General features: G+C 55.7%; 4 protein-coding genes and 1 pseudogene across 59 annotated transcripts; 2 read left to right on the top strand and 3 right to left on the bottom strand.

Moving 5' to 3' along the window:
* Nucleotides 1–35,975: 35,975 nt before the first annotated feature.
* On the top strand, nt 35,976–54,842 carry ONECUT3 (one cut homeobox 3). Its single transcript, XM_021085517.2, has 2 exons — nt 35,976–37,181; nt 54,452–54,842. The coding sequence occupies exons 1-2, from the start codon at nt 35,996–35,998 to the stop codon at nt 54,742–54,744; spliced, it is 1,479 nt and encodes a 492-aa protein (XP_020941176.1). The 5' UTR covers nt 35,976–35,995; the 3' UTR covers nt 54,745–54,842.
* A 5,075-nt stretch (nt 54,843–59,917) lies between these two features.
* Nucleotides 59,918–83,556, bottom strand: ATP8B3 (ATPase phospholipid transporting 8B3). 50 transcript variants are annotated; one of them, XR_014836643.1, is made up of 28 exons: nt 83,340–83,556; nt 82,015–82,073; nt 81,179–81,307; nt 80,788–80,901; nt 79,700–79,798; nt 79,306–79,367; nt 78,764–78,836; nt 78,574–78,644; nt 78,085–78,167; nt 75,626–75,784; nt 74,877–74,965; nt 72,819–73,009; nt 72,495–72,703; nt 71,496–71,524; nt 71,254–71,410; nt 70,690–70,878; nt 70,500–70,612; nt 68,726–68,890; nt 68,509–68,620; nt 67,299–67,374; nt 66,958–67,078; nt 66,302–66,677; nt 65,957–66,180; nt 63,126–63,209; nt 62,759–62,949; nt 62,450–62,588; nt 62,046–62,173; nt 59,918–60,912 (listed from the first exon to the last, which is right to left on the bottom strand). XR_014836643.1 is itself a non-coding variant. In XM_021084217.2 (28 exons), the coding sequence occupies exons 4-28, from the start codon at nt 80,824–80,826 to the stop codon at nt 60,031–60,033; spliced, it is 4,110 nt and encodes a 1,369-aa protein (XP_020939876.2). In that variant the 5' UTR covers nt 80,827–80,901; nt 81,179–81,307; nt 82,015–82,073; nt 83,340–83,556; the 3' UTR covers nt 59,918–60,030. The 50 variants fall into 50 exon arrangements, 46 of the variants coding, with proteins under 46 accessions (XP_020939876.2, XP_084866402.1, XP_084866399.1 ...); XR_014836641.1 differs by having other exon boundaries at nt 81,179–81,270; XR_014836644.1 differs by having other exon boundaries at nt 83,456–83,556.
* Nucleotides 83,557–87,443: 3,887 nt separating this feature from the next.
* REXO1 (RNA exonuclease 1 homolog) lies at nt 87,444–111,579 on the bottom strand. Of its 6 annotated transcripts, XM_085013422.1 has the most exons (18): nt 111,287–111,424; nt 109,808–109,862; nt 109,089–109,258; nt 95,851–97,589; nt 94,878–94,982; nt 93,523–93,721; nt 92,202–92,365; nt 91,769–91,900; nt 91,560–91,683; nt 90,833–90,946; nt 90,590–90,727; nt 90,371–90,484; nt 89,782–89,855; nt 89,440–89,550; nt 89,011–89,126; nt 88,768–88,906; nt 88,484–88,604; nt 87,444–88,408 (listed from the first exon to the last, which is right to left on the bottom strand). In XM_085013422.1, exons 3-18 carry the CDS (start codon nt 109,162–109,164, stop codon nt 88,320–88,322), a joined length of 3,555 nt encoding a protein of 1,184 aa, XP_084869548.1. In that variant the 5' UTR covers nt 109,165–109,258; nt 109,808–109,862; nt 111,287–111,424; the 3' UTR covers nt 87,444–88,319. The 6 variants fall into 6 exon arrangements, 4 of the variants coding, with proteins under 4 accessions (XP_084869548.1, XP_084869549.1, XP_084869550.1 ...); XM_085013423.1 differs by lacking the exons at nt 109,808–109,862; nt 111,287–111,424 and adding an exon at nt 111,548–111,579 and having other exon boundaries at nt 109,089–109,304; XM_085013424.1 differs by lacking the exon at nt 109,089–109,258 and having other exon boundaries at nt 111,287–111,570.
* Nucleotides 103,323–104,261, top strand: LOC102158101 (phosphatidylinositol 3,4,5-trisphosphate 3-phosphatase and dual-specificity protein phosphatase PTEN pseudogene; annotated as a pseudogene).
* Nucleotides 111,580–114,991: 3,412 nt separating the features above from the next.
* Nucleotides 114,992–125,617, bottom strand: KLF16 (KLF transcription factor 16). 2 transcript variants are annotated; one of them, XM_085008457.1, is made up of 2 exons: nt 124,637–124,958; nt 114,992–117,243 (listed from the first exon to the last, which is right to left on the bottom strand). In XM_085008457.1, the coding sequence occupies exons 1-2, from the start codon at nt 124,800–124,802 to the stop codon at nt 116,942–116,944; spliced, it is 468 nt and encodes a 155-aa protein (XP_084864583.1). In that variant the 5' UTR covers nt 124,803–124,958; the 3' UTR covers nt 114,992–116,941.
* Between the last annotated feature and the right edge of the window lie 13,333 nt (nt 125,618–138,950).

Below are 138,950 nucleotides of genomic sequence, written 5' to 3'. Positions count from 1 at the left end.
GAGCCGTGTCATAACCATCCTTTGGGCCCTCTGCTGGAATAGTAGAATCAAGTCTTGAATAATGCCTTTTTAATTATATCCTCTAGTATTATAGACGTAGGACAGTACTGTATCATACCTCTGTGAATATAAAATATCTTGTACCTGCTTTATGATATGTAGTCGTGACTGTGCTTTATCAGAGCTGTTTTTAATGATGTTATTCTAGAATGTTTTCTTTCCAGATGATGACTGAGAAGCTAATAAAAAAAATGGTGCCAGGTACCACGACAGTAACAAAATTTTGTCGTTTTCTAGGGTTTTGTTTTTTACCTTTTTTTTTTTTAAATGGAGTGTGCTAGTTGTCTCTATAATTTTGTTCAGATGACTGCAGAACCTGGAAAAGCTGTTGCTCCTATTGATGCATAACATACTGCTATTGGTCTTTTTATATATATAAATAAATAAATATATATATATATATAAAGAAAAGATTCATGCACCCTATGTTCATTGCAGCACTATTCACAATAGCCAAGACATGGTAAGAACTTAAACGTTCATGGTCAGAGGAAAGGATAAAGAAGATGTGGTACGTGTGTAAGGAACCCGAGTAGTATCCGTGGAGACGCAGGTTGGATCCCTGGCCTTGCTCAGTGGGTTAAGGACCCGGCATTGCCATCAGCTACGGTGTAGGTCGCAGACACGGCTCAATCCTGCGTTGCCGTGGCTGTGGCATAGGCCAGCAGCTGCAGCGCCAATTTGACCCTTAGCCTGGAAACTTCCATATACCGAGGGTGTGGCCCTAAAAAGACAAAAAGTAATTAATTAATATAATTAAATATGGTACAAATGAACTTATTTACAAAACAGAAATAGTCGCACAGACTTTAAAAAAAATCTTATGGTTACCAACGGGGAGATGTGGGGGAGAGGGATAAATTAGGAGTTTGCGATTAACATATACACACTCATATATAAAACAGATAACCAATTAAACTTTAATAAAAAATTTTAAAAAATAGATAACCAACGAGGATCTACGCTATAGCACAGGGAACTCTACTCAATATTCTGTAATCCCTTACTGAGGAAAGAATCTGAAAAAACACAGATATATTTATAACCAAATCACTTTGCTGTGCACCTGAAACTAAGACCGTAAATCAACTCTACTCCAATATACAATAAAAATTAAATTATAAATAAGTAAATAAATAAAGAAGAACTGTATATTTGATCTTCACCCCTGTTGCTGGCCCAGAGCTCTTAAAATGTTGGAATTTCCTATGTGATAAGAGAGATAAAGAGGTCTTTCTTATTTACAATAAGCCCCCTTCAACCACACCTGAGTTTACATTAATGAGGCAGCTTTTGGACTGCCCCAAAGCACCTGGGGCAGGTAGCCAGGGAACCAGCCAAGGGATCAAGGGATGAGAACTTTCGGCTCCCACCCCCGTATTTCTAGGGCTGGGGAAGAGCTGGAGATTGAGTTCACCATCCAACAGCCAATGATTTAATCCATCATGTCTATGGAGCAAGGAACCCTCTGAAAAAAACCAAAAGGACAGGGTTCCAACAGCTTCTGGGCTGTTGGACAGGTGGAGATGCTGAAGGGTGGTGCCCAGTGGGGGCGCAGAAGCCCCGAGCCCTTCCCCATACCTTGCCTCCTGCATCCCTTCCATCTCATTGTTCCTGAGTCGCATTCATCTTTTTAAAAAAATTGAAGTAAGGTTGATATATGTTCATTTCTGCTGCACAGCAAAGTGATTCAGTTATATGCTTACATATATCCAGACAAAACTCTTAATTCAAAAAGATACATGAGGAGTTCCCGTCGTGGCGCAGTGGTTAACGAATCCGACTAGGAACCATGAGGTTGCGGGTTCGGTCCCTGCCCCTTGCTCAGTGGGTTAACGATCCGGCGTTGCCGTGAGCTGTGGTGTAGGTTGCAGACGCGGCTCGGATGCCGCGTTGCTGTGGCTCTGGCGTAGGCCGGTGGCTACAGCTTCGATTCAGCCCCTAGCCTGGGAACCTCCATATGCCGCGGGAGCGGCCCAAGAAATAGCAACAACAACAACAACAAAAAGACAAAAAAAAAAAAAAAAAAAAAAAACAAAAACAAAAAGATACATGAACTCCAGTGTTCATTGCAGCACTATTTATAACAGCCAAGATATGGAACCACTTAAATGCCCGTTGACAGAGGAATGGATAAAGAAGATGTGGTACATATCCATACCCACAATGGAATACTATTTACCCATAAAAAAGAATAAAATAAGGCCATTTGCAGCAACATGGATGCTGAGTGAAGCACGTTGTAGCCTTTTATAATAAACAGACAATCTAGTAGGCAAACCAGTTTCCCAAGTTCTGTGAGCCGCTTTAGCAAATTAATAGAACCTGAGGGGGGCAGTCCTGGGACTCTCTGATTTATAGCACTGTTGACAACCTAGCTTTTTGCTGAGTGTCTGAAGTGGGTGTCAGTCTTGTAGGACTGAGCCGGGTGGAGGGTGTCAGAACTGAGCTACAGTTCAGATACTCTGCTGGTGTCTCAGAGCTACTTGCTGTGGAAAAAAAAACTCCAAATATTCGGTTTTTGGTCTTTTTAGGGCATACAGAGGTTCCCAGGCTAGGGGTCGAATCAGAGCTGTAGCTGCTGGACTATGCCACAGCCACAGCAACATGAGATCCTGACTGCATCTGTGACCTACACCACAGCTCACGGCAACGCCAGATCCTTAACCCACTGAGCGAGGCCAGGGATGGAACCTGCATCCTCATGGATGCCAGACAGATTTCTTTCTGCTGAGCCATGAGGGGAATTCCAACACATTTGTTGATAAGAGGTGGACTAGCATGTGAGCAGGATAGTATACTGGTGTATAAAAGCTTTGAAACTAGACAGAGAGGGTGAGCGCACAGCAGTGTGAACATAGTGCCACCAAATTCCACCCTTGACAAAGGCTGACTCTGCTATGAATTTCACCTCGGTGTTTTTTTTGTTTTTTTTTAACAATACACGAAAAAAAATAAATAAAAGGTAAAGCCAGACGACTTCATAAGGAATTTCCTTCCCGGTTAAAGAAAGAAGTGAATTTGATTCCATGTAACTATCCCGAGGATGGGAAAATGAGAAACACCCAAAAACAAGGTAACTAGTGTCCCATGGGCCTCCACTTCATGTCCACAAGGACCCTCAGAATGTCATCTTATTTGGAAACAGGGTCTCAGCAGATGCAATTAGTTAAGATGAGGTTGTGCTGGAGGAGGATAGATTCCAAGTTCAATGCCTGGTGTCCCCATATGAAGTCAAAGGCAGAGGACACCAAAGACTGCCAGACCCACAGAAGCTGGGAGAAGGACCAAGAACCTATTCTCCCTTTGCAAACAGCCCTGCCTACTGACACCTTGACCTCGGACTTCTGGCCCCAGGACCGTAAGGGAATACCTCTCTGTTCTGTTAAGTTCAGTGGGTCAGTGGAACTTAGTTACAGTGGCCTCGGGGCATTAATATAGCCGCCCTCCATTATCTTATGATATGAGCAGACCCCAATATGCAACCCCCAAAAGACAGAATGAAAAAGCCATCTGCAGACCACCCCCACTCACTAAAGGCTGCCAAAGGATAAACTCTCCTCCAGGTGAATCTAGAAATATTGGAAGAAAAAAAAAACCCACCATCATCAATTAAGGCTGATTCCAGATGGCAGAAGTTAGTGTTATAAAATCTATTCAATTAAAAATAGACTTCACTGTCTGAAGAGACTGGAGGAGATGAACCAAGGGCTTGCCAGGAGATGCCACAAACATTTAATAGAGACTGTAGTTAAGGCAAGACTCTACCTTCAACGTGATGAAGAAATGGACGGGTCAGTAGGCATCGTTATAAACCACGTGAAATCTTCACAGACGTTGTGAAAAAAGAGGTTCCCATTAGCATCTTGTACAACAAGAAGAATTCACTTGAGCCTTGACCAGTGACAAGGTGTTCCTGTGGAAACAGGATGCTGGGGGTGAGGTTCATACTAAAGCCTGGAACTTGCACTAGGCAACCCCAAATCCTTGGAGCCTGCACATCAAGAGTGAGGGCTGAAGGGATGTTGAAGTCCTTCTCATGGGCTCAAGCCCCCTTCTCTTTTCCACGAAGGCTTCCAGGAAATCCCTATTAGGGAAGTTGGGATTTCTATCTCACCAGTATGGGTTGACCCCATATGGAAGCTCTAGCCAGCTCCATAAAGCAGGATAACAAATAGCCCAGGGTTAATCCTGGAAGGAGAGGTAACACTTGAGACAATCCCGACTGGGGCTATAAAATCAGTATAATTTGTCACAGCTGAAATAGGAAACAACTCACTCATTGCTATTTTCAGAGGGTGTTGTTTGGAGGAAACCCCAAGAGAGGTTATGAAGTGCCATCAAGGTGTTCAAGATGGCAGTTCCTGTTGTGGTGCAGTGGAAACAAATCTGACTAGTATCCACGAAGATGTGGTTCGATCCCTGGCATTGCTCGGTGGGACGGGGATCTGGCATTGCCGTGAGATGTGGGGTAGGTCGAAGATGTGGCTTGGATTCCACGTGGCTGTGGCTGTGGCACAGGCTGGCAGCTGCAGCTCTGATTCCACCCCTAGCCCGGGAACTTCCATAGGCTGCAGGTATGGCTCTAAAGAGAAAAAAAAAAAGTTGTTCAAGATGGTTACAACATAAGTATGCAAAACCCACAGTAGCTTTCCACAGACCAGCAATAACATGTGAAAACATAGATTAAGCAAAAAGAATCCATTCACAGTAGCAATGAGAACAAAAACTCAAAAGTCTTTTGGGGGGGGAAGAAACACGTGTAGGACTTTTAAAAAATACAAAGCTATTGAAGGACAACAATTAACATGGAATAAATGAAAAGATGTTCCAATTACTGAGTTGAAAAGACCCAGTAGCGTTAAAAATGTCAATTTCCTTCATATTCATCCATACAACTTTATTTCAATAGCGATCAAAATTCCAGATTTCTTTCCACAGGGTGAAGGAGAACTGAATAACATTATTCTCAAGTTCATGTGGCAGAATACACCTTTGGAAGTTGCTAGGATTTTAACAGCAGAGTAGTTGAGGGTGGGGAGAGGAGGGGTTTACTGGTTTTTGCAAGAAATTGAAATGCATTGTGAAATTACAATAACTCTAAAGTTACAGTATTGTTGGCTAACCAAACTAGCTTTGAGTACAATTGAGGTGACTTTCCATGTTCAGCGGAGGAGGCAGCTGTTGGTGCAGCTGTTACCGTTACAGATAGAATGACATGGGTTTTTGATTTCCCTCCTTACGCCAAGGATCTAAAATCTCTTGCAGGTGTCGAGGTCATTGTATGATGCTCATGGCAGCATTCTTTGACTTGTCTTTTAAGATTGGAAATAATCTTGGAGTTTCCATTGTGACTCAGTGGGTTAAGAACCCAACTAGTATCCATGAGGACGAGGATTCCATCCCTGGCCTCGCTCAGTGGGTTAAGGATCTGGCGTTGCCGTGAGCTGTGGTGTAGGTCACAGACGCAGCTTGGATCTGGCCATAGTTACCGTGACTGTGGCATAGGCTGGTAGTTACAGCTCTGATTTGACCCCTAGCCTGGGAACTTCCATATGCTGCAGGTACAGCCATAAAAAGAAAAAATAAATTAATTAATAAATAGGAAATAATCTCAATGTCTGCATCAGTCTGGCTCTGAATCCTACAAACCAGTCCTGCCCTGGTGGGAACTTTGCAGTGATGGAGGAGGGTTAATATCCTGCCCCTGGGCTCAACTCTGTGACTTGCTGTGGTCCAGGGGTCGGGAAGAGCTGAGACCCAAGCAGGGACCTGAAATCACCCTACTGATGTCTTCCCAGTGTTCTGATGCTTGAGTTACCCAAGGCTGCATAACCACTAACCCCCCACTTAGTTGCTTTACACAATACCCATTTATGATGTAATTTCTGTAGCTTAGAATTTGGGGCGCTTGGCAGAAAGTATACAGGGATCAATTGGGCTCTGTGAAAAGTAAAACACCAGAAGTAAAAGCAGAAAGCTGATGAGGAGCTCAGTGGGTTAGGGATCTGGTGTTGTCACTACAGCAGCTCAGGTCACTGCTGTGGCACAGGTTCAACTCCTGGCTCGGGAACTTCCACATGCCATGGGTGCAGATAAATAAAAGAAAAAAGAGTGTAGGAGTTCCTATCATGGCTCAGCAGAAAAAAATCTGACTAGTATCCATGAAGGTGCATGTTTGATCCCTGGCCTCGCTCTGTGGGTTAAGGATCCGGCATTGCCATGAGTTGTGGTGTAGGTCGCAGACAGAGCTAGGACCTCCATATGCCATAGGTGAGGCCCTAAAAAAAAAAAAAAAAAAAAAAAAAAAAAAGGAAGAAAAAAAAAAGAGTGCTCTAAATGTGATGTGGAATCCTGCACAGGATTCTGGAACAGAAAAAGGACATTACAAAAAACATGGCAAAAATCCAAATCAAGTCTATAAGATATAAATTAGCATTAATTTCTTGTGGTAACAAATCCACATGGGTGACAAGAGATTTCCATGAGAGTGGGGATAGGAGAGGCTTTGCCTTATCTTTGCAACTTTTCTGTATGTCTAAAATTATTCCATGGAGTTCCCGTCGTGGCATAGCGGAAACAATCCAACTGGGAACCAGGAAGTTGTGGGTTCAATCCCTGGCCTCTCACAGTGGGTTAAGGATCCAGCATTGCTATGGAGCTGTGGTGTAGGTCAAAGGCATGGCTCAGATCTGGCTGGTAGCAACAACTCCGATCCAACCCCTAGACTGGGAACCTCCATATGCCACGGGTTCAGCCCTAAAAAGACAAAAGCCAAAAAAAAAAAAAAAAAAAAAGATCCAAAATAGGAAAAAAAATTCAAGAGAAGAAAACTGCTGTATCAGTTCTAAGGAATTAAATTACCAATGGTTATACTTTCTCCATTCTTTTCCATATTGTCTAATTATTTCTGACCCTGGCAACATAATACTTTTATTTTATTTTATTTTCATTAGACTATAATTGATTTACAGTATTGTGTGAATTTCTGCTGTGCAGCACAGTAACCCAGTCATACCTATAAATACATTCTTTTTCTCATATTATCTTCCATCATAGTCTATCAACATATTCCTTTTTTAATCAGAATGAGCTGCTACTCTTTTAGCCCAGGTCACAGTCAATGTATGAACCATTTTTGTAACCTCCTTTAATATTCACGTACAATCATTTTACATGAATGTACATGTCTACATAGGAAAAATTGCAAAAGGGTTCTCTCTGAACTGGGGAGAGGGATATTTTGTGTTGATTATCCTCATTTCACTACAATTTTGCCACCACCGACATGCAGGGTTTGTGCACTAAAAATTAATAATGGAATTCATTTTTCTACCCATGAACTTTCCCCATGGCCTCCTGCAAATTTGCCCAATGACCTTTCCCAATACCCGCAATAATTGATCCTTAATCAAATATTCAAATGGGCGCTTCGAGGTGAGACACAATGATTCGGCAACTTTGATGATAAATAATATTTCTTTGCCTCCCTCCCCCACCCTGCCAGCTGCTATGTGCCTCCCTGGTCCCTCCCACTTTTGGAGCCTGATCCCAACATCTCTTCCCCCTACTCCCGCTCCTGCCCCACTGGAGTCTTGCAAATATCTTTTGGTTTTAAGAGTTCCCCTGGGAAGCCTTGTTCTAAATGAGGTGTAAAAATCTAAGCGGCACACACAAAAAAATAGCGAGAGGTTGGAATCAATAATCTCTTCACAGCTCCATCGATTAACAACCATATTCTTCATTTATTAATTATGAAGGGGGATTTCAGAGCCGCTGTCTCCTTCTTTTGCCGTAACATGGCGGTGGGGGGGGGGCATCCTGCTTCTAGCGGCTGTCTCCCCCTCCAATGCTGCCCTGACTTTGGGACCTGTGGTACCCTGGAACTGCATCCCCCACAGGCCTGGGAGAAGAGGATGGAGGCAGGCATCTGCCCCCACCTGCCGGTCCAGCTGGGAACAGAGAGCTTGGGAATCGGTCTTGTAGCAAATCATTCTATTTCTTGGTTTCTTGGCTTCTGGTTTCCCCTGTCTCCCCCATTAGAACACAAGCTCCAGGAGGGGCCTCACGTGCTTTTTCCCTGCTGTGTTTCAATAAAGATTTGCTGAGTGACAGTGCAGATGGAGACCAAAGAGAGAGAGCAGCCAGAGTGGGGGCAGTGAGTGTCAGTGTTACCTGGGCTGAACCTGGGTATTATATGAGGGCAAAATGTCCTCAGTCTGGGAACTCATGGGGCAAGAGCCAGGCCATACTCACCCTAATCCCCACAGGGCAGCATCAGGATGGCCCAGAAGAGACCATAGGAAATGCCTGTGGTGGACAAATGGATGGGTGAATTGATAAATAGATGGGTGGGTGGATGGGTAGAAGGATGGATAGGTGGGTGGAAGGGTGATTGAATCAGTGGATGGGTATGAGGGTGGTTGGATGGGTGGGTAAGTAGAAGGGTTGATGAATGAATGGGTGTGTCAGTGGATGGGAGGATAGATGGGTAGATGAATGTGTGTTTGGGTGCAAGTATATGGATGGGAGGAAAGATGAGTAGAAGGCTAAAATGATAGATGCATGGATGCTTGAATGGATAGATGAATAGGTAAGTGAGTGGGAAGGTAGGTGAATGGTTGGGTGGATGGATGGATAGATGGATGGATGGATGGCTAGCTGGCTGAGCAGACAAACAGATGAATGAATAAGTGTGTAATGTATGGGAGAATGGATAGACAAATGGGTGGATGGGTGGATGAATGGGTGGGTGAATGGATGGATGGGTAGACTCCATAGGTGAATCAATGGATGGATGGATGGATGGACGGATGGATGGACAGATGTGTCATTGGGTATACTGGTGAATGTATGGTTTGTTGACATATGGGTGGATGGATAAAAGGATAAATAAATGGATGCATGAATGGATGGATGAGTTGGTGAATGCATGAAAGATGGGTGAAAGTTTTGGTGAAGGGATGGATGGATAGGTGAGTGAGTGGATAGGTAGATGAGTGAATGGGGTGGAACGTGTGGTGGAACGGGCAAACAAATGGATGTATGGATGGATGGCTAGAAAGGTAGATAAATGGATGGATGAATGGGTAGGAGGATGGATGGGTGAATCAATGGATGTGTGGGTGGATGGATAGAAGGATGGAGGAGCCATTGCATGAATGGGTTTGCTGGTGAATGTATGGCTTGTTGACTGTCTGAGTGGATGGGTGGACAGATATTGGACGAGTGTCTTGGTGAAAAGACAGATGGGTGGGTTGTGTGAATCAATGGATAGGAGGATGGATGAATCTTGGATGGGCGTCTTGGTGAATGGGTGGATGAGCGGGCATAGAGGTGAATGAATAGAGGAGTTTAAGTGTGACTATTCTACCGTACTTCCTTTCCAAGTATTGACTGTACCTGTGCAGGTGCTGTGGGAGGAAACAGGAGTGACCAGTGGCGCTCTGCAGCTACCAGAGGTCGGAGGGAAGGGGAAGGCTTAGAGGACAGTGTCACAAGAAACAGAACCAGCCCAGGCCTGGGAGGGGAAGAATGGGACTCCAAGGCGAGGAGGGATTCTTGGAAAGGTAGGGACCCCCTGCTCTCTCCCAGCTGCCTTCCCTCCTGAGGGACCCCTTGCCCCCACCTTCCGCCCACCCCACCCCCTCGCACACTGCACCTTCCCCATCTTTTGCCCCGTCTGCGTCCCCCACCCCCAGTCCTCTGGGCGGATTGCAGCAGGAGAGGGGGTGGCCCCTGGCGGGGTGCTGAGGTGCAGAGTCGCGGAGCGGGAGCTGTCAGCGCCAGATCGCGAGGCGGGGGCACCTCCGCCCGGGGTCGATGGGAGTGGGGGCCCGGGCTGCGGTTTACACTGAATCCACGAAAATCACCGAAGCCTGAAAAGTGCTCAATATGCCATCGACCGCTCTCTGCTGATCAGCGCGGCCGCCGCAGCGGGCTGCGAACAGGGGCGGGGCGAACAGACCCGGCTCCCACCGCAGAGGCCCCGCCCCCCACCTCCCCAGGCTCCAGCCCCGTCCCCACCCGGGCCAGGGACAAGCGTCCCCCGGTGCGCGTGCGGACTCCAAAATCCTTCCCCCGGGGTTGTGGGTGACAGGGAATTAACACAGAAAACCTGGTTGCTCCACTGCCGGGCTGTGTGACTCGAGTGCGTTTCTAAGCTCTCTGGGCTTCAGTTGCCTTCTCCGTAAAATGGGTGCTGTGACATGTCCTCTGTGAGGAATGCCTGGCCTCCTTGCATCTGTGGGTTCTGCAGTTCATCCCATCTTTTTTTTTGGGGGGGGGGGTCTCTCCTTTCCTTCTCAGCTGGGGGAAAGGGTTTCAGCAGAGGGAAGAGGGTGTGCAAAGGTGTGGAGGCTTGACACCACGCAGGTCATCAGGGAGCTCCATGGAAAAGTAGCTGCCGACTATCTTGGAAAAGAGGGTGAGCGGGGAGGGGTGGGTCTGCTGTGCGGTATCTTTGGCTTTTAACCCCGGGGGCAAAGGGGAGCCTCTGGAGGATTTGGAGAGACAGGAGTAGATCAGCACCTTTCCCCCCAGAGCTGGCCTGGCCTCCTCAGACCCACCCCCTAGGCCCTTTGGTCATCACTTTCTGCCCTGACTCCACACTGGCTCCTCAGGGACCTTTCAGGTCCAACTCTGAACCGGTCCCACCCCTGCTCCAAGCCCTCCCCTGGGACTAGTCCTACTGCATGTCTAGTCACAGGCCAGCCAGCCTGCTGTGCTCTGTGTAGCGCTCTGGTTGGCTAGAGCAGTCTCAGCAGCTGTCCCTCAGTTCTCACCTCACTGGGACCTTGTCCTCCTGCCTGGAGTTCTGCCCCCACCCAGTGCACCTGCTAAACCCCTCCTCACCCTCCCAGCCTCTTCCCCAGTGTCTCCCAGGCTGTGTCCATTCTGTGCCCCCAGCCATGGTTGAGGGGGTTGCCAGGCCAGGGGGCCTTTGTAGCAGAGACTGGGGTGGGGGCTTTAGTAACACAAAGCCAGGATCTTCCTCCAACAGCCAGGGAAACTGAGGCCGACCAGAACCCAGTCCCCAACCCATCCCTAGCGGGACCCCACACTGACAGTTCCCAAGAAGGAGAGAATAAAAGGGGATAATGAACTGGTTTCCCTTCCCCCACTCCTTTCACTGGAACCCCCCTTTCTGGTCTCTTCTGTGAGTCCTCCCCTCCCCCACCCTGGAGACTCAGCCCCACTCCAGGACCCCCATCTGACCTTTGCAGGAACAGGGCCACCCTTTCCCCACCCCTGCGTCCTTCTCCCCAAAGGTCAGGGAGCTAATTTCATTCCTGTGTATCTCTCACACCTCGATGATTAATAATTGAAGAAAATGTATTTCTTCGGGGGCCCAGGATAAATCAGAAATAACTTCAGCATTCACGTGCTGCTGGCGGGTGGGGAAGGGAAGAGCCAGGAGAGGGGAGGTGGGCTTCGGAGAGTCTGGCCTTTGTGAGGCTACTGAAGAGTCATTTCAAAATCATCACCATAACAGCAACAGCAAGAATCATTCACTGAGGACTTGCTCTGCATGCAGAGGCACTGTGCTTTTGAAGTAAGTGAGCTTGCTGCCCCCATTTTAGAGATGAGGAAACTGAGGCCCAAATCAGGCATGGGAAGTGTCCTGCCCAAAGTCACAGAGCTGGGATTCAAACTCAGGTGGGTCCTGTCCAGAAAGTCTTCTGGCATCTTCCTTTCAGTTGGGATCTGGAAAGCACAGGCCCAGATGGGGTGGGATGGGGAATGCTTGACTCCCATATGGGGTCTGTTCACAGCCCCCAGGACTTGCCGTGTGGAAACTGACGCGGTCAAAAGTCACCGAGGTACTCCCATGTTCACAACAGCACTATTCACAGTAGCCTAAAGGTAGAAACATCCCGAGTGTCCATCAACTCATAATGGACAAGTAAAATGTGGTCCATCTATATGGTGGAATTATGTGCTATTCAGCCATGATAGGAATGACGCTCTGACACTCGCAACAACATGGATAAACCTTGAAAACACGGTGCTCAGTGGGAGAAGCCAGTCAGTCACCTAAAGACAAATACTGTTTGATTGCATTCCCAGGAGGTCCCTAGAGGAGTCAGATCCACAGAGACAGGAAGTAGATGGTGGGGCCAGGATCTGGGGGAGGAGATGGGGAGCCAGTGTTTCATGGGGCAGAGTTACAGTCTGGGGTGATGAGAAGGTTCGGGAAATGACGTGGGGATGGTTGCATAACAGTGTGAATGTACTTAATGACACTGAGCTGTGCACTTAAAATGGTGAAGATGATAAATTTTGTGTTATATATATTTTACCCCAATTTAAAGCTTTTCTTAAAAAAAGTGAAACACTGACATATTGCCGATGAACCTTGAAAACATGATGCTCAGACACAAAGGACCACGTAGTGTGTGATTCCATTGACATAGAATGCCCACACTCGGCAAATTCATGGAGACAGAACACAGGTTAGTGGTTGCCAGGGGCTGAAGGGCTGAAGGCAGGGAGGTTGGGTGGGTGACTGCTAATGGGGATGGGTTTTTTGTTTTTTGCTTTTTAGGGCTGCACCCACAGCATATAGAGGTTCCCAGGCTAGGGGTCGAATTGGAGCTGTAGCCACTGGCCTACGTCAGAGCCACAGCAATTCAGGATCCGAGCTGTGTCTGCAACCTACACCACAGCTCACGGCAACGCCGGATCCTTAACCCACTGAGCAAGGGCAGGGACCGAACCTGCAACCTCATGGTTCCTAGTCAGATTCATTTCTGCTGTGCCATGAGGGGAACTCCCGAATTGTATGTACACTTTAAGATGGTTAATTTTACATTATATGAATTTTACCTCAATTGAAATGAAAAATATATTGAGGGCAGCCCATCCCCATCCCCATCTCTGAGCGTTTGTCTGTGTTTTGGTGATACTGACTCCCCATGTGATGGGGCAATAAATTGTAAATGTTTTTTTAACCCAGTTTTAGACATTCAGGGCTGGGGGAACAGTCTTTATTATTCATGTGCTGATCCCCAGTTGATTTCAACCTGTTCCATTTACCATGTGCTATTTTGCCATTTGCCCAAACATCATGTGATCAGACTAGCCTTGCTGCCCAAGAGAGGGGGATTGATAAAGAGCAATGTCTTCTCCTCTGGTGGAATGCTGGGTGGATATTAAAGCAGATGGATGCAGTGGTTAACGAATCTGACTCAGAACCATGAGGTTGCGGCTTCGATCCCTGGCCTTGCTCAGCGGGTTAAGGATCTGGTGTTGCTGTGAACTGTGGTGTAGGTCGCAGATGTGGCTCAGATCTGCCATTGCTGTGGCTCTGGCATAGGCCGGCGGCTACAGCTCCGATTAGACCCCTAGCCTGGGAACCTCCATATGCCGTGGGTGCAGCCCTAAAAAGACAAAAAGACAAAAAAAATTAAAAAATAAAAAAAAGTTAAAAAAGCAGATGGAGGAGAAATTTTAATGACATGGAAAGATGCCCATGTGCTAAAGTGAGAGACACAGCCCATGACAGCCAGAGGTCACACCAGCCCATTTTGGTAAAGACCCAGGCCTCTGTCAGCATTCTCTTGGGGTCCTTGCCTGGAGCCAATTGAACAGAGCAATGTCCTGAGTCTCTGGAGAAGGACATGTTCATATCCCTGACTCTATGCCCACCTGTAGTGAATCAAATTGTGTCCCCCCAAGGTCATGTGGACTTATTTGGAAATACAATATTTGTACATGTAATTAGTTATGATGAGGTCATCCTGCATTAGGGTGACCCTTAAGTCCAATGACTGATGTCCTTATAAAAAGAAGAGAGACACACAGAGACAGAGAGAGAAGACGGCCAGGTGATAGCAGAGGCAGAGTCTGAGGTGACATGGCTACCACCATGCTAGAAGAGACAGTAAGAATACTACCTTAGAGCTTTAAGAGGGAGGGGGTCCTGTGACATCTCAATATCAGAAGGAGAAAAGGGCCTTGCTCTTTTTTTTTGAGGGCCACACTCATGGCATATGGAGGTTCCCAGGCTAGGGGTCTAATCAGAGCTGTAGCCGCCAGCCTACACCACAGCCACAGCTACGTCAGATCCAAGCCAAGTCTTTAACCTACACCACAACTCACGGCAACACCAGATCCTTAAGCCGCTGAGCGCAAGGCCAGGGATTGAACCCGCAACCTCATGGTTCCTAGTTGGATTTGTTTCCGTTGCCCCACGATGGGAACTCCAGAAGGGTCTTGCTCTTCACTGACATGCCTGCCTTGTTTTTCCTATTTAATCATCTGTAAAATGGGCATTTGAAGAACAAATGCCTTAGTACATGGAAAGTCCTTAGCATGACCCTAGCTCACTGTCAGTGCTCAATAAATAGTATGAAAAAGATAAGTCCGAAGCAGAGACAAGCAAGGAGGTGGCATGGAGACCACCCTAATTCTGTAACTGTTGCAGTCGCCCAGCTGGTGACTTCCTCTCTCTGGTCCTCGCCCTCCTCATGTGAGAACAAAACATAGCTGATGTCAGTGGAGAAACAAAGAGTTTTATGGACACCTCATTGAATCCTCAAAGCCCTACTGGGCAGGTAGGACTTTACCCCCACAGGACAAGTGGGAGCCCTGAGACTGTAGCCCACGTGCCCGAGGCCACTCAGCCTGTGCCTGGTAGGGACGCGATACTACCTCAGGGAATCTGGCCCCTACCTAAACCCCTGAGATGAGGCTGGGCATTAACTGGTCCCTTTGCTGGGATGTTGGAAGATTTTAAGTGAATGGTCCACCAAGCAGGAAGCGCTGGATGAATCTGAATTACGGCCGCCGCCGTTGTTGTTGTTAGTATTATTATTGAAGGGAGCAGAAGGGGAGGAGGTGGCGGATGGCGGGGCACCAGCCCCCCTTAAGCCCTTTTCCGAGCTTATTAAGCGCCTCGGGCCGCGGCGATCGATGGCCACTGGGCGCCGGCTGCAGCATCCCTCCCGGCAGCAGGCCGCGCATGCGCGCGGGTGCGGGATTGATCGGGGCCGCCTTGGATCCATAGAGCGCCGGCCCCGCCCCTCCTCCCCGGCTCGCGTTGCCCGGCAACCGCGGCTCAGCGCGCTCCCATTGGCCGGAGGCGCGCCGGACTCCCGGGCGGCGCGTGGTCAGTTGGTCAGCGCGGCCGCGGCGTGGCCGGGGGCCTGGCTCCGGGCGCGGGTCGATGCCGCCTCCCATCTGACCTTTCCTGGCGCGAGGCGGGGGCTATGGGCGGGAAGGGGACCTGGAGAGGATGGAGCGACCCGCCCGTCTTGGAAAAAAGTTTATTGACCCGAGTCTTATCTCGGGGACGCATGGCTTCCTGGGGTGGGGGCTAATGTATAGCCGGGGTGGGGGATGAAGAGGCTGCGAGGACTCCTCCCCAGCTCTCCCCTGGCCTCAGCATGCATGGGGCCACATCTGCGACCTCTACCTGGCCACCTCCCTTGGATAGCTGGCCCCATTCCTAGCTGGGAAAACCAAGACTTGGAAGAGTTCAGCGACTTGCCTGAGCCACAGGGATTTATAGGATGGAGGTGAGCCTGTTGCTCAGAAAGTGTGACTAGGAGCTTTGAATTCTCTCTGCCACACCAGGCTTACCACTAGACACCGCCCCCCTACCCCCGCAAAGGAGGCAGAAACATTTTCCCAGTTCTCCATGGGTCCTACACGCTCAGTGCCCGTCTAAGGAGGCACAATGATTTAAACTGTAATGTTGAAATTAACGGCTTGGGGATGCTGTGGGATCTTGGTGTTGAAAGGGCACCCCCCTTTCACAGAGGTCTGGGGAGAGAAGGCTCAAGACGAGAGACTTCAGAAGACACCGGTTGTTGTGAAAGGGGTGGGCGTGTGTGGTGCCCCAAACCTTCCAGTAAAAAAAAAAAAAAAAAAAAAAAAAAAAACCAAAGCGCCCAACAGTCAATTCGGTTTATTCAAATGAATAATTGGATAGTGTCAGAGAAAAGTTTATTGTAAATAAATAAGATGTTGTTTATGATAAAATGGTAGGGGTCCTCGTGTGGGGCAAAAAAGATTTCTTTGAGGGTAAAAAACAATAGTGAATTATTTGAAGCAAATGTGTGATTGTTAAAAAAATTAAATGTAATAGTTGTAATATGCATACTGTACTGTGCAGTCCCAAAAGATTTGTTTAAATGATCCCAGTAAATCTCCCTCCAGACACACACATCTAAAAATCAGTATGGTTTTACAGTGGAGGAAACTCTCAATTCAGCTCTATAATCACTTTACGGGGAAAAAAAGGGACAAAACTGTTGGCCACAGGCTCACCCACCTAAAATCAAATGCAGTCATTCTGCTCAGCCCTCCTCCCTAGCCTCTGTGCCACACACAGACACACTCTACAAGGCTGTCAGCCTCCCTGGGTTTTGCATTCATTTAATTTTATTTTTCGCATAATGCTGCACCCAGTTTCCTTCCTCAGCCTTTGCATTTCTAATTCTTAGCAGCTGAGGAAGGTTGCATTGAGCATTGACTGGTGGAGTATGTGGGGGTTATTTTTGAAAGCAGATGCTGGAATTCAATTTTTATTTTAACCTGGTTATTGAGTGGGGACAGGGAGGGAGGCAGAGATTGGCTAATTCATGTACACGATGAAAAAGCTGGATTTTATCAAAGGATGAGCTGTGTGGACAATGGCTGCTTGGGTTTATGAAATGTGAGTGGTTGAGCAGCAGCTCTGAAAAAGTGCTGTCTGTGTGAGTGAGTGTGGAAGTCCTCGTGCATTTGAGTATGTGAGTATAGAAATGAATATGCAGGCATGCGTCTGAGTGTGTGTTCATGCATGTGTGTATGTGTGTGAGTGGCTACGTGTACATGGGAACGAGTGTGAGTGTGTGCGCACCATGTGAGGCAGTGGGGAGAGGGAGTAGGCAGAGGCTGGTCTGTGCACGTGACTGTGTAATTCTTAGTGTGTGTGCATGGGTGTGCAAGGGTGTAAGTGGGTACAGGTGTGGTGTGAGTGCATGCATGCATGTATTTGTATGTGTGCACATGATCGTGTTGTGGTATGAGGGTGTGTGCAAGAGTGTGCATGAGTGTGTGGGAGAATTGTGTGTGTGAATGCATACCTGTGTACAAATGTGTGAGTGGCTGCAGTTGCATATGAGTATGTGTGCTTGCAATCAAGTGCCTTGTCTGTGCACACGCGTGAGCATGTGAGGTTGTGTAGCTGCACCCCCACCCCTCCTGCCTTCCTCACTCACCTAAGCTCAGCTCCCAACTTTCTGAGGCTGCTCCGTCCCTTCCTGGCCTCCCTGCCTTCTCTCCTGATTCTCCTGCTGCAGGGACCTGAGCGCATTCATTCCATAATTGCCAGCCTCCCTTGAGCACTACCTGAGGGCAGGGGCCTGAGTCTGCAACATGGCTTGGTTCTTGGTCCCCAGAGCCCAGGACAGGATGACTGGACAAGAGTAGGACAGTTGTAGGTGTGCCCCCTTCTATGGATGGGGAAAGTGAGGCCCAAACAACAGTCCCCCACTCCAGGATGTGCCTCCCACCCCATCTGAACACTGGCCCTGATGGGTGTCAGCTGTCCTAGAACACTGTCCCCATTGGATGTGGCCAGGCTCATGGATTTCCGAAGCCATCGCTCCAGCTGGCAGCTTTATTAACCCAATTCGACTGATGGAGTGATGGTCATGTTTGCTTATTGGCTACTTCTGCCCCCTCTAGGGATCTGGACCACACCTCCATCTCCATCAGCCCAGGAGGACAGGGGACACCAGGACCCCCTCAGAGGCCCATCACACTCACACAGTTACTCACAATTGTACACTTTTTGTGATTGGGTCAGTTTGAGAGGACCTTTCCAGAAGGTGATGTGCCAATATCTAACAAAAATTTAAAAGCCAAATTTAAAACTCGAGCTTGGCAAAGACGCAAGATTTTATCTGTCCCCTTCCCCTCTTGGCCCCAAACCCCTTAAAACCATGTCTAGCACACAGTGGAAACTCAACAAATGATAAGCAAATCCCCCTGACCTGTGTTTCTGCTGCTAGAAATGCATCCCACGGGGGCACACACAGTGTGGCAATATTTACACAAGAGCATGTTCCCAGGGGTGTTCATTGTTCCAGCAAAAATCTGGAAACAGCCTGAATAGCCCACAATAAGAGGCTGTTGAAATCAGTTACAGACCGCCCGCAGCTCCAAGCGCTATGCAGCTGTTCCAAAGGATGGTACCAGCCAGGAAGAGGCTGTGACTGTTCCTAAGACAGATTTGGAGAAGAGGCCAGCTGTCCCAAAGGAGTTAGCCACTTAAGTCCCCACAAAAACCTGCACAGAAGTGTTTATAGCCGCTTCACACCTAATTGCCCAAACCTGGAGGTAACTGAGATATTCTCCAGCAGGTAGACAGACTATCCAGACATTACTCAGCGCTAAGAAGTCCTCAAGTCATGGAAAGACACGGGGGAGTCTTTAATGCACAGAACTAAGGGGACGAAGCTAGTCTGAAAAGACTACACACTATGACCCAACACTAGGGCACTCTGGAAAGGCAGAACTCTGCACACAGCAAAAGGATTGGTGGTTCCAGGGGCTGGGAGGGTGTGGGGTATGGGTGAGAAGGGACGAATAGGTCAGCACAGAGGAATCATTTTAGGACAACAAAACAATTCTGTATGATGCTGCAATGGTGGGAATACAATATTATGCAATTAAAGCCCATAGAACTTACCACACAAAGAGTGAGCCTTGATGTAAGTACAGACCTTAATATGCCAAATCAAAGGACCTCATACTGAATGGTTTAAATGACAGGAATTTATTCCCCCTCAGCTCTGGAGGCCAGAAGTCCGAGGTCAGGGTATGAGTAAGGCTGGTTCCTTCTGAGGCTTGATGGAGAGAGGGGATTTGTTCCAGGCCACTCTCTAGCTTCTGGGGACCCCTGGCAATCTTGTTGTTCCTTGGCTTGTAGAAGCAACACTCCAATCTCAGCCTGCATCTTTATGTGTTTCTATGTCCAAATGTCCCCTTCTGATAAGGACACCAGTCGTACTGGATTACAACACACCCGAATGCCTGTCTTAACCTGATCATCTGCAAGGACTCTATTAGGACCAAATAAAGTCACCTTCACAGGTACTGGGAGTTAGAACTTCAGCATCCTTTGCAAGGGACTCAACCCAACCAAAAGCAATTACTCACAATCTACTAATGTTGATTCATTCATTGTAGCCAGCTCACCACACCAACGGTGACAATAAAGGAGGTTCTGGGCAGGGGTGTATATAGGAATTTCCTACACACGGCTTGTTTTTCCTGTGAATACAAAACTACTCCAAAGAGCAGAGTCTTTTACGAAAGAAAGAAAGAAAGAGAGGGAGGGAAGGAGGGAGGAAGGAAGGAAGGGAGAGAAAGAAAGAGAGGGAGAAAGAAAAGAGAGAGAAAGCTAGGTGCCAAACAGTCAGTAGAGATGCTCACATTTCAGTAAAGAAATGGGGGCATATCTGTGTACATGTGGAGACTCCCATTCGTATAAATACAAGGACACCTTGGAACAAGGGCTGCCATGCCCCTGGGATGGGGATGGGGCCCTGCCTGATCCAGCCCCTCATAAGCCCACCCTCCTCCTATCACTAAGTCTTTGCATATGCTGTTCCCCCCACCTGGAAAGCTGTCCCTACTTCACTTAATTAAGTCCTGTTCTGCCTATAGCTCTCAGGGCAATTCCTCTTCTCAGGGAGCCCCCAGGCCATCTGTCCTGCCCCAACTCCCCCTTTCAGCCCCCCACTTAGACTGGGTCATGCTTTAAGGTCTGCCACAGCCAGACTGAATTTCCCTGTCCCCCTGTGCCATGTCCAGTTCTGGCATACAGTAGGTGCAGTAAAGATCCTTTGAGCAAGTGTAAGATTAAAATAAATGGAGACTTGGAGTTCCCGACGTGGCGCAGCGGAAACAAATCTGACTAGGAACCATGAGACCGTGGGTTCAATCCCTGGCCTCGCTCAGTGGGTTAAGGATTGGGCATTGCCGTGAGCTGTGGTGTAGGTCGCAGACGTGGCTCGGCTCTGGTGTTGCTGTGGCTCTGGTGTAAGCCGGCAGCTGTAGCTCTGAATTAGACCCCTAACCTGGTAACCTCCATATGCCGTAGGTGTGGCCCTGAAAAGCAAAAATAAATAAATAAATAAATAAACAAACCAAAAAAAAAAAATAAATGGAGCCTATATAGCCTTCTGCAGCTAGAACTCAGCAAATGGGATCACTGCCTGAAGGGTTATTAGCAGCCATCTAGAGCCCCCACTCCACGAGCCCCCAAGCCTGGGGGGGGTGGACAGAGGCCCTTTAAGGGTCCATCGCCACCCAGCACCCACCCACCTGATGAGGCTCAAGCAGCCCATTAAGCGATTTTTTTCCTCCACTTACAGCTAGCAGCATCGACAGGGATACTCAATATCTGAGGGGCCTCTGGCCTTGGAAGAGAGATTGCAGCCGCCTCGATAAAATATTCCCTCTTGTCAGCGCCTCCCCCACCCCAATGAAGCTGCATGTCTGATCCCCTCCCCTAATGAGCTCTCTTCTCTCCCCTCCAGGCAGATGAGATGCTGCCCCCTCCCAGCCTTTCAAGCTCAGCTCAAGTGTTGGGGGTGATGGTGGAAAGAGAATTATTCCCACCTCCCATCTACCCAGGTGCTGGTGGGGTCACTTCCCCCAGGAAGTCCTCCCAGATCACTTGAACCCAGACTCTGGATTCCTGTAGCCCCACTGATCTCATGCTTTGGGAAGTGGGAGGCTAGGTGTACAGAGCAACCGAGACTTGAACTTGAGTGGGGTCACACAGAAGTGTCCAGATGCCACAGTTCTCAACTGTCCACTTGCTCAACAAAGAGGGAGGCAGAGCCGGGCTCTGGTACTCCCAGCCCCATGGGGCTGACATGGGGGGCTGTGCAAGAAGGGGTGGGGGCACAGGAGATACAGAGCAGGGAGGCACCAGGTAGGGTGCCGGGCAGGAAGGAGACCCATCAGGACACAACAGCAGCAAACTAGAGAGCAGACAACCAAATGTGACTGGATGGGGCTTGTCCAGCCAGCCTGGGGATGGGAGACATGGGGTCTGAATCCTGTGGCAGGGGAGGGAACTCAGAGCTCCAGGTTGGAGGAGAAGCCCCCTCCCCAGATGAAGACTTCTGGCCCTCACTTCAGCACCAAGAACAGCTCCCTGCTCCTCTCTGGATGGGAGGGGTCTTCATTCATCAGGGCACTCAGAATTCAGGGTCGCTGACAGATCCTCCTGGGACCTCTCTGGGCCTCAGTATCCCCAGCAAAATAAAGAAAGTGCCTTGCCCTCAGGGGGCATAGGGCATGGGGGGCAGCAGATGTCAACGCTGTTTGTAAACCACGAATTCCTTCCTGGGCACTGGCCACGACTTTTCTCACACAGGAAGGACCTGGTGGGGGTTGGTGGAATGAATGAGTAAATAAATGTGCCAAAATTTCAAACCTGGAGTTCCTGTTGTGGCTCAGCAGGTTAAGGACACGACTAGTATCCACGAGGATGTGGGTTCAATCCCTGGCCTTGCTCAGTGGGTTAAGGACCCAGCATTGCCACAAGCTAGGGCATAGGCTTCAGATGCAACTAGGATCTGGGATCTGGCATTGCTGTGGCTGTGAGCCAGCAGGTGCAGCTCCAATTTGACCCCTGGCCTGGGAACTTCCATACACCACAGGTGCGGACCTAAAGAAAAACAATAATAATAAAAAAAAATTCAAACCAGACCCAAACCCCTTGTGTGTAAGAAAGGGGAACTGAGACCTGAGACCTGAGGAGAGTATAGTTCTGCACTACCCCCCAGCCAGACTGCAGAACCTGCTCTCCAGGCCTAAGGGCTAATAGGTGGAGAGGAGGGGAGCACTGCTGCTCACAAAAATGAGCCTGACTCATTGTCCAAATACTGATCCCCCATGCTGGGTGACAACAGCTCTGGCCAAGCTCTCAGGAAGCTCCCAGGCTGGTGGGCAGAGAGGGGACATTGGATGGGCCAGAGGGAGAGCCCTAGGCCTTGGGAGTCCCTGGCGTGGGGTAAGGGTGCTGGAATTGAGGGGGCTGGAGAAGCGCAATGAGGGTTCTGTCTGGGAGGGGAGGGGCAGTTGTATAGAGGGAGAGGCATTGAGACTGGGCTGTGCAGGTAGAGTAGGAGTTTCCAAGGGTGAGCAGAGGGACTAGAATAAGTACAGGCCGGGAGGTAAGAGAACATGATCTATATGAGGAGAGTTGGGAGGAACTCAACTGGGGAGGACGCCCCCATCCAGAGTTGGGAGGAACTCAACTGGGGAGGACGCCCCCATCCAGAGGGGAGGATAGGGGTAGACTGGGGGACCAGAGTCGCAGCTGAAGGCCCACTGGGGGTTCAGCCAGGGTGAGGAGTAGGTGGGGGCTAGAGGGCCTGTTCAGAGGGACCCAGGCACCACGGGGGTGGGGAGACCAAAGCTTCACCTTCTCCCCACTAACCAGACATCAAACTCAGCCTCCTCCTCTTCCAGGTTATTAATTTTTCAGAGAAGAAAATGCTTTTTGTATTTTTTCCAGGCAAAATATTGATAATGGGCTTAATGTGCCTTTCCTGCTTTTGTGTGTTAAGAGGGCTTTTCCGTCCTGGTTGCTGCAGAGGCTGCATCCCACCGCTACACCTACACACAAACACACACACACACACACACACACACACACACACACACACACACCACTGCAGCCCCCCATCGGCTGCTGAGGCCTGGGTGTCTGCAGAGACGGCTGGGAGTGCGGCTGGCTGGCAGAGGGGCGGGGGAGTTTTGATCGTTGCCGGGCGGGTTGGCGCAGCCCCCTACCCGCCTTGAGCCCCCCACCTCCTCCTCCACAAAGCCAGACGCCCGCCCCACAGTGGGTCGATGCGCCCTGCCAGGGGAGCTGGTGTTTCCAGCGGCTCTAGGCTGACATACATCTCTGAATTGTTTGAAATTTGCCTGCCTTTCTCTCAAGAAGCAGGAAGGCAGGGAGGGCCATTCATTTGTCCTTCCACCCACCCACCTACCCATCCAGCCTCCCATCCACCCATCCACCTGTCCATTCACTCACTCAACTGTCACCCAGTTACTAGGCACCTACTAGTATGTGCCAGGCCAGTGCTAGAGTCACAGCAACCACCAGGTGGCCCCTGGGGCCCTGTCCTCCTGGAGTTCCTAATCTGGTGGGAGAGAAGGGTGCTAAGCCAAAAATAGCAGAAAAATATATCCCTACAAATTGTGACAAGACTGTAAAACAGGGAGGGGCTGGGAATTCAGGGCAGTGACACCAGCTGAGCCCTGAAGGGCCAGGCAGATGGCCTCTGGAAAGAGGGACGGTGAGGTGCTCAGACTTGTCTGGGGGGAGTGGTCTGCACAGGGCCCCAAGGCATCCAAATCTGCTCTGAGTGGTTCTCCACGGAAGGCTCAAGGATGCCAGCCAGCCAGGCCTCCCCAGGGCACTGATTCAGCAGGGCAGCCTCCCTGAGTGGCACCAGCAAAGCACCAATAACTTGGTGGGATGGAGCCAAGGGCTGAATCTCCAGGGATAGGCAAAGGAGGGTCCTGGGGCCAGACAACCTCAAGGACCCCCTTCCCTCTTTGTGCTTTGGGAGGGCTCACTTCAACCCCCAGGCCTCAGTTTTTCCATCTGGAAAATGAGTGTGGTTAGCAGCCCCATTTCCTACAGCCGGAGAAGGGACAAACCAAGGTGACCCAGATCCAGGGCTTAGTGCAGAGCCCGGCATACAGTAGGTGCTCAATAAATGTGAGGGCCAGTGATGATCACGTGCGTGCTTGATTAAGGAACAGGAACCCTTTGCCAAGCCAGAGGCAGATCAAAATGCAGAAAGCCAGAGCATGTCACCTCATGTATGAGTTAGCTATTGCTGTGTAACAAACCATCACAGATTGACCAGATTCAAGCAATACCCATTGATGGCCTGTTGGGTTCTACGTCAGGAGTCTGGGCAGGACTTAACTAGGCCCTCTGCTCAGGTCCCCCAGGCCACAGTCAAGGTGTCAGCCAGGCTGAGTTCCTTTCTAGAGTCCAAGTTCCTTTTCCAAGCTGACATGGTTGTTGGCAGAATTCAATCCTTATGGTTGTAGGACTGAGGTTTTTTTGGGTTTTTCTTCTGGCTTACAGTAATAAAGGTAGCAGCTGTTTCCCAACACATATTCCCCTCCAGGGACCCCTGACAACAAGGCAGCTCATTACTTTAAGGTCAGTAGGAGAATCTGTGTTGTCTTATATAACACAACATAGTCATGGGGGCACCTCCATCATGTTTGTCATATTCCACTGGTTATACATGAGCCACACCTAGGGGAAGGGATTATACAGGATATAACACCTGCAGGTAGAGATCCTGAGGCCATTAGAGTTCCACTGACCACATTCTGCTTGGGCACACACTCACATGCACATAGGCTCACGATCGTGCTTTGCAAAGGCCATGAAAGTGTGTGTGTGTCAATGGATATGTAATAGCAAGTGTTTCTCTTTTCACATTGCCTGCTGGGGAGCTCAGAGCCAATACTGTGACCTACCTCTGGCAAGGGTTTAGAACCACTTGCTGTGGGTTTTTGGACCAACTTCTCTTCTAGCTATAGCTTCTCTACACTTCATTTCTAATTTTTTTTCTCTGGCTGACTTGCCTCTCTGCCACCCTCTCCATCCCAACTTTCTGAACCTCAAAACAGATGACAAGGACAGCAGCTCCCATCTGCTCAGCATATGATCACTGTTCTAAGGGCTTTACATGGATTCCTTCATTTCATCTTTGCTAAAAGCCGTTCATGGGGATGAGGGAAATGTTCCACCTAAGAAGTGGAATAGGGAATCCGGATTAGAAGCTGGGCTCAACGCCACAGTTTGAGATCTTGGACTACAAGCATTCATCACATAAACTAAATGAAAACACATACAGAATTCTTTTTTTTTTTTTTTGTCTTTTTGTCTTTTTGTTGTTGTTGTTGTTGTTGCTATTTCTTGGGCCGCTCCCGCGGCGTATGGAGGTTCCCAGGCTAGGGGTCGAATCGGAGCTGTAGCCACCGGCCTACGCCAGAGCCACAGCAACACCAGATCCGAGCCGCGTCTGTGACCTACACCACAGCTCACGGCAATGCCGGATCGTTTAACCCACTGAGCAAGGGCAGGGACCGAACCCGCAACCTCATGGTTCCTAGTCAGATTCGTTAACCACTGCGCCACGATGGGAACTCCCACATACAGAATTCTCTAACATAAATCATACTATTGTTTTCTTAGGTCAGTCTCCCAAGGCAAAAGAAATAAAAGCAACAATAAACAAATGGGACCTAATCAAACTTACAAGTTTTTGCACCATGAAGGAAACAATAAACAAAACAAAAGACAACCTATGGAATGGGAGAAAATAGTTGCAAACAATGCAACTGACAAGAGCTTAATTTCCAAAATACACAAACAGCTTATGCAACTCAACGACAACAAAATAAACAATGCAATCAAAAAATGGGCAGAAGAACTAAATAGACATTTTTCCAAAGATGAACAGATGGTCAACAGGCACATGAGAAGATGCTCCTCATCACTAATTATTAGGGAAATGCAAATCAAAACTAAAATGAGGGAGTTCCCGTTGTGGTGCAGTGGTTAACGAATCCGACTAGGAACCATGAGGTTGCGGGTTCGATCCCTGCCCTTGCTCAGTGGGTTAAGGATCCGGTGTTGCCGTGAGCTGTGGTGTAGGTCACAGACGCGGCTCGGATCTGGTGTTGCTGTGGCTCTGGCGTAGGCCGGTGGCTATAGCTCCAATTAGACCCCTAGCCTGGGAACCTCCATATGCCACAGGAGTGGCCCTAAAAAAAGGAAAAAAGACAGCAACAACAAAAAAACTACAATGAGGTATCACCTCACTCTAGTCAGAATGGCCATCATTAAGAAGTCTACAAGGGAGATCCCATCATGGCTCAGTGGTTAACGAATCTGACTAGGAACCCTGAGGCTGCAGGTTCGATCCCTGGACTTGCTCAGTGGGTTAAGGACCTGGCATTGCTGTGAGCTGTGGTGTAGCCATAGATGCAGCTCAGATCCCAAATTGCTGTGACTGTGGTGTAGGCCAGCGGCTACAGCTCCAATTCCACCCCTAGCCTGGGAATCTCCATATGCCTTGGGTGTGGCCCTAAAAAGACAAAAAGATCCCCCCCCAAAAAAAGTCTACAAATAACAAATGCTGGTGAGGATGTAGAGAAAAGAGAAGGCTCCTACACATTTGATGGGAATATAACTTAGTGCAGCCACTATGGAGGTTCCTTAAAAAATTAAAAATAGAATTATCATATGATCCAGCAATCCCACTCCTGGGCATATATCCAAACAAAACTACAATTCAACAAAAAGATACATGCACCACTCTGTTCATTGCAGCACTATTTACAATAGTCAAGATATGGAAGCAACCTAAATGTCCATCGATGGAAGAATGGATAAAGTTGTGGTACATATATACAATGGAATATTACTCTGCCATAAAAATGAATGAAATAATGCCATTCAAGATTCTCATTCATAGCAGATTCGTTCATGAGAGCTGCAAACTCGATGTAATCCAGATGTTCATCCAACCCAAATCCCACATGATATCACTTATATGTGGAATCTAAAATACGGCACAAAAGAACTGCTATGAAACAGAAAGAGCCTCACGGACATAGAGAAAAGACTTATGGTTGCCAAGGGGAAGAGTAGTGGGAGAGGGAGGGATTGGGAATTGGGGATTAGCAGATGTGAACTAGTATGTACAGAACGGATAAACAACAAGGTCTTACTGAATAACACAGGGAACTATATTCAATATCCTGTGATTAAACCATACTGGAAAAGAATATTAGGAAGGAAGGAAGGAGGGAGGGAAAGAGGAAGAAAGAAAGGAAGAAAGAAAACACACAGACTGCTCTGCAAAGCAACCTCAGAAAGAGTCAAACCAACCAGCAGGAAGGTTGCACAACAGTCACCGCCTCCCCATTCTTAGAACCTGAACCCAGAGCTGGACAGCGGGGCTGCCTGGGCATAAATAATCTGTAAACACCCCTCCACCCACACATCAATCTCAGGCAGGTCGGAAAAAACAGTCGCTCACTGGAGTGAGCAGCCAGAAGTTCTCGGCCCCTCCAGCCACTGGACAAGGGCCTGGCCTCACGGCCCTCCCAGAGGCCTCCAAAGGGAAGCTGAGGGGCCTGGGCCAGGCAGGATGCTTGCTTGCACCACCTATTTAGCTGTTCGTGTGGGCTGCACAGGCCTTAGCCGCTCCTGCAGAGCCTTGAACAGAACTCCCAGCAGGTAACTGTCCCTACCACACACCCCTGGCCTGAGCAGGATGATGGGGACACCAGGGCATGTTGGCATCCAGCTCTCCTCGTTGGAAACAAGGGCCCAGCAGTTCACTTGCATCAATTCCCAACAATCCACCATGTTCCCCTTTTTACATGTGGGGAAACTGCAGCAGAACCCAGAGTCCACCAGCTGGGGCCCAGGTCTGTAACTGTCGAGGTAGCAGGGGCGCTGGGGCTTCGGTCTGCTCACCTGCAAAAGGAAAGTGACTGCCCACCCTGGCCTTCCCCACCACAGGGACTGGGGGTGGAAGGTGAGCTGAGACCCACACTCCAGTGATGCCTAAGGATGCTGAATGAAGGCCCCCCTGCCTGAGCCTGCCCCATCATTTTGCCCCATTGAGAGGAACTAGAAAAAATCCAGCCCTGGGGAAGGTCCAAGAAACAGAACTTCCGGGGCTTGGTGCACAGAAGTGGACTGGGGACTCTGGCACCAGCCCCTAAAACCAGGGCCTGGCACTGCCTCCTCCAGAACCTCCTGTGATGTGCGGCCAGAGTGGGAGTGGGGGCTGTAGGGGAAGAGCCCGCCCCTCGCCCTCCCCTCCTGCCACCCCCCAGTCTGGCTCCCCCAGGATCAATGCATGGATCAATGCCAAGCTCTGGCCTCTTGGACCTGCTGCAAACTCTCTCCAATCCCGCCACCAACAGGTTTTCTCTACCTCAGACACAGCTTGGTGACTGCAAGGGTCACAAGCAGTCCCTGAGCTTCTCCTGGGTGAGTCTGCACCGTGTGTGTTTTGTGCCCATTCTGCAGACGAGCAAGCTGAGGCTCTCACAGGGTCCATGATGTGGAACATGGTGGGGGCACTGGGGTTCACATCCAGAACTTCCCCTTGAGCTTGTGGGGCAAAGCCCATGGTACCAAGGGCCCCGAGCAATGAGGCATCCAGTTGGTGCCCCAGAGGGCAGGAGTGAGCCGCCCCAGGCCAGCGCCAGGCTCAGCCTCCTCACCTGGGAGATGGTCAGCCTCAGGAGCACTCAGCTGACTCCACACATGTCCACCTGCATCCTGCCCATCACTCTGCTTCTGGGACCTTCAGAGGGCATTTCCTGGGCAGCTGAGAGAGGCCTGCTCTGGGAGGGAGGAGCCTGGGTTCTGCCTCACCTGGAAAACAAGCGAGGGGTTGACCAAGTGACCCTGGCCCTCCCCAACCCCTCCGTCTCCTGCCGGTGCTGTGGCTGTGGGGAGCCCCCACCCCCAGGCCTTGCAGCCCATGGGGTACCCTCCTAATGGAGCCTGGCCCTTGTGTCTTGCTCCACTTGGGTCCTTGGCCTCCTCTGGTTGGAGAATGAGGAGGGATCTGGAGGGGGTCCTTCCCCAAATTCCCCAGGGAGATGCTGCCCAAGGGTGGGGGGGTGGGTGTCTAGTTGCTTAACCTCCTGCTGCACAGGGAGATCAATGATAATAGAAATGGTTGTGTTGTGGTGTGTGTGTGTGTGTGTGTGTGTTTTAAGGGAGGAGGAGGAGGCCGGTGTTTCCTACGCAGCCAAAGTCGGGGATTTATTACAGAGGCAATTACAGAGGGAGCCGGCTGGGACTGCTGGGGGCCAGGGTGCTTGTTAGGGAGGTGGGCTAACCAGCAGTTACAGCTGTTAGCGCCGGAGGGGAGGAGAGGGGAGGGAACCGCGGGGTGGAATAGAAGGAAGCGGGAAAGGCAGACGAGGCGGGGGAAGGGGGGGGAGAGGGGCATCAACCCCCCCCTTCCTTCCAGGCAGGAGAAGCTGACCTTCTCAGTCAGCCCCTTGGAGCGGGGCGGGGGGGGGGTGTCCTAAGCCAGGCCCTGGTCTTCCCCCCACCTCGGAGCTCCCAGAAGTCAATGTGGAAAGAATTTGGAGTGGGGACAGCAGCAGCCTTTTGCGGAGGAGCCAGCTGACCCTTCCTTTCCCAGGTCCCTTTAATGATTACCTGTCTGGGTGGGAGCCACCGGGGAGGATGCAGGAGCCCCTCCCAACTTTTGTCCCCAAGGCCTAGATGATGGCTCACCGGTTCCAGAATAAGGGACACGCTTCGAGTGCAGGCTGAGCGGTCACCCCCACAAAATGCCAGAGTCCATGGGGGTCCTAGGTTCCCTGGGATGGTCCAAAGGACTGGGTGGGAGGGGAGGACCCTGAGCAGGGTCCTTCTGTGCAGCTGGTCCCCCTGCCCCACGAACTCAGCCAGGACTTCATCACTGCTGCTGGAGGCCACTTCTACCACCAGCTGGACACACCAATGTGTCCACAACCCATGCAAACTGGGCTCACAGCTTGAGGCTCCCCAGTCCTGCAGGCCTCTGCTCACAGGTCTCGGGACTTCCCCGAGCCTGTTTCCTCATCTGAAAAATGGGGATAATTGTGTTTCTCCCTCATTGTCTCACCTCCCCAAATGCGCAGCAGGCAGAAGGAGTAGTGGGGGCAGGCGGGTAGAACCCAGTTCCGCTGGGCTCTTGACTCCCCCAGGGTTCAGGGACCCCCACCCCCACACCTGAGGAGGGAGGAAGGAGAAAACAGTTTCCTTCCCGCACACCGTGACTCACCTGCTGGGCTCAGGAACAAACAGCTCTCCCTCCCCTCCCCCACCCCCCAATCAACGCTGGGAGGGGGTGGGGTGGGAGGTGGGAGTGGGGTGGAGTCATTTAAATTATGATGCTCCTTCATTTGGACTGGTGATGGAGGGACTTGTTCTACAGGCCACTGGGACCCTCTCCTGCTGGCTTCCCAACCAGGGAGAGAAAGCCCAAGCCCTCTTAATCTGGCGTTCAAGGCCTGGCTTGACACTCACCCCCTCCCAACAGTTCCCAGCTTTATCTCACTGACTCATTTAACAAATATTTTCTTGATGAAGGCCTGTGAGGTGCCCGGGACCGAGTTAACACCAGCCTCCTGCCCCTGCTCCATCCTCTTGTGCCCCAGTTATAAGGGGTCTTTTCATCTCTTGATTCATCTATCTGACCTGAACTCCTGCACATCCTACAAAACCCAGCCTGGAGGAAATCTGATCTCAGGGGTATAAGTGCTTGTGTCATCTTTGTCTCTTCCTCCCCAAGCACAGGAGCTGCACAGGGAGGGCAGGGCTGCCCTGAGGGATTCGTTAAATCAAGAACGGCACAGCTCCCTTCTTCCATCCTGGACTTATAGATTCAACGCTTATAGATGCACCCGGCCCCATCTCTTCTTCTCAGGGTCCCTCAGAGAAGTCTCTGGGGTCCTCTCAGCCCCAGGGTGCAGGCAAAGGAGACAGACCTGGAAGGCAGCTAGGAATAGATGGGGGCTAGGCTTGGAGCTGAGGGGGGAACCCTCCTCAGCCTCCCCTCCCCCTTCCTGGCCTGGCGGAAAGGGCATGGGTGTGTTCAGATAAATTGCGCATTAATGGGGCGCCAGGCCAGGGCGCGGCTTCCCTGCCGGAAGCCGCTCAGGGTAACCCACTGGGGCCGGGCTGTCGGACCCTCCCCAGGTGGGAGGGGCGAAGTCCTCACTCGGGCTGGGACCTCCATCACGGCGTCTGGAAAGTGGGCGCTCTCCAAGGCTTGTCCTCCCCCAACCCTCGCCTCTGTTGTCTCATCCTGGGCTCCGGGGATCCAGGGCAGGACCCTCCCGGGTGTCGGATGTCGAAGCCGGTGTGCTTGGGCTCCTCGGGCTCCGCAAAGTCAGTACCGCCAACAGGCTGAGGTGGCTCCTGGAGGCACCTTGGGGACAGCCCCGCGGCAGCCTGGCCTGGATTCCCCAGACTGGGGCCTCCCCCCATCCCACCTCCCGCGCCCTGCACCACCTCTGTTCCAGGATACCTGGGCCGCCTTTCTGCAAGGAAGAAAGCGTTGTGGATTAAATATATATACATATATATTTACCTCTTTAATTGTCAAAGGAGCGTCCCTTCCAGGAAGGGCCAGAGGGTGCTCAGGTCCGGTCAGGGCCGGAGGGCTCGCTCAAATGTTGAGGCCAGAGGTTGGCCGCTGGGGTGGTTCCGCCCCTCCGGAGCGGGCGCAGGACGCGGGTTTCGTTGTGCCGGGGAAGTCCGCGGCCTGCGGCGCCAGGGCCGCGCAGTCATCGGAGTTGGGTAGTGGGGCTCCCGACCCAAACCTTCCACGTGGCCGCAGCCCGCGCCCTGCCAGGCCTGGCCGCGACTTTCCCGACTGAAAACTGCGAAACAGGCAGTGGGGAATTCCTCACTAAAACGGTCGTTGAGGAGTGGGCAGGTGTGATCTCCACTGAGCCCAGAGACCAAGGGTTCGGGCCTGAGGGGGACGTATTGGTGTCCCAGCCCCTTCTGGCTGCGTATCCAACTGGGCCTCTCCGTATTTACAGCGTTGGCGTCCGGAGGCTCCGGCCCCCAGCCCGGCTCCGGGATCTGCACCGGATCCCAGGTGCGCAGAGAGAGCGAAAGTAGGCGGAGGCGACGGAAGAAGAACGAGCAGACCTCGGGCGCCCTGGGATTCCCCAGGCCCTGCGGGTCAGTTTCCACAGCGCGGGCAGGCGGTGCGGGCTCAAGTTCCCCAATCCCGGAGTCCCCCGCACCAGCCCCGGCCTGACGGCGACCACCCACCCAGAATCGTAGTGGCAGGGGTGGAATTCTCTCCGCTACCAGTGCCTCGAACTCCCGGCCCGCAGAGGCCGAGCGGCTGGGGGAAAGGGGCGAGGACGCGCGGCCCCGGGGACCCCCGCCCCCGCCTGCCGCGGACTCCCAGCCCCAGCGCCCCCGCGCAAACAAGCGCGGTGTTTGCAGAGAGCGCGGCGGGCGGCGCGGCCCAGGAGCGATGAGGATTCGATGGAGCCGCATGCCGCGGCGGGGGTAACGGAGCCCGGGCGGGCGCGGGGATCGATCGGGCGCAGCTGTCGCCGACACGCCCGCGGGAGCATCCACCCCGCGGGCCAGCGCGACCGGGCGCCCGCGACCGCAGGCAGGCGGCTCGGAGGTTCTGCCCGCCAGCGGCGAAACCCTAACGTCTTGGCGCCCCAGGTTCGGTGCTGGGTTGTCCCTGGCACCCATCGTCCTAGAGTGGAACCTTCAGACACCGCGGGCACGACCGGCCTGGGACCCCTGCCAGGCCAGGAAAGTCTGGCATCCTACCCCCAGCCCCCAATCTAAGTAAAGTCCTCTGACCCCGCCCGAACGAAGGCACGGGAGTCAGCTTGGAGCACGCGAGCCCAATCAGGTGCGCTTGGCCAGGATTTGGGATGTCTGCTGGTTTGGGGGGATGTACCTGGAACTGACATGGATCTCGGACTTGGGCAGGACTGGAGGGGGACACGAATCGCCACTATTTATTAAAACCTCGCTCTAATAAAAAGGAGGGAAGCGCAGCGTCTGGTGACTTTCATTTCTTTTCCGTGGGGGACAGATCAAATCACAGAATCAGTTGGGACGCATGGAGGGGCCTAGGGGAGGCCCGGAAAGGGAAAACTTTGAGTATAACAGCCCCTCCCCATATTTTTAGCTGCGAGGGGCAGCCAGGACAAGCAACTTTTCCTGTCCTAGAAGAGGGGAGGTGGACGTAGTGACCCAAGCTGGAGCGAGCGTGGGGTGTCATGGCAGGGGCCCCCAGGGCCGGGGAGGAAGCCTGAGCCCCAGCCAATTCCCCCTGCCGCTTGCTGGACACTGCAAGACCCCGGGTTAGCACGACCTGAGACCGCCCTTCCCGGCTTCTCCCAGGCCCAGCAGTGCACAGAGAGGGTGGGCATTGACTGGGGCAGCCCAGCATGTATGGAGGCACCTCAAGGGGCACACTCCAGGGGCTAACTCCAATTGTCCTCGAGGGGATACAGAGGCCAGAGAACATCCTCAACTTGGCCCAGGTGCTGGCGGGGGTGAGGATGGGGGTCGCCCTGCCCCCATCCAGCCCGCCCTTCCCGGGCCCGCAATTTGCCTAATGACCCAAGATCGATCAGGGCTTGAGCCACTGGCCAGTCCGTGGCCAGTGCAATTCTATTTTACTAATTACTAAAAGGCTGCTGGTGGGGGAAGCTGGTTCTGGGGCTCCAGGGGGCTCCTTGCTCTCTGGATGTTGGCAAATTTTTGCTCCATCTCCCACATGGAGCATAGCCTCTTCGGGATCGGCATTCCTGTCCCTGGGGCCACCCTAAGAAGGGTAGGGGCTATGTGGCCAGGCAGCCCCTGCCCAGTGAGGTGCTTAGCGTGTCCTGAGGCAACAGAGGGGAGGGGCCCCTTCCTCTCAAAGCTGCGGTCTGCCTCTTTTCTTTCAAAATGGACGCTTTCTCCGTTAGAAAAACCACACACGCTTGTTATAAAAATGAAAATGATAATCAAGCTGGAGGAAATACGTAAAGACAGAGGTGAAAGGCTGCATGCAGATCCCACCCCACCCCCTCAAGGAAGCTTGGTGGACATTTGGGGGTACTTCCTTCCAACTTTGCCTTCCCGCCTAGGGAGACCTCCCAGCCCCCACCTGACCTGTGCTCCTGGGGCCTGGGATGCAATCATTTTATGAAGGCTGATTGATTTTTAGATCCCACGATTATTTTTAATTATCTGTGATTGTTGGAGAATGGGACGGGGCGGGCTGGAGACCCGCACAGCCAGAACCCCCTCCCAGACTTGGAATCTGCCTGGGGAGAGGGATATTCAGTTGTGCGGCCTGCCCCTTTCTGCCCCTTCTGTTTTCCTGCCTGGAAGATGGGTGTACTGATGTATAACCAGAAATTACAGATAAATCCTGAATTGAGAAGTCTATGGACCCAGACCTGGGGGCAGGGTGTGCACTTGGACAGAACATGAGAAAGGCCACCATCACTCTCTACCTCGGGTCTGAGGCAGATGCAGAATGACATGGCGATGCAACTGCCCCTTGGGGCTGTGTGAGAAGAGACTGTGTGCCTAGTAAACAGTAGGTAGCTACTAAACGCTGAGGTCTAAACCCAAGTCACTGAGAGGGGTCCCTTTTAGCCTTGGCCCACCCTCCAGGAAGTGGATCTGGATGGGGCTATTCTAGTCTGATCCCCCCATGCTGTGGGTTGAATCATCCAGGAGACAGCCCATCCCCCTCTCCTGCTTTCGGGTGGACACAGAGGTGCCTCGTACTCTCAGTGCAGCAGGCAGGATGGCACCCTCCTCCCCGGTGGCAAGGAAACAGACACTGAAAGGGCCCTGGCACCAGGGCCAAACCTAGTGCCAGTTCAGAGAAGCAAATCTCCAAGGTGCAGCCACCTTGAGTGTGTGTGTGGGGAAATCCCCTTGAAGGTGATGGGGGTGCTGCTCAATGGTTTGTGTGAGGGGGGAGCTCCTTGATCAGGCCCTCCCCTCTGTCGCCAGTTTAGAGCCCTGGTCGTCCCCATGGGGTGGGGGTGCCTGGGGGACCCCAGCGGTCACCCTCCTGGATAAGGGAAAATTACCCCCTGGGGCAGGTGTAATAGAGAATGAGTGGGGTTGATCTTGGAATCCTCCCCCCCTCACGCTCTGGCCTTCAGATGGGGGCACGCTTTGGGGGCTGACCTGGCCACTCTGGACTCCCCTTCCTGACCTGCATCTTACTCCACTAGAGGGGTCACCTGGGGGGGGTCTTCTGAGTGTGGGAGGCCCCCTCATTTATCCCAGGTGCCAAAGGGGCCTGGGCTTTACCTGTCTCTGTCTCTAGATGGTGAGGAAAAGGAGCGCCCTCGTTCTCCCCACTCAAAAGAGAAACCCTAGAGAGGGAGTGGGGGGAAGCAGGGAAGGTGCATCTTTGGCCTGTCTGAGCTGAAGGGCGCGAGGGGGTCTTTAAGAGTTGTCGGAGCTGCTCCCACGCTGGAGATGGAGGGAACTAGAAGGACCTGGAATTGGGAAGTGACTTTGGCACCCCTGAAGCCAGCTGATCCATTGTACAGCTGGGGAAACTAAGGCCCATGTGCCACCCAGGGGAGCAGATCCAGACACTTGGGGGACAGGCTGTGACCCAGCCTGAGGATCCTCCTCTCAGCACCATTCCTCGCACACAGGCCTTTGTGTGTGGGGGGGGGGGTGCTATGACTCCCCACCTGTGTTCCTATAGAAGGGGGTGAGCAGGCAGAGAGCCCACCTCCTGGCGGTCTGTGTGGAGGGAGCAAGTGGATCACAGTCCTCCACCCAGCCACACTCCTGCTCTCTCCCTAAAGATGGACTGACAGGTACCAGGCAGGAAAGTAACCTTCGACATCTTGGGGAAAGACAGCGTGAAGGTCCCCAGCCCCACCTCGGTGGAGTCTGTCCTCGACCCCCGCCCCTTGTCCTGGGGTACTACCGGTGCGGGGGGTGGGGAACACGGCCGTCGCAGAGGCAGGGGACCCCAGAAGCCCAGGTTCTGGCCCACTCCACCTGCCTGGCGCTCGAGGGGGCCGGGGCGGGCGGAGAGCGAGGCGGCAGGAGGCGGCGGCGAGGGGAGCCGGTGGGCGGGGGCGCTGACGTCAGACCCGGGCCCGGGCGCTGGCGGCCGCTCCCCCGCCACATCCTGGTGGCCGCGTTCGCAGCCGGGCCGGGCCGTGCGCTGCGCAGCCGGGCAGCCTCGCGCGCAGCCACCGGGGAGCGGGCGGGGGCCATGCGGCGGCCTTGAGCGCGCCAGGCAGGCGCCGAGGAGCGCGCGCGGCGGGCGGGCGGCCGAGCCGGCGAGTGGCCCGCGCGCGGCGGCCAAACATGGAGCTGAGCCTGGAGAGCCTGGGGGGCCTGCACGGCGTGGCCCACGCGCAGGCGGGCGAGCTGCTGAGCCCGAGCCACGCGCGCTCGGCAGCGGCGCAGCACCGCGGCCTGGTGGCGCCCGGGCGCCCCGGCCTCGTGGCCGGCATGGCGAGCCTGCTGGACGGCGGTAGCGGAGGCGGCGGGGGCGCTGGGGGCGCAGGCGGCTCGAGCGGCGCGGGTGGAGGTGCCGACTTCCGTGGGGAGCTGGCGGGTCCTCTGCACCCAGCCATGGGCATGGCCTGCGAGGCGCCGGGCCTGGGCAGCACCTACACGACGCTCACGCCCCTGCAGCACCTGCCCCCGCTCGCGGCCGTGGCTGACAAGTTCCACCAGCACGCGGCGGCCGCGGCAGTAGCCGGAGCGCACGGCGGCCACCCCCACGCGCACCCGCACCCTGCGGCCGCGCCGCCCCCGCCGCCCCCGCCGCAGCGCCTGGCGGCCAGCGTGAGCGGCAGCTTCACCCTTATGCGCGACGAGCGCGCGGCGCTCGCATCCGTGGGCCACCTCTACGGGCCCTACGGCAAGGAGCTGCCCGCCATGGGGTCGCCGCTGTCACCGCTGCCCAACGCGCTGCCGCCTGCTCTGCACGGCGCCCCGCAGCCGCCGCCGCCGCCGCCACCGCCGCCTCTGGCCGCCTATGGAGCGCCGGGCCACCTGGCTGGGGACAAGCTGCTGCCGCCCGCCGCCTTCGAGCCTCACGCCGCGCTGCTGGGCCGCGCGGAGGACGCGCTGGCCCGCGGGCTGCCCGGAGGCGGCGGCGGCGGCGGCAGCAGCGCGGGCGGCGGGAGCACAGCTGGGCTGCTGGCGCCGCTGGGCGGGCTGGCGGCGGCCGGGGCGCACGGGCCGCACGCGGGCAGCGGCGGCCCGGGCGCTGGAGGAGGCGGCCCCGGGGCAGGCGCAGCAGCCGAGGAGATCAACACCAAGGAGGTGGCGCAGCGCATCACGGCGGAGCTGAAGCGCTACAGCATCCCGCAGGCCATCTTCGCGCAGCGAATCTTGTGCCGCTCGCAGGGCACGCTCTCCGATCTGCTGCGCAACCCCAAGCCCTGGAGCAAGCTCAAGTCCGGCCGCGAGACCTTTCGCAGGATGTGGAAGTGGCTGCAGGAGCCCGAGTTCCAGCGCATGTCGGCGCTGCGCCTCGCAGGTAGGAGCGCGGCGCACACCGCTTCACCCTAGGGTTCTGGCTCGGGGGCTCCCCAGCACCAAGCAGTGAGGCAGCGGAGCGCCCCGCCTCCCTACCCATTCGACAACCTTGTACCCCGCCACTGGCTTGGGACCCCCTTGCTGGAGGCTAGAGCTTGATCAGCACCCCTGCCTATCTGTACCGTCGCCAAAAGGGAGAAAAGGATTGTGCCGCCGTCCCTCCCATAGACTCCCGCCCAGCCCCTCTGGGAACCAGAATGGGGTTCCTGGATCCTTTTAGACTCCTGGAGGATCCCCAAGACGCCAGCAGGGTCGCTCATTGTGCGTGTGTGTGTTGGGGGGGGTGTGCCCCAGACACGCTGCCGCTTTCACCTCCGGGTGCCACTCCCCTCCACGCGAACAGCCCCTCGCTGCGCCCTCAGCCCCCGGGGCAGAACGCTGGGACCATGCACTGGGCTCCAGAGCCTTGGCGGCCGGGGCCGGGCCCGCGCGCAGCCCCCGGCCCTAGCGCGCGCTTCTTTGTAGCTGGGCCTCCGCGATCGATAGCCCCCTCCCCCTCTCCGGCCGCTGGCAAAGGTCACCCGAGAACGGGCGGGGGAGGGGCGGCCCGGGGGACCCTCGGCCCGCGCGGCCAGGAGGCCTTCACACCCCAGCGGGCCGCCAGCCCCGCGCGCGTTTGCTCTTGGCTCGGGTGCGCGCACCCCTCCGGCCTCTCTTGTCCGTTGTGTGTTTCTGTCGTTTCTACTTCTCTCTCTGTCGGGGAGGACTGGCATCTATTTTTGGCTCGATCTTCGTTTTCGTCCAGATCTCCTTCTTCTCTCTCCTCTCTGTCGCGCTCTCTTTCTATCCCTCTTCCCCTGTCTCAGTCTCTCACTCTCACTGATGCTCACCTCCCTCCTCCCTCCCAGCTGACAACAGCTAGGTCCACACCTGCCCCCAGCCAGCGGGGGGTGGGGTGGGGTGAAGGACCCCTTCTACCGGGTGTGTGGGGGTGCAGGAGAGCCCCCACTCTCACCATAGTGGCCTGGCTTGGGGTGGGGGGGGCGTCTTTTCCTGGCCGTTCTGGTGAGGGGATGCAGCCGCCCCAGCCTCAGGGACAATAGCGGCCTCGGGCGCCTGATCGATTGCTTCGCTGTACACAGGGGCGACTGGGGCTGGATGGAGTGGGCTGGGGCTCAAAGCAGGCGCCCCTTGCATAGGAGACCAGGCAGGATTTGGCTCTGCCTCCAGCCTGAGGAACCAGGCAGCAGGGCTGGAGGGGGGGCTGGAGGAGAGGGGGTGCCCGTGGGGGATGGAGGGGGGTATCCGTGTTATTTTACTTCCCTTCTCACAGGCATCCTGGACCACCTGGGGAGCCTGCACCCACACCCAGGTCTCAGTTTTCCCTTCTGCAGTGCCAGGTGACTGGCTGAGCTTCCCATAGGCTTCCTAGATTCTCCACTTTGAGGAAGGAGGAAATCAATCCTCCTGTTATGTGGCAGGTGACCAAATGCGCCGGGAGGTTTCTGTGAAATGTTAGAAATGGCATCAGGAAGTGGGACAGTTTTGTGTAATGGGCAGGATGCATTCTGTCCTGTTCCCCACGAAACATGCAATAACACAAGGGTGCTCTCAGGGAACACTCAGTCACATCAACACACAGTCCGGTGTGGTGTAGGTGACATCAGGTAGCAGGGAGCACGGCCCCAGGCTCTGGCCAAAGGCAGAGCTCTAATGCTGTAGATAGTAAGCAGCCCTTGTTGAATGGGACAACTCGTGAGGTCTGACTGCCACACTCTTTCACCTCCTCCCAGCATATGTGTTCTGGGGACATGTCTGACATGCACGTACCCACAGGACACGCGCCACTTTCTTTTTTTCTTTTTTTTTTTTTTTCTCACTGTCACGTCATGGTTGTGTAACTAACAGGACCTACCAGTGGTATTTGAATGTAACATTTCCAGGCCAGCTAAGACTGACTAGGGCATCTTAGAATGACAAGCCTCAGGGGAGAAATGCCCCCACGGTGAGAGGTGAGAGGCACCTGCTGTGGGTGGGGGAGCAGTGACAGCCAGCGGCACCAGCTCCCAGAGTCTGTATAAGCATGGAGGGGTGGGGCTACTAAGGCAGCAAGCCACCCCACCTCTCTCAGCCTCAGTGTCCCCCTTCAGATGGGTCAGAATAGTGGCCAGCTCAGGGCCAAGTGCGGGAAATGGAGGGGGCAAATGCAGGGGCCGGCACATGCTAGGGTCCACGGGACACTGGACGTGACTGCTAGTTTGTCCCCTGATCTTTCAGCTGCTGCCCATGCCCTGACTCCACCACCCTTGTGTTCTGCTTGCCAGCCTCACCTCTGGCGAGCCTCACCTCCAGCCCGTCTATACCACAGGGCTGGGCCTGAGATGTTAAGAGGTGGCCAGGCTGGCCAAAGGCTGTGGGGTAATTAGGTGCCGACTGGCCAAGAGGCTTTTAGTTCCAGTCGCTGCGCAAATGAAAAGCAGTTAAGTGGCGGCAAATCGCGGCAGTTAGGGGGAGGCAGCCGGGCACATCCCTCCCCTACACGCAGCCCTTCAGGACAGCCCAAAGTGCTTCCCAGGTGCCCCCGGCCCACATGACCCAACCTGAGCAGGGAGCACTCACTGCTCTTGTTCCTCCACCTCCCCATCTAAGACCCACCCAGCCTTTGACTTGGCAGCTCTGTGCCCAGTCTAGAGCTCAGCTTGAGCACCTGCCTCCCTCCTTGGCTCCTGGCTGAGCTGCCCCAGCATCCCTTAGGGTGTCTGGCCCCCGCTGGGACCAAGAGAGAGAAAGGAGGGAGAAAGTCACACACAGAGAGAAAGAGATGGAGATTGGCCAAATCCGAGAGAAATGCAAAAAAAGAGACAATGAGAGACAGAAAAGGAGAGACTGGAAAATGAGAGGTGCGAGAGCTCCCAGCGCAGCCCCTGCACTGGTCCACTTGACTGGGTCACCCCCCCACTTAGCCCTCCCTCCCCCCCACCTCCCTGGCCTGGAGCTGAGGAGAGAAGGGTGGTTTCTTTGTTTCTCTGAAGCAGGAAGGAAATCCGACCATGAAGACCTCAGGGTCCCCAACTCCCGTGGCCCATGCCTGCCAGTCTTTGTGACTCAGTTTACCAAAATGTAAAGTGTGTGTGCACTGGGGAAGCCACGATCTGGGTCTGACACTCGGAGATTCTGGACCCTTCCCACAGGCCCACAACTCCACTGCCATGGGGCGGGGGCCTTCCCTACCCCACTCCAGGGTCCTGAGACTCCTGCCCCTTTGGAGCCGCCACCTCTTCCAAGCCCTCCCCAACTGGGTCTCAAGCAGTAATTACTGGAGAGGGGCTGGGGGAGGGACTGGCGGACCCCTGGGCAGGGGTGGGGTGGTCGATGAATTCGAATTACCGTCTCTAATTCATCACCGTCCCCTGGTCGATAGCTTTGGCCGCCTTCAAATATTGTTTAAATTGCAACTCCAGAGGAAAAGTATTTAGGGTAACTGATCAGAAAACATATATATATAATAAAACATTAGATGGAGACGACTGATAAGGCCATCCCCTCCTCCTTGCCCACTGGTGAGCCCTGAACCCAGAATCTCTGAAGGATAGGGGAGGCCAGCCTGGGGGAAACTGAGGAAGGGAAGGAGCCATGTCTGGAGCTGGTGGGGGGTGGGCGCAGCAATGGTGGATATCTGGGTTGGCAGTGGGTGGGCAGTGCGGTGGTGGCTGGGAGTCTGGAGGGGATGGTGATGGAAATGGGAAAAGGCACACCAGCTGCCCCCCACCCAGATGAGGGCAGGCCTGTCCCCCACCTTCCCACCATTCTGCACCCACCATCCCAGGTGTTGCAGGGGGTGGGGAGGTGGGGGGCTCGTCCTGAACTGAAGAGACTCAATCCTGGGGGGGGTCCAGTCCAGGAGTCCACTTGGAGGAACAGCATCCATCCCCCACTAGCACTCTGGACTTTCCCCAACAAAGGCCAATGCACCTTCTGTCAAACCTGACCTTGACCACAAGAGTCCACACCTCTTACAGACCTCTCAGGAAAGACATCTCAGCAGAGAACTTGGAGACCTGGCCTCACCTGGGCTCTGTCACTGACTGATCCTGGGCAATGGTCTGAGCCTCAGTTTCCTCATCTGAGCAATGGACAGAATCAGATGCCACCTTGTAGGTGCTTGATGGGGTTTTTCTTATCAACCCCACCCCTCCAGAACCCCCAGGATGCATTCACAGAGCCTGCACCCTGAAGTCACACTGCTTAATCACCCCCTCATACCCACATCCCCTTGTCTTCGGGGAGGGCCCGGGTCACCCCCCAGCACCTGTGCTTCATGGGATCCACAGAGAACGGGCAGGATGACAGAAGGGGCCTGGGACCTGGAGGGGACACTGCAGACCCACGCAGGGAAGCAGGGAGTGATGGGAGACTGGGGCTGTGCGGCCAGAGCCATGTGGGGCTGAGCACGAAGCCCAGGGTCCCCCCAAACCAGCCCCCTCCTTCCAGACCACAAGACCCAAGTGGGGCAGCCCCAGCCCTTGCCCAGGCTTGGTGATTCTGGCTCAGCCACCTCCTTGCAGAGGGAGAGGGGGAGGAGGGGGCATGCTATCAGATGGGGAGGGGGCTGCTGGGATGTCCAAGCCCTCCCCTCCCTCTTATCCACCCATCAGGAATGAAGGACCTTTTAAGCCCACTTTACAGACCAGTAAGCCAAGGCTGAAAGGAAGGCAGGTGCTTGCCAAAGCCGCACACCGGAGAGTGAGGCAAAGCCTCAGCCTCCCCAGCAGTAAATGGGGCTTGAGATGTCCAGGCTCCCACCTCCTTCAAAGATGGGGAACATTCCGGGTAGATGGCCTGGCAGAGACAAAGACTAGGGGGAAGCTCAATGGCCTGAGGCCAGGGACAGGAGGGTGGCTCTCAAGGTCCTGTTAAGGTCCATTTTACAAAGGGCTTGGTTGACCCTCAAGGCTGAGAGGGGATACCTGCACTTTCCTTCTGTCCCAGAAAAGGACAGGATCACCGCCCATGTAAGCTCCCCACCACCACCAGGGACAACCAGAGACCCCTATGGAGGGTGTGTGGATGTTGGGTCCCAGCTTCCGCCTAGCCAACTCAGAGCCACTGCTTCTGTTTTTCCTGGTGAACTACCCCCTCCAGGCTGCCGGCCCTCAGGGTGAACCTGGGTGCTGCACTGGAGGTCCAGCTCTCTGTGGACCCCAGGCCAATAATCCCTTCCTGCCTGAGAGACATGGATGGTCACCCCAAGTCACAGAGAAACATACAGAGGAATGGGGGGGGGGCTCATCTTTGCACCTTTATTCTCAAGACCCCTTAGCCTAAAATCCTAGGACTAACCAAGCAGCCGTTCTCCCAAATCTCCTTGCCTTAACCCTGCTTCCTCCCTATCAACCATCACCATTCTAGTCCGAGCTGCCCACTTCTGGCCTCCTCCTTCTCCTCCACACTGGTGCCCAGGCTCCACTCTCACTCCTGGTGTTCTCTCTCCGAAAGCTGGAGAGGGCTTGTTATGGTAATTCACATCTCCTCTGCTTGGTACCCACTGCATGACTCCCCCAGAGTTCAGAAGCCAAGGAAACTTCCTGCCACAGCCCTAACTTTCAGTCCTGCAAGGATGCAGGTGGAACCACCGAAGACAAAGGCTGGGAGGTGGGAAGCCAGAGCTGCTGTAAGGATCGAGGCTGGGCCCCTGTGTCTGGAGTCTTTATATGTAGCAGTGAGCTATGCTTAACCAGGGAAGTTCAGGCTGGTTTGAATCAAGTTTTTAATTAAATATGGCCCCAATCAATAAGAAAGGCTGCACTTCTAAGGGAGGGGAGAGACTGGCCAGGAGCCAGGGACTGCGTGGGAGACTCTCCTCTCCTCAGGCAGTCCTGGGATACCTGCAGTCTCAGTTTCCCCTCTGCCAATTGGGTGTGGATGGGGTAGGAGACTACTCACCTGACGCTGAAGTGTTGCCCTGTGGACGATGGGGGGCTCAGACCTAACAAGTCACAGGTCACACGCACAAAGCCACAGGCTGGCAGCGGTGGAAAGAGAAACAGGGACTCCTGGGGGCCACAAGAGAGAGGGGATGGAAGTGTACACTTGCCGGCACACAGTGTAGACGCACGTGGGGAGCGCACGTTGGAGATGCAAAGGAACGGAGATGTAAGTGAAAATCCTCAGGGACACAAGTGTAGACGCTCACATCCACACCAGGGCAAGTGCGTGCCGGCTCACGACCCCCACTGCCCTCAGCTCGCGCGTATCCAAGGGGGCAGACGGTGCCGCGGGCGGCGTAGGGAAGAACCCGCCTCCTGCACAGGCGCCTGGGATTAATCAAGGCCCTCAGCTGGGCTGTTAGACAGCCTGTCCGGGGCAGCCGCTGGGGGCAGTTACCCTCAGACCCCAGGCCCTCCTGCTGGGGGGTTGGGGGAGGGTCGCGTCCGCCCGCGTTGACCGGGTTGAGTGAAGGGAGACCTGGTGAGGGCACAGCAGGGCTCCACGCGTCTCTACTCACCCTAGCTCACCCTCACACGCTGGGGAAGGGTGGGTGCCTCTGTCCCCCCAAGTAGCGCCTCCCCGCAGAGCCAGCGAAGCAAAGGAGGGTAGCGGGGGGCCTCCGCGAAGCGCACGTCTGGGTCGACAGAAGTGGATCTTCCAAACGCGAAGGGACCTAGGGTGCTTCCGCCCACCGCTGCCCGGATGGACGTGGGCGCACGTCGCCGGGTGTAAAGAAACCCTTGCCCTGCACACCCGCGGCCTCCGAGAGACTCAGGACAGGAGGGCGTAACCCCAACAGGCGCCGAATCCCACACGGGGGAAATCACTTCCCGCCCAGTGGGAGCCGCTTCTGGGTTTGCCTCCCTCCTGGCGCAATCCCGGACTTCGCTTGTTCAGCGCAGCCGAGCGCAAAGAGCCGGGCGCCGGGGCACTTCCAGAGAGATGCGCGTGGCCTCGGCTCCTGCCTGTGTCCGTGGATGAGTCGCTTCCCCTGAGCACCTCCGTTTCCCCGAATGGAGTCTAGAATCTCCAGCCTTGTGGGAGCACAAAGTGGATAAAGAAAAAGGCTCCTGCACGCAGAAGGAACGACAAAGTCCCTCGTGTGATTCTTATTTTTCAATTTTAATTTTTTTTTCCACGTCCTTGGCATGTGGAAGTTCCCGGGCCAGAGATGGAACCCGCGCTGAAGCAGGTATCCGAGCCGCTGCAGAGACAACGCAGGATCCTCAACCTACTGAGCCACAAGCGAACTCCTTGACCCTATTCTTTAAAAATGCTGTATGGGGGAGTTCCCGTTGTGGCTCAGTGGGTTAAGAATCCCGCACAGTGTCAGTGAGAGTTCAATCCCTGGCCTCGCTCAGTGGGTTAAGGATCCTATGTTGCCGCCTAGGTGGCAGATGCAGCTCTGATCTGGTGTGGCTGAGGCTGTGGTGTAGGCTGGCAGCAGAGCTCCTATTCGACCCCTAGCCTGGGAACTTCCATATGTCTTGGATTTGGCCTTAAAATAAATAAAAATAAAAATGCTGTATTTTTTTCAGACAGCAGATACAGTCACCAAGTTCCAAATCTAAGTGGAACAGGTTCTCCTATCCGCAAACCACAGTTTCTATTCCTCCTTCTAAGGAGAGGTTACACTTAATCCAGCAGCCATAACACACCTTCTTTTCCTTTTTTTCTTTTTAAAAACCACAACCAAGAGCCCCTGGTTCTGCTGTGCTTCTGCTTCACGGACACCCAGAACATCCACGTCAGGAAAGACAGTGCCTTGGGCCTCTGGGGCATTTTTGCTGGCTGCATAGTATTCTCTCCGGCCATTTCCTTCTTGTTTCAACCACCTCCCCACACAGGGCCATGTAGGCTGGCTCAGCTGTTTTGTGGTCACCTCCTAGAGCTGCAATGAACACCGTTTTGCCTGTGAGTTTATCTGTGGGTTAATTTCTCAATCACTGAGATGCTGGGTTCCCCCTACCCCCATGTTGGCCTCTCTACTCCTTTTCTTATCACTGGTTCCTTTCCTGTCATCTTTTTCAAATCCATTTCCAGATGCCAGCCACTGCGACTTCTTAACATTTTTTTTTTAATAAAAGTTGTGTGTATGTGCGTGTGTACCCGCCAATGCCGTAAGCCTCCTGAGTGTGGTGCCTGAATGCCTGAATCGCAGGAGGTGTGAGAGCAGCCCCTGGACACCCCTGTCCCCCCACCCCAGGCATTGCAACCACCAGATGGAGCGCCCCCCCCCCCCAGGGGCAGCCAGAGCCCAGTGGAAAGGCTCATTTCCCTGATAAGTCTTTGAAAAGCTCAGAACTAATTTGAAAATGCGGCCATTAAAATCCCATCAGGGGAAGCAGAGGGGCGGGGGGAGAGAGGGAGGCTGGGCAACAGCCAAGGTGCGCTCAGAGGCTGGAAGGGGAGCTTCGGGCCCAGGAGGAAGGGAGGGGGGTGACTTTGCTCCTCTCACCCATGGGAACCCCTTCCTTCCTGGCTCCCTGGGTGCAGGGTGTGGCTAGTCAGGGTTGAGGGGTGTATGTACACCATTCTCCCCTTGAGAGTGACACACTGTATGACCTTGGGCAAGTCATTCATGTCCCTGGCCTGGGGGGGCTAGCAGAGGATGCTCAAGGCAGCTCAGCCCAGTGGGGACATGCCACCAGGGTGGGGGCATCCACATGCCCCACATCTGGGGCCCTGCAGCTGGTGGCCCGGGGCGGGACGTGTCACCAAGGAAACCGGTCATCATCACAGCCGGAGACCTGGCTCCGTATTGAATTGTCTGCTCTGCGAAGCTGAGCTGAGCACAGGAGGTGGCCAGACGGGAGGGAAATGGTGGCTCTGGCTCAGCTCCCAAACCTCCACCCCCGTGCCCAAGTGGACACACATTGCTGTGAGGGGGGCTGGGGGCAGACAAGAGCGGCTCTGGGGTGGCTTGGGACTCTGCACAGAGTGGCGTGACACAAGGAAGGAGGACACTGCTGACTTCTGGAGCCATGGTCTGCCCTTGTCAGACCCAGCCTTTCAAGGTGGGGGGCGGGGTGGGGGGGGTCACCTGGGACTACCCTGTCTCCTGCCTTCTCTCCTCCCTGGGCTTCACTCTCCCCCCTCCCCACTGTACCCAAGTGTCCCCTTTGGCTGGGCCTCCAGTTCTGTCTTCCACACCCAGAGCTCTCTGGGCTCCCGTTGACCCCCCAGATATAGCCCACACATACCCACCTGCATCCCCGTTGCTCAGCCAGGCAGCCAGCATCCCTTTTTTAAAGCTTCTCCTTTATCTGCCATTGTCAGAGTCACGTCTTTGCATCAGACTGTGGCTCTGAGGTGGGGGGCTGCATCAGTCTCCAGTCATCTGTCCCCAGCAAAGCTTTGCACATGGTGCACGCTGTAGGTGCTTGATAAGCATATGAATGAAGGAGGGAGAGGTTGCAGGGTCCCACCGTGGCACACATTTGGACCTTGCTTCTTGGATCCTCCTGATCCCTAGACGGTGGCACTGGCACCCCCGTGTACAGACAGAACGTCAGGGCCATGGGTCTCCACGCCCGCTTGATACACCAGGAAACGGATGTCCACAGAGTGTGGGCTCAAGGCCACTCAGCCCCTGGAGCCCAGGGCCCAGGATTCCCGCTGACCCAGAATGGTGAGATGGTGGGCTGACAAGAGCCTGTCCTGCATCTCTACACTCAAACTGGGGGGGCCACCCACACTGGCTGTCACACTCAGCAAGTCACATTCTGTCCTTTATTCACACTGCCTCCGAGTCCCAGGCCATTCGAGGTCTTTCCTGCTGCCCCTCACAGGCCACATCCCCCTCCCCCCAACCCCCACTGCCCCTCAGATCCCTACCCACCGCCCACCTTGTTGGCCTATCTCACCAACAGCTCTGGCTTTGGTCACAGGTTCTCCCTCTACTCAAACTGCTGTGCCTGGACACCCCTCCCAGTGGCAGCAAAGCACACTGCACACACCACCTCCCCCCAGGCCCTGTGCAGCCCCACGCACACACCCTGGACAGACTGGGCACAGACAGAGCCTGCATGGTCAGCCCACTGGACCAGGGATGGCCCTGGATAAGCACAGCGGTGACAACCATCTCACCCCTCCCACGTTAGTCACCTGTCCAGACCACAGAGGGCCTCTGGGGGAGGGAAGGGGAAGAGGCAGAGAAGGTGGGAGAGGATGTAGAGGAACAGGATGGGGAGGTGGAGACTGGGGGAAGGGGGAAGGGAGGGAGGAGCAGGGAGAGTAGGAGAGCTTGGGAGGAGGCGGGAGAGAGGTGTTTATCAGGCAATGATGGGGAACAGGTGCAACCCCAGCTCCCTCCATTGTGGACCTGATTCTCTTCATCCACTGAAGGGTGACTGAATCTGCACCCCCCAGCACTGCCCATGCGGCAGCAGACCCCAGCTTCTCCCTCACTGAGTGGGGTCAGGGTGCTCCCTGCTGAGGGCCCTCCCAGGGGCCCAGACTGCCTCACCTGGCCCTCCAGGACAGTGGCCAACTGGGTCTCCCAGCACAGGATCTTCCAGTCTGGACTGAGTCCCCTCACTGCCCCACCACCCACACCGTGGGTGGGAAGCATCACCAGGGGCGTCACCATTAAACAAACACAGCCAGCTGGCAGTCCCCCCCCCCATCCATCCACTCTGTGCTGTTCTCTAAAGGAGGGATTTGGGGTTCTGCTGAGGGTGGGTAGGAGAATTTCCTGGAGCAGGGGCCACCCTGGGCCTTGAGGGGTGTGTAGGAGTTCTCTGGCAGAGGCAGCCCAACCCCTCTTCCAGACCTGAGTTTCTCCATCCCTCCCCTCTCCAGGAAGATTCCAGGAGAGATATTGAGGCTGGAGGCCTGCCCTGAGAGGGAGAGAAATTTTATGGTGGCACTGAAAGTGGGGCCCAGACCTTCCTGCTCCCAGAGGCCCAGGAATGGGAACCTCACCTCCGCCCCAGCAGAGGACTTTTCTGGTTAAATCCCCTCCCATCGCCTGACAAGGCTCATGATTAATACTGTTTTCCAGCTGAGGAAACAGGTTAAGTGAGTAATTCACGGAGTGACGGTCTGCCGTCTTAGGTCCTGGAGGAGAGCAACTTTCTAAAAAGGCAGGAAGCGGGAGGGGGAGAGGTGTTTGGGGAGCACATCCCAGAGGATCTGAAATGAAAGGGAACTTAAAGGACCCCCCCAACTCACCTGTCTTTGCCGCCGCCTGGACTGGACCGCCGGAGCCGACCTTCCTACCTGGAGCCCCGCCCTGGGCTGGGCTGGGGACGGCTGCCCCCTGCCGGTCACAGTGGGAACCGCGGGACAGGCCCGTGCAAAGGCCCGACGTTAGCTCTTGCTGGGCGCCCCGTCAGAGGGCTCATTTAGGAATGGGGGGTCTCAGTCTCTTCTGTATCTCTTTCGATTCCCTCCAGGTCCTCTGGGACCCCCGGGAGCCAGCCCAGAACCCTCCTCATCCATGGGCTCCCAAAGGACTGATAACAATGAGTGAAACAGGGAGGGGTTGGGAAACCAGAGCATCTCAGAAGCAGTAGCTCCTAGTATTAGCGTCTCAGTCTCTGGGGTCACTGAGGGTGGACAGGAGAGAAAGTTGGGGCCAAAGCTCTTACTCCATGGTGCCCCTGGATTGAGCGGAGAAATGATAAATGCTATGGAAAGTTTTAAGAAAAAAGCTGGGGGAAGGGGAGTGTTGCAGTATTAAATTGGGAGGGGTCAGGGTGGGCCTCACAGATACTTGAGCAAAGATTGGAAGGAGGTGAGAGAGCTGTGAAGAAACGTGGAGAGGAGAAGAGCACTGCAGGCAGAGATGACAGCCAGTGCAAAGGCCCTGAAGGTGCCCGGGATAAGGGGCCCAATGAGGTGGGGAGGGGTCGGGCAGCTGACATGCACTGAAAAATGTTTGAAGGAGGCAGAGCATCCCAATTTTGCAGTTGAGGAAATGGCAGTGCTGCAAGAGAATTGACTCACCCAGAGTCCCAGAGAATGTACGAAGGCCCAACCCCCACAACAGTCCCAGGGGCCAGCCCAGCTGACTCCCCCTCTGCTGTCATGGCAACCGCGGTGGGTGGTGAGGGCCTGTGCGCAGGGCCCCGCCATATCCCTCCACCAGAGGCTGGGAAGCCCTGGTGAGGGAACTCAGGCTGAGCGCCCCGGTATTGGGCACATACAAGGTGGGCCTGATGAGAACAGAGGTGGTGTTGGTGTGGATGGAAGCGAGGGTGATGGAGGTAGGCTACGGATACAGGTGGTGGTGGTCACGGTGGAGGTGGTAGTGGTAGATGGATACTGATGGTGGTAGAGATGAAGTCATGGCAGAAGAGGTGATGGGGAGTTCCCGTCGTGGCGCAGTGGTCAGCGAATCCAACTAGGAACCATGAGGTTTCCGGTTCGATCCCTGGCCTTGCTCAGTGGGTTAAGGATCCGGCATTGCCATGAGCTGTGGTGTAGGTCGCAGACTCGGCTCGGATCTGGCGTTGCTGTGGCTGTAGTTCAGGCCGGTGGCTACAGCTCCAATTCAACCCCTAGCCTGGGAACCTCCATATGCCATGGGAAGCGGCCCTAGAAAAGGCAAAAAGACAAAAAGACAAAAAAAAAAAAAAAAAAAAAAAAAAAAAAGAAGTGATGGAAGCGGAGGTGATGCAGGTGGAGAAGGTGATAGTGGTAGAAGTAATTCAGGCGGTGAAGGTGGTTGTAGAGGTGATGCAGGTAGAGGACGTGATGGAGGTGGAAGTGATACAGGTAGAGAAGGTGATGATGGTGGAGGCGATGGAAACGGGTCATGGAGGGCATGATGAGGTAGAAGTGACACTGACAGTGGAGGAGGAGGTGCAGGCACATCACATGGCAATCCCCAGGGGAGGTGATTGTGGAAGAGGTGGCCACAGCACTGGCATCGAGGTGTGGCATCGAGATGTGAGGCTGGTGGCTGGTGCCCTGGGCAAGTCCTTCCCTCACAGCCTTGGTTTTCACTTCTGTGAAAGGGGCCCATACCCAGGCCTCTCTTCCTCCTGGGGCTGCCTCCAGGGATTGCAGTGGCCTTTGGGGCCGGGCCGAGGAGATCCTCGGCACTGGGAAGGGAGACCGATGGGGGGAGGGTGGTGATAGAGGCGGCCCGGCCGCACCGCTGGGGGCTGTGGGGGATGGAAGCGATGACAAAAGCTGCTGGCGGTAAACAGCTCCGACTGGAGCCCAGATCGATCTGGGCTGTGAGGAGCTGTAATTAGATTGAACGCTGGGAAGGGGGGGCTAGCGGAGCCTCTTTTTGCTGCAATCGACAAAACTCGAAGTTTTTTCACGACTCTGCTGGGCCCGGCCCCTCCCCCAGCCTCGGCCTCTGGGGTCCCTGTTAGGCACTGGATTGGAGAAGGGAGAGGCAGTGGGAAAGAGGTGACCCACATCTTACCTCCCTCCCATCTGCAGTCCACCATGGCTCCTGCCAGGACTTGCTGAGCCACCTTGGGCAACTGGCTTGCCTTCTCTGAGTAAATAAGAAGGCAAATCCCTGCTTTATGGAATTATCATGAGAATTAAAATATATATATAGCACATGGAAGGCCCTGGACATGTTAAAGCTCTTGAAAGGTTTCTCCGTTAGTTCTCTGTCTGTAAATGCCTCTTGTGTATTTGTAAGTAAACTGCTAAGTGACTGCATGAGTAAATGAATGAATTGATTGCAAGATTACAGCTGGTGGGCGAGAAGGGCCTCTTTTGAAATGTAAAGGCTTGGGCTGAGTTTTTGACTCTCCCTGGCCTTGCTGCCTGAGACACAGCTTTCCCTTGAAATGATGGGGACGTGCCCTCCTCCTGTGAGCCTCTCAGGCTGGCCAAGTTCCAAGAAGATGGGCGGGTCGAGGCAGTTCCTGGTGCTTCCTTCCCGCATGTCTTCATGCAGATAAAATACGAACAAATGTTCTCTCTGCCCCAGCGTGTGTACAAAAGGCTAGCTGGTATCCTGTTCATCCCATAGGCTTTGGCCCACAGAGTACTGGGATGGCGTTTCCCTTCTTATACAGCTGTTTGCTTTTCCAGGAGTTAGTGGTTGCCAATCACAAACTTTCCCCATGTCTCCCCTTCCACTGCCCTTGGTGCTCCTGCTCTGACCTCATGGGTGCCCTCTATGTCTTGCTGCCTTTATCTTGCTACCTTCCAGGCTCTCTGCTCTTCACTGGGGGGGACCTCTCTTCCCTGTCTTCTAGATTGAATCATCTTTCCTGAATCCCATACCTTTCTTTTTCGATTTACTTCCACATTTTGATGGAACACACCCTCTAGTAGCTTTCTGAGAAAGGGTACGTGGACGTCAATGTTTGAAGACGTTGAATGTCTGACTGTGTCTTTAGTCCACCTCCATGCTTGCTGTTTGGCTGGGCACCCAATTCCAGCTGCATATAGAATTGTGCTGAATTTTTAAGACATTCTTCAAATTGCCTTCAGAATTTTGAAGGCATTCTTCCCCTGGCTCCTAGTTTTCAAGAAGCCTGAAGCCACTCTGAATCAAGTCCTCCAAATGGCACATGGCTCCTCTCTGGGAGCTTTTACATTCTTCCTCCCAGGTCCCTGACATTTCATGAGGCTGAGCCTCAAGGAGTGTTGTTTTTTTTTTTTTTCCATTCATCGAGCTGTCCATTGAACTGAACCCTTGGGTCCTCCAACCGTGGATTATTTTTCTCCTTATTTATTGGGCTCCTCTAGTTTCAGACAACCTCTTGCTCAGATAAAAAAGCTGCTCATGGGAGTTCCCATCGTGGCACAGTGGTTAACGAATCTGACTAGGAACCATGAGGTTGCGGGTTCGGTCCCTGCCCTTGCTCAGTGGGTTAAGGATCTGGCGTTGCCATGAGCTGTGGTGTAGGTTGCAGACGCGGCTCAGATCCCACGTTGCTGTGGCTCTGGCGTAGGCCGGTGGCTACAGCTCCGATTCGACCCCTAGCCTGGGAACCTCCATATGCCGAGGGAGTGGCCCAAGAAATAGCAAAAAGACAAAAAAAAAAAAAACCTGCTCAGTTCATCCTCTAACTTCGTCATCACCTTTCTCTCATTTTCCTTCTTTGCATTCACTTGTATTTTCAGGGATATTTGCCTCATGTTCCAATTCTTACATTGACTTTATTCCAGATATATATATACACATACAGACACACACACATTTTTTGGCTGCACCCACAGCATATGTAAGTTCCTAAGCCAGGGATAAAATCTGAGCTGCAGCTGTGACCTATGCCACAGTTATCGCAATGCCAGATTCTTAACCCACCACACCACAGCAGGAACTCCAGCTATTATATATTAAATTCTAGGAGATCCTGTCGTGATGCAAAGGAAACAAATCCGACTAGGAACTTGCAGTTTCCTTGAGGCTGTGAGTTCAATCCTTGGCCTTGCTTAGTGGGTTGGGGATCTGGCGTTGCAGTGAGTTGTGGTATAGGTCGCAGATGCGGCTCGAATCCCCTGTTGCTGTGGCTGTGTCATAGGCTAGCAGTTGTGGCTACAATTTGACCCTTAGCCTGGGAACCTCCATATGCTGCAGGTGTGGCCCTAAAAAAGCAAACAAACAAACAAACAAACAAAAAACAACAAAAAAACTAAGAACATTGTCTTCCCCTTTAGTTGTCCTTTTTATTGAACAGCATCTCTTTCTTGTCTCATGGATACAGTATTTTTCTCTTACCCCTCCAAGAATATGACTTATAGCTGTGCCTGATTTGTCTATTTCTTGTGAGATCATCGGCTCCCAATCCTTCTACCATTTTTCTCCCTCTTCCTCTCTTTCCTTCATTAGAGCCTTTCCTGAAATGTCCAATAACCTCCGACCGTCATTCTCATTTAATCATAAAACCTGAAACAGCCAATTAGAAGCGCAAGGTGTTCCAGGTCAGAGGGAGCCAGGGAGGGAAGTGGTGCGTCAGTTCACACGGGGGAACCTGTCGTCCCTGAGAAATGAGCCACAGTGCAGGGGACATTCATTTATTCCTGTGGATGTGTGGACATTGATCTGGCATGCTCTCTGGTTCGGAGTGTTCCAGAACCAAAAAAAAAAAAAGTCAGCTTGGTGTGTGGTCCCAGCAGGCCATCAGGGCTAGCAGCGGGATCTGCTAGTACAGCCTGTGCCAGCTGCCACTTCTGAGGGTGACGGAGTCACTGGGGACAGTGGTTCTCACAGAGACAAGGAGGGGGGCAGGTCTCCACAACCCTCCGCCTCTGACTAGTACGTAGACGAGAAATTGAGACTCTGATAGAGTTTCTGGTGACGCTTATCTTTTCCACTCATTGGCCCCCACAGCATCAAGAGGAAGGGCCCACTCTGGCGCTGGGGCAGGGAGGAGCAGGGCCACAGGCTCCAGCCTGGCTCCACCATCCTGAGATGCTGCCCTTTGCCTTTTGCAAGCATCCACTGCCCACAGGCGGCCTCCTTCAGCCTGTTCTGTGCTCCATGCTAGGTGGCCCTGGGAGAGGGACAGGTGGACTCCCATTCTCCTTAGGTCCTCCCAACTCCAGAGGGTCCCTTGAGGACCTGAGGGGAGCCAAGACTAGATCTCAGCCTGCTGCTTTTTTAGGGGGCAGAGGCCAAGGTGGGGCTCAGATATCAGAATCAGGCAGTGGATGCAACTATTAGCCTGATACAGGGTCTCTAAACTGGTCTGGCCTCAGAGGACAACCCAGGGAAGGAGGCCTGGACTGTCACCCCACTTCTGAGAAACAGTCATTCCAGGGGAAGTTTACTGGAGTTTGCAACACCCACCAAGGACCTATTAATTAACTGTTTCTTTCACCCAAGTCTACACTGAGCCAAATAACTCACATGTAGAGTTTCAACGTCATTTCCCCCTCCCTCCAGGGAGAAGGGAGGGTGGGCAGAAAGCCACCAACACTGGCAGTTGTACTATCTGGGTTCAGGATTCTTGTGGGGGGGCGTTTGGGGATATGAAGCTGGGAGGGGGCTAGCATGCAGAAGCGGGTGGGAGGGATGGTGATCTGTGTCTGTGAAGGCTGCTCACATTGTGTCCCTTCTTTGTTCCTCCCCCCCAATCTTCCTCCTTTGTCTCCCCACCCACGACTGTCGGCCCTCTTCTCCTTCCATAACTGGCTGCCTCTCCCACCGTCTTGCTGCCTCACGGTCTCTGTGCCCTCCCTCCTCCCGTCTTCTCTTCTTCCATCACTCGCGTGCGTTTCCTCGCATGCCTGGCTTTCCTGGTGTCTCTGTCTCTCTACTCTGGGCTGTGTGGTCTGTCTTCCTTCGTCCGGCCGCGCGGGGGCGCTCGACCTGCTCGCCCGCCTGCCCCGGGCGCTGCTCGCCCACAGCCTGCAAGCGGAAGGAGCAGGAGCAGCAGAAGGAGCGCGCGCTGCAGCCCAAGAAGCAGCGCCTGGTGTTCACCGACCTGCAGCGGCGCACGCTGATCGCCATCTTCAAGGAGAACAAGCGGCCGTCGAAGGAAATGCAGGTCACCATCTCGCAGCAGCTCGGCCTGGAGCTCAACACCGTCAGCAATTTCTTCATGAACGCACGGCGCCGCTGCATGAACCGCTGGGCCGAGGAGCCCGGCGCGGCCCCCGGGGGCCCCGCGGGCGCCTCTGCCACCTTCTCCAAGGCCTGAGGCGCCCGGGTCCCGCGCCCTCGCAGCCTCGACGGCCTGGGCGCTCCCTCCCACGTCCCCCAACCTCCACCCTGCCAGCCCGGAGACCCGCCCCAGGGGGGGCCTGGAGGGGGTGCCTCCGGGCCCCCGCACCCAGGGAAGGGACGCAGCACACCCCCCCCAGCCCAAGTGCACAAAAGGGACCCCCTCCTCCCTCCATCCCCATCCCCTTCAGGCCAAAGGAAGCCCTCCACCCCCCAGAGGGGAGGGGGTGACAGAAAGGGGCTCCCCTGGCTCCCTTTCAATTCAGGACCCCAGAGGGCCTCGAGGAAAACCAGGGCTCACGTGTCGTCCCGAAAGCGGGTCAAGAAGCACATACTAGAAACAAACCGGGTATTTAAAAAAGGAATTTAAAGAATAACCCCTCCTTCGCCAGCCCCCGCCCCCACGGAGGGAGGCAGGGCGCCTTCCTCTCCAGCCGTCCCCCACGGACGCTTCCCCGGGAATTCTTCCCTCTCAAAGTCGCCAAAGCCCACGTCGAGCCGGATCCTCACAGTGCCCCAACCCCACCAAGACCAACCCTGATCCGCCGGCAGAACTGCCCCCACAGCCAAGAACCCAGCCGCCCTTCCCGGCGGCCAGGATTCTTTGTGCCAAGAATTGCCTGCCTTAACGTCTGGGGAGGGGCCTGTAGAGGCGACCGCCCAGCACCCATAGGCGAGCACCCTTCCCTACCTGTCCCAGACCGGAGGAGACGGCAGCTCAAACAAGCGGGTAATTCCAGACGTCTCCTTCCCCGCACCCCACTGCCCGTTCACTTTACCGCTAGGCACCTTGATGAATGATGCGCAGGGAGAGACAAGACCCCAGGAAACAGAAGAAAACACCCAGATTCCACGGAGAAACGGGCCCGGAGAAAGTAGGAGCGCACATGCGCCCCTGCGCGCTGGGGTCGCGGCGTCACTCTCTGCTCGGGACCCTCCGGAACGCCCTCCACCTGCCCGCGCTCGGGAGTGCTGCGCGCGCGTGGACCTGAGCCGCCGCGCTCTCCAAAGAGAAGGAAGGCGATGAACAAGGTGGAATCTGCTTGCTCCGATTTTTGCCAAAAAAAGGAAAAATAAAAAGACAAAGGGGAAGGAAAGGTCAGAAAAGATGAGCACGTCCCCCTCCCCCCACCTCCCCTGCTGCCTCCAGGTGACCTCGGGATTGGCAGGCAGGTGGATCCCAAAAGCCCATCCCCCCCGTCTGGGCTCCTAAGCTGGAGGTTAGAAGGAACCTCTCCCTACAAACCTGCCCCCACCGCTGCCTCCTAGGGAGGTGGCCGCCCCCCCCCCTTGAGAATGCAAGAGACATTTCTAGTGGAATGCCCCTCCCCCTCCCCAGGTAAAGGCTACCTCACTCAAATGTTCATGTCTGTGATTGGAAAAATCACGCCTGATACCAAAGATTTCCCCCAAGGACTTGTGCTGGATGCTAGGATTCCCTCGCCTGGGAACCACGTGGGAGTGAGGGTCTGCTTTGGGCCCTGCCCTCCCGGGTGCCAACCGCCCCCTACCAGAGAGAGCAGAGCGAGAGAGAGCGCGAGAGCGAGAGAGAAAGAGAGAGTGGGAGAGAGAGAGCGCGCGAGAAGAGAGGGAAGGAGAGAGTGGCGAGGTCGATGAGTGCCTTTTTCTTGAACCAAAGACGTGTGTGAGATGCTCTCTTGTCCTTATCGACTCGCTACTCTCCCCGCTTTTCAAGCAGCTGGATCTGAGTGATGCTTCTAGAACCTTTGTGTGTTGGGGCAGAATCCCCTTTCCCGTCCGGCAGCCCCTCCCCGCAGACACACGCACGCACGCACGCACACACCTCTGTTCTTCCCGCTGGGAGCTGGGGTCTGGGCGGCCGTGGCCCCGCCCCCAGGAACACCGGAGCATCTGCTTGCCGGGCACCCGGCTTCTCTGCTGGTTAAGGCACTTGCCCATCTACGCATTCAAGGCCCAAGACTCAAAGGCCAGGGCCTCGGTCTGTCCCGGGGTGGACCGTGAGGCACTGACTCGGGACGCCTCTGGTTGTAGAACGTTCTCTTACGGTGAACTGTGGTCAGATCCGGCAAGCCCCATGGACGCCTGATTCCTAAGTCCCCTTCAAACACTTTGCTATGACACGTGCGCACACACACCATCTCCCTCTTTCCTCCCCCTCCCCCTGCTTTGGCAGCTCCCCACCCTCCCCCTCCGCTCCAGACGACCCTCTCCCCTCACCCCAACACCCAGCTGGTTGTTGCATACCAAAGACCGTTCTCCACACAGGGAATGACACCTCCAGCACAGCTCCTTTGAGCCTTTGACAATTTTCTCTGAAATACCTCAAGATATTTAATGTATAGTTTATGTGATTAAAAAAAAATCCTTAGCTAGTTTTTGGAATACGTGACTTGAAGCTTTATACCGTTAAATTATAATTTTGCAGATGATGGTATGTCATTTCTTTGGTGATTTCCGTGGGAGACACATTGAATGTCGAGGCAGGAAGCTGGGTGGTCGGAGGCAAAAGGCCAAGGGAGCGAGAGCGAGAGAGACTGGGAGAGCGCGAGGAAGGACCAGGCGTTTACAGATTTCTTATTTCAATGAGTCCTTTAGGAAAGAGAGGAGCGAGAGAGAGGTACACCTGTTCTCTGGCGTGTTCTGTTTCTCGTTTTTTGGAGTCATGTCTTATGAGAGTATTTATTATTCTATGTGTTCTGTGTTCAAATGTAATTTAAGAAAAAAAAAAGGAAGAAAAATGAAAAAAAGACGCAATGGAATTTGATTTGATGCATGACTAATGTACTTTTTCTTGAAGATAATGTACTAAGTGGAAGGGTGGGGGGTTGGGGCGGGGCTGCGGGGCCCCAGGATTTGATATGTTGCATCTTGTGTTTCATGCGGTGCAGTTCCGTGCTCCTTGGCGCTGCTCTGTATTCATTCCCCCCTTTCCAGAGATCTGTGTCCAGCCGGCTGTTGGTGTGAGGGCCTCGGGTGGAGAGAAGAGAGCAGGCAGGCAGTGGGCCCTGAGCACTCACTCCCACGTCCCCACCTCCTGGCTCCCCCGTGCCTCCTGCCTGCACCCAGGGACGGGCGGCGGTGGGGGGGGGGCAGTGCCCCGGCTCTCCTGGTCCTGGTCCTTGGGCACCAGTGGGCATCACTGCTACCTTGGACGCCCCCATCCGGTTTCACGTTAGCATGAATTCCCAAGTGTCTTGTTCAGAGGAGAGAGACAATCAGCCAACTGGAGTTTGGTCGCCCAGAGTGGTGGGGGTTGGGGTGTACCCCAACTTCCCCATATCCCAAGGGCCCTCCTGAGACAGCCTCCCAGGCAGGCACCTGCCAGGGTCCCACCAAGTCAGCCCAGCCTCCCCGGGGTGCGTGCCTGTGGGGTCCTTCCTCTAGGCTCATGCTGGGACTCTAGAGAACAAAGGGGCCCCAGAAATCATGAAAGGGGGCTCTGGAACAGTCTCCCAGCCTGCGACCCCACTTCTGCCATGAGGCGCCCCCTCCCACCAGGGGAGAGCCCACTTTCCAGAAGAGGCCCCAGGGAGAGGGGTTGGGGGAACCACAGGGGGTCCCTCACTCTCTGAAAGACAGAAGGTCCCTTGTGGAGGGCAGGGGGCACAGGTTCTACCCACCTGAAGTGGGGTTGGGGGCAGGGCGTGTTCCCGGATCCCTGCACTGGCTGGAAATTAGGCCACTTCACATTCTCAGCCCAAAGAAGTTTCCTCCACACCAGCCAATCAGTCAGCTCCCTGGGCTCCTCCTGTGGCCCCAGCAGGACCCCCAAGGGCTGGTCTTCTGGGGGGGGAGGTTCTCTCAGTCAGGGGTGAGAGAGAGGCCATGTAGCCCTGAGTTGCAGTCAGGACTGGATGCTAGGGCTGCTAGGGCTGCCTTCAGCGGGGACACTGTTTGGTCATCCAAAGTCCTCCCCCCCCACCCCCCCCACCCCCGAGCTAGAGGGCACCGAAGCCCTTCCCACCCTACCCTCAGGCTACAGGCTTAAAAGTTTAAAAAAAAAAAAATTCATCATTGTTAACCATTGCTGTGCTGGATTTGTTGTTTTGTTTTTCTCCAATAAATTATTTTCTAGTCACTCACCTGGGCTTGTGCATTGGCTGATGGAAGGAGCAGAGTCGGGGGTGGGGGGGAGCTGGTGTAGGAGGGGGAGGCATGGGGTTTGCCCCCCACAAAGGGAACCTGGGAAAGAGGAAATGGACCTCTCCCTGCCCACCCCTCTCTGAACCCCCACCCCCATAGGGCGCCCCCCTCCATAAGGTCTTTGAGCCAACCTAGCCCCAGATTTTGAGGGCTCTGCTTCTGAGGCATTACAGCCCTTTGCTTTCTGCAGCCTAAAGTGCAAGGTGGTTTATCTGGGGGGAAGAAACCAGGACAGTCGGGTGGAGGGAGAGGCTGGGCGGTGCCAGGACTGGGGCTCATAAATGGCCCTGGGACTGGCCAGCAGGCAGCAGTTGGGAAGCCAGGGCTGGAATGCAGAGTCTGATCAGCACCTTTCTCCTTTTGGAGAGCAATAACGTTTTATCCACACTACCCCCCTGGAGTTCCCACCGTGGCACAACGGATTAAGAATCTCATCTGAGTAGCAGCTCAGATCTCTGCAGAGGTGCAGGTTCCACCTCTCGCCGGGCACAGTGGCTTAAAGGATCCAGTGGTGCTTCAGTTGCGGCATAGGTCGCAGCTATGGTTCAGATTCAGTCCTTAGCCTGGGAATTTCCACTTGCCACAGATGAGGCCATAAAATTAACAAACACGTTATCTACCCCTGGGTGAAGAAAAAACCCCAAACCTTGGCCCCCACCCCGGCTTTCCCTGAAGATCCCCCATTGGGCCACTAGAGGTCAGTGTTTTGATTTTTGAAACCAGGAGACTATTCCCTGGGGCATCACAAAAAAGAAATTTAGGGAGTTCCCGTTGTGGCGCAGTGGTTATCGAATCTGACTAGGAACCATGAGGTTGTAGGTTCGGTCCCTGCCCTTGCTCAGTGGGTTAATGATCCGGCGTTGCCGTGAGCTGTGGTGTAGGTTGCAGACGCAGCTCGGATCCAGGGTTGCTGTGGCTCTGGCGTAGGCTGGTGGCTACAGCTCCGATTCAACCCCTAGCCTGGAACCTCCATATGCTGCAGGAGCGGCCCAAGAAATAGCAAAAAATTTAAAAAAAAAAAGAAATTTAGGAAGAGGGAGCCTCAAGAAGCCCAGGTTTATTAGACAGAGAAGAGCATGTAGAGCCCTCGTTCTTGGGGAAGACCTCTTCCTTGCTGAGTGACACTAAGCCCAGGCAGTCACTGCTTCTGCTCGGGTGAGGGTGGCTGCCCTGACACATCAGGAGGAACTTGGCCCCCACTGGACCCTGGCAGCCACTCCACGGGTGATGGCTGCCTCTCTGCAGGTGAGGGCTCTACCTCCATCGGCTGCTGGCTCGTGGATGATTCTCTTGCACTTGGTGGTAGAGTTTCCACTGGAGCAGCAATGGTTGAGTTGGAACCTGGCACGGTCCCCTCCTTGGAGGGCCCGAGCTCCTTCTGCCAGATGTATGGCCAGTTCTTCCAGGACAGTTTTGGGATCTTCCAGAGGGATGGAATCTCCTGCAGTGGTGCTGCCTGGATCTTCAAAGACAGCTGGCTCGAAGGCAGTGACTGGCTTTCATAAAATGTCACCTGGCTCTCCTTAGATGACAGTGACCTCTCCTTGGTTGGTGGCAGACCCTCAGGCAACTTCTCCTGCAAAGACCCAGACTGTTGGTTCAAGGAGAGGGCTGAGCTTTTGGTGGGAGGGTTCTGGTTTTCCTGATAAGGAGCCGACTGCCCATCCACAGTCAAGAATGAGCTCGCCTGGGAGGCAGGCTGCATCTCCTCGGAGGACACCTTCCCCCGGTACTGGTGCCGCTTCCTTCCCAGGAACGACATCTTCCTGGAGGACCAGAGGGATTCCTTAATGTTGGAGGACAGCTCATCAGGTGGGGTTGTGTGATCAGAGAGCATGTCACTGTTGACCCCTGGTGACCTCCGCAGAATTGTGCCCTGTGTGATGAGGTCCGCATAGCCCTCCCGGTGGGAGAAGGCATAGCTGGAACGCCGGGTCCTTGACTCCCGGTGTAAGTAGGGCATGGGCTCCACCACAAAGACCTCTTCACTTGGCGTCTTCCCCTCCTCCTCTTCCTTCTCCTACAGAGCAAAGAGGGGATCAGAAGCCATCTGGCTCCCAAGCCGTGTCAATTGTTTCCTGATCACCTCTTCTCCAAGGGGGACCATTCAGAGTCCTTGGCCACCATCGATTGGCCAGGGTCTTTCTTACTCAATTGCCCCAAATAGAGTCCTCCCTCGGACCTGACTTTGGACCAGCCAACCAGAGTCCTTCCCTGGAACTTAACTCTGGGTCAGACCCCCTAGGCACGTTGGGCACCCTCTGCCGGCAAAGCCAGAAGAGGTTAGCCTGGGGCAGCCAGGTATCAAGCCTATGTGGCTGAAGGTGGCAGGTTTGTGGCCCTGTCTTAGTCCACCATTCCAGTCAACTCTGGAGCCCATTCCAGCTGCAATCCATCCATCTAGGTTTTGGTTGCATGAGCCAGTAAGTCTCCGCCCCCAACTTTTTTCATTGTGGTAAAATATGCATAACATAAAATGTACCATTTTAACCATTTTTTAATAGTTTTTTTTTGGTCTTTTTGTCATTTTAGGGCCGCACCTGTGGTGTATGGAAGTTCTCAGGCTAGGGGTCTAAGTGGAACTGTAGCCGCTGGCCACAGCCACAGCAACACCAGATCCAAGCTACATCTTCAACCTACACCACAGCTCATGGTAACTCCGGATCCTTAACCCACTGAGTGAGGCCAGGGATCGAACCAGAAACCTCATGATCCCTAGTCAGATTCGTTTCTGATGTGCCATGACAGGAACTCCTCCTTTCTTCTAAAGACTAATATTCCACTGTATGTATATATCATATTGTTTACCCGTCATCAACTGATGAACATTCGGGCTACTTCGAAGTTTCCCCTTTTGCCTACACCATTTCCAAGTCATTTCTGTCACCTCAACCCTCAAGCCCTAGTTACTTCATGCCGAGAGACCAGGTCACGTCAGCAATGGCCTTTTTCGTGCTCCCACTGCTTCCACCCCCAGAAAGTGCAGCTTCCCCTTAGGGACCCTGAGGCCTGTCATTGAGCCCCCCTGGGGGTACTGGGTGTGTGTTTGGGTCTCTATCCCCTGAACCCCCAACCCTGTGTCTCCTTGGAGTCCCTGCTCCCAGCAGAGGCTCTGGCTGCCAGGGTTCCCCCTCCCCACCCCCCGCCCTGCACCTTGAGTGGTGGCCTCTTGAGGGCTTGGTAAATGACACGGAAGGCCAGCACAGGCAGGGTGTTCAATGACACATTCAGCAGGATCACCAGCAGGATGGGGGGTTGGGACAGCACATTGAGGTCAGCGTCTAGAGACAAGGAAGGGTCACAGCTGGCCTGGGGTAGAGCCTTCCCAGAGCCTGCCTGGTGCCCCACCCCCACCCCATCTGCTTCCCCTCCTCCCCACCCTCTCCGCTTCCCCTCCCTTCACTCTTGTGCAAATTCTCAAAAGAGGTTGACACTCCCTGCACACACACAACTCCCCCCACCTGCATGGCCAAGGAGAGCGAGGTTCAGAGAGGGGCAGAGAGGGTGTTCCAACCGGGTCCCCCCACCCTAGTGGCCCAACCCTACCAGGGGCTCACACAGAAATGGGAAGGTCTTGGGGGAGATTTTGAAGAGCCAGATGCTCTGGGTGAGGCAGGTCATGACCACATAGAAGCAGAGGCTGAAGAAAATGGCCAGTATGGACAGGACCGTCCAGTACTTGATGATGAGGATGACCTGAAAAGGGAGAGGGAATTAAGGAAGGTGGGCTGAAGCCCGGGATGGAGCTCCATGGGGAGGGTAGGAGCCCGGCACTGGGAATCTGTGAAGGGACGAGTCACTGAGCAGGGAGACCTCAGTGTTCCTCTGAGGCCCCTGGGGGTGGGCAGAAGGGCAGCCACGCCTACCTCCATGGTAATGGACAGCAGGCCTGACAAGGCCACCACCACCGCGAAAGACTGGTAGTCACTGAAGCTGACAGGCCCGGCTGAGTCATGGCTGATCCACAGAGTCATGAAGAAGTTGACTAGGGAGGTGGCCATGCCATGGCCAATGGCTTGGAGGAAGACCCAGTAGTTGAAGAGCTCATCCTTCTGGCCTACAATGTACAGCTCAGGCAGCTCCAGGCTCTGCTCAGCACTCACATCCTGGCAGGTTGTGGGGTGGAGAGGCTGGCTCTTGGGACCAGTGGGGACATCCTCTACCCTACCCTAATCCCCCAGAAGAAGGTGGGGCAGAGACAGGAGCATCTACAGGGAGGGAGGAGCTGCTCACCTGCTCGAAGAGCCCAATGTAGAGAACCGGGAGGGTGGTGTACAGCAGGTTGAAGAGGGCCAGGAACCAGCCTTCATACAGAGGCTGGGGGTAGGGGGTGTGGAGATGGGGAGAGGAGAGGGAGAACGCAGTGAACCTTCAGAGCTAACTGGCCAGAAACAAAATCAAATCTGTACCCAAGGAGTCCCACCCAAGCTAGGTCGGCACCTGGAGTGGATTCCAGGTGAGTTAGAAAGTCAAGTTGCAGCCAAGGCTGGGATAAAGATCAGGGCTGAATTAAGTGATCAGGACTGGAAGATAAAATGCAAAGAGAAAAGGCATGGTCTAATTCTCTTTTTGTGTGTGTGTGTGTGGGGGGGGCATTGGTGCACCCACACCATGCAGATTTCCCGGGGCAGGGATGGAGCCTGTGCCACAGCTGCAACCTGAGCCACAGCAGTGACAATACCAGATCCTTAACACACTGAGACACCAGGAATTCCTTCTAATTCTTTTACAGCAGCATCTTTGAGTCTGTTTTAAGTGGGTGATCTCAATAAATAGTTACAGGAGGGCAAATGACTACAGAGTGTGTTTTTAGAGAATTTTCAATTTAGGAAATTACTGATGAAGAAGAGTTGGACAGGATCTCCCAGACAAACAGTACAACTCCCTTCCCAATGCGTGAATCCAGACCACTTAAAAGAATATCAGTTTCAGTTCCAAAAACCACTTTCTGTGCATTCTGGGATTGAGCAAATAAGAGTCAAAGTTTCTACCAGAATCAAGTTTCTCACTGTTGGAGATAAGAGTCACAAATGAGGACATGGAAAAGGCTAAGCTGAGACTTGTTCTGTGGGTCTGGAATCAGAGTTATCAGTGTGAACTCAGACACACAAAGATAGGTAGGTGGCTGTGTATAGATATAGATGTGTGTCTAAACATGGGTTAATGTGTGTGCATTTCCTAGCTCTGTCTGCTAAGAGGGTAATGGCATCCCAGTAGCAATAAGCACCCCCACACTTTGAGCTTGGTGTCTAATTACCATTCTCTAGTGAAGATAAATGGGGCTCCTTATGGGAATGGCTCATTCCAGGCTTGGGGCAGGGAAAGGACAAAATGGGCCTGGAAGCTTAAGTAGCACCAGGAATTGAGGATGTGCTCAGAGAAGAGCAGGCACATGTCAAAGGGGCAAATCAGGGACAATCTGAGCAATAAAACATAGAATAAAATAAATATCCATGAGCCCATAGCAATCAGAATCGATAAGTGAATGAATAAGTTGGGGAGAAGGAGCAGTTCTTCCTATAGAAGAATACTAACTAACAAATGTAGAAAGACTGGACACCATCCCCTCTAAGATCAGGAACAAGACAAGGATGCCTGCTTTCACCGTGGCTATGCAGCACAATGGAAGTCCTAGCCAGAGCAATTAGGCAAGAAAAAGAAAGAAAAAGCATCCAAGTTGGACAGGAAGAGGTAAAACTATCTCCATTTGCAGAATCCCATATGCAGAAAATCCCAAAGGATTCACAGGAAAGCTACTAGTGCCAATAAACAAATCCAGCAAGGCTGAAGGGCACAGATAAACACACACACAAAATTGTGTTTCTACCAGCAATAAACAAGCTCAAAAGGGAATTAAGAAAACAATTGCATTTATAGTAGCCTCTTTTTTTTTTTTTTTTTTTTTTCTTTTTTGGCCACCCCATGGCATATGGAGTTCCTGGTTCAGGGGTTAGACCCAAGCCACAGTTGTAACCTAAGCCGCAGCTGTGGTACTGCCGGATCCTTAACCTCCAGCTGGAGATCAAACCTGCATCTCAGTGCTCCCAAGAGGCCACCAATCCCATGGTGCCACAGTGGGAATGCCTATAGTAGCATTTTAAAGCATAAAATATCTAGAAATAAAAAGTAAAACAGAGCAGTTCCCATGTGACTCAGTGGTTAAGGATCCGGCATTGTCACTGTAGCAGCTTGGGTAGCTGCTGTGGCAAGGGTTTGATCTTTTTTTTTTTTTTTTTTTTTTGTCTTTTTGCCATTTCTAGGGCCGCTTCTGCAGCATATGGAGGTTCCCAGGCTAGGGGTCTAATCGGAGCCGTTGCCGCTGGCCTACACCAGAGCCACAGCAACGCGGGATCTGAGCCGCGTCTGCAACCTACACCACAGTTCATGGCAACACCGGATCCTTAACCCACTGAACAAGGCCAGGGATGGAACCCTCAACCTCATGGTTCCTAGTCGGATTTTTTAACCACTGAGCCATGACAGGAACTCCAAGAGTTTGATATTGACCCAGGAACTTCTGCATGCTGTGGGTGCAGCAAAAAAAAAAGTAAAACAAATACATGTTTGGGAAGGGTGCTGCCATAAAGCTTCCTCTCCAATACCTGGGTATTAGTGACAAGGAATTCCCTCCCTCTTGTGGCAGTCTATTCTCAGACAATTGCCTTATATACAGACGCCACTGCCCAAGGAGTCCCCTAATATTCTGCAGAGCACATGTAGTAATCACCATGATATTGTCCAGAGTGTTGAAGCCAGGGGCCCACATTCTTATTCTCTGGGGTTCAAGCTCTCATTCTCCCTGCTTAAAGGATGTCCATTTGGAGCACCTGTCTGGCCATTGCCTCAAAGTTCAAATTTGCCAAATTTCCCTGAAAATGCTCAGCACAGAGCTGGCCATGAAACATTGCCTCCCTTTACCTGGAATCTATACCTCTATGAATGCAGCCAAATAAAAGACTTTGTTGCTCTGTGACTTCAGGCAAGCTGTGCCCCGTGTGGGACCAGAGTGGAAGCCTGCCTGCTGCCCCCAGAACAGCCCCAGAGGGAACCCCCTTCCAGCACACCTGGGCAGTGAAGCCACTGTAGAAGGAGAACCAGATCTGGACCATCATGCTGGCCAGTGTCTTGTAGATGAAGTAGCGCAGGAACTTGCAGACCCGCATGTAGGACCAACGTCCGTGCACCAGGAGCAGCCGCTGCAGGAAGTGGAACTGGGCCAGCACGTAGTCGCTGTTCTGCACCGCCTGCATGCCCTCCTGACCCGCCAGCCCCACGCCAATGTCCGCAGCTGCGGGGGTATATGCAGCCGGTCAGAGCTAGGCCCCCCCAGTGCACTGCCCATCACCCACCTGCTGGTGGCCCACAGGCCTCCCCCACCCCCGGCCCCGGCCCTGCTCCCCATCACCCACTCTTGATCATGTTGATGTCGTTGGCACCATCCCCAATGGCCAGGGTCACCACGTTCTGGTATTTCTTGACAAGCGCCACAATCAAGGCCTTCTGCTTGGGCGTCACGCGGCAGCAGATGACCGCTTGGCACTGGGAGGCCAGTTCCACAAAGGCCCGCTCTCGCCGCTCCTCGGCACTCTCGCTGGTGGTGGAGTCCTTGTCTTGTGATGCCAACCCCGAGTTCCTCAGCTGGATCCCAAGAGTCCGCCACATCAGGGACAGGCGCCTGGCCTGCAGAAGCTTCTCCTCGCCAGGCTCCTGCCACTCTTCTGTGTCCAAGGTTGCCTTCTGGACTAGGGCCCGGGGCTCCTTGCGCAGGGACAGCAGCAACTGGTCCTGGTCCGTGGGGGTTGGAGGGACATCACCTGCTGCACCCCTTCCCTCCAGGACACCCCTGACGGGCCCTCCTCCCAGGCTGGGCCTGACCACATCCCCACTTGCTCCAACACCACTGAGAACCATCTCGCGGTGAGGCACTTAAGGCCCTTTGCCTCTGCTTGTCCAACACGGCATCTGGGAGCCTTTTGGTGGGGGGCCCCCCCAGCCCTGGCCCACGGCTCCTCCCACCCATTCCCATGTCCCAGGGCCCTGCCATCCGCCCTGAGCTGACACTGACCAGGAACTCCCCATTAATGACCAAGGCGATCTTGACCTGCGTTGGGAGCTGGTTCTTCCGGCGACCCTTCTTGCCACCCTGCAGGTTGTTGTTGTTCTCCCAGTAGGACTCCAGGATCCGCCTGCGGGGGCCCAGCGGGGGCTCAGCCCTGCCAGCCATACAGGCCCCCTGGCACCCAAACCCCGTGCTGCCTGGGTCTCCCCAGTGCTGCTTGGGAGCCTGGCCAGGCAGAGGCTGAGGGCACTCTCTGCAGACCCTAGGGCCACACCTGGGCTGAGGATGCCCTGCCACCACCCTCAATCCCCCAACACGGGTTCATCCGCCAGACCCCCATATCTTACAGTATCTCCTTCTCTTCCAAAATGACCATGTTCTCTGAGAGCAACTGGCAGGCAAAGCCGATGTTCACAGCTGTCTCTGCAAACCAGTCAGGCTTAGCCCCCAACAGCCTGTTGCCTGAGGGCCTCACCCACCCTGCCCATCACAGCAGCCCACCCCTTCTGCCCCTGCCACTATGATTAGTTCAGAGTAGGCATGTGCTCAGGTCAGCCAATGAGAGCCAGCCCTGAGACTGTGGTTGCAGCTCTGAGCATAAATGGGTTCCACTGGCCTGGCTGGGCTGCAGACAGGAGGTGAGACTGGGGCCAGGGCCAAGGGATCATAAGGCACATCATACCTAGGGCCCCAGGGAAGTTTTAGAAGCCTACAAGAATGACTTAATTTCTTAACAAAAAAAAAAAAAAAAAAAAAAAAAAGAACATAAAAATCCATCCTGGATATTTCTCTTTATGCCAGCACAGCTGTCAAACATCATTTGAAATATTTTGGGAATTCCTGTCGTGGCTCAGTGGTTAACGAATCTGGCTAAGAACTATGAGGTTGTGGGTTCGATCCCTGGCCTTGCTCAGTAGGTTAAGGATCTGGCATTGCCGTGAGCTGTGGTGTAGGTTGCAGATGCAGCTCAGATCCCGCATTGCTGTGGCTCTGGCGTAGGCTTGGCAACTACAGCTCCGATTAGACCCCTAGCCTGGGAACTTCCATGTGCCATGGGTGTGGCCCTAGAAAAGACAAAAAAAAAAAAAAAAAAAAAAAAAAAGACAAAATATTTTGTGTGTATGTGCCTCCCACCTACAGAAGTACTAAAGCAGCCCAGCTGGCGCCCATGCCCAGGGGGGTGTCCCAGAGAGGCCTCAGGGGGTGAGAGAGTCAGGGCTCCAGGGCCTGAGACCTGAAGTTCCAGGCCAACTTGGCCACTAGGTAGGTGGGCCCCTGAAGCAGTTGCCCATGCTCTCAGAGCCCTGCTGGTCCATCTATCATGCAAAGGTGATGAGGGCCCCACCTCATGGTGCTGCCAGGGAGCCAAACACTCAGGAGGTGCTCAGCATAGCACTGGACACCCAAGGCTGGTGCCCAGGGACCCCGGCCTTTTCCATTGCTCCCAATCCTCCCTTCCCAAGGACGAGGTGGATGGCAGGGCTGAACGCAGACCAGGTGTACGGGTCCCACCCACCTCCCTTCTCTCCATGCTGGAGCGGCCACCCTGGGACCCACCTTGCTTGTCCCCAGTGAGCACCCACACTTTGATGTTCCCCTGCTTGAGACATTTGATGGTTTCAGGGACACCGTCCTGGAGCCTGTCCTCAATGGCTGTGGCTCCCAGCAGCTGGAGGGTGACGGATGGTGACAGACTGAGCAGGGACATGGCTCGCTGGCAGGGCTGAGGGTATGGAGTGGCAGGTGCGGGCACCCCCCCCCCAGCTCCACCCACCTGGAGGTTCTGTTCCATCTCCTCATACACCTGGTGCAGGGCGTGGGCCCGATTCTGAAGCAGGATGCTGGCCTCCTGGTGCCGCTGGCGCCACTCTTCGTATGTGTCCTCGTCCACCTCCTTGTAGGCCAGGCACAGTGTCCGCAGGGTCTGCTCTGCAAAGGACTGGGGACCAGGCAGGTACCCCTTTGTCACCACCTGCCTCCCAAGGCGCCCCTTGGCCCTTCTCCCTCTTCCTAGGCTCATCCAATATGCCCCCATCCATAGTCTGTCCTCCCCAGAGGGGGCTGGGCTCACGGGCCATTGCTCCACACTGGCTTGGGCTTAGGCCCCCAGATGCCTGGCTTGGTTTTGCCTCCAGGCCTTGCACCTGCTGTTCCCCCTGCCAGGAACATTCCCGCCCCGAACCAACCCCCTATGATTTTCAATGGAAAAAATTCTTTTTTTTTTTTTTTTTTTTTGTATGCCCACAACATATGGAAGTTCCTGGGCCAGGGACTGAACCCAAGCCACAGCAGTGACCATGCCAGGTCCTCAACCCACTGAGCCACCAGGGAATTGCACTGTGGCAAATTCTAACTATTCCTCAAGGCCTTCAGTGAAGCCCTGGCAGACCACTCCCAGGCAGGGCTCCCCGAGCCTTGGACCCCTCTCTCTGTCTCCTTTTTCAAGGGGCTGAGGCCTCTGGAAAGGGGGAAACGGGAAAGGTCCTGTGGGGCTTTGTCTGTGGCTCCAAAGGAGACCCAGAGCTCTCTCACCCCAGGGCTGCCCTGGGGGCCTTCCTTCCCTCCTATGGCCCAACTCAACTGTGCCCCAGGCTTTTTGCCACAACAAGGGGGTGGGGTGCAGGTGTCGTTTGAGATCCAGACTGGAGGTCTGCTTGAGGGCTGAGCTGGGACGTGACAGCAGCTCCCTGGGCATCAGGAGCTCCAGGCAGACCTTTGTTCCTCTCATGCAGGGTCACCCGTCTGCTCACCGTGCCATCTCGTGCCACTCCGGGGCTCTGGGTCTCCTGAGTTCTGGGTCAGAAACCAGGCACCTGCCCCACTCCTCCTGTCCCCCCCCGGGGGTCCCAGAGGGTCAAGGCTGGGCCAGCACCATAGGATAGTCCCAGGTTAGAATCGGTATAGGAACAGCTCCCTGAAGGTGGGGAACCTATGGCTGAACCTTGAGAACCAAAGGATCCTGAGCAAAGAGTGGAGGAAGGCATCAGGCAGAGGGGTTTGCATGTGCAATGGTCCTGAGGCAACAGCAGAGCATGGAGGAGACTGCAAGCCAGAAATTGGGGTTCTGGAGGACCCCTGGGAGGAAGGAGAGACCAGGCTAGAGAGGACAGCAGGAGACAGAAAGACAGCCTGAAAAGCTGGGACTAGGGGTTTGGGTTTCACCCGCAGAGAGGAAAGATTTGGGCTAGAAAGGCCTGAGTGTGTCTTAGAACCTAGGCCTGGCTGGGAGATGGGGGCAGCATCCAGGGCAAAAGCCCAGCCATAGGGGCTCCTGTGACTCAGAAAAAGACGTCCCTTCTGGGAAGGCGCAGCTTGGAATTTGCCTCCTTCTCAGCCCAGTGTGTGTGAGTGTGCGCGCACGTGTGCATATGTTGGACAAAACAGTGCGCAAACTGACCAAATGTACATGGCCACCCTGGGTACCCGAGACCATTTCTCTGCCACTCTCCTTCCTCCTCTGCCCTTCTCCTCTTGCCCCTGTGCCCTTACCCTCCTATCCCTGTGCCCTCACTCCTGCGCATCTCCCTTCCCTTCTGAGAGGGACTCACGGCCAGGGCATCCTCTGTGGTCCACTCCATTGGGCCTTTCTTGTGCAAGCGCTCATAGATGACCGTGTCAGCACCTTTGGTGTAGAGGTAGATGGAGCCTTCGGGGGTGCGGACTGTGGAGGAACAGGCCCGGCTGCCCACAGGTGCTCCCCTCCCCACCTGCCCCCACCCTGGGGCTGCGGACACTCACCGAGCACTGACATCCGCTTGCGGATGCTGTTGAAGTCCATCATGGCCAGGACCTGGTATACCCGCTCCTCCCCCAGCTCCATCAAGGTGATGCTGTCCTGCGTGCGTGCCAGGAACACATAGCCGAAGTTCCGGGCTGCTGTGACCAGTGCCTCCTCGTCTGGGGAAGCTGCCTGATACAACAGCTGGTCTGGCCAGGAGTGGATAGGGGAGAGGGCAGGGGGCTGGGAACTTGCCCTCCATTGGGGACCGGCCATCCCTTTGCAGAAGGGCCCACTTCCATCTCCTTAACACAGGGAGAGAGGACACGGACATGGACACAGAAAGTGTCCCACAGGCATTTGCAGGATGTCAGTCTCCAGGGCCAGTATAACACCTAAGCCCAATAAGGGAAGGTGGGTGGGTGGGTCCGGGTGGGTCCCAGTCTATGTGACCTTCTCCTCCCAGCAAGGAGTTTCACAGGGACCTGAGCACCCTCTAACCAGATGGGAGGTGCCCTGATTCTTGCTTGGGCAGGAGAGCATCTCGGGAGCCCAAGACCGGGGCACCCTCAGGGCTGGCTCACTGTTCTTCTCCTGCACCATCACGGTGTGGCAGATGGCCAGCACACGCCAGAACTCGCGCACTGTCTGGTCCTTGTTGGCTCGCACGATGCGCAGGAGTTCTGCATCATGGAATAGCAGCTTCCCATCGGCAAACTTGTTCCAGCGGTAGGGGTCCTCCTGGGGGTGGTGGGGGACAGGCCAGCCCTGGGTGGGTCATTGTCCATCCTCCACCATCCAGGGCTTCAGGGCAGGCATGGCTCACCTTGAGTGGGGTCTCTTCTTCCTCTGAACCTGGGAAAAGACCCTGCTTCAGGCCTCAGCTCCTAGGACCTGCTGGGGGTCCCGCAGCCCCCCTCCCCAGGCCAGGCTTCCTGAAGCCATCAGACATAGCTGGACCAGCCAGGTCCGGGCTCTGGACCCAGCACCTCAAACAGCCAAAAGTCCCAGCCTCAGTTTTGCCTTCTGTATGGAAGAGAGAAAAGATGCTGCCATGTGTCCCCGGGAGGGCCCAGAGTGGGGATCAGCCCTGTGGAACATGTTTGGTTTGATCTCCTCATGGTATCTGTTAAAAATTGGGACTTGGCCATCTGCTTTGAAAAATTAGGTGGTTTACCATAAAAATATGGCTCCATGGCACGTCTAGAAACATCAGCAGTCTGGCCTGGTGTTGGTGCCACTTGACACAGGCCCCATTGCCCCCCATCCCCCCAAGACCCCGGCTGAGGGTCAGAGGCATGTACCAGAGGGCATGGGCCCAGGCCTGTGTCTTGTGCTGGTGACGACCACCACACCCAGCTATTGACGGTGGGGGGGGGGGTCATCTGTTGGCTCCTCACCTAAACCCCATCCACTACTTTTAAACTAGACCAGGGGTTGGCAAAATATGACCCACAGCACCAGCTTCTGTATGGCCTGCAAAAACCAAGAATGCTGGTCACATTTCCAGAGTTGCGAGAAAACCAAAAGAGGAAAATTATCTTGTGATATGTGAAGATGCCATGAAATGCAAGATTCGGAGTCCCTGTGAGCAGGACATGCTTTCCCAGGACAAGGGCCAAACTCAGAGATGGGGGAGGCCTGAGCAGCCCAAAATACTTACTCCTGTGTCCTTTACAGAAATAGTATATTGAACCACACCCCCCTCCCCACCTCCCCACCCCTCGCCAAATGTGTTGAAGCCATTTGGCAATGGTTCTGGGGCACAAATCTGGGGGGAGGTTGCTGGGTGCAGCGGGGCAAGGGGGTCAGGGCGGGTCCCCACCGTAGATAACGCCATTGATGCAGCACTTCTTGAAGGTCATGATGTTCTGGGTGAGGGTGCCCGTCTTGTCAGAGAAAATGTACTCCACCTGGCCCAGCTGGTCGTTGAGGCTGGTGCTTCGCGCTTTAGCAGGAAAGTCCTGGGGCTCGTAATACATGTGCACGTCCCAGTTGATGAAGACGCTGTTCCCCAGGTAGATGAACTCGGCGCTGCCAAGGCAGACCACCCTGTGGTCACACCCCGGCTGGCAGGGACCTTCCCTCCCACGGCGGCGGTGGCAGGGCTGATCTGGGGCAATGGGCGGGGCGAGGAGGCGGGGCTCACATGATGAACATGGCCATGGGCACCATGACGCTAAGCAGGATGAGGAAGCCCCAAAAGATGAAGAAAGTATCCATGTCCTCGCTGCGGTCGTGCTTGGCGGACACGTAGTGGTGCGTGGCCTTGAACTCCTTCACCTTGAACCGGAAGCCCAATGTCAGGGCCGCGGAGATCACTACCATGCTCAGAAATATCTGCTCAGAGGACCAGAGGGGGCACGGCGTGAGAGGCACGCGGGCGGCAGGCAGTTAAGACACCCCGGAACTCACCAACTGAGACACGTGCTCTCAGTGTGAGGGGACAGACACAGAGATGGGGCGGCCCCCAACTCTGTGTCAGGTTGGGGCAGGGGGCCGAGGTTGGGGAGGGGTTGGCAGCCCCAGGAAGAGGGGTATTTGCAGGGGTTTTGCTTGGCTTAGCGGCTGTTTTGTGTGTGTGTGTGCTTTTTTTGTTTCTTTTCATTTTTGGCTGACCCGCAGCATGTGGCATTCCCCAGCCAGGAATCAGATCTGAGCCTCAGTGATCACCTAAGCCACAGCTGCAGCAACGCTGGATTCTTAACCCACTGTGCAGGGCTGGGAATTGAACCTGCATCCTAGTGCTCCCCAAAACGCCACTGAGCCCTTTTCGCCATTTTTTTTTTTTTAATAATAATGGCTGCACCTGCAGCATATGTAAGTTCCCAGGCTAGGAGTTGAATGGAAGCTGCAGCTGCCGGCCTACACCACAGCCATGGCAATATCATATCTTTAACCCACCTAACAAGGCTGGGGATGGAACCTGAATACTTGGAGAGACAGCATTGGGTTCTTAACCTGCTGGGCTACAAGGAGAATTCTGCGGCTGCCATTTTTAAAATTACTCCTTCAGGAGTTCCCCTCTTGGCTCAGTGATTAAGGAACCCAACTAGTATCCATGAGGATGTAGGTTCAATCCCTGGCCTTGCTCAGTGGGCTGAGGATCCAGTGTTGCTGTGAACTGTGGTGCAGGTCACAGATTCGGCTGGGATCCGGCATTGCTGTGGCTGTGGCATAGGTCAGCAGCTACAGCTGTGATTTGACCCCTAGCCTGGGAACCTCAATATGCTGCAGGTGCAGCCATAAAAAGACAAAAAGACCAAAAAAAAAATCATTTAAAGTTACTGTTTCAAGGGAACGATATCTTGTCACTTATGATGGAACATGACAGAGGATAATGTGAGAAAAAGAATGTATATGTATTTGTGACTGGGTCACTTTGCTGTACAGTAGAAAACTGACAGAACACTGTAAACCAACTATAATACAAAAAATAAAAATCATTAAAAATATAAACAAATTAAAATAAAATAAAATTACTATTTCAATAACTTTTTTTTGGCCACATCTGCAGCATGAGGAAGATCCCAGGCCAGGGATTGAACCTGAGCCACAGCAGTGATCTGAGTTACAGAGCCACTAGGGAATGCCCCCCTGCCCCCAGAACTTTTTATAAAGATGAAGTTGATTAGGCATAAAGTTAAGGCTTGCTAAATGTTAACGGAGGAGAGGTGAGCATTTGATAATCTCCTGTGGGTTTGGCAAATGTCAGGATCGAATATTATTTTATAAAAACTTTTTTTTTCTTTTTTTTTTTTTGTCTTTTTAGGGCTGCAGCCATGGCATATGTAGGTTCCCAGGCTAGGGATCGAATTGGAGCTGTAGCTGTTGGCCTATACCACAGCTATAGATAGCAACGCCAGATCTGAGCCACATCTGTGACCTACATCAACAGCTCGAGGCAACACTGGATCCTTAACCCACTGAGTGAGGCCAGGGATCGAACCTGCATCCTCATGGATGCTAGTCGGATTCGTTTCCGCTGAGGCACGACAGGAATTCCAAAAAAAGCTTTTTTTCAAATCATCATTTTAAGAAAAAGTTCTCTGGTCCACAGACCTACCATGGAGTCAGGCTGCATACTTTGCAGAGGAGGGAAGCTGAGACTACAAAATGATAGCCCAGGCTTCTGTCTGTGGTTGGGGCCCTTTCTCTCCCCTCCTCCATGTTCCCCCACCCAGGGAAGTGGCTTGGGGAAGCTCACCAGGACCACCAGTCTGTTCATCAGATGGTCCAGCTTGGTTCTCTTCAGATGGATCTTGCCACAGTTTTTCATGATCTTTGTGTCAAAACCTGCAGGGTTTCCATCCACCTAGCCATCAGTCCACGCAGGCATGCATTCATCCATCCATCCATCTGTCCATGCTTCCATCCATTCATTTGTCCAAACACCCACCCATCCATCTGTCCATCCATCCATGGATCCATCCACCCAAGCATTCATCCATCCATCTTTCCATGTATGCATCTGTCCATGCATTCATCCATCTGTCTGTCAATCCATCCATCCATCCATCCATGCATGCATCCATCCACCTGTCCATGCTTCCATCCATCCATCCACCCACCCATCCATCTGTACATGTATCCATCCATACATACATCCACTCATCTGTCCATCCATCCATCCATCCATCCATCCACTCTTCCATCTACTCATCCATCCACCCTCTTCCCTTCCCCTATCACCCCCCATCTATCTATCCACTCGCCACTCGCCCCACCAGCCATCTTTCCATCTACAAACAGCCTAATTTTTCCAGTCAAAACAAAGGCACTGGCTCAACACATCCGTTTCATTTTAGAGAAACTATGCCAGGAGCCCCTCATCCTATGGCAGTAGACATGCAACAGCCCGGCCTGCCTGTGACTTTTTGCCAGTGACATCAAGGCTCTCACCCACCCGCCCCCGACCTGGGCAGTGCACACCCCGGGTCTGCAGGGTGGCCGTACCGGCGTAGATGACCATCCCATAGCAGGTGTCTGTGTTCCGGATCCTGCAGCCACGCAGGAGGATGTTGCCGCTATCCAGGGGATATTTCTTGCCCTCCCACTCCAGGCACCCCACGAAGTGGTGCATCCGGCTGTTGGGCTCCTCACACACCACTTTGCCTGTGGGAGACCTGGCCGTCAGGGAGCCAAGGGCACGGCTGGGCTTGGCCACACCCCTCCAATGTGCGGTGGGGGACATGGAATATTCGTCACTCTCCGGCCAGGGCCACCCTCACAGGTCCTGCACTGCCCCAAACCTGACCCACTGGCACCTCTACTGCCACCACACAGCCTCCTCCTGGATGCTCCAGAGCTGGCCCTTTCCAGTCTCAGGGCCTGTGTGTGTTCTGTTCCCTATGGCAACGTTCACATCTCCTCAGGGAAGCCCTTCTTGATCCTCCATCCAGATCTGGTCCCTCCCCTGCTGGGCCCCTTCTTCCTGGTTAAAATCCTGGGAAGGCACATTGATTCTTGCAGTGGTATCATCAGTGTCTGTGAGGTCCAGGAGTCTCACCTGAGCTGGGGACCCAGGCCCAGCACCTAGCACATAGGAAGTGCTCAGTAAATGAGGGAGGAAGGAAAGGACTCCCAGGTCCAGAATCCTAAACCACAGGGGACAAGAGCAGGGCATGGCACTGAGTTCCCCATAAGGCAGCAGGGATGGGCTTGTCCACCAGCACCCTGAGACAGTGTTTTTTTTTTGTATTTTTTTTTTTTGTTTTTTTGACAAAACCAGCCCCAGGTGCAAAGGCTGGCCCAAGGCAGCATCTGGTGGGTGGCCTGGGACCCAGGAAGGGAGTGAGCTGGGGGGTGGCTACAGGGCCCTTGAAGGCCCCTTGCCTGACCCCCTTCCTTCTCAAGGGCTGGAGCCCAAGTCTGTCCTCAATGTAGAAAGGAAAGCTATCTGGGGAGGGGCAGGCAAAGGACGGAGGAGCCCATGGAGCAAGCCCTCGCCTCTCATCACTCCACTGAGCCTCAGTTTCCTCCTCTGGAAAAGGGTCATGCTTTGCAGGAAATGCCATGGCAGCTGGAGCAGGTCAGGACCCAGACAGCCATCAGGGTAGGTACAGCCACCCTCCACTTGAGTTAAGACTTTTCCCCAGATTCATGAACAGACGTGCAACCAGTGGTTAGATGCTGGGGTTGGAAAGATTCTGGTCTGCTCCAGAACCAGTTAGAGTAACTTGCCTTTGCAATACAACAAGGAGATAATAATTGTAATAGTGATAACAAAGTATCCCTGTGCTAGGCTCTGGCAAACAGGAACTGGATCCCTAGATGTGAACTTTTTCTTTCTTTCTTTCTTTCTTTTTCTCTCTTTCTTTCTTTCTTTCTTTCTTTCTTTCTTTCTTTCTTTCTTTCTTTCTTTCTTTCTTTCTTTCTTTCTTTCTTTCTTTCTTCCTTTCTTTCTTTCTTTCTTTTTTGCTTTTTAGGGCTGCACCCACGGCATATGGAGGTTCCTAGGCTAGGGGTCAAATCAGAGTTACAGCTGCTAGCCTATGCCAGATCCACAGCAATGCAGGATCCAACCCGCATCTGTGACCTACACGACAGCTTGTGGCAACACTGGATCCTTAACCCACTGAGTAAGGCCAGAGATGGAACCCGCAACTTCATGGTTACTAGTCAGATTCATTTCCACTTCACCACATCATGAACTCCTGAAATGTTTGTTTTTGGCCCTGTCCAAGGCATGCAAAAGTTCCTGGGCCAGGGATCGAACCCACACCACAGCAATGACAATGCTGAATCTTTAACTTGCTGTGCCACCAGGGAACTCATGAAATGTTTTACTTTCCTGGGGGAAAATAAGAAACTTGTAGGTGTAGGACAGTTGCCTGTCCCTGTGGGCTCTCCCACCATGCAGATGAATTGCTCGCCAGTCCCCACAGACTGCCATTTCAAGTAAATAACCAAAGGCATTTGCTTTAAAGTGGTCACGTGTTAAAAATAAAGTATAACATCAGGGAGTTCCCTGGTGGCTTAGCGATTAAGAATCGGCCATTGTCACTGTTGTGGTTTGGTTCACTGCTGCGGCACAAGTTTGATCCCTGGAGCAGGAACTTCCACAAGCTATGAACATAGCCAAAAAAAAAAAAAAAAAAAAAAAAAAAGTAACACCTGATAAAACACTGCAGCACCTATTGTAATAACAGAAAATGCCTCCACTTCTCATGGATTTGAGGGATTGGATATAGGCCTAGAATAAGCCCATCTCTGAAAAGCCATCCCAACCCCAATAGTCTGGGAAAAAAAGGAGAAAAAGAACAACGGATAGAGGGGGCTGGAAGATGCCGCCCAACACCCCCACCATATCCCGTTACAACCCCCAGCCCAGCAAGCTGGCAAACCTTTGCTCCCACTGCACGAGATGGGGGACACAGGGGCACAGAGGGGTGGAGGAGTCTGTCAGCTCTCACCTTGGAAGGATGCCATCTTCCTTATGTTGGTCAGTTCATGGTGCGTGATTGTCGGGGCCTGCCTGAACTTCAAGTTGGTCTCCCTGAGGATGAGAAGGCCAAAGGTGAGGACAGACCGTGCCTGGGCAAGGCGTCCCCAGCCTCCTTCCAGAGTCACCCACACATTTTCCCTTAGCACCCACTGTGCTCCAGCTGCTGAGCAGGAAGCGGAGGCCCAGAGAGGGAGGGGGTCTTGCCTGAGGTCACACAGGGTGTTTCCCAAAGGGGTGAGGCAGACCCTAGGCCTTCTTGTTCTGAGGGTGGTGCCATGTGGCACACAGTGGGGCTTCCAGAAGTGGTGGTGCAAAGGTGAGTCCCTTCCCCTGGTTTTGTCTTAGTGCCCCTGCTGGCACTTCCATCCGTGCTCCCAGGGCAAAGGGCCACAATATCCAAGTGGGCAGGGTGGGCGGCCACCAGGTCCCCAAAGCCCTAGTGCCGACCCAGTCTCACCCGTCGATGTCAGCTGTCTCCACATAGCACAAGCTGCTGGGCTCCGTGCTGGCCAGCAAGACTAAGTCAGCCTGGGGTAGGGGTGAGGTGGGAGGAGACGGAGTTGTGCATTGGGCTTGGGTGGGGTGGGGAGGAAGCTGCCCATAGGGCGCACAGGGGGCAGCCCTCCCACCTGAGCACCCCAGCTCACCGGGACAATGCTGTCCTTGTGCAGGCAGACCAAATCTCCCACACACAGATTCTTCCATTTTCTCCACAGGAAGCTGCATGGGTGGGGGTGGCACGGGTGAGGGGGTGGCTCAGCCTGGGAAGCCCCAACCCCCCTCCCGCCTGCCCTAGAGGGCCTGGAAGAGGGGGTGCAGTGCAGACACCCTCTGGTGTTTTGCTTCCCACCTGCAGGTCCCTGTCTACCAGCCCTGGGGGCCAACCCCTGAAGGATTCCCTGAGCCCCTCCTTCCCACCCTCCCTTGGCTCAACTCTCAGATCCACAAGGGTGAACAATGAATGTGGCTTCAGCTGCTGCCCCTTCATAGGCCCACCCCAGGCCTGGTAGACAGCAGGTGCCTAATAACGCTGGCCTTGGTCCCCCCCCCAGGATGTTCAGGAGCATGGAGGATGCTGGATGATCTTCCAGGCACCCCTCTCAACAGTGTCCACCTCCGACTCTGCTGGCATCCCTGCGCTCCTCCTCCCACCCCGGTATGGAACCCACACCCACTGCGGCAGCCTCACCTCTTCCCCACCAGGATCTGGCATGGCCTGTTATTGATGGCCCTGTCGCTCCTGTGTCGCCCCTGGGCCAACAGAGGGTAAGTCAGAGCAATGCTGCTGCCCCGCACACTGCCCAGGTGCCCTGCTAGCGAGCCCAGGCCCTGCTGCGTCCGTCCAGCCATCCTGCTGTCCGCCGCAGCAGGAGGGCACGTTCCGCCTCCTGCCCGCGTGGACACCAAAGCCAGGTGCTGTGGCTGGAGGGCCACTGGCACTTGTCCCTTGTGACCACAAGGCAAAATGGGCACAGCCCACCAAGGCCACTGTGCCCACCTCCCATGGCTTGGCCCCCTCCCACCATACCCAGGGTCCCACCTGTACCCCCGCCCCTCCTCTCCCCCTCTAGGGCCCTGCTTACAATGTCATCCACTAGGTCTCGGGTGGCTCGGATGGTGAGGAGGCAGACCAACGGGGCGAAGAGAGTGAACCAGGGCAGTGTGGAGATCTCAGGGATGCCCTAACATGAAGAGTGGGTGACACCGGCCCATGCTCCCAGGCGCCTCCACACTGCCTCCCCGGCCCTCCCACCCAGCACACCCTGCCTCTCAACCTAGCATCCCGTGTCCCACCTGCTGACCACCTGGGTCCAAGGTCCGCTCCCTTCTGCCTGGACCTTCTCCCCACAGTGCCTCTTCCCCTTCCACGCCTTCTCCTCTAGGAAGCCTTCCCAGTCCCAAGCTCCTTCCCTCCTCAGGGCCTTGGTGCTCACTGGTTCTCCTGCCTGTAACCCTCAGGGCTGAGCTCCAAGAGGCCCCAGACAAATCCAGGTGGGAGTCCCCATCCCCATCACTGGTTCCCACCACATGATTTAATGACAGTCACCCTCACCAGTCCCTGAGGCACCTGAAGACAGGTGTTCAAGTCACTAAGTCCCCAGTGCTCAGAATAGAACCTGCATACAGTAGGTGCTCCATAAATATTTATTGGATTGATAGATAAAAGCGAATGTCTCACTTTACTCAGTACAGGATAAGATTCTAGACGGGTGTTGGAGTGTTCTGGAAAATGTACATCCCACATAGGGCTCCACCCCTGCCCCACCCATCACCACCTATGATGGGCCTGATGCCAGGAAGTGACGTGGTGGGTCCCAATTCCCTGATCCTTCCTCCTTGTCCTCTAGGGTCAACTCAGCCTGGGGACCAAAGGAGCCATAAGGCCTTCTCAGACCTGGAGGAGCCACCCACAGACCCTTATCATTCAACATATAACTGCGCCAGGCCCTGGGCCAGGCAGTGGGGACCCAGCTATGAGGGTGTCCCAGTGTGTGGGAAGCCAGACACTGTCCCAACAACCACATAGACACACATGCAGTGGAACCACCCTGGGTCTACAGAGCCACATGGGAAGGATGGGAAGGGAGGGCTCCCCTGGAGGAAGTGACTTGAACAGTTGGAAGGAGTGGGCACAGGTGCTGACACCTGGAGCTGCCCCCACCTGCCCTACCTGGAGGACGATGATGAGAAGGAAGTAGAGGTTGGACATGCGGTGGAACTGCTCATACAGGTTCAAGGGCAGGAAGGAGAAGACGTTGTACTTAGCCGTGTGGATGGCATTCCTCTGGAACAAGAGCCGGTGTGGGGGCACTGGCCAGGCAGGGACCCCCCTGCCCACCCGGCCTTGTCCACACTGGGTGCAGATTCAGTGAGCCGAGCTGTGACCCCAGGGCTTCCCAAAGTGAGACCCATGCAGGGGTTTCAGGTGGAGCCTGTGGACACACTGCCCTGCAAAGGTTACATATTAACTGATTTCGGGCAGAAGAGACACGTGAAGCTCCAGCCCCGGACCAGTGATTCAGTGAGGACGGTGTCGAGGTCAGTGCGCGGGGCCTGCCCACCTTGTACTTCTTCCTCCACCAGCACAGGAAGGCCTTCTGCTTGAACTGCCTGTTGTAGGCCTTGTTGTTGGCCTGCACCTCCCAGGTGAACGCTGGAGCGGGAGACAACAAACACAGGCTAACAACACCCTGGAGGAGGATAATGGGCCCTCAGGGGATCTGGCCGTAAACAGAGGGAAGGTCCACACTGCCCCTGCACACAGCAGGCGCTCCACTCAGGGCACCCAAGTGGATCTGAGGGGACCCTGAGCCAACCCTGGGCCCTGGGAGACCCATTCACTCCCATTCCTTCTCTAGAGGCATACACTGAGGCCTGAGGACAGGCTGCAAGGCAGCTGAGGCTCTATACCCAGCCCAGAGAGTTCTGGTTCACAGCCCCTGCATCCTGAGTCCACCTTTCAGTCATGGGGTTTTGAATCATCGGGAGTCCAACGAAAATGCCACGCTGTGCCTCTCACGTCCCCACTTCAGCCACTACACTTTCTTTCTTTCTTTTTTTTTTTTTTGCTATTTCTTGGGCCGCTCCCGCGGCATATGGAGATTCCCAGGCTAGGGGTCCAATCGGAGCTGTAGCCATCGGCCTACACCAGAGCCACAGCAACGCAGGATCCGAGCCGCGTCTGCGACCTACACCACAGCTCACGGCAACGCCAGATCGTTAACCCACTGAGCAAGGGCAGGGACCGAACCCACAACCTCATGGTTCCTAGTCGGATTCGTTAACCACTGCGCCACGACGGGAACTCCAAGCCACTACACTTTCTAATGTCGCTTGGCTTGGTCCACCCATCCCCTCCCGCACCACCCCCATCTCTACACTGGGCCCCAACAGGCACCTGAGTTCTTGTCCTCCTCAAGTTCTTCTCGGTACACGAGACTGCCCATGCTGGTGGGGCTGTCGGGGAGAGGGGCCTGAGGTCACATAAGTGGCCCAGCCCTGACTGGACAGTGCCCATCATTCCACCCTTTTTGAACTGTTGCATCCATCTGCTGTCCTCTCCCCAGCCAGTCGCTGGCTGTGTGTCCTTCCCTATTACAGCTGGTCAGTTGGCCACTGCTTCCCACCCCCACGGCTCCGTAGGACCAGGCCCCCACAGCTTCTCCTGGGATAACAGCACCCGTGCCCTCCCCGGCTGCTGCCCCTCCTGCCCCAACCCCAACACAGAGCACAATGCCCAACCTGGCCAGGTGCTCGGTCAATGTTTGCTGATGGACTAAACGGGGTCCCTGGGTTCTCCATCATATCCTGAAGCATGTATACGAGGGCCAATGTGCTCTGAGAGGTCTGAGAATGGTCTCAGAGCAGCCAAGCGTGATGGAGAAGACAAGGGGACACCAGACTTCCACAGAGCCTGGGAGTTTCCCATCAGTTAGTTCCTGGTAACCCCTAGTCCCTCCAAGCCACCCCCAGCACTCGGCAGCTCCTTCTTCTCCATGACCCAGCCCCACTGTTCCCTCGGCCAGGAGCACCCCACCCGAGCACCCCACCCGCTGACCTGGCCAGAGCCTCCTCACCCTTCTGCTCTCAGCTCATACTTCCCGGACCGCCCAGGCTTGTTCTGGCACCTCCTCTGGGCTCCCCCTCTGCCTGCAGTGTCCCCCATCCCAGTTCTGATCACCCTCACTCCTCTGCTTCTTCCCCTGTCTGGGCTGCCTGCTGAAATTGGAACCTCTAGGTCAGGGACTGCTGGCGTCTGAGTCACTGGTGTCCCGGGGGGCCATGGAGGGAGGGCCTGGCTCAGGGCCAGATCTCATGCTCCTGGGAGCCCAAGCAAGGCCCTCGCCCATTCACCAGATGAGGAAAAGTAAGGTTCAGGGTGAGTGAGGCTCAGTCAGTGGGGCCCAGAGACAGGGGGAACCCGGCCGGTAACAGAAGGTGTTGGAGGGATGCTGATGGCCAGAATACACTCAAAGTTTATCTGGGGCAGGAACACCCCCCTTCCCCGCCGCCCCCGGGCTTGCTTCCTCCTCACTCGCACTCTCAAGCTCGCCAGAACGCCCACCAAGCCCCCCGGAAATCCGAGCATTGCCGTAGCGAAGCAGCGTAGGGTTCGATGACCAGTCCACCCCCCTACGCCCCGAGGCCTCCCTGGACCGGGAGATCCGGGTCCACAGGACACTGGGCGCTCGGGAGCCTGTCCGGACCCCGCCCAGCGCGAACCTCTAGGAGGCGCCTCCTCCGCCGCGGCTATGACCTGTAGCCCTCAGGCTGGGCGGAGTCCAGAGAGGGTGCGCAGGCGTCCGGGGACGCACAGCTGCAGGAGGACCGCCGTTCACCTGCGCGGGCCGGGGCGGACGGGGCCGGGCTGCCTGGGGCGGTCCACGGGCGTCCAGGGCGACCGACGTGGTGGAGCTGTTAGCCCAGTTCCAACGGGCCTGAAACGGGCGGCGCGGGCTTGCGCGGGGTGGGGCGGGGCCTAGGGGCGGGGCCGGGTAGATGAGGGCGGGGCCATGGCTTGTGGGCCAGAATAGAGGCGGGGCGGGGCTAGGGGGCGGAACCTGCAGAAAGCGTGGCCTGGGGCGAGGTCAGGGCATAAGGCAGGGCCGAGCAAGGCCTTCTAGCCCAAAGGGGTCAGACGTGGGCAGGGCCGAGGGGCGAGGCGGGGCAGAAGGCGGGGCTGAGCGTGACCTCGAGGAACCTGGCCCGAGGGAGAGAGGCCAGGGGTCGGGGAGGGGCAGAATACCGGGGTAAGCGGAGACTTGCAGGATGGGGTGGGGCCCCAGGGAGCCTTGACCCGGTTGCGCCGGACCTTGCAGAGAAGGTGGGCGGGGCCCTGGCAGAGGCAGAGGCAGTGGAGGGTCTCTGGAGTGATGGCAGCCTATGGGTGGGCCAAGATGGGGGTGCTTGTAGAGAACAAGGGGTGTCAGGGCAGGGGCGGGCTGAGGCTGAGGTTGAGGCTGAGGCGGGTCAATGGGGAGGATCCTTCACAGCCGGGTAGCATGGAGGGGGTCTTTATCTGGGCTTGGGTTATTAAGGGCCTGGTCATTTAGGAGCAAAACCTTGTAAAGCGCTGGGTGGGGTGGATTGGACCCTGCTGAGGCTGGGCGGGGCAGGTGTTGGTTTGGGGCGCAGAAAGGACTCATTGGAAATCGCTGGTACAAGTGGATAGATTCTGAGTTGCCTGCCTGGATTCTCATTCATTCATCCTGGTCCAGTTCAGGGAGCATCTCCTATGCGTAGGTGCAGTGTTGGAGGCCAGGCTGGGGGAGGCTCTTAGAGCCCAGGAAAGAGCCCATAAGGTCCTGGTCTGGTGTGTGCCCACCCAGGGTGGGCTGGGCTCTGGGGGCCTTCCTGAAGGTACCAGAGGGGTGGGAGCCAGCAATGAGGGTAGGGCAGCGTTCAGGCCAGAGTGGGGGACTTGAGCCAGGGCAGGAGGTTGTGTGGGAGGCTCTAAGGAAGGTAGTGTCCACCTAGGAGGGGCAAACTCGGGGGGACAAGAGAGATGATTAAGCTGTTTTTCATAGTCTTTTAGGAACCCTCTGAAGGACAGAATTAGAAAGGTATTGGACAGGGAGTTCCTGTCATGGCTCAGTGGTAACGAACCCTACTAGGATCCACGAGGACGCAGGTTGGATCCGTGGCCTCGATTGGTGGGTTAGGGATCCGATGTTGGCTGTGAGCTGTGGTGAAGGTTGCAGACTTTCAGATCTTAGCCGATGTGGCTGCAGCTCCGACTCCACCCCTAGCCTGGGAACTTCCATACCCCTCAGGTTCGGCCTAAAAGTAAGAAAAAAGAAGAGAAAAAGAAAGAGAGAGGGAGAGAAAGAAAGAAAGAAAGAAAGAAAGAAAGAAAGAAAAGGGAGTTCCCGTGGTGGCGCAGTGGTTAACGAATCCGACTAGGAACCATGAGGATGCGGGTTCGGTCCCTGCCCTTGCTCAGTGGGTTAACGATCCGGCGTTGCCATGAGCTGTGGTGTAGGTTGCAGACGCGGCTCGGATCCCGCGTTGCTGTGGCTCTGGCGTAGGCTGGTGGCTACAGCTCCGATTCAACCCCTAGCCTGGGAACCTCCATATGCCTCGGGAGCGGCCCAAGAAATAGCAACAACAACAACAACAAAACAACAACAAAAAAGACAAAAGACAAAAGAAAAAAAAAAAAAAAAGAAAGAAGGAAGGAAGGAAGGAAAGAAAGAAAGAAAGAAAGAAAGAAAGAAAGAAAGAAAGAAAGAAAGGAAGAAAGAAAGAAAGAAAAGAAAGAAAGAAAAGGAGAGAGAAAGAAAGGGAGAAAGAGAGAAAGGGAGAAAGAGAAAGAAAGAGAAAGGTAGGTAGGTAGGTAGGTACTGGGCACTTCCACCACCCTTCCCTGCCCCCCAGCCTTGGGCTGGGTCCTTCCCTCTGGCCCAGCCTTGACCCAACAGACCTTTATGCCTGTCTTACTGCCCAGTCCTCCCACCTGCCTGGAGTGGGAGCATCATCCAAGCTGATGTTGAGTGAATGGGTGAATGATACGGGTGAATGATGTGGGTGGTGACAGCACACAGGAGCTGACCTCCCATCATAGCAGCAGCCTCTCACTCCCATTTCTTGGGAAGCCCTGGGGTGCCAGGTAAGCCCCTTCTTCACTTCACTCATTCAGCCAGCCCTACCCAGCAGTTACTGAGAAAGACTCTGGGGGAGGGGCTTGGACAAACTGCTCTAACAGCCTCTTGAAGAGACCTCATATAGAGCATCTGTGAGGAACAGGTGGGGGACAAATTTCCCCTGGGATGATGACAGAGAAGGGAAAACATGGGTTTGCAAAGGCTCTTCTGTCTCCAAGAGCCAGCAGGTTTGACATGCTAAAATCTCGCATACCCCCACCATGGGGAGCAGGACAGACACTACATAAACATGGCTTCTGGGATGCTTCTTGCGTCTTTTATTTAGAAAACCACTACTTATTTACAGAAGAGGTGGGGGAAGGTGAACTGGTCACAAGAACAGCCCCAAAGGGACAAGACTGTGGCAGAGGTCTGACTCCACCAAGAACATTCTCTCAAGGCTCCTGTGGATGCAAAATGCTGCCCACCATTGAGCCTTCTGCCACTGCAATGTCTCCCTAATGAAGTGCCCTGAAGGACTTGGGATGGAGAAAAACAGGGTACTGACCCTAGATAGTTGAAGTACCCATCTAAGGAATAATTTTTCTTTCTTTCTTATTTGCTTTTTAGGGCTGCACCTGCAGCGTATGGAAATTCCCAGGCTAGGAATCGGAGTTACAGCTATCGGCCTATGCCACAGCCAAAGCAATGCCAGATCCAAGACGCATCTGCAGGCTATACCACAGCTCACGGCAACACAGGATCCTTAACCCATTGAGTGAGGTCAGGGATCGGACCCACATCCTCATGGATACTAGTCGAGTTCCTTACTGCTGAGCCACAACAGGAACTGTAATAATTTCGATGAGCCCATCTTCCCAGGCAGAGAAAAGCACGACCACCATTAACTGGAGATGCCTGTTTTCTCGTGATTAGCAGTAATCTTTCCATGTTTTGACTACATGGTTTTTGGTTTTTTTTTCCCCAGCAAAAACATCTATATATCTAAGCTCCTCCCTTAGCCTCTATGGAACAGTTCCTCTGAGTTGAGGGGCTATCTCTCCAGCCACAGTCCTCAGCGAGTTCCTAGAATAAAACAACTCACAACTTCTTAGGTCAAGGCTTTATTTACTTTTCAGTTGACACCCCCAGGACCCCCAGTGGTCCTCCTATGCAACCCTGGCCTGTGAGGCACTGCCGTGTCCTCAGCCAGGAACCTGTCCTCTTGGCCTTTAGCAGAAACCCAAATGACTTCTGCTGAAGCAGTGGAGTGGCAGGAGGCCTCCTCCAGGCAGCCTCCTTCCAGCACCTTTGTGTTCCTGCCTTGGGGCCTGGGGCGCCCCAGCATCTTCCAGTCCATTAGGCTCTTCTGGCTTCACTTTTTGCTTCACACAAGTGGCCACCCTTCCCTTCCCAAGTTAGCTTCTCAGATGTGCAACGTACAGCAGCTGTCTGAGTCTCCCACCCTTCAGCCCTTGGCAGCAGCCCCCACCTCACGGGTGGCAACTCCATCCACAGGACCTGGCTGCTGGCTCCATTGTTAGCACCTTGAGGGAGCCAGAGAACACAGCCCTGGGTCTGCTCTAGGACACTAGCCCTGGGACAGGGGCTACTTGGGTACTGGGCTGGCTGTCATGAAGGAGTAGGTCCCACTCCTGATCCCCACCATCAGGGGTGATGTGACCTCCACTGCACGTGTAGAGCCACACCTGGCACCAAGAACACCTCAAGACGCCATGAGCTCTAAAATCCATACAAACATTTATTCCGTCCCTGCCTGGGGGGCTGGGGAAGGGGGTCTGGGAACTGGGGGGCTGCAGGCCTTTACAGACAGCCCCCGGATGAGGGCGGGGCTCTGGCGGGAAGACAAGTGTCCAGAGGCCAATGGGCCCTGGGGCATCCGGAAGGCGAGGTCCTGGGGGCTCACGGAGGGGCTGGCTTGTTTCCCAGAAATTTTGGGGTCCAGGTGGGCTAGGGGAGGCCAGTGCACACCTGTCCAGGCCCAGACCGAGCGGAAACCCCAAGGCCTGGCAGCTGCTGGGGTGACATCTGGCCCCTCCCAGCCCTATCCCCACCCCCCAGGAGGGAAGGCAGCACCAGGGTCTTGCTCCTCTGGGTGGGGGAAGACAACTGTGCAAGTCATCAGATTTAAATTAAGAATAATAAAAATAACAATACAAAATAAAAAGACAACCCCTGTCACAAACAAACCTTCGACAAGCCTGCCCAGCCGCCTTCCGCCCCCCTCCCCACCCCCACCACCCACGAGAAGGGGCAGGAGTAGTGGTCTCGCCTCCGCCCAAGGTACCAGCAGGGCCCGGCTGGGGTGCCGGGTGGGGTGGTCCCGGCCTCGCCCGTCAAGTCAGCAGCAGTCTCCAGAGGACAGAGGTCTGGGGCAGGGAGGCAGGGACGGGCGAGAGGGGTAAGGCAGGGGCTCGGGACTCCGGGTGGGGTCAGTCTCAGCGTTGGGCTCTCTGCCGCCGGCTCCTCCCATTCTCGGTTTTCCGTGTCTTGGCGATGTGGACAGGGTTAGCTCTCGAGATTTATTGCACTGTTTTGGAAGAGGCCTGGGGTAGAGGACGGGCCGGGGCTGCGGGAGAGGTGGGCGGGCAGGCGGCGGTCACCGCTTGGTCTTGGCGTCTTCTCGGATCTTCCAGATCACCAGGTGCATGCAGGCACTGGCATCCTCACTGGAGCTGTGCCCATCCACTGTGGGGCAGACAGAGGCGTCAGGGTGGGAGCCCATGGGACCCACCACACTGCCCCCACAGCCCAGGTGCTCACCATTGTCCTGGATGATCTGTCTGAGGTAGTCGGCCATGAGATTCCGCAGGGAGCGCTTGTACGGGAGGCCCAGGCGATGCGGGAATAACACGGACGTGTCCACCACGGTGCTGTGGATAACCTATGGGTGGGTGGGCAGCCAGTCAGGGATCCCAGGGTCCAGGGCCCCGGGAGGGCTGGGGTGGAAAGATGCCCAGTCCTAGACCCCAGGCCCCCTCCCTGGGCGCCCCGCCTGCCTTCTGAGGACCCCTGGGGAGCCAAGGATGTGGTGGGCCAGGGGGTACCTTCAAGGCCAGGAGATCACTCTCCAGGCTGTGGCCAATGAGGATGGTGTCCGAACTGAACATGCTGAGCAGCACGGCCTGGACATCCCGGAGTGAGATGCTTGTGTCTGCGAGGTCAGCCTCAGTCACCCCTGAAAACCTAGGGTGGAGGATAGAGGCCTTAGGGAGCTGGGGAGGGCATGGGGACCCCACCCTGGGCGCCAGGCTGCAGGCAGGTGGGCTGGGCCCTGGCAGAGGGCGCACCTGGTGTTATAGTCGACGATCTCGTTGTCCGGCCTGACGAAGGTGTCGTACACAACTTGTAGGTCTGTGTCCACCACCGTGACCCGCGTCAGCTCCAGGCCGTACGTGGTGTAGGACTGCAGGGGCCAGAGCACATGCCTCAGACAGAGCATCCTGGCAGTCCTCCCTGGCCCCACACAACAATGATCACGAACAAGCCCCCCTGGGTCCCTGAACCCCGAAGGCAGAGGCTCAGACCTTGCTTTCAGAGGGGTTTGTGTATGCTGAGCAGGGGGTGGACCCAGCGGCTGTTCCCCTCTATCCCAACACCCTCGCTGGCTCCAGGCTCTGGGCAGAGGGACCAGGACAGCCCCACTGGATAGCAAGGCCCCCACGCTTGACAGGGCTCCTGAGGACTTAGGAAGTCCAGGGTCAGCAGGGCCGACTCACCATTTCACAGTCAAGGGCATAGATTCCTGGGTGCGCATCTCCTGACAGTTCTTTCTCAAAAGTCTTCACAAACCCTTCAAGGCTTTCCTTCCGGCCATCCTGCACGTGTTGCTAAGGGTGAAGGTGAAGGAAGGTCAGGGCGGCAGGTTCGGGAGGGCAAGGCTGGGCTCACGGGACAGGGCCGGGCAGCTTTCATGGACTGTTCTCCTCTTCCCCAGGCCCCCAGACCACGCAGATAAATCAGGGATGGAAAAGGGAGCTGGGGGTCAGGGCTTCGGCCATGATCAGGGATGGGCTTCCCAGGATCGGGGTCGGGGGTGGGGAAGTGGCCCAGACACGTACCTTGGCAACCTGACAGCCGGTGGAGCCGATGGCAGCCGAGCAGCACATGTACTGAGTCTCCCAGCCACCAGCCACTGAAAAGGAGACATGGTCAGCAGAGGCTCACCTTGACGCCAGCCTCATGCCTCCCGGAGAGTTGGTCTGCCTGGTCAGGGCGCCAGGCCCGAGCAGTAGCAAGGAGCCAGTATGGCCTGTGCAAGCCCCACCCTGCGAGAGAGGGCATATACCTGGTGTGCCCCCGGGGGGGCCGCCTGCCCAGGTGGGTGTGCAGGCAGCCAGAGGGCAGCTCAAGGAGCCCCGTGTGCTCCCATGAGAGGGACTCTGGGCACATCGGGTCGACAACCAAATGAAACAAGCAGCCTCAGGACAGGACAAACCCTTCATTCCCGCCAGGGCAAAACCACCCCCGTGTCTCCATGGGAACAGGCGAGGACAGGCCAGCGGAGGAAGCCTTTCTTTTATCTGCCTGTGAGCCAGACAGGAAGGCCTTTGTATCACTTTTTCCATAAAGAACAACAAAGGGAAAGAAAGTTACAAGCGGTCAGAGCAGGCAGCCAGCCACAGCTCAGCCGGGGGCCTGGGATCTCACCTCGGTTCCGGCGGAGCCGTCCCCAGTGGTAGTAACACTCCTCGTCGCGCACACAGCGCCCAGAGGAGGACACAAGGTACTCAGTGCCACAGCGGCAGCAGACCCTGCAGGAGGCTGCGGGCAGGGACAGGGAAAGAGGGGACAACGTGTCAGGACAGCCCACTCCCTCCAGAAGGCTCTGCCTGGCCCCCAGGAGGGTGGGGTGTGGGAGGGACTCACAGTCCTTGGGCTTCTTCTCCTCTGCCGTGAAGATGACAGCGCCTCCCGGGCGCTCGGGGTGTGGGAAGGGGTAGCCGTTCTCCTTGAGCTGGTCCTCGGTGAGCAGGTACTCCTTGAGGCGGCTGTACAGGGCGGCCCCTGGAGACAGCAGGAGAGGGGTCAGCCCTAGACTGAGGCCAATGGGAGGCTGGATCCAGAGGCTGGGCGAGCCACCAGGGGCTGCGCTGGAGGAGCCAGGCTCACCCTTCAGATCTTCCACACGGGGGCTACTGGGTCTGCTGAGCGAAAAGCTGGTCTTGGCAGCCAACTTGCCCCCCAGCACCACTTCATGAGACACAACTCTGCGGCTGCTGGTTTCTGGAAGGGGGGATAGGAAGGTAAACTAGGTTCTGACACCTGGTCCCCCCCAAGGGCTCCCCACCCTCCTCCAGAAGGGGTCAGCTTGACCTTGTGTGACCCCCCCAACCCTGATTCTTTGGGGACTAGCAGGCTGCCTGGAAGGCCCTCTACTCCCCCGGATCTCCCCCTTGCAGGAAGGGAAGAACTTCATAGGAGATCTAATGGCCTTCTCGGGCTGTTTGGAGCCCGGGGGTGGGGGGAGGCAGAGCAGAAGAGCTGAGGAGAGAGACGGGCAGGCGCTAATGCATCCTTCAAGAGGGGTCAGGAGATGCCCTCCCGCACTCAGCACAGAGAGGCGGCCCAGACACTCACTGTGAAGAAGCCCCCCATTAGCGGTGGCCCCTCAGCTCACGGAGGGCGGTTAATAGCAATAGGAAGCTGTTCTGAGGGTGTGGGGCCAGTGCCATCCTCCGCAGAAGCCTGGCAGCTGGGGAGCTGGCACCCAGAGCTTTTGTCTGGCGAGCTCCTGGAGCTTAGAGCTGCAAAGAGGCTCCAGCAGCAAGGGAGACCCAGAGTGTGGGGAGGGGGACCTGTGCTGAAGGCTGGCCCGGGTCTTACGCATGTGACTTACTGTTGAGACCAGGCCCGGTGCGGGGGACCAGGCCCCGCAGCTTCTTGAGGGTGTTCACAGCAACATTCAGGTAGATGTTCTTGCTGGGACTGCGGTCGTAGGCCACCTTCTCCTCATTGAGCGCCTGTGGGCACACACGCAGCTCAGCCCTGCCTGACCCGGCCCCACCCCCATCCAGCAGCTGCACCCCCACACCGCAGGTCACGCACCTTCTCTATGGCTTCCTGGTTAGAAGAGCAAAATTTGAGGCACTCCTCAATAAATAGGTTGAGATACCGCTGACGAATGACAGTAGGGACTTTGCCACCAAACTCTTTTGGGATAATGGGCTTCTTTAAACTCTGGAGGAACAGAAATCAGCAGAAGTTGGGATACTCCTGCCTGCATGCACGAGGCACGAGGTACTTCTCAGAGCTCACGGGTGAACTACACACCAGACAGACCCTACCAGCTTAGAGGCACCAACAGAGGACCAGCCAGTGTTGACAAGAGAGGAAACTGAGGGCGGGGGGGTGTGTGGCAACTCTGTGACCCTGCTCAGTGTTTGTAAATGGAACCACTCTGAGAGAAATCTACTAAGAGAAAAGGACAGAGGGAGTGGGCAGACAGGAGAGGAAAGCCTGAGTGGATGGGCGTGATTACCTGTAAGGATGGGCTGTGTGCCACGCGCTTGGGGGTGACAGTGGTGGTGGTCTTGGATGCCATGCCGGACAGTGTGCGCGTCTTCAGGGGCTGGCTGCCCAGCTCAGGGCCATTGGGAGTCTGGCTGGTGCTGGCCGAGAGGGTCCTCTTGGCACCTGTGGGGGCTGGAGGGGGACAAGGGACATGAGGACAGGAGGAGAGCACGCCCATCACTGAGCTGCAGAGCACCAGGCGGCCGCGGCCGTTCAGCGTCAGCAGGACGTGCATCTCGGAGCACAGCGGGAAGGGCCGGGGTCTGGCCCGTGGGCTGTGGAATGACATTAGGTTCTATCTGCTTTCAGGCAAGTCCATCGAGGCAGGGAGGCAAAAATGGGACTTTGGAGGCCGGCTCAGGCAAGGTTGCCGCCAGGGTGGTCCAGCGAGTGGCACGGGGCAAGGGGAGCCTCTGCCACATGTTCCGGCCCCCGACTCTGAAGCATTGAAGTGTGAGGGAGGAAAGGCCCTGGCTCCCAGGCTGAGGACCAGAGGGTACAGGACACCCCAAGCCCACTCATTGTGACCACCGGCCGCCGCACAGCTGCCTCTGTATTCTGCCTCTCCCTTTGATGAGGTCACAAACCACACAGTCTCCTACCCCCAGGGTGGAGAGTGGTCACCAGCAGGGCTATTTCTAAGGGCTCCAGGCAGGGTGGCAGCAGGCAGTGCAGCCAGGGAAGGGGTGGGTGGTGTTTTCGCCCTGAGGAAGGGCAGGGGTGGCAGGGTCAGGGCCTGTCCCATTCCAGGGTCAGCCTGGCAGGCCACGGGGGAGGGAAGCTGCCACCTGGCCTCATCGCTAAGGATGTTTGCTTTTCAGTGATGGAAGGAGAGCTTTCAGGGTCTTTTACGGCACGAGGCACCAGACATCAGGTGAGTCCCCCAGGGTTGCTTGATTCAGTCAAGGGTGAGGGCCTCCAGGGACACCCCTCAGCATTATGCCAGATTCAAGGCACAGCTGGTGGGAGCCTCCTAGGAACCAGGCAGGTGGGGCAGAGCAAGGATCACAGGGAGAACCCCAGGTCAGGCGACAGAGGGGGGAAAGGGGCAGACACACCTCACCCAGCCTCCACCCCTAACAGATAGGCCCAGAGCCCCAGACATGACACTAGGCCTGACTTAGTCTCCTTCTGACAGCTGGGGAGACTTCTATCCCCATTTCACAGATAAGCACACTGAGACCCAGATGGGCCCTGCTCAAGGCTTCTACCACTGGCATAAAAAGGAGACTGGCCTTGAGCTCCTACTGGGTGAGAAACACTCCTAAGACCAGGGCCCTGGGGCTTACCTGCAGCCAGGAGGGGGTTGGGGACGTGGGCGATCCTCTTCTTCTCTCCAGGGGCCGAGATGTGGACTGAGGATGGCTGCTGGACAGCCTGGAGGAAGCTGACTGACTCCCTCTGTGCCTGCTGGGCCCGTCGGTAGCACACCTCCTGAGCAGTAGGAGGCCGGGCAGGAGGCACTGGGCCTCGCCTCATGGGCTCTGCCTGGGTGATAATTCCCAGTTCCAGAACGCATGTCAGAGGTACCCAGAGTGGGCTGTCCAGGGCAGCAGGATTAGGGTAGCACTGAGGGCTGAGTGGCAGGGGCTCCAGGGCTGGGATGGGGCAGGCCTCCCAAGCTTGCAGGTGTCCTGGAAGGAACTGCCTGGCTTCCTCCTGAGCTTTCAGATACTCTGGTGGGAACCAGCTGGGAGCTTCAGCTCTCAAATTCACCATGATGTTTTCACTATCCTAGAGTCCTTCCAAGCCCTGCTCTCCTGGTTGCTGAGTGTCCAGACCATGCCCTGGGCCCTTTATATAGGGACAGGGTTGGTGGAGCCCCCAGCCCCTAGATTAGATCTTGCTTGATCCAATCTTCTCTGGACTGTACCTCTGGAATCCCTCCACAGGGGTCCGGTAATTAGATCCAATCTAGTTCTTAGACTGGAGCCCTGTCTTTTGCCCTAGCCTTCTCTATGCTAGCTCAGGGCTCAGACCACCCCCACAGTGACTGACAACAATTTTTGTCTCTGGACCACAAGGGAGGAAAGCTAGGTTCAGAGAGGTTACACCACTTACACACACACAGCATGTGTCCCCTGGCAGCCCTGATATATAGGCACAGGGTGGGTGGAGCCCCCTGCCCCCAGATTAGATCTTGCTTGATCCAATCTTGCTTGATCCAATCTCATCTGGGGAAAGAGATGATTAGATCACCGGCAGCTCTGGGATGATTAGATTACCTGCAGTTCCCAGGCTAGAGCCCTGTCTTCTATGCCAGCCTTCCCTGCTCATGCCACCCCCACTCCCTCTGGTGACTGAAACTGTTCCTGTCTTCTTCAGACCACAGTGGAGGAAACCTGGGCTCAGAGATGTTGTTCCACTTGTCCAAGATCACACAGTACCTTGGAGCTGGGACTGGGACAGGGCAGTGTGACCCTGCTGGAGGGCTACTCTCCCCTTCCTGTCTCTGCTCTGTGCCCCGCTCCCCACCGGCACTAAGCACAACTCAATGACTAGAGGGGGGTCTCAGGCACATCTCTGTAGGACACAGGTTGCCAGAAGCAGCCATCGGCAAGGGCACACGAGGTCCTTGTTTCTGCAGAGGGAGATCTTGTCCCTGCTGCCAGCCTCCCCCCAGGACCCAGAAGTGGACACTTACCCCCTTGCTTTGCTTGGAGAGGTGCGAAATCCTCCTTTTCTGCCCCGGGAACAGAGTGGCCAGCCCTGAGTGCCCCTTATCCTCAGCCTTCTCGTCCTTGGGAGGCTGGAACATACACCCGTCCCTCAGTGAGGCACCCCCCACTGCTGCCCTGGCCTTGGGCAGGTGGGGGATGTGAGACTGGGACAGGGAGCGGTGGGAAGACAGTGACTTGCTTGGGGGAGTAGCTGCCGCCTCTCCCTCCTTGACCTCAGGAGGTGTACCAGGCCCTGCTCCACAGGTGAGGAAACAGACTCGGTGCCCCAGAGCCCACCTCTCAGGCCTGCGGAGGCAAGTTCTGCAGACATGGCCCAACCCACTCTCAGGGCCTGCCTCCTGCTCCCTCTGTTCCAACCAGCACAGGATCAGAATCTGGGAGTGGAATGGGAAAGCAAAGGGCTAGGACCAGGGTCCCACTGTGAGATCCCTCAGAAGCTGTAGGTTCTATGCTTGGACTGGCAAGGCCTACTTTGTTTAGAGCAAGCTCCCTCTGGTGGCTGAGGTGAGGACACTGGAGCAGGGCACCAGAAAGGCTGAGGGTGGTAGGGCTGGGGATGGGAGGGGAGGGCGACTGAGTAGGAAAAAGACAGGGAAAGACAGAGGGGAAAGTAGGGGCCAGGAGAGGAGAGAGGCTTCAGGGAGGTGGCAGAGGGCAGCAGAGCAGGCCAGGATGGAAGGTGGTGCCCAGTACCCCTTGGCCGGAAGGCTTTCACAAGCCTGTTGCAGGACCCTGCCAGCCAAGCTGTAGCCAGCGTCCTCTTCCTGGATGGGGCGCAGGAGGCAGCAGGAAGCCAGTGAGGGGTCCTGAATTCTGAACAAGCTAGGAGGCTGACACTGAGGCTGAGACCCTGAGCAAGTCATCGCGGAGACTCCAGTCCTAGGGAAGTTGGGAAGGAGCCCAGCCCACCCCAGCCTGGGCCCGGCCTGCCCTCACCTGCCGAGCCAGCCGGCCCTTGTCCTCTGTCTTGACAGCGGTGGACTCGTTGAAAATTCGCAGGCACTCTTCCATGGGGTCAGAGTCAAAGTCGACCTCCTTCTCCAGGGCAGCGTAGTCCACATCAGAGCCCGCCCCCGAGGAGGAGGAGGATGAGGGGGAGGACTGGCCAGCTGAGGGGGGCGGGGAGGCCTTGAGGCGTTTGGGCGGCCCCTGAGCTGCAGAGAGACTCAGGCTAGAGTCCGTGTCAGAGTCGGAGTCAGAGTCGGAGCTGAGGCTGGGAAGGGCAGGTGGCCGGAGTCCCGGTGCCTGGGACCCGGGGTCCTCGTCCTCACTCTCATCCCCAAAGAGGTCGGCATGGCTCAGAGCCCGCCTCTGCAGCTTGGGGGCGTCCCGGGGGGCGCCCTCATCCAGTGAGCGGGCCTTCCGCTCTATCAGCTTCCCTGATGGGGTCTTCCCACCCGTCCTGTCTGGCGGAGGGTGGGCGCCCACCCTTGTGGGGCTCTGCCGTGGTCCCGAGCCATTGGGCCGGCCTTTCCCTGAGCTGATCACCGCAGTGGCTGAAGATGGCTTTTTCTTGGTCCCATGGGGCCGTTCCGCCCTGTGCCGGGGGCTGCTGGCCTGCGGACCCCTCTTGTCTCCACAGGGCTTCTCGGCCGGCCTCCCACGTTCTGCATCCCTATTCTTGTCTGACTTCCGGACACTGTCCTTATGGCCAGTGGCTGGCAGCACCCTACTTTTCTTCTTCTTGGGCTTCCCTTCCTTGGGGCTGCTGTGCTCCTGTGAAGGCCTGGCTGGGGAGCTGGGCTTGGCAGGGGGTGACCGGCCTGGGCCCGTGGGCGGCTGCCCAAGATCCCCCACATCGTACTGCACGGCCATCTCCTTAGTCTCCCGGAGGCTGACCTCCTCAGGCTCTGGGCCCTCCCTGGAGCCTGGCCTCCCTGGGGCCTTGCTCTCAGGGCCTGCTCGGGCTCTTGGGGGGCTGGCAGTGGTGGGCCTATCCCCAGGAGCTGCAGCAGCGTCATCGTCTGAGTCTGAGAACCTGGCATCACAGCTGCCAAAGGGGTCACAGGGCTTCTTGGGTGCAGGTGTGTAGGGCTCACTGCTGCGGGAGCCCCTGGGCCGCTTGGGGGCCCTGTCATCCTTGGCGCTGGCCCTGCTTAGCAAGCGGGCAGAAAAGTTGGACAGTGGGTCGTATTCCAGGTCTGTAGACGGCTTAGAGTTGTCCACCACGTACTTGCCACTAGGGATGGGGCGGCCATACCGCCGGGGCTGGCTCACAGCCTTGGGAACATACTCCAAGGCACTGACACCCCCTCCACCATGACCCTGACCCCGGTCCAGAGAGGCCAGCGAGTACTTGCTGCCAGAGTCAGCAGGGGCAGCCAGCGGGGTGGGCTGGTAGCCGCCATCAGGGCTTAACAGGCCATGGCCGCTGGGGTTGTAATCGAAGGACAGTGGGAAGGTGTCCCCATCCAGGCCAGCAGCGGGGCAGGCAGCAGTGCCGCAGGGTGCTAGGGCAGGGGCCTCCACTGAGCTGTGCTCCCGGGCCGTCTCCAGGAGCTCCTGGTACCGCCTCTGTTCGAGCTCCACCTCAGAGCGCACAGCCTCAATGGCTTGGTTGACCAGCTCCAGCTCCAGGATGTCTGAGTGGGGCTCATCCCCTCGGCCCAGGGCCCCATTCTCCCTCTGTGAGGAGGGCTTGGGCAGCTCGGGGTTGTATGGGTCATAACCAAGCCCTGGAATGGGAGAGGGAGAAAACAGCAGTGAGTAGGCCTGCTACAGCAGCGGCCATGGGAGCCAGCAACCAGCCACGTCTTGGTTCTTCCCAGGGCCAGCAGGGAATAACAGAGAACTAGCTTTCCAGAAACTACCAGGGAATGAGAACCACTGAGGTACTAGTGGCAACTCAAGGTTAAGAGGGGGCCCATCCATGCAGGCACTGCCCCTGGGAGGCTGCCAGGTAGGGTGAGGGGCACAGAACCCTGGCCCCAGAGAAGGCCACAGGAGCTGGGTGCTTTACCAACTGGGATGGGGTGGTGAGGTCTGGGGAGCTGGGCTTCCTGCAGCTGGGGGAGGCCAGACACCCAGCCAGGGCGGAGAGCACAGGGTGCAGAGACACCGGACCAGAGAGCTTCCCAAGCAGAGGGTGTGGAGTGGAGAGGGAACAGAAGGCTGGGCTGGCCCCAACCCACCCAGAACAGTGGCTGGATGCACGCAGCCCTGCCTGGTAACAGTGCCTGTGGGCTCTGTCCCCACTTGCTTTCCTGCCTGCAGAAAAGCCCACTAGCAGAGCAAGATGGAGAAAACAGCCCCAAAGTGTCTACTGCTGAGGAGCACCAGGTATACAGAGGGGAACTGAGGCAGAACATCAGCAGTGCAATGCCAAGGGCGTAAAAGATGTTCAAACAACATGTAACGTTGGGGAAACAAAAAGTGGGGTGGATGGAAAAGTGGGCACACTTGTGTCCATCTGAATGGGGGCAGTGGGTGGGCAGCTCCTGTTATTTGCCCAGCTCTAGAGTGTATTTCCACCCATGCTGGCACGAAACTTACAGAAAACTCACTTATGAACAGAAGTGCAGAAATTCTCAGTAAAATGCGAACAAATAAAGCCCAGTGTTCCAAGAAAGGAATAATATACTGTATTCAAACATTCCAAAATCTAAAGATAGTTCATCAAGACATTCACAGGGGAGTTCCTGTCGTGGTGCAGTAGTTAACGAATCCGACTAGGAACCACGAGGTTGTGGGTCTGATCCCTGGCCTTGCTCAGTGGGGTGAGGATCCGGCGTTGCTGTGAGCTGTGGTGTAGGTTGCAGACAAAGCTCAGATCCTGCGTTGCTGTGACTGTGGTATAGGCCAGCAGCTACAGCTCCGATTCTACCCCTAGCCTGGGAACCTCTATATGCTGCGGGAGCGGCCCAAGAAATGGCAAAAAGACCAAAAAAAAAAAAAAAAAAAAAAAAAAAAAAAAAGACATTCACAGGACATAATTCTGTAAAACCTCTAAAGAAAAAAAATGAATCGATCTGATGACCTGTGGTTGTCAGATTGATGGCCAATTCTCCCAGGAGCCTCCATAAGGAATCAGTAGTGCCCATACTTGGACTGGAGTCCGGGGAGATCCATCTTGGACCTCTGACCTCCAGAAGTGCCAGAGAAAGCTCTGTGCTATTTAAAAGCACTCAGTGAGTGGTGTCTTGCTGCAGAAGCCCCAGGAAACTCCCACATCACTGAATGAGGAGGTACTTGGAAGATGGGTGATGTAGGGGCCATCAGCCAGGCCAAGGTTGCCTGGGGGCTCAAGGTAGGACAGGCTCCACTGCAGGCCTATGGTCTGTCTTTTAACTTGGAACTTATTTTTCAACTGATACTTAGGAGAAACGACGCATGTACACATGTATCTGTGCTTTAGACCACTAAGAACAAGCTGGGGATGAGCCGGGGCTGAGGGTTATACATGGGGAGATAAAACCAAGCAGTAGGAGTTCCTGCCGTGGCACAGTGGTTAACGAATCCGACTAGGTTGCGGGTTCCATCCCTGACCTTGCTCAGTGGGTTAAGGATCCGGCGTTGCCGTGAGCTGTGGTGTAGGTTGCAGACGCGGCTCAGATCCCGCGTTGCTGTGGCTCTGGCATAGGTTGGCAGCTATAGCTCCCATCGGACCCCTAGCCTGGGAACCTCCATATGCCGCAGGAGTGGCCCTAGAAAAGGCAAAAACACACAAGAAAAACAAGCAGCAAAGGCCAAAGGGGGCAGAGGGACAGGGCTGCCAGGGAGCGGTCCTCCATGCCCTCACCTTCCAGCTGCAGATGCCAGGGTGAAGGGCGTTGTGGAGGCCAGGTCAGGACATGTGGCTACTGGGCCCTCGGCCCTAAGCAAGGGTGAAGGAGCTGTCCAAAAGGAAGGCTTCTAAACCTCAACAGCAAGATCCAAGGCCCCTCTCCCAGCCCACCTCAACCCACAATGGGTCCAAAGGCACTAATGGCAGACCCACTCCTGGCCCACCACCTGCCCAGGTGAAGTGAGTAGCCAAGGTCTCCCCTCCCTGTCTAAGTCCTGGCTCAGTGAGGGGTTACTTGAATCCTGCAGGTCTCTGGGGGCCTCCAGCCCACCCACCTCACTCTCCAACCTCCCTCCTGAAGCTAAGAAGGCTCTCGTCCCACCTGGCTCCCCCAGGTGGTGGAAGTGCCCCCCAGGGGCGGTGGGCACAGCAGGGTGAGGATCTAATGGATGGGGTCCTTTCTCACCCTTCACCCGCTCTGTTGGCAAAGGGCAAAAGCCATGCACAAATAACCAGGAGTGCCCCTAACCTTCGCCATCAAGGGCAGAGTTGAGACCTCTGCACTTGGTTGTTTTTTGGGTTTTTTTGGTGTGTATGTTTTTATGGCCACACCCTCGGCACATGAAGGTCCCCAGGCTAGGGGTCTAGTTGGAGCTGTAACTGTCGGCTTCCACCACAGCAATGCCAGATCCGAGCCGCATCTGAGACTTACATCACAACTGACCGCAATGCCAGATCCTTAACCCACTGATCGAGGCCAGGGATGGAAACTGCGTCCTCATAGATTACTAGTCAGATTTGTTTCCGCTCAGCCAAGATGAACATTCCATGCATTTTGGATTTTTAAAGCATTCCCCTACCACCAAGTCTGTGCTTGGGAAGTAAGAAGAGGAAGGGGGTGCCCTAGGGCCCAGTCCCCAAGCAAGGAAGTGAGGCGCAGGCTGCAAGGCTGAGAAGGGCCCCCCCCACCCCCCAGCATCCTGGTGGAGAGTGGCCCTGCTTTCTGACGTGAAGCCTGTAACAGCATCAACTGACTTTAAGGGAAATTGGCCCCCTCCACTCCCATTAGCCTCCAGGCAGCCTGCCCGCCCAAGGTGCAAGTGTTCAGACTCTGGAGGGGGCATAGCTCCTGGCCAGGCCCAGCCCTAGCCCCCAGCCCCTTGATCTGAACATCAGGAACCCTGCTAATGTGGGATACTTTCAGACTTGGGGGAGGCTGCCTCCCCAACTCAGCTACACCAAAAAGCAAAACAGCCCTGGGAGGGACTGAAATGGTCTAGGTCAAGACCCTCCCCCAAGGCCTATTTCCCAGTGTCCTATAAGGCCACATCACCTGCCCAGGGGCTTGGCCACAGCCCCCTGGGGCTCAAGAGTGAGTGCACTGGCCCCTAGGCCCCTGCCACAGTTACCTGAGGCTGGCTTGGGGATAGGAGATAGACAATGGAGAGGGTATTTGTGATACCTAGCCCCTGCCCCAACCTGCCTCTGGGGTTTGGTCCCTCAAGGGACCAGTGGGAACTGGAGAAGCTCCCCAAGAAAATATTTTACAGGCAACTCTACAGGTGATCCTCGAGAGCTGGGGAAGGGCCATGGGGGGGCCTTAGAACATACCTTCCAATTATTGGGGAATTCATTCGAGTAGAAGCAAATGAGCCTCCTCTGGGGTTTGTACCAGGGAAGCATGCCTTTGGTAAACAAGATTAATTGGGCTGTTTTTCGGAAAGGGAGCCAATCTTGGATGGTGAGAAAGCTCTTTGAAGGCCTGGCTGATGGGGTTACACTTTCTGGGGCAGTGGGGACCCCTAGGCCCAGACCTGCCCAGCAGTCACTTGAGTGACGCCCCTTGGTGTCAGGTGGGGAAGCCTCTCAGAGGCCTCTCCCCAGACCCCTAGCCTTCTGGAGCCCCAGAGAAGGGAGAGGGCTGGTTCCCCCTCCTGGCTCTGGCCATGAGTAGCTCTCCCAGTGACCAGACCAGTGCTGATTGGCTCTCTGACCAGCTTCTGAGCAAGTGTCCAGCACAGGCGCCAGGCCTGTTTCCCCAGATCCACAGCAGGAAGAACAGACGCGGGGCCACAGTGTTCAGGGAACAGATGGCACGGAACCGACAGAGTCCACGGGGAGTTGAAGGGCAAAACAGAGTAGTGGTCCTTCCGAGTCCCAGGTGGCCACCTCCAATCCCTCCAAAGCGTCCCTTGGCCAGGAAGCAACCTCCACCCCAGGTCCCATCCATACCTCTGCTGCTCTGCTCCCACCACGACCCTCCATTCCAGAAAACACCTTGCCCTCTGAAACCACACAGACACCCATCCCATGAGCTCTAGCTACACGTGGAATTAATGACAAGTGGAAACAAGCAGACCAGCCAGCATGAAGACCCCAATGGGAGCTCATGACCCCACCACGAAGGCTCCAAGGCCATCCTCTCTAATCCTCACAGTTGAGAGGTCTGACCCAAACCCAAGATTCTCTCCACTCAGACCACAATGCCCAGCCACTCTGTCCTCTCTAGCCAGAAGGACCCTCATCACCCACCCCTCCTCTTCTGGGTCCAAAGTGATAAGCACCCAGCTACACAGGGGTCCTGCCTCCTGCTCTGTGCCCTGACAGACTTCAGCAGGGATACCTCCAACCCAGAAGGCAGTCACAACCCAAGGGGGCGGGCAGGGTGCTGGGAGGTGACTAACAATGGTCCCTGAGCAGGACACAAGGACCAGTCACAGGGCAGAGCAACTAGACTCCTCTTGGCCCCAGTAAGCTGCCCAGGTAACAGAGGCCCCAAAGGTGGAAAAAGGAAGTCATTTCCACAGGGGCAGAAAAGATGCAGCTAATGACAGGAATGCAGGGTGGGAGGCTGATGGGGGATCACAAGATTTGAGCACCCTCCATCTACACACACACACTTTGGGCTTTCTTGGGACGTGGGACCTGGCAGACAGTACCCCCCAAGGTCACCCCCCAATGGAGGCTGGAGTAACCCCCAGGTCCTCAGAGGGGCCAAGTCTGCCCCTGGGCACCATCAGCCAGCCCCCTGGGTGGGGGGACTTCCTCAAACTCCACTCTTGAACATCAGGTCAGTAGCCTTAAGCCCAGGGGTGAAGGCACTTAGCCATTCACATATTCCAGATTGGAAGAGCGACCCAGACACCAGTGGGAGAGAACCACAGTGACTACCATGAGGGGGTGCTTGGGTGCACACAGGGGCCGTCCCAGACATGCCCACTGCCGCGGCATGGCTGTGTCCAGAGAAGCAGGGTCTGGAGTCCTCCTCCCCACTTGAGGGCCTGGGAGGGTCTCCTTCTGCCCTGACAAGGCCCCCAGCTCCTTCAGCTTGAAGCCCCCACCTCGGGGAAGCAGCACAAGGTGCCACACAGCCAGATCTGGACCAGCCACTCAGGGGCAACACTGGTCACAACTGCAGGCCACCTGCCACTCTCCCCGGAGGACCAGGGGGTCTGCTCCTTTCCACTTCTCTGTCCTCACTGATGGTCCAAGATGGGTCCAAATGACATTCATGGTAAAGAAAATTTTAAGAATCCCCTGACCAGATCCCCAAAACAGGTTTCCAATGGGTGTTTCTTCCAAAGCACAGGCTTCCTGAGGGCCCCTGGTCTGGAGGCCCAGCAGCGCAGCTGTGTCAAGTAAAGCGAGGCAGGGACATAAGCCCAGCCAGGGAGACAGCACCTTCATGGGTGTTCTAAGGACTCAGGGCCAAGGTGAGTTGACTCCATCCTCTAAGAAAGTTCCCCCATATTTGTTACACTGGGGCAAATTTTTAAAGGCACAAGAGGCCCCAGATTTCTATGAGGAAGTAAGGACCAGAGACAAAAAGGGAGTAACTATTCCCAGTCAGAGGCGCTATGTGTAGTATTATAGCTACCTGTTAAAGAATCATCTGGATTACAGACTAGTGGCACTGTTGTTTCACAAGATAATGTTTGAAACTATTCCAATGTTCAGTGGCGGAACTTGCAATCCTCAGTTTGTGGTCTGCCAGCTAAAGGTGAAGATATATTCCTCCAATTCAGGACCCACCCGACGGGAAGACAAGTTCATGTACTTTGAGCTCCCTCAGCCATTGCCTGTGTGTGGTGACATCAAAGTAGAGTTCTTCCACAAACAGAACAAGATGCTAAAAAAGGACAAAATGTTTCACTTTTGGGTAAATACATTCTTCATACCAGGACCAGAGGAAACCTCAAAGTAGAAAATGGAAGTCTGTGTGATCAAGAAAGTGATAGTATTTGCAGTATAGAAAGTGCAGATAAAGATAAGGAATATCTAGTGCTCACTTTAACAAAAAATGATCTCGACAAAGCAAATCAAGACAAGGCCAACCAATACTTTTCTCCAAATTTTAAGGTGAAGCTGTACGTCACAAAAACAGTTAGAGGAGCCATCAAATCCAGAGGCTAGCAGTTCAACTTCGGTAACACCAGATGTTAGTGACAATGAACCTGATCATTACAGATATTCTGACACCACTGTCTCTGATCCAGAAAATGAACCTTTTGATGAAGATCAGCATACACAAATTACAAAAGTCTGATTTTTTTTAATAAAGAGGGATAAAACACCATAAAAAACAAACTTGAATAAACTGAAAATGGACCTTTTTTTAAAATGGCAATAGGACATTGTGTCAGATTACCAGTTATAGGAACAATTCTCTTTTCCTGACTAATCTTGTTTTACCCTATACATCCACAGGGTTTTGACACTTGTTGTCCAGTTGAAAAAAGGTTGTGTAGCTGTGCCATGTATATACCTTTTTGTGTCAAAACGACATTTAAAATTCAATTAGGATAAATAAAGATAGCACTTTCCCATTAAAAAAAAAAGTCTCCCCATAGGGTCACAGGTGGGCAGCATTGGCTTTTATCAGTCTACCTTGAAGGCAAGTACTGGGGAAGGTGACAGAGGGCTGGCCATCAAGGTGGGTCAGCCCTATCCCCTCCTGCAGGCCACTTTGGTGAGCTTTCAGGTCTCTGAGGACAAGCAACTGTGATGTGTGACCATTAACTAGGCAGGGATGGATCTAGCCTCAAGAACACACAAGGACAAGCAATGCCAGGATGTGCTGAGTGAATCTGGCTTCGGTGCCCCTTAGACACAAGCTTCCCATCCCCTGCCACCCAGCAACTCAACATGCTGACCCCTGGCTCCTTTCTGCACCCCAGCCTCAACTATGCTGCCAGCACAAAAATCTGCAAAGGTTACACCAGCCAGAATGGCCATCATCCAAAAGTCTACAAACAATAAGTGCTGGAGAGGGTGTGGAGAAAAAGGAACCCTAGTACACTGTTGGTGGGATTGTAAATTGGTGCAACCACTGTGGAAAGCAGTAGAGATTCCTCAGAAAACTAAACATAGAACTACCATTTGATCCAGCAATCCCACTCCTGGGCATCTATCCAGAGAAAACCACGACTCGCAAAGACACATGTACTCCAATGTTCATTGCAGCACTATTTACAATAGCCAAGACATGGAAACAACCTAAATGTCCATCGACAGAGGAGTGGATCCAGAAGATGTGGTACATATACACAATGGAATATTACTCAGCCATTAAAAAGAACGAAATACCAGCATTTTTTGCAACATGGATGGACCTAGAAACTATCATGCGAAGTGAAGTCAGCCATACAATGAGACACCAACATCAAATGCTTTCACTGACATGTGGAATCTGAAAAAAGGACAGACTGAACTTCTTTGCAGAACAGATGCCGACTCATAGATATTGAAAAACTTATGGTCTCTGGAGGAGACAGTTTGGGGGGTGCAGGGATGTGCCTGGGCTGTGGGATGGAAATCCTGTGAAATCAGATTGTTATGATCATTATACAACTACAGATGTGATAAATTCATTTGAGTAATAAAAGAAAACGGAAAAAAAAGGAAAAAATCTGCAAAGGTTTGTGGAATGAATAAAATATCAACCACGAGCCACAGACCCCACAATGCCTTAAGCATGTACACTCTTGCAGACACAAGCTTGGTGCTGACCAAAAGGGACAGTCCCTTCAGGACAGATGGCACCCAGCAGCCACACAGGAAAGTTAACTGGCTAGAGAACAAGTTACAAGTTGGCATGGTCCCCTGCCAGGCCTGCTGCAGGAGGAGCAATGCTGGGAGTCAGCCCCTCCTTCACCTCCTAGGCCCCTTAAAAGCAGAGCCTGAGAGCCCCCCCCAGGCCTTTTTTTTGCTCCCTCTCCCTGCCCAGAATATTGGATTGCTGCCCACCACCCTCCCCTCTTCAAGCCACCGGGCAAATTTCTATTCACCCTTCAGAGCCCAGCCCAGTAACTGCTTGCTCAGGGACAGCTGCCCAACTCCCTACAACCTCAGGAGCCAAGTGCTCTCTCCGGATACGGGCCCACGCCTGTGCTGCTCAACACCCCCTCCCCTTGCAGAGTCCCCACAGCCTGGTTCACAGATAAGCACTGATCTCAGAAGACCCCAAAGAGCCGGGGAGGGCCAAGGGCCAGGGCCTGATTTTACAGGTAGCACCAAGGCCCCGGGACACCTGCGTGTGTGTGCATGGCCACACTAAGGCCACGCCTTGCGAGATGGCCAAGTCCCAACCCCCAGAGCACCCAGGCCCACTAGTCACCCATCCTGCTCTCCTCCAACAACTAAGGCAACAGACAGGAGAGCTCTTCCCTCAGAAATGCTCTGGGCTCCCAATCCTGCCTGCAACTCATGTAGCCCGCCTGGGAAGGGCGCTCCCCATGGCCCTTTCGAGAAAGCTGGCACCCGGAGGAAGCCACAGACTGGCCACTGCAGGACCTGCCACCATGAAGGAGGCCAAATGGTCAGGAGACACCTTTGAGGAGATCCAGCTGGCACCTGCCCTGACCAGCGACCAGCCTCCAGCTCCTGCAACCCTCCTTCCACCCTTCTTCTTAGTGTTCCAGTTTTTCTTGTGACTCAGGCAGACCAACAGGAGTCTGGCTTCAGCACACGGACAGACTGAATGAACCAAACTCCTAGGCACCCACCGCTTGGCTTAAAAACCACACTCTTGTCACTAGAAGTTATTTTGTCAAGAGGATTCTGAGGCAGAGTGGGGGTGGAAGATGACGGCAAGGCAGGAACAAAGAATCTGCAGCACAGCTGAGCGAGACGGGGAGGTGCGCCGCCTGCCAGGGGTCTACGTTGTTACTCCATTTTGCAGAAGAGGTAACTGAGGCCAGGCCTCCCAGGCCAGGCTCTTGGCACCATGAAAGTAAAGCCTAAATGCCTTCATCTGGGGCCCCACTCTGCCTGTAGGGGTTGGAAGTCAGCCATGGTGCTTGCACTTCTTCTCTGAACAATGCTCTGGGGGTGACGCACACCTGAGCACCACGCACGGTCCCGAGCTCTCCCAGCTGGCTTGCTGTCCCTGCCAACCCCAACCCGAGCACCTGGGCTGCTCTGCCTCTCCTCCAGACTTGGAGGAGCCAGAGGAAGGTGGAGATTTTTAGGGCTTTTCTCTTCCTTACCGGCCTCAGCGAGCCTCTTCCCCAAATACAAAATAGGCCAGGGGCTGGGGTACTGATCAGCCGCAACACCAATGACACCCAGGGGTGGGGGGCGGGGTGTGTGTGTGTGTGTGTGTGTGTGTGTGTGTGTGTAGGGGAAGGGGACCAATCTGAGCACTGCAAGACACTCAGCAGCATCCCTGGCCCCCACCCTCTCATCACCAGGAGCACTCCCCAGCTGTGACAACCACACAGGTCCCTACATCGCCCTGTAGCCCCTGGGGATCAGGATCACATGCAGTGGGAGACATGGCTTTACTGACACTAAGCAAAGACTCCTAGGAAATACCCAAACAGCTGAGGTGCAGATGCATCCTTACTCAAATGGCCTAAGCCTGGATCTGGGAAAAAAGGCAGGTTTTTAAAGCTCGCCAGGTGCTTATTGAGGAGCTCTGAGGTGTGGGGACCACAGGTCTTTGGACGGCCTCTACCCTCACTGGGGTTTGCAAAACCTCAGCAATAGAATCCAACTTAATCAACAGGGCAGGCTCACCACTACAGGAGAAAGACACAAAGTGTTTTGTTTCCAAGGCTGGGAGGAAGCAGAGCAAGCTGGCAGAGGCGGGACTTGGGGCAACATACACATAAACATTTTTCTTTTGACTTTTTGGTATTCTCTGATGTTTCTAATGACTACTGCTGGGAGTCCAGCAAAAAGTGCTCTGAATGGAGACAAGGAGCCCAGGCTGCTGCCAGCTAGAACACAGCCCTCGAAGACAAGGGTTGCTCCTAGGCAGGGTTGAACTGCTAATAAAACCTGTTTGTGCTCCTCCTGGTGTTGAGAGACCTCTACAGAGAACTACTCTGAAAACCCACAGCACCTCTCCTCCACTCCCTCTTTACAGAAAAGTCAAGAACAAAAGAACAATAGAACCACCCACTGGATGGCAGTGAAGCTCCTCCTCTGGGAGGCTGAGGCTCTGCCCCCTGAGCCTGGCGGCACACAGCTCCCTGGGAGGGTGGGGAGGTGAGACTTGGCTCTCACCAGGGGTGATCCTGCCCCCAGGGGACACTGGACCACTCCTGGAGACATCTGTGCTTGTCACAACTGGCAGGCTCCTGACAAGGAGGGGGTGGGGGCCAGAGATGCTGCTCCACCTCCCACGGGGCTCAGGACAGCCCTGGGAGTGACCAATGCCCAGAGTTCCTGCTCCTCCTCTGGCTGGCTTCAGAGTTCCCACCTCAGGTGAAAGGCCCTGGCTGTCCTGACCAAAGACCACACTGACAGCCAGCTGGTAAAAACCCTCTGGTCCTCAAGTACCCTGGCCAGGCCTCCAGACAAGAGACAGTATTGCTCTGGGCTGGGGCTCTCAGCACCAGTCTCTCCCTGGAAGAAGGGGGAAGTGTTCACTGCAGTTCATGCTGGAAAAGAAAACATCAGATCGAGGAACGCACTTGTTCAGTCCCTGAAGGCGCCGTCATCAGGGCTGTGGGAAGTCTACCCAAGGGGAGGACAGCTAAGGGGCTGCGGTGACTGCCGCTGCAGCCCTCCTGCTTCAAGTCAGCTCACAGATAATACAACACAAAACCCCACCTCTGCAGGAAGCGCTGGTTTCTCTGGCCCCAGCCTCCCTACCCGGCTGGCTCTCCTCACGTGGAGCTCCTCTGTAGAAGCATGGCTTGCAGACTGCAAGGGGCCGCTGGGGGCCTCATCTGAGACTGGGGGGGCGGGGGGACGAAAAATGATGCTGTCACTACTACCCAGCTAGGGTCACCCTGGCCTCCCCCACAAGCAGGTCTTCCTCCAGGCCCATCCTCAATACTGCCTCTCCCAGGTCTCAGTATTACCTCTTGGCCTCAGGGGAAGATGGAGCACAATGCGTGATGGGACCCAGGTCCCACGGATGTTGACAAGAGAAACTGGCAAGAAGTAGTGAGGGTCAAGGGCCTGACAGCCAAAACTCCACCCCATGTCCCCCACTTACCAGCCATGTGTACACAGGCATGTGGCTGTCCCTCTCTGGGACCCAGTTTCCTCATCTGGGAAATGGGGATGACCATCCCGCCCACTGGTCAAGGTCAAGGATGAAGAACACGAGGGTATGCGGCAATAACTGGGGCACTCCCCCTAGTCCAAGAGCAGGAGGTAGGGGTCCTGGAGCACAGGAGGATGGATCTGAGGGCCAGAAAGAACGGTATGCCTGCCTAGCCCTTGCATGGGCCTCAGACCCTGCTGGAAGGTTCAGGAGGCCATCAACCCAAGGCCACTGGTGCTGGGTCACACAGGGCTGCACACCCCACCTGCAGGCAGGCAGCCAACACCCAGGACCTCAGCATCCCTGCCCAGCCCACACTTGCCAGAGCACCTCTGCTTGGGCTGTCTATCTGGTCACAAGTGGACCCAGCCAGAGCCTGGACTGCTGCAGAGTCTCCAAACCCAACAGGAAACAGGGTTATCAAAATCTGGAGCAGGGGGCAGCTGTAAGGGAGGGGGAGGTCTAGGTGCACACTATCCCCTGGCCCACTCAGAGGGCTACCCCGTGAGCATGACCAGAAGATGAAACAGAGTGTCAGAGAGGCCCCATGGCAAGAAAGAGGCTGAGCTGGGCTCCAACCCTGCCTCTCTAGGGCAAGGCAGAATTCCACCAGAAGGTAACAGAGGCCACCCCCCACCAGAGACGGGAAAAGGACTGCTTATTCTCACCTGCGAAACAAAATGCAGATGCACGGGGATCGGGGGTAGGCAGTGGCCTTTTCTCCTGTGGGAAGGGAAGCAGACAGGGCAACATCACCAAATGGGCTCTCAAAACCTGGCCTCTGGGAAAGTCACTGGCCATTCAAGAAATGAATAGCACAGGATGAACGCCCAAGAAGAGAGACCAGAGCTCCAGAGTTCAGAAGGCTGGAAGGCCATGTGGAGTCTGCAGACAAGTTGCTGCTGGGGGCATGGTCCCTCCCTATCTGTCCCAATGGTAAGGAGCATCACTCGCCAGGCCAGGCCAAGTCGGTCAATAGATGGATTGAAAACTGCACTGTCTTGAGTTGAAAAAGGACACCGGGAGGCCGTTGACACTCAGCTGGGGGTAAGGCACCGCTGGAAACTAAGGCACCTGTGGGCCAGGCCAGCTTCCCTCCTCAGGGGTAAGTTCCTGAGAGCAGGGCCCACAATGCACACAGCCCCAGGCCTGGCACAAATGTGGAGCCAGGCAACCAATGCTTGCATCTGGCTGGCTGTGAACAGTGGGTGGCAGGTGCAAAAAGTCAGGACAAACTTACAATGGAAATTTGAGAAAATGCTACCCCCTCCTTTTTTTTTTCTGGCAAAATGGGAGAACAAGCCCATTATTTAATCTTAGCAAGGGCGCTCCTCTTTGAAAGTTAAAAGGCTCTGAGATGGGGATTCTTTCATGGGGAAAGAGAGAGGATGCCGAATGAAGAATATGAGCCTGAAAGAAAAGGGGAGCCCAGTCCTGAAGGACAGGAGCCCCAGTGAGAGCCCGAGTTCCCCTCCGGAGTAAGGACATCCCTGCAAGCCTTTCCTCGCGGTGCCCCTCTTTTTGCCCCCATTCTTAACAGCTCAAGTCCCACACTCCCCACAAGCAGCGTGACCCCGGGCAGCTCTCACCGAACTCTGCCGCGACATTGATAATCACCACGGTACTGTAATGCTCAATCTAGAAACGTTCACTTGGAAGCCTGACCCCCACCCCAACACACACACAAGCAAGTGGATATGTTGGCACACGGCTCAACACACAGCCCAGGTTCCTAAGCAAGATCCTCTAGACTGCTACTGTAAACAAGAGAGGCCACAATCAGCGGCGCGGCGGCCGAAGAAGCGCAGAAGTAAACAAGGGCTGCCACGAGCACTCGGGGCCGGGGAGGCGGCGGGAACGGTTCCCCCGGCATGAGCTCGGGCCTGCCAACCAGTGTCGGCCGCGCTCCTTTCCCGAGCCCGGCGCGCTCCACCCTTGCGACGCCTCTAGGAGAACGGGTCCCTTCGTTGTTTACGTTTTGCACTCGTTGAAGCAGAGGTTTGCAGAGGTCGCTCAACGTGGGCCCCGGGTAGGTGGCCCGGACTTGGGGACACGTCGCCCGCGAGCGAGAGAGAAGAAGGTTGGGCGGGGAACTGGGGGCCAAGGAAGCCCGGGCGCCGGAGTGCTGAGCCCGGGGCGGGCATTACCTGCTGCGGGGGACGCCGCTCCGCCTCCCCCGGGTGCGCCCGGGCTCCGGGCCCCGCGGTGCCGGAAGTGGCAGTAGGGCCGCCGGCAGGGCCCCCCGGGCGCCCCAGCCCAATACGGGCAGTCGATGGCCCGGAAAAAGCCGGTGGAACGTAGCATGGTCCGTCCCGCGGCGGGGCCGCGGCCCGGAGCCGCCCGGGCCCACGGGCCCCTCACTGGCGCCGCGGTCGCCGCCGCCCGCGCCTCACGGACCCCGCTGCCGCCGCCATCTTGCTCCGAGGTCCCCGGAGGCCCCCGGGACGCCGCCGCAAGGGACCTCGGGAGCAGCTGCCCGAAGTGCGCCTGATCAGAAACACCTGCTCCCGCGGCCCCAAGGAGGGTCATGGACCCATGGCCCAGGACAGGCAGTCGCGGGGGTAGGGGTGGTGGGGGCGAGACGCCCTGCCTACTGTCTCCGGGAGCCTCGCCGGCGCCGCCGCCTGGCCCTCGGTGGCGGCAACAGCGCCATCTTGAGCCCCAGACCCCTGCGGCGCCTGGAGCTGTCCACGGCACGCCTGATCAAAAAAAAAAAAAAAAGGCCCCCCTCATAGTCCAGCTGTGGCTTAGGTGCATTTAATTAGTTTTATTAGCACGTCTCCCTGAGGCGCCCTCTGCTGGTCAACACGAGTCCTGCGGGCGTGTCTCACCTGCACCTGGAGATCTGCACCGGAGTTACCCAGCTCAGGCTCTGAAACTCAACTCCGCCCGGGTTGACTTCGAATTAGTGCTCACGTTTTGCACTCGTTGAAGCAGAGGCTTGCGGAGGTCCCTCGACTTGGGCTCCGGGTGGACTCCCACTGGACTCTTGTCTGAAATCTCATCCCCAGGTCCACCAGCGGAACCCTATTCCGATTTACTCATTTGTCCACCAAATATTGACCCTAAACCGTATTTTATCTGTTCATCAGATAATAGATATTCAGGTGGTTTCCGCCTGTTTGTTGTGAATTGAGCCTCTGTGAACATGTGTGTATATGTATCTGAGTACCAGTTTTGTTTCAGTACTAGTTTTTCAAATGATGTAAATTTGTTTGTTGCCCTTTATTTAAATTGGGGGAGATGCTTCATAAAACTACAATTCCCAGCCTGCCCGCCAGCTGGCAATTGCCAAGGATCCCCGTGTGAGCACAGGGTGGGGGTGCAGTCTGTGCAGGTCATCTCCTCCCTCTCCCAGCCCATCTATCCTTACCTCAGCCACCTGGCCCCGGTGGCATTTGGGCCTGAGACCCCTCACCCCAGGGGTCTCTCGATGCCAGCGCCTCTTCCACCGCCAAGAGGAGGGAGGACCCCTCAGCCTGGCCCTGACAATGCTAGTGAGGTGAAGTCAGGTCACCCCTGAGCTTGCACTTACTAGATGCTTCCTCTGTACTCACTGACTGACCTTGGTTATTTACTCAACAAATATTTACCAAGGACCTACTATGTGAGTGCCAGACCCAGTGCTAGAGACATCAGTGAACAAAGCATAGATCCCCACCCTGGCAGTAGTAGCGTTCTAGAAGAGAGACAGCAGGAGATCAGTAAAGGAGATACTTAAGTACAAGGCCGAGAGTGCTCTTCTGGAGGATGGGTGATAGGGAGAGTAGGGAGCTGGGGAAAGGGGTGGTCCATGGAGTCTGATGGGGAAGTGGAATTTGAGCAGTTCAAGGAGAAAGCCAAGCAGGCATCTAGGGTAAAGGCATTCCAGGCAGAGGGCACAATATGTGCAAAGGCCCCAGGGCAAAGGCGGCACCAGGCTTGTTGGAGGAACTGCAAGGAGGCCTGTGTGGCTGCACCTGAGTGAGTAAAGGGGAGAGAGGGAGAAGGTAACAGCGGCAGAGAGGGGGCAGGGGCAGGTCATGCAGGGCCTGGTTGGCCTCAGGGAGGACTTGGGCGATTCACCCTGGAGGGAGGTGGCAGCCTGGAGCGCTGAGTGCAGAGGAGGGCAGGGCCTGACTCACAGAAAGTGATCACAGACGCCTTCTGGTGGCTCCAGCCGGGAAGGCAGACTGTGAGGGCCAGGGCAGGAGTCCGGATCAAGGGTTGGTCCAGGTGGGCCATGAGGTGGGATTAGGTGGAGGCAGGAGAAATGGACTGGTTCTGGGTATGTTTCAAAGGTAGATGTCCAGTTAGAATTCCAAATGGGGAGTTCCCGTCGTGGCGCAGTGGTTAACGAATCCGACTAGGAACCATGATGTTGCGGGTTCGGTCCCTGCGCTTGCTCAGTGGGTTAACGATCCGGCGTTGCCGTGAGCTGTGGTGTAGGTTGCAGACGCGGCTCGGATCCCGCGTTGCTGTGGCTCTGGCGTAGGCCGGTGGCTACAGCTCCGATTCGACCCCTAGCCTGGGAACCTCCATATGCCGTGGGAGCGGCCCAAAGAAATAGCAACAACAACAACAACAAAAAGACAAAAAAGACAAAAAAAAAAAAGAATTCCAAATGGACCGGATGAGGGTGGTGAGACAAAGAGGGGAGTCAGGGGCGAGCCCAAAGATTTTGGCTGAAGCTGCAGTGACTGAAGGGGAGCAGACCAGAACAGACTAGGGGTGGGGCTGAGAACATCTCGGGTCTGGCGTTGAGGACGAGGTCCAGCTGGCATGGACCAGGGGGTGTCCTCAGCACACAGGGGATCTGAGCCTAGCGGGTAGGGCCAGGGGTCCTCGGGGCCACCTGCCGACGGAGCATTCAGGAGGCAGAGGGGAAATCTCCAATCTGCTTCCGGGGCCCATGATAGTGCGTCCAAGAGAGACTGAAGGGAGGGTCTGCACGTAAGGACCTCAAAGGGACAGAGAAGCCTGACAGCTTCTTGTCCCTGGAGCGGACAAGGGTCCAGGGAGCGACATCTGTGGGCTTTCGGGCCAGAATCCAGCAGAAAGGGAGTAAAAGGGTGCCAGATGGGGGCCATCTTAGAGTAGAGGGCTCCGTGCCGAGTGGGGCGACCTTGACGGCCCCAAGGGCAGGACCTTGGGGAGGGGGTCGGACGGAGCCGGTGGCGCCATTCCAGGGGCGGCCGCCAGATGGCGAGGCTGCCGCCTTCCCGGGGCGAGAAGTGAGGAAACCGGTGCGGAGGGTCTACGCTCCCCGCACCACAGCCCCACCGGCCTTCTGGGCTCCGGAGACTGCGGAAATCTGGGATGCACTTTTCCCAAGAAAGGGTTCAGAGTTCTCACCAGTTTCTCAATGCTCTCGAGGCCCCTTTTCCTCCCAGCCCTCCACCCAATTGGGAGCCGGCAAACGTGAGCAGTCGGGCGGGGCAAGGGTGGCCGCGTGAAAGGAAGCCGGGAATGCGGGGTACCCTCGGGGGAGGAGCCTTATAGAGCCAGCTAGTAGCCCGCTAGGAGCTGGCTCCTCCCGCCCCCGGAAAAGGGCGGGCAGCGGACGCCCCCAGGCGCCGTCACCGCGCCTCGGTTGCTGGGTAACGGAGAGGGAAGGCGGGCCGGGGGTGCAGCTGCGCGAGGCGTGGGTGCTGCTGGACTTAAGCGCGTGGCTGAGGGCGAGGTACCCCCGGGCCTTAAGGCTGTCGGGCGTCACTATGCGTCCCTGTCAGTGGGTCCTTGACAAGATCCCCACCGGGTCCCGGGACTCACTGCCTCAGTTTTCCCAAGAGGAGGCTAGGGACTACACTGACCAGGGGGACAGGGGAGTCCGAGGGCCCACCGGCTTGGGAAAGACCACACAGGCTCTGGAATCGGGTTTTAAAAAAGCGTATTTAATTAAATACCGGGATGAAGCCAGGCAGGGCAGGGGCCCCCCCTCCCCCCATCTTGAGAGGCCAAACTGGCTGGAACCAGGTCCCAATGACCACCGGTCCCTCCAAGCCCCTGAACACTGGGAAGGCGCCAGGGACCTGGGTCCTCAGACCACAGTCCACCTTCTGTGGACAGGAACCGGCTGGGGCTGGGACAATCATAGGGCTATCCAGACAGTCACAAAGGGAAACAAGGCCCTGGAACCACCCCCACCCCCAACTAAGGCATCTCACCAAGGGTTTTGGGCAGATGGACCAGCCCAGCAAGTACCTGCCCAGATCCACCCGCCCAGCTCCAAAAGGGCTTCCCGCCCCCCTCCCCAGGACCCCGGGCAGCTGTCCCTGGATCCTGCCAGGGCCAGTGAGGGTCCGCACCAGTGCCATCCAAATACCCCAGCCCCCAATGAGGACAAGAAGGTTCTGGAACAGATGGGGATGCCACAGACCTCCTGCAGCCCAAGGCAGGATGGGCCCTTTCAAGGTCCGGGACGGGGAGCCTGGGTCCCCTTCCCATTCCAGGGCGGGGGGTCTTCGGTCATTGTCCAAAATGAAATCCAGAGGAAGCCACAGTGGGAAGACACCAGGAGAGAGGTGGTATTTACCCTTCCCGATCCAAAGCTCAGTCCATGCAGACCCTCCCCCCACACCCCCTAAGGACAACAGACCACTCGTGGGGCCCAGATCAAGGAAGGGATTGGCGCCTGAAAAAATATTCTACCCGGTCCAAAAAAATCGAGCTATCCCAAAGGGGTTCTGGGGTCAGCCCTCCTGCTTCCTCCCACATGGGCAGAACCTCAACCGAGGGTCTAGGGGCCCTGCTGCCCAGGGGGTCGTGCAAGGAAGAAGGGTGGGGAATGGTGCATTTCTCCCACTGGCTGTCCTGGTCCCAAATAGGAGGGACTGATTGTCACGTGATGCTGCACAAGGCCAATGTCGGGGACTCTTCCCCTTCAGGAGGGGAGCTGGTCATGTGCCAGCTCCCCCCCAAGTCTCTCTCACTCATACACTCGCACAACCACCCAGAGGGGGCAGTGCAGCCCCCACCCCAGCAGAGACAGGAAAATAAATAAGCCTGCATTCATACCCACCCATTGTACCCCCCCAATGAGTTAAACTGCTCTTTGGCAGACCCCGTTTCTTTCCCCCACCACGAGTCTCAGAAGCAAAACGGGGACCCCTATGGAAACCCTACCACCTCCCCCCTTCCCCGCCCCGCCCTTGCTGCTGGGGAGCTAAATGTCCCCCCACCGTGGGTAGTGGGGCAGAACCTGTGGACACCTGAGATTGAGTACCCGAATGGGGGCAGCCGGGCTGCACCCCGTTTCCCTGAACGTCTCCATGGCTTTCAGTGGGGTGATGGGTGCCCCCCCTGGGGGGGAATGGGGGGACAGGAGGCAGCCCGGGGGTAACCCCTGGTTCACCTATGGCTCTTTGCACACTTCATCCCAACCTGGAGAGAGGGGCCTGGGGGCCAAGTCTGAACACTGGTTAAGGGGTGCCTTTCCTGGGCCACCTCCCCCAAAGCCCACACATCCCCCAAAGCAGGGAGGCGGCAAAGGGGTAAGGGGAATGCCTTCTGGCTACCCACCTGGGGTCCCTGTTTAACAGCTGGGAAGAGAGTTAACAATCATGGCTATATACAGACACGGGGCCCCAGCTACCCCTCAGGAACAAAACCTCCAAGGCCCAGATAACCCCGGTCCAGTCTCAGGCCCCCTCCTTGTCTTCTTGAAGGGGGCAGGGGCATTTTGGGGGCCCCTACGGGGTCACTGGAAGGGGCTGGACTGGCAGTCAGTCCGGCCCCGCCCCAGGCCCGGGACAGCAGACGTGTTGCTGGTGCTCCATGCCCAGGCCCAGCGGGGGCGTGCTCAGGGCGGCTGGACCAGGGCTCTACAGGACAGTGGAGGCCGGGCTGGGCACCGGGCTGGGCGCGGGGCTGCCCGCCAGGCTGCAGGGCAGCGAGTCGCTGGGCGAGGTGCTGCGGGTGCCCGGGCGCCGGAGCAGTTCCGGGCGGAAGCCGGGGTGGCGGCGAGCGTGCTTGGTCAGGTGGTCGCTGCGTGTGAAGCGCTTGGAGCAGAGCGGGCAGGGGAAGCGCTTCTCGCCCGTATGCGTCCGGTGGTGGCGGGCCAGCTCGTCGGAGCGCGCAAACTTCTTGTCGCAGCCTGGCCAGTCGCAAGCAAAGGGGCGCTCACCTGGGCGGAGGGGACAGAGGCCAGACAGAGGTCAGTGTGGGGAGAGGGGATATTCTCCCTTCTACTTCCTATGGCTAACAACCATTACAGACCCGGAGCAGGTGCCACAGGTTAAAGGAAAGAACCTAGAGTTCTCCCAGGCCTGCCTGCCCACTCCCCCACCCCCAGGACCGGCGCCACCTGGCTAACATGTGTCTCCTGGTGTACTTGCCACACACGTGCCCGCTCTGGAAAGCAAGTTGACTTTCTGTGGGGGCTTCTCCTTATGCAAACGAGTCCTGCTGAACCCCACCCCGCGAAATTCCCTTATACCTTTCCGGTGGGGCATTCCCGGCCTCCCAGGTGCTGGCGGCCCCAGTTAACCCCCTTGCTTTTGGAAATGACCACCCGGCGCGCCGGTGTGAGCGTCGTCTGGACAGCTTCCCCTGCTTGACCGCTGACCCACATGGCCCTTCTATGAGCACAGGATACCAGCAAAAGGACCCCACCCCACCCCCACCCCGGGCCGCGCTCGCGGGGTGGGGAAAGGGACGCACGGCCCACCGGGGACGCCCCAGGGTTAGGGCGCGGGAAGGGGCGGCGCCAGGAGGCAGCGCGGGACTCGCCCCGCCCCCGCGGAACAGACGGCCAGGGGAGGGGCGGGCCGCCGCCGGCAACTTCCTCCGCAGACCCCTCCCACCGCCGGGCCGGCCTCGCCCATCCTGCCCCTGCTGCCGCCATCCCTGCTCGCCGGTCCCACCCGCTTATTCTGTGGGGATCCCTACCCCAGAACAGTGCCTCCCGACCCCTCATCTGACTCGGTCGCGAACCCGCAGCCTGTGTTGTCAGGTCTCCCAGGCTGACCGGGGGCACCCTCACCACGCCCCAGTCCCAGGGGCCGTGAGCACCCCCGTTTGCAACCTTTCGGACCCAGCGCCGGGTACCTGGGACTCTGGAACCCCCCGTCATTATTTTGCCTAAAGACCAGGGGTTTTGAAGGGTGTTTGGGGGGTTGTGCAGATAGAATGTGGATACACGGGCAGGGTCACCCTTGTGCTTGAGAGACAACCCTCGTGGCACTGAGGGAGTCCAGCAGAGGAAGGGGGGACAGCCAGATGGGGGCAGGAAAGGAAGAGCCACAGGGGAGTCAGGGTGGTACCTAATGTGTACACTGGAAGGCCCACACAGAGTACTGGATGGCTGGGTCTGCAGTGACCCTAGCTGAACCTGCCTCAGGGGACCCACCTGAGAGGAAGTGTGACAGAAGAGTGTCCCCTCAAGCAGCACCCTGGTGGGGGATTGCAGAGCCAACCAGAAAGCAATGGCAGGGAGGGTATGACACACCCGCAGCCTTCGGGGAGCAGAGCCTGGATCCTCTCGGTGACCTAGTGACAGACATCTGTGATCTTAGCTCAAGGCCTGCCCTGGGGAGGAGGGCTGGGAGGGGCGAGGGGTCAGGAATGCAGAGGGGCACTGGTGGGCTTCAGAGCAGCTTCTGCCCAGGACAGAGCTAGACTAACCCCCCATCCCTTTCTCCTGGCCTCACTCAGCCAGCCCTACCACCCACAGCCACGGAGAGGGATCAAAGGTCAGCAGGGCCTCCCCGAGTTTCTTGTGGGGTACCTGTGTTACGCCCACAGCTGAGGGAGGGCCCCAGGAGGCGGCAAACCCAGCTGTGCTGATGCTACCTCCGGTGGGGGGCGTCACAGACAAGTGTGCTGCTGGGGGGAGAGCAACAGTCCCCAAGACCACAGGTGGCCCCAAATCCCTGGGGGTTGTCGTCTCCACACCTCATGCCTCCCCTGCAACAAGCCAAGAGGCGGAGTCCGCAGCAGTTGGGGGAGGGGTCCCAGTGGGGACATACTCAACAGAATTTCAGGGCTCAAAACACCCACCCCATTTGGCTCCTGAGGGCTGAAGTCTGGGGGAGGGGAGTCAGGTATGGGGTCAGGGCTGCAGCTTTAAACCCACCCGGGGCCTGGGGAAGCGATGCCCCTCGGAGGGGCACGCAGTCCGGTCGCCATCTTACAGGGCACAGGCAGGGTGCAGCAGAAGGGGAGGGGGCCATCCCACCGCTGGTGCGTCCCGCAGTTGGCTCACTTCCCCATTTCGAGCGGTGGGGCTGGTCCCACCCCACCCCCGCCCCGCAGCTCTACTTTGCAAGGAGCAGGTTACAAGTGCGGTGCCAGTGCCCGCAGGGGCCGGTCGAGAGCAGCCGACGGGAACAGCTGCCGCACGTAGCTCGGCGGTGGCAGGGACAACCGCAGCCCAGCCCGCTCCACTCACGTGCTCCCGCCGCCAGGGCCGGGGGTCGCCTGCCAGCCCCGCCCCGCGCCGCCGCGAGTAGCGCACGTGCACACGTGGCTGGCAGGACGCGGGAGCACAGGCTTCCTGCCCCCAAAACAACTTTGGGCGAATGCCTGCAAGATGCCAGGCCCTGACACCCTCTCACAGACACTGGCCGGGAGCAGGGGGCAACGCTCTCAAGGCTCAGAGCCGGCTCGCCCAGGTGCCACCACCTGTCTGTTCCGGCTAGACTGGGCGCGGGGCTAGACTGGGCGCGGGACGTGAATGGGGTGGGCGGGGCTGCAGTGGACTTGACCCTCTATTTGGGCTGGGCCTGTGGGTGAGCTCAGGACAGCCGGAAAATGGAGGCCAGGAGGTCCTGGAGACCTGTCATAGGGGAGCCAAGAGGTGGTACCATGCTCCAGGCCTGGCTCAGCCTGCCCCGCCTTCACCCAGGGAGAGAGTGTGGGACCTCCCTGGGCTGGGAAGGGGGCCAGGGCCAAGGGTCTGACAGCTAACCTGCACTATAACCTCCTGAGGTCATCTTTAACCTAAGAGTTGAAGATGGAAGTGTGGCCCGCGGCTAACACTTGCACAAATGCCCACCTACCGGGTGGGCTGCGCTGGGGGAGGGGCCCATGGAAGGAAGCATTTCAAGAGAGCTGGGGAAGCTAGAGCTGCAGCAGATGGGGGGGCGGCGGGCAAGGCGGCGGCGCAGGCGGCTTCCCAAAGGAGATAGGCCTGAGAGGCCGCAAGGAACCCAGAGGACAGAACAGAGATGCCACTGAAAGCTGAAGGACTGATGGTGAGGACTGCAGGGCAGGGCCCAGGATCCTCCAGCCACTCGCCATCCTGATGTCTTAAAAAAAACCAATCTGCGGGAAGTTCATCTGCTCTGCGACCTTAAACACTCATTAAACTTTGCACCCCACCCCCACCCAAGACTTCCCTCCTAGCCCTACTCCTGAAAGTTTTCCATTTCTTTTTTTTTTTCCCTTAAGTTTTTATTTATTTATTTTTTGGCCAATGGCAGCATATGGAGCTCCCAGGCCAAGGATCAGATCTGTGCCTTTGCTGCAGCAACACCACATTCTTAACCCACAGTGCCAGGCTGGGGATCGTCCCAGGGCTCCCAACACACCATCAATCCCATTGCCACAGCAGGAACCCCAAGTTTTCCATTTCTTTGGCTCAGCTGTGTTGCCACCAAAAGCATAAGCAGAGGTCTCCCCGCCCTCAACTCCCCATGTGGAACCTGGCAGCAAATCCCATCAACGCCCCATCAAATTACCTCCAGCTCCCACCCTGGCTCCTCTCAGCTCCAGCCCCCAGCTCAGGCGTGGACTGGTGCAGTAGCCAGTGAGTGGGCTGGTATGTGGGCTGCCCAGTCTGTGCTCTGCCCCCTGGCTCAGAGTCAAAGCTGAAATCTTTACCTTAGCCTGGGCTCCTCTGTAGCCCCACTAGCTGCTCCTCACACACTAGGTTCCTGCCACCTGGAACCTCCCCCATGTCACTCGTCACACACTAGGTTCCTGCTCCATGTCACCCTTCAGTGCAGTCTCTCTCTCCTGCTGGTGTACCTCCCCCTCCACTGTCTCCCACATCTCAGCTTTTCTTATCCTTGTGCCCAGTCTCTTAGTGTGAAATCTGCCCCATGTCCCATTGTAAAGCTGAGGGCACAGGCCTGACACACCGTGGGGTACTTAATATATCCATGCAAAGTCTACAGACCCAGAGAAGGGCGCTCAGCTCACTGGTTCCAGCAGGCGCTAATGGCTAACCAGCTAGCCACGATCTAGTCTACCCCCGTCCCTCAGGTAGGATCTGTGGCTACTACCCCCCATTTATTTAAAAGGTGGGCCCTTGCCACCAGCTCTCCTCACTCCCAGAGAACCCAGGCTACCCTGACTTACTTCCCCACCGAGATAGGCATCTCTGCCACAGAGGGGGACCCTCTCAGTCCTGGGGCACCGCTCCCACAGGCCCCCCCCCAGAGCATGCTGTTCCAGAGGCCTGCTGTTCTGGAAACAGGACTGGGTGAGGGCGGGGGCCCCCCTCTCTAGGAGGCCAGCTCTTCATGCTGGTATCATGTGCCAACTCCCGGGCCATCTGGGCCACCTTTATCAGGAAGCCTGGGTGGGGGCTGGTTATCGCCCCCCACAATGTGGGGGTGCTCCACCCCCACCCCCAGCTAAGGCACAGGCACTATGGCCAATCCCAGCTGCTCACCAAACCCCAATGCTGGAGAAGGGGTCGAAGTGGGGAGGCAGTCCTGGGCACTTGCACCCCTTGGGCATGGCACTGCCCCTCTCTGCCCCTCCAGATAAATCACTGGGACTCCTGAGCCCCACCTCGTCCTGGAGAGCTCACAAGCTTTGCTCAGATAGCCCTGGGGGGATGTGGTGACCATGTCCCCTCTGGCCTCAGTTTCCCCATCTGCTTCTCCTCCTGGGGGTCTACTCAACAAATACCACCCCCAACCCCAGCTTGGGCTGCTAAATCAACAAACAGGGGGTTACCGCAACTGTCTCTTGTCCCCCATGTCTGGGGCTTCCCCCTCCCACCCAATCCTGGACAAGCACACCTCTCTCCCTCCCACACAGCTCCTCCAAACCCCTCTCCCATCCTAATCCCTTCCTCATAAACGGATTTTCTTCAGCTGGGAGGCCTGCCTCCCCGCCCACCCCTACCCTGCCCTTGGGATTAAAGGGAACACTCACCTCACACTTACCTCCCTGGCCCCCTCCCCACCTCCCACTGCAGCCTCGCAGCAGCAGCCTCCCAATCCTCACCCAGGGCCCCTGCCCCCACCCCCTGCAGCCGGGTGGTGTCCCTTTGCTTAGGACACACCCTTCCCCACTTCTTCCAACCTCTTCCTCCTGGAAGCCCTTTCCTCCATCACCGCTGCTGTCAACAGCCCCCAGTGTTCTAGGAGCCCCATGGAAAGGGCACTGGGCCATGCCCACAGTGCCTCGCACACACAGAAAACCCTCAGCGACTTCTCAGGCTTAAGCAAACAAGGTTTTACAGGGGGTCTCAACTGGAGGTGATCCCACAACCCCCAGGGATCACTGGGTGATGTCTGAGGACATTTGTCCTTGTCACAACTGGGGGTGCACCCAGCATCCAGTGGGTGGGGGCCTGGAAGGCTGTCCAGCACCCCACAGTGGCCAGGACGCCCCAGATGGAGAATGACCCAGACTCAAAGTCGGCAGCTCAGAGGGGGAGCCCCAGACTAACAGCTCCAGATCCAGATCTAAGCTCCCGGGGGACGAGGGTCTGAGCCCCCCAGAAGGTGCTGTGTGCTGGGGGCTCTGGGACAGGGGAGCAGTCCAGAGATGGAGGAGGCTGAGAGAGCAAGTAGACTGCCAGCCTCTCCTCCGCCCCCGCCCCACCTCCCTCCAGCTCCCTCGGTATCCACGGCAACCGTGTCAACATCTCCTGCAGCTTCCAAGTCTTTCCCTGCCCCAAGCCAGAGTCAGGAGACCTCATTCTGGGCCAGGGGCTGCAGGCCAGATGCAAGGACTAAAGCACAGACCTCCACACTTCCCTGCAGCTGGCGGGGGTGGGGGGGGGCTGTGAAAGACCCCGTGGCCTCTCCTGGCTTCCCCACTCCAACCCTCTCTGCCAAATGGAACAGCGAAGATGGAGGCACCACACTCCACTTGCCTGACTCCTGCTGTGCCCGGTGGCTCATCTGTAAAATGGGGCCAGGCCAGGATGGGAATTCTCTTTACAGAAAGGAGGGCGGTCAGGCAGAGGCAGGTGGGAAAGGACACCCTCCCAAAGACCCTCAGGGAACACCGGCTCAGCAGGGTTCCTCAGTAGATCCCACCCTAGGCTAGCCCCCAGCAGTGGACAACACCATACTCACAAGCATGGCTTCCCCACCCCTCAACAGGCACAAGGGCAGCTGCCCCCTCCCCTGGGGGCTAGAAAAGGCAAAAAACCTGAACGAAGACCCTGGGCAGGGTTTAGAGGTTCTGGGGGCCAGAAAGGTGAGGAATTAATCATGAAGCACGGGGGTGCCCCAAACCCTCCAGGACCAAATCAAGGGTGCCTGGGTGCAGGCTTTCACTCCCAGAAACGTCTTTTTTATCAAGGGGGCTTCGCGACAGCACATCTGCAAGCACAGGTCCCTCAGGGGCCAAGGCACAAGGGCTGGCACCCTGCCCCCCATCACTGGGACACCCCGACTGACCCCAGGGCCTCGGTTTCTCATTAAAAACAGGAACAGCAATGCTGAGATCCAGATCTTTGACTAGGAGTCTTTCCTTCCCCATGGGCTAAGGGGGGGGCGGCCAACACTGGCTGAGGGCCTAGGGGGCTTCTGAGGACCCCAGGAAAAGCTGGGGAAATGTCCCTCAGGAGCCATAATGTGAGGTGCACTGGCCACCCTCTTTCACCAGACCCAGGAAGTCCGACAACATAAAAAAACAAAAACAACCAAACCAGGGAACTGGAGATATCAGCGACATTCAAGTGTCATGGCATCCCTGTTTCCACCACACTGCTGGGACCAACCCTGCTTACCCCCACCTCCTCCGCGTGTTCCTACAATGGGAGCAGGTCCACCGAGCCGCGCGGACACACGCTGCTGCCTAACGTGACCCCCATAAGGATCCCTCAGGGAAAAGCGGCGACAAAGCCTTTCATACAGACAGAAAACACACCCGCAAGGACTAGATCGTGTGCTATCAACTGACAGAGCCCTAAATCCAAGTGCACGCCCACCCAGTCGCCCCTGACCTTCCCAACCAAAGGAAGACCGCCAATGCTCAAACTCTGGCTGCCGACCAAGGCCCACCATCCCCTGCCTCCCAGCACAGGAGAAAATGCTGAGGATGAGACTCCATGGGGGACACTGGGGGAGGATCCACAGGAGGAAAAGGAGGCCAGAGCCTCCTGCCTCCAGTTTCCCCCAGAGGCCCAATCCCTACACCCGGGTGAGCTGAGACATGACAGTGTCGCCAAATCCACCCCCTACCGGCTCCTTCAGCAGGTGGGGGGAAATGCGGTGAGGACGTGACACCCTCAGGGATCTCCCTCCTCCGCAGACTCAGGCCCTAACCCGCATTTCCAGCCCACCTTCCGCCTATTAAAACAGGAAAAGGAAAAGGAAACGTACGCGGCACCCCCTTAACCTGGCCCCGCACCAGGCGCTCAGCCGCCCTCTGGCGTGAATCCTCGCGGCTACCCCGGAGGCAGCGCCGCGACTCCTCCTGCTTTTCTACAGATAAGAAAATCGAGGCATGGGAAGGAAAAATAACCTCACAGCTGGACGTTCCTACCATGGTGCCCAACACTCAAATTCGAAACCAAAAGAAAAGAAAAGAGAAATGAAGCCGAAAACGAAGGGGCCCGAGAGGCCCGATCCACCAGCAGACCCCGCCGCCACACGCGCCGCGCCCCTCCCCAGCTCCTGCCTCCGCGCCCGCCATCCGCTCACTGCCTGCCCGACCGCGTGGCCGCCACGCCCCCCGCGCGCGCCCCACCCACTGAGGCCCCGCCCTCCCGGCCGGCGCGGCGGCAGCACGGGCGCGCCCCCCTCCCCGCCCCCGACGCGCCACGCAGTTTCGGGGTCCCAGCGGGGGAGGGGGCACTGGAGGCCGCCCCCGCGCGGACCGAGCGCGCGGCCGGGCTCACCTGTGTGCGTCCGCAGGTGCGACTTGAGGTGGGAGGATTTGTAGTACGCCTTGGCGCAGCCCGGGAAAGGACAGCGGTGGCTCTTGGCCGCGGCGGGCGCGGCGCCGGGGGCGCGGCCAGAGGACGGGGACGAGGCGGCCGAAGAAGACGAGGCCGGCGATGCGCCCCCCGCAGCGGCGCCGGGCCCGCCGCGCAGGTCGGCCAGGATGCTGGCGGCCAGCAGGTGGGGTGCGGCGGCGGCGGCGGCGGCGCCGGGGCCTGGGCCCGGGACGACGGGGACCGGCGGCGGCGGTCCCGGGGGCCCGGGTGGGGCGGCCTCGCGGCGCGGCGCGCGCACATCTAGGCCGGTGGCCGAGCCCGCGCCCTCGGGGCCCGGCCGACCGCGGTGCACCACGGCGCCCGAGGAGATAGCCATGAGCACGTCGGCGGCGAAGTAATCCACGCACGCCACGGCTGCCGACATGCCAGGCGAAGGGCGCGCGGCGCGGCCGAGCAGGCGGAGCGGAGGCGGCGGGAGCAGCGCCCGTCCGGCCGGCAGCGGCTGCTCGAGTGCGGGAGGCGGAGGAGGAGGAGGAGGCCGGCGCGCGCCGCCGCCGCCGCCGCCCGCGCTCGGCCCGCCCCGCCCCGCCTGACGCGCCCTGACGCACCGGAGCCCGCGGGGGTGGCCGCGGCCCGCCCCGCCCGGAGGACGCCCCCTCGGGGCGCGCGGCCACGCCCCCCGCCCGGCGCGCCCTCCACCACTCTACCCGCCGCGCGAGGCCGCCGGGGGGCGGGGCCCTGGGCGAAGGAGCCGCCCCCTCGGCGCGCCCACTCGAGCCCCGGAGCACGCCCCCTCCCCCTTTCCCGAGAGCGCCTTCTATACGGGAGGTGCCTTCCACACGGGCGCGGCCGCCCGCCTCCCGGTCCGCTACCCGCAGCACCAGTTCCTCACGCCAGGAGGCTCCGCCCCGTCCCCGGTACGGTCCCACCCCCGGAGCGCGCCCCGCCCCATCCCGGCACGCCCCTCCCTCCTCGGACGGGCGCGCCCATCCCTGCTCGGCGCGCGCCCCGCCTCCTCGCGGGCTCGCCCACCCCCGCTGGTGCGCGCGGCCGGCGGGAGCCCTCCCCTTCCCCGGGCTCTTCCACCCCTGCCCGGGCGCGCCCCAGGTCGCGATGGGGAAGGGCTCCGCTCCCCACGTGGCCCGGTGGGGGTGCGGAAGCGGCCAGCCCCGCCCCCTGGCCACGTGCGCGACCCTCCCCCCTCACGTCCTCCCGGGCCTTTGGCCCTGCTAGACCGCGCTCGCCTGTGTCCCGTCGCACCCTTTTGTCCGGGGTCCCACTCGCCATTCCCTGGGATCCGAAGCTAGACGGGGGTGGGGGGGGGGGTGGCCACTCCCGGCCTGGCTGAGTCGAGCGAGCCTGCGCTCTTTCCTCTTTTTGCGCCCCATTCGAGAGTCACTAGGTGAGGAGGGCTGGGGTCACAAAGGGCGGGGCTCGGTGCTTTGATGGGGCAGAGTATCCCATCCTTGCTGGGACATAGGAACGTCGCTTCCCGGTGCCCGGGATGGGGAAAGTGGGGCCTCGCCAAGCTTCCGAGGACGTCCAGCCCAAATTGTTTAATTTGGAACGCAGATGCTCGGGGTCCGCCTGAGCCGCAGGCCTGAGTCGGCAGGCGCGTGGAAATGGGGCGATGGGGTGGCCCCCTCCAGTGTGACCACGCCCCTGCCCCTTCCTAGGCGGGCCACGGGGGCTGTGCAGTGACCGGAGCGACCTCCAGGGGGCCTTCCTGCACGGGTTCCAGTCGGCTCACTAACCCTCCCTGGGTTAATGTGAACAGGACTTTATACTCACCCACCCCACCTGCAAACCCCTCCCCGCCACACCAACCCGCACACTAGCCCGACATGGCCTCATTTCAGCTCCTCGTTACCAGGCTGGTCACTGTCCCATGGGTACTCCTGGTCTAGGCCTGACCACCCTTGGTGGTGCCAGCTTGTGCCAGCTCCTTTTGGGCACTTGCCCTTGCACAAGGCTGGACAGGGAGGAGGAGCACTGAAGTACCGATTTCAGGCTGCAGACAGTACATGCAACACCATCGTTTGGAGCTGAGTCCACTCCAAAGGACCACTATCCAGGTGAGCACTGGGGGGCACTTGTGGTCAGCATTCCTACTGGCCTGGGCCTCCTGTGCCTTTGAAGCCTAGAGGGTAGACCACCTGGGCAAGCCCCCACCCTCCACCATCTCACCAGCTGTCTGGGGCCTCAGAGCACCAGCCACTGGTCTTTCCCACTCCTTAGGTCTGGTCTCCCACAAGTCAGGAAGGGCTTTGCAGGTCCCCCTCCCTGCCTCCCAGCCTACCCCAGCACGTGGGAAGAAGCAGGGCAAGAAAAGAGGCCAGGACCCTTTGTTGGTTCCTTCCACTGATGTTTATTGGACCCAGAGCAAGATACCTTTGTGGCCTTACCCTCTGGGGGCTCACAGTCTAGAGTACAATGATGTCACAGGTGGAAGGTCACAGAGCTGACAAATGAAGGAGATAGGGGCGACATCCCAGAAAGGGCTCTACCTGGGGTCTGAAGGTCAAGTAAGCAATCACAATAGGGAGAGCCATGGCAAAGAAGAGATCAGGACCATGGGACCCAGACAAAACCTCCTAGAGCCCCTGGTGGGCACCCACTCCCAGAGAAACACAGGGTCTTGGACCCATGACTTTTATTTGGGGGCCCACACTCTGCCCATGGTGTTTCTTGTTCACACCCTGGGTGGCCTGCGGACCCTCTTGCCCCCCCTTCCCTCCTCCCCATGCTCATTTCTGCCTTGTGTGCTGTCACCTTATCCTCACTATGACCCTTGAGTTGCCACCCCCATTCCATAGGTGAAGAAATCCAAGTTCCCTGGTGGCTCAGCAGGTTAAAGATTTGGTGTTGTCACTGCTGTGGTGCAGGTTTGATCCCTTGCCCAGGAACTTCCCCATGCCTCAAGTGCGGCCAAAAAAGTAAAAAGGAGAATAAGATATTAGGGGTAGGAGAGGACCCAGAAGTGGCCTGAAGCATCTGGACCATGTGCAAAGCTAAGAGGCAGCAGAAGGTTTGGGGGCCTGAGCTTCTCTCCTGGCTGGTCTCCCACATGGCAATCAGTCCTTTCTTCAAGCCTCAGTTTCTTCCTCTGTAAATGGGGGCTCATCTCCAGCCTTCCCTCACAGCACTAAGAGGCTCAGGGGTAGGGGCTCTTGCCAGGCCACAGGGCCTACGGAGCGGGGCCAAGGTGAGCAGGAGGCTGACATGGATGTGTAGAAGAGGGAGGCCTCAGGGGGGTAAGAGCATAAGGTTGGTGCTGGTGATGAGAAGGCCACATAAAGTGGGTGGTGTCCAGAGCATCAATGCCCTGGTCCAGACAGTTCAGGGGCAGATTGAAGGCTTGCATATGTAAACACGTGTGTACAACACTCGTCTATGTGCACAGATATGCTGAAAGGGCCATAGGTTTTGGGTTTTTTTGTTTTTTATTTTTTTGCTTTTTAGGGCTGGACCTACAGCATATGGAAGTTCCCAGGCTAGCGGTCTAGTTGGAGCTGCAGCCACCGGCCTACACCACAGCCACAGCAACTCAGGATCTGAGCCACATCTGTGATCTACACCACAGCTCACAGCAACGCTGAATCCCCGACCCACTGAGCAAAGCCAGGGATTGAACCCCCATCCTCACGGATGCTAACTGGATTCATTTCTGCTGCGCCACAACAGGAGCTCCAGCCTTTTTTTTTTTTTTTTTTTTTTTTTTTTTTTGCTGCACTTGCAGCATGTAGAAGCCATTTTCTTGCAGTATGTTCAAGCCAGGGGTCGAACCCATAACACAGCAGTGACAATGCTGGATCCTTAACCCACTGAGCTACCAGGGAACTCTGTGCCTTTTTAATAGGACTTTCTGTATAGTTCAATCTTTTCTTTTTCTTTTTTTGGTCTTTTTGCCTTTTCTGGGGCCGCTCCCGTGGCTCATGGAGGTTCCCAGGCTAGAGGTCTAATCGGAGCTGTAGCCGCCGGCCTACGCCACACCCATAGCAAAGTGAGATCCGAGCCACGTCTGCAACCTACACCACAGCTCATGGCAACACTGGGTTCTTAACCCACTGAGCAAGGCCAGGGATCGAACCCACAACCTCATGGTTCCTAGTCGGATTCGTTAACCACTTAGCCACTATGGGAACTCCTAGTTCAATCTTTTCTTTAAATCCATGTGCTGTATTTATTCTGTTTTCTTTAAAATGTCAGCAGGTATGCAAGCAGTGCAATTATGGGCAATGGGTGCTTTCCTTTTATAGTCCTCTGTATGAAAAATTATTTTCTAAACAACTCCCTTCCCTTTAGTGTGGACTGATCAGGGAATCCTGGGGCCCTCACCCTAGCTAATAGGTCAAGGTCAACTTCAGGGCAGTATCAGGGACCCCTGGTGGGAGGCGCTGAGGAGGGTACCTCACCTTGGCATGTTCTTCCTCAAATCAGAAGTGGTTTGACCTCAAGAAAACCTCAGATGGGCCCAGATTAGGGGGCTTTTTACCAAACACCCAACCAGTCCCAAATTGTCTAGGTCATGAAAAACAAGGGAACACTGGAGCAGTGTCACAGATTTTAACAGACTAAGGAGACACGATGTCTAAACAACAGGTGGGTTCCTGGGATGGACAGTGGGGCAGAAAAGGATGTCAGTGGGAAAACTGCTGAGACAGGAGTGAAGACCGAAGCATGTAAATGGGTAGGAGCCCAAGACTGTTCTTGGTTCTGACAAGACGGTCCTGGGAGGGCACTGTGGGGAAGGGAAGACATGACACCTTTTCTGGAAATCCCAAATTAGTCCAAGATGAACCTCTGAAAGCAAACAGGAAGAGTGGGTGCATCCACTTAGGATCCTAGCATCTGACATCGGAGGCACCCTTGGAGTCTGACATCATCACCACTTTGTAGGGAGCCAGCAAAACAGTAAATGTGGTAACTTTGACCCAGCAATTGCACTCCTGAAAAAATACCCTAAAATTATTCTTCAGGAAATAGGTGTGTCTGTGTATGGCTCCGCTGTGATAAAGGGAAGAAAGGAGAACCCATGGGGGGTCACTGTGTCATGGAGCATGTGGTCACGAGAGATCCAGAACACAGCGTCAGCAGCGGATGTGGTAGGGGGTCTGGGGAGCAGGTGATTTGGCAGCACACACCCATTTCTGCCACCTGCCTATGGCTGTGACCCCCACGTCCTGTGTGGGTCCTGCTCTTACAACACAAGAGCCCCCACACTACTGGAGCATGGAGCTGCCGGTCCAGCAGGGTGTTATACTCTGACCACAAAGCATTTTTAGAATCCAGGTACATTACAGGAGCTCCCTCGTGGCCTAGTGTTTAGGACTTGGTGCTTTCACCACTGCGGCCTGGGATCAATCCCTCCTCTGGGAACTGAGATCCCACATCAGGCTCCTGCACATCGTGGCTAAATAATAATATATTTTTTTTTTGTCTTTTTTTTGCTATTTCTTTGGGCCGCTCCTGCGGCATATGGAGGTTCCCAGGCTAGGGGTCGAATCGGAGCTGTAGCCACCAGCCTACGCCAGAGCCACAGCAACGCAGGATCTGAGCCGCGTCTGCAACCTACACCACAGCTCACGGCAACGCCGGATCGTTAACCCACTGAGCAAGGGCAGGGACCGAACCCGCAACCTCATGGTTCCTAGTCGGATTCGTTAACCACTGCGCCACGACGGGAACTCCAATAATAATATTAAAATAAAATTTAATAATAGGAGTTCTCCTGTGGAGCAGTAGGTTAAGGATCCAGTGTTGTCAGTGCAGCAGTCCAAGTCACTATTGTGACACAGGTTCCATCCCTGGCCTGGGAACTTCCACATGCCATTGGCATGGCCCCCCCCCAAAAAAATTTTTTTTTAACTTTTTTGTTTGTTTGTTTTTGTCTTTTTGTCTTTTAAGGGCTGCACCTGCAGCATATGGTGGTTCTCAGGCTAAGGGTCCAATCAGAGCTGTTGCCACCAGCCTATGCCACACCAACACCAGATCCGAGCTGCATTTTCGACCTATACCACAGCTCGCGGCAATGCCGGATCCTTAACCCACTGAGCGAGGCCAGGGATAGAACCTGCAACTTCATGGTTCCTAGTCAGAATCGCCTCCCCTGCAACACGACGAGAACTCCTTAAACTTTTTTTTTACAATCATCGCATTTTGTATTCTCCTCTGTAACCCATCCATGTTGATTTCTTTTTCTTTTTCTTTTTTTGGTCGGTCACAGCCATGGCACATGGAAGTTCTCCAGTCAGGGATCAAACCTACACCAGTTTCAATCTGTGCCACAGCTGCAGCAATGCCTGATCCTTAACCTGCTGCACAACAGGTTAAGTTGTGAGACCTTTCTTTCTTTCTTTTTTGTCTTTTTAGGGCCTCACTGCAGCGTATGGAAGTTCCAGGCTAGGGGTCCAATCAGAGCTGCAGCTGCTGCCCTATACCACAGCCACAGCCATGCCAGATCCAGACAGTATCTGCAACCTATACCACAGCAAATGGCAACGCTGGATCCTTAACCCACTGAGCGAGGCCAGGTATAGAACCCATGTCCTCAAGGATATCAGCTGGGTTCTTACTGCTGAGCCACAACCGGAACTCCTTTTTTTTTTAAGGGCCATACCTGGGGCATATGGAGGTTCCCAGGCTAGGAGGTGAATAGGAGCTGTAGCCGCTGGCCTACTCCTCAGCCACAGCAACACCAGATCCAAGCCGCATCTGCAACCTACACCACAGCTCAAGGCAACGCCACATCCTTAACCCACTAAGCGAGGCCAGGGGTTGAACCTGCGTCTTCCTGGATGCTAGTCAGATTCATTTCTGCTGAACCATGATGGGAACTCCCTCCTTTTTTTTTTTTAATTAGGTCATATTTATTTTTGTCTTTATTTCCATTATTCTACATCTGAATTTATTTATGATTTACAATTTTTGAGATTTTATTTTATTTTATGGCCACACTTTAGGGTACATGGAAGTTCCTGGGCCAGGGATTGAATCCAAGCCACAGTTGCAACCCTATGCTGCAGCTGTGGCAATGCCAGATCCTTTAACCCACCGTGCTGGGCCAAGGATTGAACCTGTACCTCTGAGGTGACCCCAGCCACTAAACTCAGATTCTTTTTTTTTTTTTTTTAGGGCCGTACCCACAGCATAGGGAGATAGGGAGGTTCCCAGGCTACAGGTTGAATTGCAGCTGTAGCCGCCAGCCTGTGTCACAGCCACAGCCACACCAGATCCCAGGAGCGTCTGCGACCTATGCCACAGCTCACAGCGACACTAGATCCTTAAGCCACTGAGACCAGAGATCGAACCTGCATCCTGATGAATGCTAGTCAGATTCCTTTCCGCTGATCCTCACAGGAACTCCTAAACTCAGATTCTTTTTTTTTTTTTTTCTTTTTCTTTTTAGGGTCGCACCCACGGCATATGGAGGTTCCCAGGCTAGGGGTCAAGTTGGAGCTACAGCTGCCGGCCTATGCTGCAGCCATAGCAACAAAGGATCCAAGCTGAGTCTTCGACCTACACCACAGCTCATGGCAATGCCAAATCCTTAACCCACTGAATAAGGCCAGGGATCAAACCCACAACATCACAGTTCCTAATCAGATTTGTTTCCACTGTGCCACGACGGGAACTCCTAAACTCAAATTCTTAACCCACTACACCACAGTGGGAATTCCAACAGGAGACCTTTCAATCCATGTTTATTTCTAAGGGGTCAGATGTGGCCTGGGTGGTCTGCATGCACAGGAGATGCAGCCAGCCCCAGGCCAAGCCTAGCGGTGGGGGGCTGGGAGCTGGGGGCTGAGGGTGGATGTATGGCTGTCTTCCTCCACAGGAGGCACCAGGCCCCTGCTCTGAGGTACTAGAGGGAGAGCCCAGGACCCCAGCCCTTCTCTAGAAGGCAGGAGGAGGCAGGCTCTGGACTGAACCTGGTTGTCCCTCCCCAAGCATCCTTTTCATTCTCCACTCCTCGGCTGGTCCAGATCTCTGGAAAGCAGCAGATCCCAGAGGCACTTTTCAGATGGCCAGTTGCAATGGGGGTCACCCATGGGGATAACCACTCTGTGACCTGCTGAAGATAACAGGCCTTCTTCAAGACTGTCTCCTGTAAGGTGGGTCAGGTGGCGCTCTGTAGGCTTCCCAGTGCGTACTGGCTCAGCTCCTCCCAGCCGCAGCCATGACCACAGCCAGGCCCGTCCATCTCACCTGCACCTGGACACATGTGGCTCTGACCTGGGCACGGCCCTGGAGTCTGGCAGCACAGAGCACAGTGTCCAGCAGGGACACCCCTGCGTCCCAAGCTGACTTGAGCACAGGGAAGGCCAGGCCTTAGCCATCTCCCCTGAAGTGGTGATAGTCGGGACAGCAATCCCGGCAGTCCTGCACTGTCATCATTTAGATCCACTTGGCACATGGCAGGAGCTTTGAAACATAAAGAAGGGGACCCTGATGCTGGGCTGACACCCCCATCTGGTAGAATCTCACAGGTAACAGGTAAGCCCTGAACCCTGACCCTGAACCATACAGACAAGTACCTGTCCTGGGGGAATGCCCAGGCCTTCAATCTGGGTGCTTGGGGCCCTGACGGATGCATCCACCCTGAGACCCCATCTTGGATCTGGGCGCTGCAAGGCTACCCCTCCTCACACAAGCACGGCCACCTCCCCCTGCTCCTCCTGGAACCTCTGGGGCCCCCAGTTCACACCAGAACCAGAGGGGTGGGTTCCACCAGCTCAGCCTAACAGCTGGTCAGTGAAGCAGGGTCACCTGAGGAAGCGAGGGGAAGACGGAGGACTGGCCCTCGGGGGCTGGGCCCGCAGGAAGTCCAGTCTGGGTTCCATGCCCCAGACCCCACCCTCAGGGAGGCCCACACCCGGCTCAGGCTGAGGCCATCCCTGCTGCAGACACACACCCTGGGTGGCTGCATCCCCTGGGGTCTCTGAGTGCTGGAGCTACGGAGGTCAGAAACAAACAGCCTGGATTCTGCTTCTGAGACCCAGGGGCCCCTGTGTGAGGTGGGCCAGGCCCGGTGTCCATGCAAGGACCAAGGTTCCAGCAAGATGGAGTGCACCCAGTGAGAGGCAGGAGAACACTGCCGGGTGTAAACGTTTGTGTCCTGGGAAGTTCACAAAATGGAGAACCGAAAGTTGGCGGTTGTCCCAGGCGGCCTGGCCCATGGGCAGTACCAAGTGGAAGGGAAAGGGGAACGCATCCTGGAAGGTACCAATGGCTTCCCCTCATCACAGCCCCTGCCTCTGGTTCCCCAGAGCCAGAGGCTGAGACCCAGAGGAAGGGCAGAGTCCACGGGCCGGGTCAGCCTGCGAGCCTGTGGTCCCCAGGGCCTGCCTTAGCTTACCCCTTCCGTGCAATGGGCAGGCACGGGGGAGAAAAGCTCCTGTTGGCGCCAGCACCGAGCACTAGGACTATCCAAGCCAAAGAGGTAGCGGAGTGGGGAGGCACCAAAGACAACTTTTCCAAATTCTTTCTATGGCAGTGTCCTGTGGAACCAGCACTACATGGAATACCTTCAAGGCACCAACTATTTATTATGACAGTGGGGCCTGCGGACATTCAGTAAAGAAGACAGCAGGGTTTGGACTAATGGGGATGACAGGGCCTGGAAAGAGATCCACCAGCACGAAGCTCTTGGAGCACAATAAAGGTGGCCCTTCAGCCTGGAAAGAATGGCCTTTTTGGGAAACGGGGTCTGGGCAGACGATTTGGAAAAAAGCAGTTTGGGTCCCTACCTCTTTCCCAGAAGTCCTTTCTAGAATTAGACCAAAAAATTAAATACATATTTAAAAAGCAAGCCATTCCATTTACAGAACAAAACATGAAATGTTTGGGTTTTTTTTTTTTTTTTTTTTTTTTTTTTTTGTCTTTTTGCTATTTCTTTGGGCTGCTTCCGTGGCATATGGAGGTTCCCAGGCTAGGGGTCCAATCAGAGCTGTAGCCACTGGCCTACGCCAGAGCCACAGCAACGCGGGATCCGAGCCGCGTCTGCAACCTACACCACAGCTCACGGCAACGCCGGATCGTTAACCCACTGAGCAAGCGCTGGGACCGAACCCGCAACGTCATGGTTCCTAGTCGGATTCGTTAACCACTGCGCCACGACGGGAACTCCTGAAAACATGAAATGTTTTAAAATCTCGCAGTAGGAGGCTCTCTCTGAGCAGGATACAAAAATGCACAAGCTGTAACTGGTAATGACTAATAATGATTTTAAATGCCTGGAAAACCTAAGAAATTAAATAAAAGTAACAAACAAAAAGACAGTCACATACACAATCCAAGTCAAACACAAATTCAGGTTGAAAAAAATATATATATATATATATCGGCTGCACCCGCAACATATGCAAGTTCCCAGGCCAGGGATGAACTGCACCACAGCAGCCACAACACCAGGTCCTTAACCTGCTGAGCCACCAGGGAACTCCAAAATACTTTTTTGTTTTTGTTATTGTTACCTTTTTCTTTTCTTTTTTTTTTTTTTTTTTTTTTTGTCTTTTTAGGGCTGCACCCGCAGCATAAGGAGGTTCCTAGGCTAGGGGTCAATTCAAAGTTGCAGCTGCTGGCCAAAGCCACAGCCACAGCAACACCAGGTCCAAGCTGCATCTGCGACCTACACCACAGCTCACGGCAACACTGGTTCCTTAACCCACTGAGCAAGGCCAGGGATCCAACCTGGGTCCTCATGGATACTAGTCAGATTTGTTTCTGCTGTGTCACAATGGGAACTCCCAAAATACTTAAAAAAAAAGACAATGGGCTAATTTTCTTTTTTTGTTTGTTTTTTGTCTCTATAGGGCCACACCTGCAGCATATGGAGGTTCTCAGGCTAGGGGTCCAACCGGAGCTATAGCTGCCAGCCTACACCACAGCCACAGCAACGCGGGATCCGAGCCGCATCTGTGACCTACACCACAGCTCAAGGCAACGTTGGATCCTTGACACACTGACCGAGACCAGGGATCGAACCCACATCCTCATGGATGCTAGTCGGGTTCGTTAACCACTGAGCCATGACGGGAATACCTTAATTTCCTTGATACGTATAAAAGTGCTCCTAGAAAACAACATCAAGAACTGAATAGAAAAATGGACAAATACAAATATTCCAAATATGTTGGAGTTACCATTTTGGTTCAGTGGTAACAAACTTGACTGGTATCCATGAAGATGCAGGTTCAATCCCTAGCCCTGCTCAGCAAGTTAAGTATCTGACATTTCCAGGAGCTGTGGTGTAGGTCACAGATGTGGCTTGGATCCAGTGTTGCTATGGCTGCAGTGTACTGTGGTTTGGATCCTTAGCCATATGCTGCATATGCCATAGCTGCAGCCATAATAAAGCAAATAAAATAAATACATGTATGTAATACATACAGATTTTTTTCACTTTTTTTTTTTTTTGGTTTTTCGGTTTCTTTTTCTTCCCCCCCCCTTTTTTTTCTTGCCACACCTGCAGCATGCAGAAGTTCTCAGGCCAGGGATCCAAACCACACTACTGCAGTGACCCTAACCACAGCAGTGACAATGCCAGATCCTCAACCACCAGATCTCCAGGGAATTCACTAGACTTTGCCACTTTCTATATTAATGGTAGAAATGATCAGCATAAAAATAAATCTAACAGAAGCAATGAGCTGTTTGATTATACTTCTGGGAAATACAGACAAAGTTGCAATGAAATGCTATTTTCCTTGTATTTTAGGGCCACACCCATGTCATATGGAGGTTCCCAGGCTAGGGGTAGAATTGGAGATGTAGCTGCCAGCCTACGCCAAATCCAAGCTGAGTCTGCAACTTACACCACAGCTCACAGCAACGCCAAATCCTTAACCCACTGAGCAAGGCCAGGGATCGAACCTGCACCCTCATGGATGCTAGTCAGATTTGTTTTCATTGAGCCACCACAGGAACTCCTGAAATACTATTTAAAGAGCTCATAGGAGTCCCCTGGTGGCTTAGTGGGTTAAGGATCTGGTGTGGTCACTGATGTGGCCATGGTCACTGCTGTGGCATAGGCTGGATCCTCGGTCAGGAACTTTCCCATGCTGCAAGCACAGCCAACAAATAAATTTTAAAAAGTCACATACCCATTTAGAGATTGATGGAGAGAAAGTCCTTCCACCTAGCCCTTCCTTCCTAGCAGTAAGGAATTCAGCCTACAGAAAAACTACTACTTGGGTAGGAAGACATTTGGACAAGGATACTTGACGTAGCACTGTCTGTTACAGAAAACTGGAAAAAAAAAAACTAAATTTCAACAAAGAAACAGGATAAATTACAGTGCTAATAAAATATGCTGCAGCCACTAGGACTGAATCCAGTCTATATGTTGGAACATAAACACTCTCCAAGCCACCGTGAGTTAGCGCACACTTTCACATAAACTTATTAGATACACAAGTATACTTTCTTTGCTGAAACATAAGAAATTCTTTTTATCTCTGCCCCAGAGGAAGGGAACTAGGCCTGGACGTCCGGAGTGGGAAGAACACAGAGTTTTCACCCAAAGCTCTTTTACACTCAACTTTTTTTTACTGTGTGTCCCAAAACATTTTTCTTCACTTGTAAGCCATCGCTTTGGACTTAAGGAATTTGCATCTGATGAGATGAAAAGACAATGGTCTCTGCGACAAGGGCAGCACCAGGAGTCAGTCAGTGGGAGCACTGGGCAGAGGGTCAGGGTCGGGGGCTTTGGGGAAGAAATGCTGCAGCAAGAGGCTGAGAGGGGTCAGACGTGTAGAGAAACGTTAGCCTTGCTGAGACGTATGGGCACAGAGATCACCCTGTGCAAGGACCCCGCGGCGGAAAGGACGAATGAGCGAGAGGACCCGCAGTTCGCGGCTTTCCTGAGTGCACATCCCATGTTCAGATTTGCTCCTAGACGTCCTGGATTATCAAACACGACCCTAGACTCGCAGCAAGAGGGTCCGTGGGGCTCGGGAGGGACGAAGGCACAGAACCTTCCCGCCCACCACCAGGGCCGGGCACCATCCTGGGTTAGAGACGGCGGGACCGAAATCGGGACCGGGGGCACTCCCGGCTCTTCGAGCGCCCCAGGAACAATTCCCAGTTGCGAAGCACAGAAAGCGCTGCGAGGCCTCGCCCCGCTCGGCGTCAACGCTGACACACAGCCACGCCGGCGTCTGTCAGCCCACTGGATGAGCCCTCACGGGCGGAACGGCGGCAAGGGCAGGGACGGCTGGCCGGGGTCCGAGCCGCCGCCACTTACCGCCGAGGCCACGGCTTCCTCCAGTTCCGCCGCCTGCCGCTGCGTCTGCGCGCGCCACCCCACTTCCGCTTCCGCCCCCGCTGTGACCCCTCAGCGCTGTCCCGCCCCCCAACTGGCCGAAACACCGCCCTCTCTTAAAGGGGCCGCGGAGCTCTAGAGGCCAAGGAGGAAGCACCTCCAGGTCCTGGCCTCGCCACTGCCCAGTGCCCAAACACATGCCCAGTCGCCTCCCGATCTCTGAGGCCGTCCTCACTCTAGAACGCCCCCGTCAGAAGTCTCAGGGGGCACTCCGCAGGATCCGGGTGAGCCCGGCGTCCGGTCAGGGTCCAGGGAGACCCTGGGCCATCCCGGTCTTCAAGGGCATCCCGGGCGGAGGATACAGCTCGGACCAAGGCCCCAAGGCGTGTTGTGGAAGAGCTCCGCGTGACCTCATTTCTGGGGAGACCCCACGAGGCCTCAGGCTTGCTGCTGTCTTCCACTGGGTCCAAAAGCCTGGGTTTGCTAAAGACTC

Source organism: Sus scrofa, chromosome 2 (genome assembly GCF_054392235.1).
Source record: "Sus scrofa isolate SSC_HxYL_T2T_F1_AM1 chromosome 2, Sscrofa_HxYL_maternal_Yorkshire_Landrace_v2.0, whole genome shotgun sequence".
Taxonomy (NCBI): domain Eukaryota; kingdom Metazoa; phylum Chordata; class Mammalia; order Artiodactyla; family Suidae; genus Sus; species Sus scrofa.
The sequence above is the reverse complement of the archived record's forward strand: the minus strand, read 5'-3'. Positions and strand labels throughout refer to the sequence as shown.

Excerpts from the sequence above, each read along its gene's own strand:
- ONECUT3 (XM_021085517.2), top strand. The coding sequence starts at position 35,996 with ATGGAGCTGAGCCTGGAGAGCCTGGGGGGCCTGCACGGCGTGGCCCAC. Across the intron at positions 37,182-54,451 it reads GTCGGCGCTGCGCCTCGCAG|CCTGCAAGCGGAAGGAGCAG; the intron begins GTAGGAGCGCGG and ends GCTCGCCCACAG.
- REXO1 (XM_003123002.5), bottom strand. The coding sequence starts at position 111,443 with ATGCTACGTTCCACCGGCTTTTTCCGGGCCATCGACTGCCCGTATTGG. Across the intron at positions 94,983-95,850 it reads AGGGCCGGCTGGCTCGGCAG|CCTCCCAAGGACGAGAAGGC; the intron begins GTGAGGGCAGGC and ends TGTATGTTCCAG. Across the intron at positions 91,684-91,768 it reads ACCAGGAAGCCATAGAGAAG|GCGCTCAATGAGGAGAAGGT; the intron begins GTGCGTGACCTG and ends GTGTGCCCACAG.
- ATP8B3 (XM_021084219.2), bottom strand. The coding sequence starts at position 82,063 with ATGGGCAGTCTCGTGTACCGAGAAGAACTTGAGGAGGACAAGAACTCA. Across the intron at positions 71,411-71,495 it reads AAGAAGAGACCCCACTCAAG|GAGGACCCCTACCGCTGGAA; the intron begins GTGAGCCATGCC and ends CACCACCCCCAG. Across the intron at positions 62,999-63,125 it reads ACATTGGGCTCTTCGAGCAG|GATGTGAGTGCTGAGCAGAG; the intron begins GTGAGCAGCTCC and ends ACAACCTGCCAG.
- KLF16 (XM_085008457.1), bottom strand. The coding sequence starts at position 124,802 with ATGGTAGGAACGTCCAGCTGTGAGGTTATTTTTCCTTCCCATGCCTCG. Across the intron at positions 117,244-124,636 it reads CCAGGTTAAGGGGGTGCCGC|GTGAGCGCCCCTTTGCTTGC; the intron begins GTACGTTTCCTT and ends CCCTCCGCCCAG.